Raw genomic sequence first — 144179 nt, 5'->3', positions numbered from 1 at the left:
CTTCTAGTATAAGACGCTGCATACCGTTTATATTCATTTTATTCCGACGATTCGGACTTAACTGATTGCTGTTTTCAACATTTTGCCGATTCTAATGTTGGGTACTATTTTTAACCCAATTAAAAACCACATTTCGCTGCAGTTTGTTTTAAATTTACCTATGGTATTTAACAACTTATTTTCTTGTGCAATAACAGTCCTATATAATAAGTGATAATATGCAAACTCTCATGAATGTGTGGTTGACCTCATTTAGATTTTTTTCAAATGGTGGTGAAATATGTATATTTGTATTTTTAAGGTGATGTTTGTTGTTTTTTGGTTAAAAATATCTCAATATCATCTTAAAATCTACTTGCCAGATAGCTTTGATATTTGAGATTAGGGTGTATTGGGTTTACCTATTTCAGATTTATCAAATTGTGCAGAAATATGCAATTTTGTACTTTTATGCCGAAGGCAAATTTTGTAATTTTTGGTCAATGTTTTTTTTTATAAAACCGCTTGTTTGATAGCTTTGATATTTTGTAAACAGGTTCAGAGTGATGATCGAAATACAATATATTAAAATTATGATGAAATCTTCTACATTGTATTTTGGGGCAATTTTTCCCATTTTTGGACAAATAAATTTGTTTCTCAAGATGTAATCATCTGATAGGTTTGATAATTTGGTATGCAGGTTCATAGGGATTAACGTTAATGTGATATATTAGAATTACAATGAAATTTGCAATTTTGTATTTTCAGAGGAATTTTTGCCAGATTTTTGTAAAACAATTGTTTCTCAAAAACTACTCATCTGATAGCTTTGGTATTTGGTATGCAGGTTCCAAGGTATTAACAGTATGTGATGTATTGATACTGTAATGAAATTTGCAAATTACTTTTTATTGAAGAAATTTTGCCATTTTTGGTCAAAATATTTTTTTCTAAAAAACTACTTGTCTGACAGCTTGGATATTTGGTATGTAGGTTTCTAGGGATAAACTATGTCTGATATATTGGAATTACGATGAAGTCTGTGATTTTGTATTATGGGGGGCTTTTTTGCCATTTTTTGTAAAAATTCTTTCTCTGAAAGTGCACATCTGATAACTGGGACATTTGCTATGCAGGTTCCTCTAGGGATTACTTCAATGTGATATATTGACATTACAATGAAATCTGGAGTTTTGTATTTTTGGGGCAATTTTTGCCTTTTTTCTTTAAAAGCGTTTCTCAAAAGCAACTTGTCTGATTGCTTTAATATTGGGATGTCGGTTGCTCATGTGATAGTTTAATATCAGGTTTACAGGTTCCTAACGATTAACTAAATGTGATCTATTAAAACTATAATAAAATCTGCAAATTTGTTTTTTTGGTGCAATTTTTGCCATTTTTGGTCAAAAAAGTACTTGTCTGATAGCTTTCAAATTTGGTATGCAGGTTCATAGGGATTATCTTAATGTGATAAATTTAAATTACAATGAAATCTTCATTGCGTATTTTGCAGATATTTTTGCTACTTTTCGTCATCCCACCCTGAAATGAGCTATCAAACATTGCCACCTTCATCAACACATGTGTCACAAATAGTTATTCTCTATGTAACACAACATAGATCTTACGACCGTTAGGTCGCTTGTTTCACTAAATTCAAAAGGATGAATCAAGCTGCCTAACACTTTTAGTGTTGAGGTATGGACTTGGAGACTATTTTTAAAGACGTAAAATCTATTGCGGTAATCTGATGCAACCATTGCGGAAGAATGAATGAAAGCCCATCATGTCTTCAAATTAAATCTTATGAGATACTGACTTTTTAGCTCTGCTATAAGTGACAAATCATTTAGAAATGTGTGTATTTGTATTCGGGGCAATATTTTGTGTTTATGATAAAAAAATCATCATCACTAAAACCGTTTGTCCAAAATTTGTTATACAGTTTGCTCGAGGTGATCTTAGTCAGTTTGGTTCAAAATTGTAGTAAAATTTGGAAATGTACATTATTGGGGCAATTTTTACTGATTTTGGTCAAAAAATCTTCTCTAACATCACTTGTTTGATTGCTTTGATACTTAGTGTTAAGGTTCCTTAGATTGTCCTCAGTAAATTTTGTTCAAATCATGCTGCAATTTGCCTATTCTTATTTTTTGACATTTTTTTCCGTTTTTCTGTAAAAAAATCTTAAGGTTCCAAGACAAGAAATTTACTTTTTTAATCTAACAATTCTCTGGTGGTTAATAAGCTCAGAACCCCCATAAATTATAATTTTCTAACGGCGTTGATATAGGGAAATGTTTTGGTAACCACTGTATCACCATTGTTACATAACTATCACGTGACAGGTAATTAGGATAACCTTTAAAAAATTGGTTTTCCCAATGTTTTGTCCCAATAGCCTACTTCAAAATATCTGACTCAAACTTTCTGGAATGCAAGCTGTCACAACGCTCTTCTATCGTCCTTAGTTTTTTTGGAGTACAATTTTAAAGAAATCAACTTGGGTTAAACTCACCACTCTAGAAGTATTTCTGGCATAAAAATTATTTTAGGAGGTTTAAAAATTCTGAGACACACTTTGGAAGATCCTTAAGACAGCTTGAGCTCACACATATTTCAGCCACATATCTCAAAGCATTGAAACAAAACACTGGGGAAACCGATTTTTGAAAGCTTATGAAAATTACCTGTCACGTGATAGTTATGTAAACAATGGTAACTATGGTAACCAAAATGTTCTCATATATCTAGGCTTTCTGAAAATATAATTTACAGGGGGTGTGAGCTTATTAAATACTAGAGAATTGTTATCTTAAAAAGGTAAATTTCTTGTTTTGGAATCTTAAATTGCTCATCAGACTACTTTGAAATTTGATGTGAAGGTTGGTGTGGATGATCAATATCAGTTTTTGTACAAATTGTGAAAAAATCTGCAAAACTGTATTTATCAAGTAATTTTTGCTGTTTTTGTTTTAAAAAATCCAAAAATCATCTAAGTTCTTAGAATCCCATTGTCCGATTGCTTTTGTGTACAGGTTTGTAGGGGTGACCTGATTCAGATTTGTTGAAATTATTTCAAATCTTGACACATATTTTTGAGTATTTTTGCTGGTTTGGTCATTCAAATGATATGTTTGTCTGAGCAGTTGGCTATACATGCTACATTATTCTTGCACAGATTAGTGATCAATAGTACCACTATGCAATATTACATCCCATAATGTACAGGATAAACTGAATGCAACACATATCACAAGATGTATAAATTATGGCTCAATATCTGGTTTCATGTGCATAGAGTTCATCTGATTTCTTACATGTTTTTGTCTATCACAGCAGACAATTTATCCTGTACATTATGAGATGAAATATTGCATAGTGGTACTATTGATCATTAATCTGTGCAAGAATAATGTAGCATGTAACAATAGCTTGCTTAAGTCATACTTCTAATCACAAGTATATTAATCAATGCATTACACATTCTCTATTTCCAATAGGAGGTTCCAGATGCTGACATTGAAGTTTATTTCAAGAGCAGGGAACTTGAATCGCCGAATCTTGTCGTCTTTCTTGAAGATATGAAACTAAAACGCATTTTGTAAAGGCTGACAGTAAGGTTATTGACTGTTAATGTGAGAGTGTTGAATATGGTAGTTCACAGTGCCAGGTTTATGAACAATGGGACCTTTGATTATGTTTGCTTCTATACAACATGTTTCCTGTGCATTCCATTTTGCGCACTGTATCCAGTCTCTTATTTTGGAAACTACGTCCTATGACATGATTTTAAAGGTAATTGTTAGTGTGATAAACATTTTTGATAAACATGTTTATATGTTTTTTGAATAAACATGTTTAGGTCATAAACACTTGTATGTGTTTAAAAAGTGTAACAACCCAATAAACATGTAAGTCTGTTTAGTTGTTAAACGCGTTGACACGTTTATTAATAAAAACACCAGTGTTTAAATCCTAAATATGTGTGTTTATTTATTAAACATTTCAAGTGTTTACTATATCCTAAACACCTTAACGTGTTTAAAAAGTGTAACAGATAAGTGTTTATTTATGTGTTAGAAGTTAAACACTTGGATTTACAGTGTACTTTATAGTGGGGAGGGGCGGGAAAATGTATTCCCTTTACCAATTTACACTCTAGATCAACGTCGAACTTGAATGGACAGATTTTATCGAGTTATTGAGCTAAATCAAACAGAAGGTCAACAAATTAGGCCTAAGCTATCCCTTTCATTATTAAACATCACGCGAGAAAGAGAAACAGATGACTTGAGCTTACGTGGGTTCCGATGAAATTACTGGATACTTGAAACTGAAGAGAGTTTGTACAAATTCTCCAATGAAGCCATTGGGTTTGTCGCGCCTACTCTTCAGTGAACATGTCCCCAGGAATTACCACTTGCACAACAGCTATAACATAATTTTCCACGTGGAGCTGAAGGAACTGAGAGGTACTAAGGCGAAAACACAAAACTTTAAGAATCTTGCATATATGTATTTAAATTACGAATAACAGGAGAAAGCCTTGCCACACGTTATCGTGCAGTGAGGCAACTGTACTGTGGGGGGGGGGGGAACCGATGTCATGTATAAGCTGACACAACAAATTTATTATTATTATTATTTTATTAATTCTTTATTTCGGACAATGAGCATGTCCATATATATAAATGATTACAGAATTGGGGCAAAAATGATACAAAAATGGTGACATCAAGAAAAATTCATTTATGACTTAGACCATGAAGATATATTTCTGTACAAAGAAACTCAGATTAGAAGACTGAATTTATCCATCTTCTCCTCAAGTCAGAAGTGAAGTACACAACATCATACACCTTACGTTAATTAAGTTTTCACTCATAGAAATCCTTTTCATCAAACTGTTGATTTGCTTTCTAAGCAAAGCGTCAAAAGTGTCAATCCTATTATATACAAACATAGTACTGGCGCTGCTGCGTCTGTCATATCGCAGAAATAATTTAGGCTCATTCCTGGGTTTTTTTTACTAATCATGGAAAAATTGGAATCTAATGAAAGGTGTATGCAAATGCGAAATGGATATATGGTATGTATTATCAATTTGTAACTCAAACTTGGAGTTCACAGATTTTACTCGCTTGCAATTACTTTTCAACAGAGGTGTGGGTCCAACGCTCAACGACGACCAAAGTTTTAGCCAAGTATTTTGCACTCGCAAACTATTCTTTAAAAGCAGAAAGGAAGCCACAGTCATATTTGCCAGGTTTTGAGCAAATTATTCAGATTTCACAGCCCGTAAATAATAATACTTGTCTCTCATAAGTCGGTCGATTATCAAACCACCTTTAGTTTGGCTGGGCTTGTAGATACATGTCATCTTTTTGCATGTGTGTTTGTTGGCTTAGATGTTGGAGCTAGGTTGCTCATTCATGGGAGTTCATACACCTTGCTCTTAAAGCTGTAATTTCTCCTTAAAATCCCTTTGATTAAGCCCTGGTTCTTTAACTGTCCAGTGGTGTTTACTAACATATTATCTGGAAACACAAGTGAGAGGACAGCAAAATTTGTTGCGAGGACACATGCCATATCAGTATTAGAATGACCACTGCATGTCAAGCTTTTCTTCCTTTCAGAGGGAAGTTGTGTGTTCAATAAAGATTAGTGAGTGTCAAGCACTGCGAGGTGATTTTAACCGAGGATAGCAGTAACTCTTCCCATGTTCTCTGAGAAAGCATTTAAAAGTATATCAAAATGAAGAAGCGTTACTATATACTGGTCATACAATGCAGTCTATAATGGTTTGTGTTGACACAATATTGACCAGGACAAATACTTCATAACTCATCTCTTCACTATATCAGGTTCTAAAGCATTCATGTATCGTTTATCTTGTGATTTTTCGACGTGGCCGTTGGTCTTGTCATCGCTGTTAGTGGAGGTAAACTATGTTTTCATATGACATCACATTTTATGGTCGTTTCCATGATATATGGTTGTGGTACTTTCCTGTATCACTTCCTGGAAGTGTATGTTTCACCTGTTTTATATATCATCAGTAAAGTTAAATAGGAGTCCTTGTTTTCCAAGATTTATAAAGTCAGTATCCTGTGTGGGATATCGCTAGTACACAGTCATTTTCTGTACAGTGTAACACGTTTATATGCGTGGAAAGAAGTCAATCAGAGCAGAACAAAACAGAACTCTAGCAAGTTTGTATTTTTCTGCTTTCCACTGTCGTCATAAAATGATGATACCAACACATATACATACACAGGACAAATACATGAAATTTGCCTTAACAGGCAGTGCAGACCAAAAATTAATACTTCTGTTTTCCGATCAGTTCATGATAATTTCGAGTATCGGTTTTAGTTTTTCTGTTTGATTCTGTTTACCTTTCAAAAATGTAATCACAATGCATTTTTCCACATCAATTCCTGCATATACCTCATGATCGAACAACGTTTAGAGGCAATTATTCCGCCGTATAATTTCATGAAGTTTTCACATTTGCAAGGACGAGCAGAGTATGACTTGACTGCAAGAAATAATTCTATCAAGAGTAAGTTTTAATGTTCAAAACTATAGGAGTTTATCGGTATTCACCATATGGCATTTGGAGATACATATAACCTATATACCATCGACAAACTTTGAAATATTGTTATGTGTACGCAACGACCATCCGTCGAAAAAATATAGATTAAGATTATTCACTATTATGCTTTTATAATCTGCATTCATTTGTAACGTACAAAGTATAAATTATAATGCCAAACTGATATTTAAGAACAAAAACTATTTAGGCCTATATGTCGTAATGTTCCTAAAATGCCATATCCATCATGCACAACTCACAAATTAACATATTTGCATAGGATAAGAATGGTGAATACTAATAACTCGACGGTAATACAGAATCAATGAATGAAAGTTAGAATCATGGATATTTCACGGCTTGTTTAATACATTGCAACGTATAGGTGCAAGAGTGTCTTCAAAATCGAACACAGCGACATGAAAGCTGAGACTATTTAGTCATATCGGGCCAAAATAACAGCCAGAGGTAGCTTAGGCCTAAAGAATGTATTTCTTTCAAACACAGCATTCATGGAATGCCAACTGATAACATGTGATTAGGCTTTGTGGTCCGTACTTAACAATGCCTGGATTGTTCTGTATACGGTGCGTCTATTATGAAAGAGTTGCAGTCGCAGGCAGAGATCCACATCACATACACAGGGGATGAAAGTATCGATCACTGATCTCCCCGATAACGTGTACGAGAGTCGGTAGAATAATCAAGAACTTCTCATTAGTTTCTGTCCGTTATCTAAAACAACCTGTAGGATAACATATTGAAAATGCTGAGACAACTGCAGTACAGTGTACCACAGTCCCTGGTGTGGAGGAACAATGCGTTTACCAAGAAGTTATGAACAGTGGCAACAGCTTGCATGCATCCCTAACCCAGCGTTTTGGGTCTGTGCATGCTGTTCGGTCGGCATCACACAGCGCCCACATCCCCTTTCTATTGGCCATGTGAAGTTACTGTGCATTGAAGGAGTTGTCTAGCACTGAACCTTACAACCGAAGTATAATACAATAAATAGATAACTACCATAGCCTGTCACCAGGATCGCTATCGACACTATAACGACTACCCCCACTTTTCTTCGCGAACAATTCATCCTCGACAAAAGCTTATTAGTTTATTTGTATAGCGTTCGTCATACATCTTCATATTTTGTCAACTTGCCAAGTCCACAGGTATACTTACAATACTCGAACGGTGCATAAAATCACAGCTGTTTTGTGTCTCTTGGCAAAGCTGGTCAGTTTCAGTATAGATCGATTGATAGAGCAACCCTCCACTGTGTTTAAGGTTCATAATCTACTCTATCGACTCTCAAAATAATGTTCATGAAATGCCGATTTGTTATCTCCCTTTTACCTATTACCTAAAATTTTTTGAAGTGTAATAATAATAATAAATAATAATAATAATAATAATAATAATAATTTATGAAACGTCAATATCCACATGATGATGTGATAAAAGGAAGCTGATTAAAATTGTCGCATCAGAAAAATTAATGAAACTAAAAACTCTAAAAAATCTGTAAATGAAGAAAAAAGTGCATACTAACGATTAAAAACGGATTCAAAAGGAATTTTTACATTGATTTAAAAACTGACAGGCTGGGAGAGACGAATGTTTAGTGGAAGAGTTAGAGACTACAGGAGCCGCTACACTAAAAGACCGATCTCCATTTCTTAGTGCGCGATCGCATCGGACAAAGATTAAAAACTGATGCCTCAAATTACGACTGGGGACATAAAGTGAGATCGTTCACAGCTTGGAACAACCCTTGTGCTCTCCATAAATTTCACACACTTTGAGCAACAGGTATATGTTTCATAGAACAGATTTTCACACATGTAATTTGTAGGCTTCAGAAGCTGCTGAGCATATAGTGGTACAGTGAACATACAATGATTAGTCTGTAAAGCCAAGAACCATTAAGAAAACAACTTTACTGAAGAAGAATGGTATTGCTGTACATCAGTGTGGCCACATCATTGCTAGACCTGCATACTACATACAGTGTAATGAAACAATATACAACATCCATGATTCAAAAGCAGCGATTCAAAGAAAATAGTTACAAAGAGAAATAAATATCATCATTTCTCGAGAGTATAATGAATGAGAGGTTAGAAGAGACAAAAGTTAGGCCTACATCAAATAGTTCATGGAAGCAAACCAAAGGACACACAGATCTGCCACAAGAGTTTTGACTATCAGAATTGAGTTTTATTCTCGTACGTGCATTTTTCCCTACTTTTGGCAGAAGTGACAAATTTGACCAAGTAATTCTCAGTGTAGAAAAGTTGTTGCTCAGCCATGCAATGGGTGTGATAAAATTTCATATTAAAATCAGCTGGTCGAGACTCATAATCTACCCTGTACTTATTATAAATCATATAATACCACGGAAAAATATCATCTTATTTTGTCATTAAATAAATAAATATCCTCAGAAAGTTTATGTTGACAGTTTGGGTTCCGAAAAATAGGCTCCAAAACATTTTCCGTAAAATCGGAGGACGAAAGTCTACGTTTTTGGCCCGAATATTGGCATCAAATCTACACACTTTTACTAAATGATGCGTCGAAATCGTGCAGGAGACTCAGCAGGGGTCACATTTCCTGGGTCAAAACTCTACACCAGCCAAAAAGTGGGTGTTAAAAGTGCATTACACATACATATACATGGGTCAATTTTCAAAGCTTCAAAAATTTGCAGTGTAGAGACAATATAGTTGTGTGCTTTTCTCATGAATTTATGCATTGCATTTCCCCGCTACACAACTTTAGGGAACCTGTACTAACATTTAAAAGTTTACAGTTTTATATATATATATATATATATATATATATATATATATATATATATATATATATAAAACTTGATTGATACACACTACCACACCCAGTTGTTTGGTCCAAACGTATTTTAATGAACTTGTGACACAACGTTTCGCTCCAAAACTGGAGTGTGTCAATCAAGTTTTCTATATTATTCCACTCCACTCTCCACTGGGGATCAACTGCTCACGTCCTATTGATACTATATATATATATATATATATTATATATATATATATATATATATATATATATATATATATATATATATATATATATATATATATATATATATATATATATATATATATATATATATATATATATATATATATATATATAATAACACAAAATTACAAGGAAAAAGTAATGATATCTGTTACTTAAGTTTCATATTCCTGCAATCATCAAAAAGAAGAAGCATTCACTCAAGCATTTCTGTCTGATGATTGCAGGATGCATGAAACTTATGTAACAGATATTATTACTTTGTACTTGAAGTAATTTGTGTTATTATTTTCATGATTCCCCCAAATTTCACATCCATAGGTCAGGATGGGAACAATCAAATGATCAAAAAGATCTAAAGCAACTTTCACAGAAAAATTCCCATTATAGGAAATACCTTTTCGAAGACTAAAAAGAGCCTTTGTAGCTTTCATCTTAAGATTTTGAAAATTTACTTTAAATTTGCTATTGGATGTAATAACAAAACCAAGATAACAATACTCTTTCACTAACATCAAGGACAAGCCCCCATTGTAGGTAGGTAAAGTACCCTTCAGTAAGTGATTGCTTTTGTTAAAAACCATAACTTTTGATTTATTTGTTCTAATAGGAAGCTTCTACTTCAAACAATAGTGTAATTTATCAAGACAACTTGCAAACCTGCTTGAGTTTATGAAATCAACAGCAGATCGATCATCAGCATATAAAAACGGTTGATGCGTAATTAATCTAATGTAATGGGGCTGTCCTCACTGGAGCCAAAAGTACCTGGAAGGTCATTTATGTAAATGTTAAATAACATAGGGCTCAGATTAAAGCCCTGTTTAACTCCCACTTTTGATTTAACACAATAGTTGACGTTTTCATGTATACATAAACTCAATCACAGAAAAGAAGTTACCATTGATGCCATAATTCCTAAGTTCCAAAGCAAACCTTGTCTCCAAACTTTATCAAATATTTTATGAAGATCAATAAAACATCAAAAAAGGCACTTGTGTCTCTAGTTACGATCACAGCTTTGTTAATATATGAAGAATAAATATACTTATCAACAGCAGATCTCAAAACAAAAATATTATCAGAAGTAGATCTCTTGGGCTCTGAAACCACACTGAAATGGGGTGTAAATTCAAGTATTGAACAGCCCTAAAATTGAGAATAGACGGGAACAATTTTGCCAGACAACTATTGTTTGAAATTCCTCGATATTGCAAGGTGCAGATTACGCAGACTGTTCTGGCAGTCGTACCAAAAATTTGTGTATCACGAACAATAGTCAAAATTGGACTTTAATCAACAGGCTCAAATATATCTTTTCGTTTCCAATGGCTTCTCGTAAAATGTCCCAAACTATGCAGCCATGCACATCTGTAATTTATGATGTGTCCGGAAATGAAGATATCGAAGCCCCAAACTGCCGCGGGGGACGTGCACAAATCATGCCGTGTTTTTGACATTGACGGTAGAGCTCTACTGTCTATGGTTTAGTCTTTAGATAACATCTCTCGTAAGCTTATGCGTATTTTCAGTCTTGGATGTCCTTCAAAGACTCGTAAGAGGTACACAACGGTCCCTCTATGTGATCATGAACAAACATGTGGTACGTCCATGATGTGACAGAGGACAGTTTTTACCCAGTGTGTAGAAGGGTAGAACTGTTGACAGAGCTAGAGGAACCGTGATGTGTACATGTACTGTATGAATAGCTGTGTAAATTTCACGTGGTTAGGGAGATTTACCCCCAGCAACGATGACGCACTTGCTTGCGCGCAGAGCAGTGTATGCATGGTAATGTAGTTCGGTCCCAGACCCCACCTAATGATCTGGCGACCAATCAAAACTATGTTTGGCATGTTGGGGGTCTTAATTGTACAGCGCAAGCGCAAATCCACCGACTACATGCTGTCATCTTAGCAGGCAATTTTTTCCTCTGGGTTATAAGAAAATTTGGGAAAATTGACAGGTTTAGACACTTCTACACAGCTTTTCTTGAGTTCACCTAGAGATTGCAATTGTATTGAGCACAACGAAGCCGAGGGGCTCCATATTGTAAGAGGTTGGTGGCATATCTTTTCAAATTTACCAGTTTCTTTTTGTTGGAGGAACTCCGAGCGGAATGGAAGCTGAAACCTCTGAACAGTTGTGCCAGATTAGTCTCCGATTCCATTCCCGGTCTAATGTCTCTGGATTTGAAGCCAGGCAATAGTTGGTCCTCTAATGATGTGTCCAAGATGAAACTTGATTTCTACTGTTTTCTTGTCGCATGACATTGGTTTCAAGCTGTATATGATGCACACGGACCAGTACGCAGTAATATACATAGCGAAGCCATAAACATATTTTGAACTTCGGGAAAATACTTTCATCATAGTAGCAAATGGTGATAAGTCAGTCAGTGATTAACTAAAGTCAATGTGTACACCGACCCAAAATTTGAAAGTATTGACGACCAGTCACCGTGATATGTCATGAATGTAATGATAACCCGCCAAGCTGTTAGGTGTATAAATGCTAAATATCTACCGCTATAAATAGTCACTGAATGTAAATTAGTAAGCTTATATTTGATACAATATCAACACAGAATACAATTACCTGTGGTCATTTTGTGCTGCATACTGGAAAATGAAAGTGATGATAATATATTGCAAAGATAGTTTAGTGGTTACAACGTTCGACGGGTGAATAAGAAATACCATGTGAAGTTTTTTATCGTTTATGATCATAGAAACAATGTCTCAGATGCAGTTTCATTATGATGCACTTTAAATGTTTATTCTCCGAGACCAAGGTAGTTTCAATTCCCATTATGAAGATATTTGGATTTCAAAGGTTGTAATTATCAGCAAAGTTGCCCTATCATCAAATTTGTGTTTATTATGACATCAGAAACTGCTGCATAGCATAGACAATGGTAAATAAATATTTGTGTTTGAGAACTTTGAATTGTTAAATATCTCTTATGTAGCAGTCACGACACCTGTCAAAGTCTTCGTGTAACTTTGTCACATGAATATATACCATTGATAAACAGTATTGTTATGGTGACAAAAGTTAGTCCTTTGCAATATGTCTTGTGAGAAAACAAACCCTTATCCAGCCATACCTGTCATTTGCCATCTAACAAACCCTTATCCAGCCATGCCTGTCATTTGCCATCTAACAAACCCTTATCCAGCCATGCCTGTCATTTGCCATCTAACAAACCCTTATCCAGCCGTGCCTGTCATTTTGCCATCTAACAATGCCTGTCATTTGCCATCTAAGTAAACATTGAGCCAAAATGTATGTTTTCACCTGCACTGTACTTTGCATGAATGTCATAGCAGGTCAATTCAGTAAAAATCATGCTTTAACAGTATCTATGTTTTCAGGGGCCTTCAATTGTTCAAGTCTTTTAATGTAATATGGGACATATTATGCCTTACATATTTAAACCAACTTGACCTGATGGTGACACAACTGATAAAATAAAGGTTAAGGGATATTTGATGCCAGAGCATCAGAGTCAATTAATTATAATTGTGTCTTTACAACATTTGGAAAACCAATAACATTTTGCAAAGCCAATTGATTTGTGTTCTTTCAAGTCTCTTAAGCCAGGAGCATTTGCTTTTGAAATTTCACAATGAAAACCTGTTTGTCATAAATAACATTTGTGTTGTAATCATTGGATATGGCTGATCACCTAAGGTGATGGCCATGGCCTTGATACAATGTTATATTAACAATCTATGCAGTAGAGGTGCCTCCATGTAATTATTTCTTATGTATGAATCCCAATGTACTTTGTCTCATAATTTATTAATTCTCAGTTTATATGTCTTGTTGTATTGAATAGCTTTATTACCAATCTTTTGTTTTATGAACAGGAAGAGCTGTTACATATGTTTTTGTAACTTTTTATGTACTTGAATATCTTTTACTTATGTGAATGTAGCTGTTTCAATAATTTCTCAGTTTCACTGTTTTTATCTCCAAGGAAAGAAATAGAGATGCAAATGCAACTGAAGGAAACTTAGAGTCAGTCAAGGATAAGAACGTGTCAGCTGACTTGGTTGGGGTAAGTCCCATTTCTATCATAATTTCATATCATAATGTTAAATAGATACATCAACAAGTACATGTTCATGGTCAATGGCATACGTAACCGTTCAGGATGCATTAAGTTTTTGTTTGATCTGTCAAATTACTACCGCCAACTTTGACTACCTATATAAACAGTCAATATAACTGACCCAATTTCGTTTGAGTAAAGATTTTACATAGAGGCATAGAGGCACATAACATTGAGGAGACATTAGCGAGTCGGAATGATACAGACCAATCTATTTTGGTGTATGTACAGTGTTATTACTGAAATGTTTAGTTTACTTGATTACTGTTTGTGAAGTCTAAATGTAAGGTGCAACTATATCACCACTATTTGCACTTTTTGGTTATTTGAAGGTCCGCTATTTGTTTCTGTTGATATATTTTTCAGTACTTTTGCACTGTCCAACGTTACTGTTCCATATTCTACTCCATATTCATGTCATAATGCATTATGTTCAACTTGTCAAGAGAGCCTGTACATGTGTAATATTTGCTGAGTGAACTACTGAATTTTAAATTAGAATTCATATGGCAAAAAAATGACATATTATACTCAACACTCATCGTTGATATGGCAAGTACCTGGCATTCCAAAATGCTTACGGGAAATTAAACCAATTCAATGATGTTTGAAGTGTTTGTAATGTTTGTCTTAATATCCTTCAATAGTGCATCAATTGTTAATTTCACTTCAGAGTCAGTGCAGGTAAGAGTTAAAGAGTATTGGGCACAGATAGTGGTCTGCGTAGTAATCATTAGTAACTTTGGCAGTTGTACTAGAACTCTAGAAGCTCAAAGAAAAACTGTTTTGGTGCAAATCCAAAGGTTTGTTGTGTCCGCAAACTTGCAACCATAGCTGAGTGTTATGTACAAAATGAGAGAAAGTGAATATAACGTATAAATGATGTACCAGATATCAATATGAGTCTAAGTGCTTATTTTGTAACTGTAGATGATTTTTTAGCTACTATAGACTATAGTCTATAGAAGCTATTGGGATGGGTATCCGTCCGGCATCCGTCATCAGTCTGTCTGTATGTATGTATGTATGTATGTATGTATGTCCGTTTGTGAGGCGTCCGTCCACTCAAATATCTTGAGAACCGCAGTACTTACTGATTTGATATTTGTTGTGTAGATGAAAAATATGATTTTGAGAAACTGTTTTTTTTTTTTTTTTGATATTGTTGAAAATATGCAAATTAGCGCCAAAAAAGGCGTTTTTGGTAAAAAATCTTCTTCTTCATAACCGCTGGTCAGACAGCTTTGTTATTTGGTATACAGGTCCCTAGGGATAACCCAATTTAGATTTATTCAAATTGTGATGAAATATGCAAATCTGTATTTTTAAGGAATTTTTTTGTCATTTTTGGTCAAAACTTTATTTCATCAAAACCGCTCGTCTGACAGCTTTGATATTTGGTATACAGGTTCCTACAGATGAACCAAATATGATATATTGAATATATGACGAAATCTGCAATTTTGTATTTTTGGTGCAATTTTTGCCATTTTTGGTCAAAAAATGTGTTTCTCAAAAACTACTTGTCTGATACCTTTGATATTTGGTATACAGGTTCCTAGGGGTTGTCTTTGTGTGATATATTGAAATTTGATGAAATCTTCAATTTTTGTATTTTTGGGTCAATTTTTGCCATTTTTGGTCAAAATATTTGTTTCTCAAAAGTTACTCATCTGATAGCTTTGATATTTGGTATACAGGTTCCTAGGCTTTATCTTAAGGTAAAGGGCGACGAATTCGGACGCGCACACGCTTTAGAACATTTCTGCGCAGATTTAACTCCAGCCTGCCGCAAATGGTGTATTTTGTAGCATGTATTTAACATCACCTGTCAGTGTTGAAATTGCGCTTTTACCTAATTGTTTGACCCAGTCTCTTGGAAATACATGTGACCTTTAACCTTGTCATATTTTGACCCCCTAGGAAGCTGGTTTTTATTCAATATGAGCGCAAAATTAACATTTCTCTCCCATTTACATGGCGCATATTACCCATTCACCTGGAGATATTGTAAAAAGTAGCGTGGTAACACCCTTTTATTAAAAGTGTAAACTAAATGGTATTATGTCAGGATTTTATTCGCCAAGTTTGGTCAAAATGACACCATTCAAAGCGACAGGAAGAAAGTTCGAAAATTATGTAGTGATATAATTTCGATATCGTCATTTTGTAATCGATACTTATGTTAAAATTTCTTTACAAACATCATGAAAACTATACATTCGATAGATATGGATCTTAATTCTTGGTATTTATCAAAATTAACTCATTTGCTAAGCGTTTTATAATTGCTTTCTTTAGTTTAAGTGAATTATATCATTTTATTTATTTCTAACGATGCCATTTTAACGCCCATTTCCATGGAAACGAGCATTGTGACCCCCATTTTTATTTCATTTTTGCACTTACACAACTTCCAAGAATATTTGTGCAAAGTTTCAAGAAAATGACACCACAACCTAATTTTGACGTAATTCGTAGTACTTCACCTTAATGTAATACATTGATTTATTATGAAATCATCAATGTTGTATTTTTGCAGCTAATTTTGCCATTTTTGGTCAGGCCATCCTGAAATGAGCTATCAAAGATATCCACCTTCATGTCACAAAAAGTTATTCTCTACATAACACATCAGAGCTCTGTCAACTGTTTGGTGGCTTGTTTTTTCAAAACCGCTGGTCAGACAGCTTTAATATTTGGTTTACAGGTCCCTAGGATGACCTTTGTGTGATAATTTCATACAGTTGGGAAATACTTAATTTTGTATCCATGTCTACAGTAGCTTCAGGGACTTTGGCCCTATGTTTTACTATTTATGTTTTAATGTCAACTATGATTATGTGTTCCACTTCTAAAGTACATTGAGATACACAGTATTCAGCTTGTCAACTCGGCCTGTGCATTGTTGACAGCGTTGTTGTTGACAAGCAAATTCGAGTCCTGACTAGAATTCAAATGCAAACAATAACAATGCATTTTACGCGTACAGGCATTTTGTATACATTTTTTGAATTGACATAGCAAACCAACAAGTGAAAAAAATCATCAAATGTTACAGTAGACTGAAAGATTCCGTCGCGTGCGGGCGCTCCGGCGCACTGCGACCTGCGTAGGTCGCAGTGCGCCGGAGCGTCCGCACGCGACGGAATCTTTCAGTCTAATGTTACAGCTACTGGCCCTTTAATATAATGACATGAAATAACAAAGTGGATCCACTCTTTATTCTACTTTTAGTCTTGATTTGGTTTTTTTTAGCTTTCAAGATCCAATTTCCAGCATAAAAGTAACAAAACAGGAATTTTTACATGCAGCAAGACGATGACAAAAAGTATACAGTTCAGCACTGTATAGTGCATTCATGATACTTTAGATATTGACATTTGCTTCCATAGGTAGTGCACTGCCATTATTTGAAATTACACTTCAATATATCAAAAATTAGCTGATGAGACAAGTCTACCTACATCATAGTAAGGATGAAGAAAACAATTCTTTTTTTTGCCTTTAGTGAGAATCATTTTGTCTCGGATGGACATTCAAAGACTATGATCAGAGTAATTACGGCGTTATATTCCTTTTTGTTGTCTTACAAAATTGTGATCTTGAATAATGCTCACCGTGATTTAAAAGTTGCACCTTAGTAAATCATAAATATACAGTTTAACCCTTTTCCTGCCGAGCGCCCTTGTCCGTTATTCTCCCAAGTCAGTAGAAAACCGCCCCATAATATGTGCCTGCAAAAGATTGGCTCTCCTGCATGTTATCCTGCCAGGCATTTTGGCAGAAATTGCCCATTTTCAGGGTAGTTTTAGCCGTACTTATACGTGTTAGACTTCGATAATTTCTACATGCCCGTAGACAGGGGAAGGAGCTCAAGGGTTGCTGCAGAAAAAAATTGAGGTCACCGGCTTTGTTTGCCCCTGGGAGTGCGTCATTTTATTGCCGTTTCATGTTTATTTTTTCGGAAATAAACTCCTTCAGTATTACGCACGTCCGCTAGGCACAAACATCACCTCACTAGTCTGTTAGTCAGAGACCCTGAGGGTCGTGCTAGGGGTGCAGAAGCACCGTCAAACCTGTCCTGTTTCCCCAGGGTAGGGTCAATTGAATACGTACCTTAAACGACTTGGCAGTGTAGCACAAAAACTACGTTTTTGCCATTGTATTAACGACATGGCTGAGCCATTGAAGCACAGCTCAACGTAGTTTAGCCAGCTCAGTTGGGAGTTGGCTTACGAGTGTTACCGTTCATTACTGACTTAATCGAGTGGTCCTCAGTCAGGTACGGGTTTGTACCGACATGGCTTGGGCTGCAGCTAACCAGTGATAACCAGTCACTACACCCAAGTCTTCAGTTCACTTCCATTGTTCTAGCCATCGACGTGTCCAAATGCCTGGCAGCCATATTGTACTGCTAGCTGGTTTGCATAACAAAAGCAGTCCCTGCTAAATGCAGACGGTATCCCCGTAGCCTGACTACGCATTGACCTTATGTGCCCTTTTGAATTCTCTGTACGCAAATAGCGTACGTAGTTACCAATGCGTCGGCAAGAGGATACGTTTGCCTGCAAACCAGAGCCAATACTTCGGACGATGGAATAAATAAAAAATCCAAAGCTACGTCCATTGAATGGCACGGCAAGGCAGTGAAGGACGTTGCCTGGCTTGAACTTGCAGAGCTGAAGCCCAGCTTAGTACGTCGGACACCAGTTTGTAATGGTATTTCCGAGTCGTTCATATCCGTTCCATGGGAGGAACAAGTCGAGCCGTCCCGTCAAAAATACGTTCTCATTTTCAGTCACGCACAACTGAATAAGTGACTTTCGTCTCGCACCATCGGCATATCTGCCAAGTCGTTTGCAAAAGGTAGCCTTCTAGATTAGCATTGCCGAGTTGGTCAAGTTCGGCAGCAATCTCTATAGTGCCAGGCAGCCAAGTACGTCCAATTCCGCCAGAAAACGTCACCGTGCTATCCTGCCAAGTCCGCTAAAAAGCGGTTAAAAAAAACCCAGCCCCCCTCGGGTGTGGGGGACTGGCGGACAGGTTTCTGCACCTTTCCCTGTCTATCGACTCCCTGCGAACCCATTTCGAGGGGAAAAGGCGTTCCTTGTCAGAAAACCTGTCCTCGGATGACCCCTAAACGCACAGGGGATAGCAAAACGTAGTGCCGTCGACTTGGCAGGAAAGGGGGTACCCAAAAAGGGCCCGATTTCCACCGGGTTGGGAGAATAACGGTCACCAGTGCTTAGATTCTGGCTACACCGAATTTCAAGCGGATTTTCACCGACTTGGCAGGAAAAGGGTTAAAGGAATTTGTCATGTGTGCTGAATAACAGCAAGTCTACAAGAAAGATACAGTGTCAAGTGACTGCAATGATAGGTTTGTGATGTTAGTTTGACTTCCTGTTCCACTGTTTAATACAATTTTAGAGCATGACTGCCATTTATATATGATATTTATGAACATTGGAAACCATACAAGGTATTTTTTCTTGTCTGTTGCCAAATTGACATTCCACAAAAAGTAACCTTTCCATTATCTTTGTAACATTTGAAATCTCAGTAATCTAGTGTATGACCCTCAAGTTTCTATTTGTTACTACACATTCATTTTTTTCCTCTACTATAGCTCAGAAGAGATGAAACACTGTAGTCAGTGTTTAATTTAACAGATGGTAAATGTGTATATGCCTTGGATTATTAAACTAATGTAAACTTGAAGTGATTAACCAGAAATACATATTCCCTGATAAGGGAATACATATTGTATAATTGTATTTGATATATATCAGTTAGTAGTCGGTCATCTGCTCATGTCATTGCTTAGTAATTGATGAAATAAAAATATTTGTAGGGTTTGTAGTTGTACCCATGTGATAGCACATGCAAATGTCATTCCCAAGTCTTATAGGCATTGATTTATATATTTTTTATCTGTTGAAAAGGTGTCAAACATTTTCTTTGCTTCAATTTTAATACAAAAAATGTTGTTCTGGAAGAGTGGATGCAGGACACACCAAATTAATAATGTGCTAGTTTTTTGTTTTTGTGTAGATATCATCCGTCTGCTTCCATTACCATAGCAACAAGCCAAGTTCCAGGGTTTAGAAATGTTTGTAGATTGCTGAGAGATCCTAATGATCTTGTCACAAGAAGAAACAGGTCCTAAAACTTATCAAAACCCTCTGAGCTTTTTGATTTCACACCTGTGTTTCGAAGAATACTTAGAATATTTTTAGTAACTTCCCTTGTAACGTATGAATTTACATACTTCTTGTTATTTAATCTTTGCTATTTTGTATTCTGGTAACCTTTTCCCCCTATTACATTGTTTGTTGTTGGATAACAAATAGCAATATACAGAATTGTAGAAACCCTTTTTGCCAACCACAGGGTTTGACACTTGGTCATAAGAAAGCTCATTATCCCACTGCACAAGTAAAATATTGCTAATGTAGTGGTCCTGTGAAAAAAATTGTGGAGTTTGTCTGCACTTGCATAGTGGGTGTTGCTGTTAGCATTAGCCCATTGTAATAAATTATTTTGGTAAAAGACATTAACCAAGTGAATACTGTGCCCATTGAAGTTGTGAATAATTGTGTCATGAAATTATATGTGTCAAGACAACTGGTAGTGACAATGCTTTGTGAGGGAGGGTTGACAGAACCAAGGTATAAAAGAAATGCAGTTGATAATGGTTTTCTCTCATGCACTTTGAAGAGAATTTCAACATTGTGTTTGCATTTAGTGCTAGTGATGTTCAATTACATATGTCAGATTTCATCAATTGACATGGTCACTAGAGTTCAAGAACTGAATTGTATAGAGTGAATTAAATGAAACTTTTCTCTGTTTTTGTAGGTAGACTAAATTGTCATATTTACAGACATACACAACATAGACTAATGTCTAAGCCATGCCAAACATAATTTAGTTTCAAGATGGAAAGTGTAGAAGGAGATTTACTGAGAAAGTACCAGTATGTACATACAGGGCACAAACAGTAATAGCAATGCAATGCTGTGTTGTACTGGTATACCGGTACACCGACACTGCAATACGTAGTCAGTAGTTCCATGAAAAGTTCAAAAGGTCATGTCAAGTATGTGATCTGCCAGGAACAGAGTGTACGGATATGGGTGGATATGGGTGTGGATGTCACATTTAGAAAAGATGGTCATGAATAGTTAACTGTCAGAATTCATGAAATAACAGCTTTATCCTAAATCTGTCACCTGTTCACTTTGACCTAGTTTATTAATGTAGTATTTGTCAACAGTTCATTTACCTACAGTAATTTGACAGGCTGTCTTTTATGATAACTTGAAACTGCTATCGGTAGTGGTCTAACATACCGTAACTGAATGTTTAAGTTATACTCTAAACCAGACAAAGTTGATAAATTGCAAAATGCAAATACATGTACATTTAACAGAACATCATCAGCAATGTGTTTGTTCACACTTTGACCAGTGAGGCTGGTTGATAAACTGATTGTCTCTTCCAAGTAGTCTCTAAATTCACAAACTTGTCAGCTACCTAGGAAGTGATAGTAGCTGAAAGTCAGTATGCTATTGACATTGCAATGAATTGAGTCAATGGAGAGTTTTCTAGTATAGTAGTCATGAGTATCTATGGTAATGCTCAATTTCTTTTACTCATTTAATATGCAAATTTTATCAATTAGTAATTGTCAATGGAGAATAGTTATTGCCTAATTCATGCATTTACTAGTCATGATTGGTACTTCAAAAATTTGTTAAATATCTCAATATTGCAATGTTTTTCCAGAAAACAAATAATTCCTTATGTCAAACACTGAGGAATTAGGATTGTGCTAAGGAAGGAGTTTTCAAGTTGTCGATAAATTTTCGATTTTTATGGAATTTCTAGTGATTTTTCAATTACTCTGTAATGTGGAACAAAATTAGTAAAAACTGACATGAACAATGAACATTTTCAGAAACATGTGGAGTACAACTACATTTATGTTCTATTTGTTTCCTTTTCCATTTTGCAGTGCGTTGTGCAAGAAATTCTTAAAAAAAAAAAAAAAAAAAAAAAAAAATATATATATATATATATATATATATATATATATATATATATATATATATATTATATATATATATATTATGCACAGGTTTTAATTGCAGAATAAAAAGAATTGTAATAAAAATGGTAAAAAGTTGCACATTGTAGAAATCACTTTGTTCAACTTTCTGGCTTTTCTGTGAACAAGGAAGTAAAGTTTTGATATGACTTCTTGTTTTTCTATCTTAAATTCTTGATTGTCGCAAAAAGTGGCACCTGGTGTCTGTGATACTGGAATGTCAACAATGCTATATTTGATGTGCCTGTATTCCAGTGTGATAACTAATCCACCATATTTTCTTTCTTTTCATTATAATGCATTGTTGGGATATCCTAGGCAACAAGTTTTTCAAATACATTAAAAAATGCCTTTCCTTGGCCAGAATTATAGTACAAGAATTTGTTTTCTAGAAACCAAACTGACATGAACTGTCATGTAAAAAGTGAAGTAGAGATATGGACCTTTTTGCAGAATTGACAGCAAAGGAGATATTGTAATGCATTTTAGTTGTATCCAGTGTTTATTTGGACATGACAAGGAGAGTGATTGTAGGACACTTGTCCTAAAACAGGACAGATATCTGAACATTAAACTTTCACATATTGCTCCTGGTGGCTAAGCATTAATGGTTTGAAATCATGTTTCCAACTGGTAGATTGGCACATTTCTATTTATAACGGTATAGTTTGTTCATTATGACTGTGTCACAATTGTGATAAACTTTATGTAATGTCGCAAGGGCAATCTGTCACCAGCAAGTTCCACATATAAGAGATAGAATATGTTGTACAAACTCTTCTGTCGGGGAAAAAATCCATCAAAAAACAGTATAGACAATGATAAACCTGAACCTTGCAATGCTAAGAACAACCAATATAATTTCCTAAAATGTTACATTCTGTTCGTATTATTGCATTTGTGAATTTCAGTGAAGTATGCTCTATACCTCTGTGTTATATGATTCTACATGCAATTCAATTAGGAATACTCTAAATGAATTTTAGCATAAATGTAATAAGACTTGACAACATTTGTTATTCCTTTGCAGTGTCTTTGGTAAGGGCAGTACCCTGGTAAATTTTACTGAGATTACCCAATCCTGTCACTGGGATTCCCTGCCATAGTGGTATATCAATTATGCAATCCTATTAGAGGACCTTGGAAATAGTACAGGGGTTTCCAAAAGCTTATACCCAATTCTCAGTCAAAATCACTGCCTTTGTCAGTACGTGGTCTCAACACATCGATAAACCATGCATCTATGAAACACAGCCTTGAGGGATTTAGTCAACGATACCATGAATATCTATATTTTTATGAACTACTGTTTTGTCCCCCAGATGGAATCTGAAATGAAAGCTTATGAAGATGGAACTAGCAATGTCAGTGTCAATAAGCTGAGAGAGGAACCACTTGATTGTACAGTTGCCGTGAAACAAATTGAAACTTGCAAATCAGCAGAGATTGTAATGAAGAATGACACAGAAGGCGGCACAGTCTTGATGGCGCGGTCATTGGATGACACAGGTAAACTTGGATTGCAAATCTGACATAAAAGAAGACCATCAATTTTTTTCCTAAAGGAAAGGGAAAACTCATTCAGACTCATTCAAACTGCGCACATCATTTAATCAAAGAAAAGAAATATTCGATGGGTTTTCTAAAACAAAAGGTGTTATTTGGGATTAATTTTTATTAGCTCTGCTGTCAATGACGTGGAGTTCATCAGACAGGTGGATTGGTTCTTCATTCAACTGCACACTTGATTTCATCAAAAAGAAAAAAATATTATTTACTAAGTTGGTTTGTAGAACAGTGTTCTTATTTATCATTTTATCAGTTTTCAGCTGACTTCATTCACACCTTGGTGACTGTAATATATTTATATGAATTTCAATAATAATAGGAAAATCTAGAAAACCTCAAGAACTGTGACAACCTTTCAAATATAGGAATCACATTTTGTAGAGATATTGTGCGTGACAGTTGGCATGGTAGTGTAATAGTTCTCATTTGAGATATCTTTTGAAATACTCATTTGAAATATGCATTCACATAATCCATTTTGTGACAGTAGCTAACCTGTAACATCCACTGTTACAGTGATCTTCTTCATAGTACTATGTACAGTGTTGTTGCCAGCAACAGTGTTTATGTCAAGGGTAGCATTTTACAAATTTGCATGGATTCAATAATTATACAGCAAAGTAAAAGAATCATGCTGCAGATTGCAACATCATAACATAGATTTTCGGTCACATTGACCTCTGTTTAAGAATTGATGTGGCTGAATGGTCTTTGTACTGTAGGGTTTTTCACTGAAGGATTTAGTATTACAGGTTGATGACTCAGACAATACAGTAAACTCACATTGATCATAAAAAATACTATCTGACCGTGGAACTGTATCTGATACAAATAAACTGTATTCTTTTTCATATTCCATTTGAAAAGTAAGGAAGATTGAATGATTTAAAAATAGTGTACCCTTAACTTTTAAGATTTCAAACTCTTGTAAGTCAGTTTTTGAATGTCTTTGAAATTTTGATGAGTCAGCATTATACTAAGACATGAGCTGTAATGTAAACTGAGTCAGCAAGGAAACTCTTTTGAGTCATTAACTCACTGTTCAAAAATCATGACCAGATACAAATGAAATGAATTTGTGTGATTTAAAAGTGAATTTTAGTATGGGACCACCAATGGTCCATTGAGTACAGCAAATAATGTTCAACTCTCATGCAAAGATAATTAAGATGTACATGTAAGTAGACATACAGTTTAACTACCATAGTTTGACCCAAACCTAATATTATCAACTGAGTGTGGACCTGTGTACAGGGAATTGAGGGGGATGAATAGGTTAAACATTGTATCATTGGATATTAAGAGATTTTTCTGGCATTAAATGAAGGTTTACCTTTGAAAAGGAATATTTGGATAACAAATATTGATGACTGTATTTCCATTTAATACAGTTTGTCTTGTGAGCTTACAGGAAATTTAGGCAAAACAAGTGTGAAGTTCACATGTCAAAATACTCATCAGATTCAATCATTCATAGAAGCGGACATTGTTTTGCACTAATGCCATTTACAAAATGATGTATCATGAAAGACTTTCCACAGTGTGGAATGCATTGGAAGTTGAACAATCACAAGTATTCAAAGCCTATTTATAATGTGAATTCCATAGAATTGCAAACAAAGAGAATGAACACAGAGTTTTGTATTTAGTGTACTCTACTCAGAGTGTTAAATCAGTTGTGCTTTCATGGTTTTCATTGTTGCTAAACAATACAAATAAATTGGTGGTTTCCGGTGGGCGTTAGTTAGCATGCCCTAGTTGGTTTCAGTCCATGCACTGTTGGTTTTCTCATGGTGTGTTTTTTCCTGAAACAAATTCTTCAATGAATGAAAGGAGTGTTTTGAATGGATAGCATATCAGGGTGACTCTCTAACATTTACTTAAAATAAATGCCATCAAATGAAGATGGGATTTTTAAAGTGTCTTCACATCAGTGTGCCCCCTAAGCCAATATGACGCGCCATGACACAAATAAATTGCTTGTGAGGCAAAGAAGATTATCTGGTTTACATGTAAAGATACAGAGCTAATGCAAAGAAATTTCCACAATTCCTCAAATTTGCACAAATTTTCCAACAACACATGTTTGTTTGAGGGCACACTGCTTCACATTCCAAAACACAATGTGTTAGGATATTGCTGATTTCATTTTACCATGCCCAATTAGAACAACGAGTACGGACAGAATGTCATCATTATAATGTAATGTAAAAGTTTTGACAAGCTTGACCTTTCAAAATCAAAACTTTTGACAAAAAGCGACTTGTTCTGGCTACGTAGTCGATCTCTGTGTAAACTAGTGTATACCAGTATTTATTCAGTAATATCCAAATTAATATTAGGAACTTTCATGTCATTGTGGTCTGTATTGTTGGTCAACTGAAGATAAATTCAAGTGTTTGCAATTTAAGGTTTGCTTTGTGGTCATGAGACTGCCAATGAGGACATGACCTCTGACCGGAGTCTTGTGATGTCATCTGATATACTTCCGCTTCAGAAACTAATAATAGAACTGCAGAAATGCAATCTCCCAATGTCCTCAAAATATTGAAAATCAAAGGTTTATGAAATATAAAGTGTAGTAAATATATCCATGAAAGATTTGAAAATAATGCTAATTTAGAACTGAGCAATTATTTTACTGTGTAAAGAATACAGGATATTTTTACAAATCTTCAAATTGTTTTTTCCTAACTGGGTCAGGTCATCTGATGTGTTTTATTTAAAGTACTTGATAGTCTATTCATTTGAGCTTACGTTAAAGAAAGGTTTGTGCACTGACAGTCTTCCATAAAAAGTAGTGATAGTCAATGTAAAGAAAGTATTTGTGTTTCTAATTGTAAACCAAGTATGGTTTACTTTGTACTGGTTTTCAAATAGGCTTCTGAAAAATTGACATTGATATTTGATGCTAGACACACTGGTACATGTATGTAATCATGATGTATGTGAATGTCAGCTGTAATGTCATGCATTTCCTGAGGGATGCATGTGTGTGTGGGGGCAGAATTCAGCTTTGTGTACATCATGGATATTTTGCACCGGTCAGTGGCCAGAATGCAACCAAGATCATGTCATCAAAAGAGGAACCTCACAATACTGACGCTAAAAAACCTTATTTATTCATTTTGTACATCCAGTGTTGTATGAAAGAGTGAGTCAGCTGGTCATGCTAGATTCAGGAAATCAATTACAGTACTGCAGTGCTGATAAGTGATAGGGAATATGGTGTCAATTACTGTAAAATCATTAATTTTCAAGGGGATATAATTTCACTATTTTGATGTTTGAGACATTTTGCTAGAATTTCAGGTCACTGTTTTTACTTGTAAAACTATTGTTAATCTATGTAAATCTATTGTTATTTAACATTTTCACTGGGACTTAGTTTAGTGGAATTTATGTTTCAACAGAAATAGCGAAATTCAATTCCAGTGAGTATTTACAGTACTTGGTTCTGCAGACTGAAAGAATCAGCACTAGAGGGCGATCTTCTCTATTTTGACAATCTGAAAAATGTCAGATGTCTGCTAAAGATTAATGCTGTAAAAAACTTTTGTTGCAACCAATTGTATAAGGTTAGATGTGCTTGGCACAAAGGAAAGAGGCTGTTTTTGACCAGAGGTACACATTTCACCAGCCTAGTATGGTGTGAGCAACATTCTTTGGTCTCTGTACTTTGCTGCAGTGTTGAGAGTTTGTGATTGAGGCAAGGGCAGGAGTGTTACATGCTCAAAGTGGAGGAAGTTTACATGTCCTAAATGGCAGTGGAGGGTGATGAAGGTAGTGTTTGCTGTTGGTTGTAGAGGGAGAGAGTGATCAGTAATCATTTAAAGTAGTTTGGATTCACAATTGTTGAAGCATAGAAGACTCCTGAGTTACTGAGGTAGAGTTAGAGACACCAGTTTGATAAATGCCCCAGAACGAGAAATCCCTCTTTCTCTCCAAAATATAATAGTGCACAGTAAAATTAATTCTCTTCATAGGATGTTTGTATATATTCATGATTTAGCTCTCTTGGTTGAGACACTGATAAAGCAACAGAGAGTGAATTAATTTACATCAGTGTCGTGTAATTGACACAGAGCAAATTTTGGCATCTCTTAGGTTTAAGGTTCTTACTTCATAGATGATAAATATTTGAAGAGTGTATGTTTCGATTCAGTTGAAAGTTTAAAACATCAATATCTAATGTCTATTTTGGATATACAATATAGGTGTACTGATGGAATGTGATGAAGTCCATGGACATTCAGATTCAGCAGCTCTTTTGAATGATGCAAATCAAATCACAACAACAAGTCTATCACGACCCTTGAACCTGTCTACATCTGGATTAATAGACTCACCAGTAGTGTCAGCAGTTTTAGAACCCCATGGTTTGCTAAGCAACAATTTATCTGTAACATCAGAGAATGATCAAAACCCAGCTGAGAGCTTGCATCATGTAGATGCTACAGTCATACAGGTAAGATGATCAGATTAACAAGAATAATGATTAAAGCCCCAGTAATGCTAACTTTCGATCATTTTTTCAGTATTTTAATTATGTATGTCAATTGCAATTTCTTATTCTACTCCCCAAAGAATGTCACAACACCCGCTGTTTAGCTTGTCAACTTATCATTCAAATGTGTAAAATGCATTTTATTGTTTACATTTGAATTCTAGTCCGAAACAGAAGTCACTTTTCAACAATAACAATGCAGTTTACAACCATAGGGGCTGAGTTGACAAGCTGGATACTGTGTATATCAACATTCTTTTGGGAGAAGAACAAGGAATTATGGTTCACATTCAAAATAAAAATGGTGAAATTATCATCAAAAGTTAGCATTACTGGGGCTTTAAAAAAATACACTGTGTGTGTGTGTGTGTGTGTGTGTGTGTGTGTGTGTGTGTGTGTGTACGGTATGTATGTATGTATGTATGTATGTAAAAATATATGTTTGTATGTATGTATGTGTGTGTTTGTCAGTTGTCTTTGAACATGTGTATTGTTTTTCTTGAGCATGATTTTTGTCTAAACATGAAGAGTAACCTATGTAACATATAGAACTTTAGAATGTAGCAGTTTTTATTACTCTGTCAATGATAAAATTATTGTCTTGCAAATGTATGGTAAATGGAAAATCAATTCCAACAGGTCCAGGGCCAAGGTAGCTTGACATACTGTAAATCAGTATAGCTACTTACTAATCACTCAATAAATCATATCAAAGTGATGCAATGTGACCATAGCTTGGCTTTAATGCTTTCTGTGCAAGTCATGTTCTGTGATTTACTTTTAGTTTCAGACAACACAGGAAGAAAACAGCTCCTCATCAATTAGTCAGTCTGCAAGTCAACCTATTTACACAAGGACTATATTCCACACGGATCACCTGTCAGATGGACATGAAATTACGTTAGATGAGAAACAAGAGCAACTGCTACAAAAATCCATTGAGGATCAGCAACAAAATGAACATCAACAGATACAAGAACAACTAGAACATGAAATGGCAGGGTTATTGCAGTGTAAATGGTTGAAATGCTATCAGAAGTTTGCAGGTCTTGAAGATCTTGTAAATCATGTCAATGACTTTCATATACGACCAGAAAAGGATGTGGAATATTGCTGCAGATGGGAGGGATGCCCTAGGAAAGGGAAAGGTTTTAATGCCAGGTAGGAATTTTTAATGGCTTATATTATCATCACTTTATGAAAATTTGGAAAATGGCATTCAGTGCAAGTACTATATTCAATAAAATCTCTTTTTGGTCCCTGCGGATTCAGCCCGGCAGGAACTTATAGATTGGGTCCTGTCCGTCCATCTATCCATCAGCAGCAGCTGTTTCTCTGTCACCCCTTTGCCGATTTTTTAGCTCCTATAGCCATATGTATATATGGCAATGGAAGCTATTCTTATAGGCTAGGGAAATGTCTGTATGTATGTATGTCTGTATGTCTGTCGTCAACATCAAAAACTCCAAAACCGCTGTACATTTCATCTTGATATTTGGTGTGTACATGGATGATGGGCTGTAGATGAGATTTTGTTCAAATGAAGTTGTCATTGCCAAAAATATGCAAATTAAGTGAAAAAATGTAAAAACAGTCAAAATTGAAAAACTCAATAACCACTGAGCAGATTACATGAAAAATTAGCATGTAAGTACTTTTGGCTGACATGAAATGATTGTGCGCATCTTGGGTCAGTATCTTGGACTTGCTATTTTTCATGAATTTTTTTGTAATTTTCTCCCATTTTTGGTCAAAAAATCTCCTGCTCTGAAACCACAAGTCCGATTGATTTGAAACTTGGTATGGAAGTGCATAGGAGTGACCTTTCCCAAATTTGGGCAAATCGTGGTGAAATTTGCATATTTTTAGTTTACACGTCCATAGACTCCCATGTATAAGGCAGATCTCCATAGACTCCCATGTATAAGGCCACGAAAAATAAAAATTTAGTTTCTCATCGTATTCATATTGCAAAAAGGATGCAGTGACACAATTTTTAGTCCCCACAGATGAAGTCCAGTGAGCTTATAGATTGGGTCATGTCCATCTGTTCGTCCATCTGTGAGTCCATCCGTTCACGCAGATATCTCGGATATTTTGACAAATTGTCATGTGACCTTGATGACCTTTGCGAGCCAATAGAGCTAGAGGTCTGATTTTTGGTATATAGGGATAACTTAGCAATACTTTTTTTTTTTCAAAATGTCACGTGACCTCGGTGACCTTTGACCTCAAATATACATATTTGTCCATAACTCAGTAACCACAAGTGCTACACCCTTCATATATGGTATGATGGGACAGCTTATGACGCCACATATTGTACCTCATTAATTATGTGCATATCTAATTTTGAGCGAGCCAATAGAGCTAGAGGTCTGATTTTTGGTATATAGGGATAACTTAGCAATACAATTTTTTTACAAAATGTCACGTGACCTCGGTGACCTTTGACCTCAAATATACATATTTGTCTATAACTCAGTAACCACAAGTGCTACACCCTTCATGTATGGTATGATGGGACGCCTTATGACGCCACATATTGTACCTCATTAATTATGCACATATCTAATTTTGAGCGAGCCAATAGAGCTAGAGGTCTGATTTTTGGTATATAGGGATAACTTAGCAAAACAATTTTTTTGACAAAATGTCACGTGACCTCGGTGACCTTTGACCTCAAATATACATATTTGTCCATAACTCGGTAGCCACAAGTGCTACACCCTTCATGTTTGGTATGATTGGACACCTTATGACGCCACATACTGTACCTCAATAATTATGCGCATATCTCATTCTGAGCGAGCCAATAGAGCTGGATGTCTGATTTTTGGTATATAGGGATAACAATAGGAGAGAAATTTTTTGACCAAATGTCATGTGACCTCGATGACCTTTTACCTAAAATATATGTTTATGTCAATAAATAAGTAACCACAAGTGCTATGTCCTTTGTATTTAGTAGGATGGGAGACCTTATGACAACACACGCTTTACCTCATTAATTATGTACACATCTAATTCTGGGCAAGCGAATAGAGCTAGAGATCTGATTTTTTGGCATATAGGGATTAATTAGCAATATAATTTTTTTTTTCAAAGTGTCATGTGACCTCGATGACCTTTGACCTTGATTATACATATATATGCATATTTCAGTAACCGCAAGTTCTATACCCTCCAATTTTGATAGGATATTAGACCTTAAGATGTCACATCTTGTACCTCATTTATAATGCGCATATGTATTTCTTGGCTGGCCAATACTGCTAGAGGTCTGATCTTTTTTCCCGATTTAGAACCATAACTTAGACATGCCTCATGTGTTTCAAATTGGGAACAACGACATAGACCTATGTGCCCATAGATCTCAACATATACACTCCAGTGAAACTTCTTAATGACCACATTTTCCTGCCCCATCAAGACTAATACTCCTATTACAAGTGGGGACTATGTCATTGTAAATGACTTGTTGAGTTAATGGTTGTATCACAGTATTCATATATCTAATTCTGTATTTTTTCCATTTTATATTCTGAATAATTACATTAAATATATTTCACTGTCTCCAGTACATTTCATTTAAGTATTTTCACTTCATGCACTTTATCCCTTTCACACATGTTCAAATATCTGACCAGAGAACAAACACGAAATAGTCCAGGATGGGAGCTACAGTGTCATTGACGCTATTTTTCAAACTGTGTGCAAGGATGAAGTACTGTACATGGCATTCTGAATATAAACTGACTGTACATGGCATTCTGAATATACTAACTGACTGTACATGGCATTCTGAATATACTAACTGACTGTACATGGCATTCTGAATATACTAACTGACTGTACATGGCATTCTGAATATACTAACTGACTGTACATGGCATTCTGAATATACAAACTGACTGTACATGGCATTCTGAATATACTAACTGACTCTTCATCATACGTGATATCATTGTCTTGATCTTTCAGATATAAGATGTTGATTCATGTTAGAACTCACACCAATGAGAAACCACATCGCTGCCCACAGTGCAATAAATGTTTTTCAAGGTTAGAGAACCTGAAGATTCATACAAGGTCACACACAGGTTGGTATTTTTCGTGTCAATCAAAATAACATTGTAATATACCATCAACAGAATCTTCACCAACTTAGAAGTACAAGAATTCAATGCTTTCTGTAAAGTTGTACGATAGGTCAAACCCGGAATTCGAATGGACCACGGTACAAACAAACCTACATGCGCAAACACGCACAGTTCGTGTATATACCATACACGTTTGTACACATGTGGGCTTGTTTGTACCGCCATCATATGATCTCTTGGGTGTACTGAGTCTGTACTGAGTCCGGAGTAGAACCATTGGTGTCATAATTTGCCAAAGCTGTTTCAACTTCTGTAAGTGTTACTATATTACTTGATGGTTGCACCTTTAAAAGGAGCTGAGAAATGTAAATATCAGTATTTGAAAAGGGATGTTTACTCATAAACTTGTTACTTTAGAAGAATATGTCGAGTTCCATTGTTTAATTGGTTTTGTTTCTATTTCCTATGTGTATTGATCTAGACAAGCTGCATCAGTCTCATTTTACACATTTGCCAAAAATCATGAGTTTATTTCCCATGTCAGAGAATGTTAATATGATCTGAAGTATTAAGTTTATACACTGTGTAGTTCTGAACATAAAACTTAATGATGTAACCCAAACAAATATTCCTGTGTTGTTATGTTCATGACAGTAGCTTGATCTTGTGAGCAAAAATCCAAAAAATACAAGCATATCACCCATCCTGTGTGTGAGAGACTTAGGACAAAAGCAAACCTATAATTTTAGGACTAATGATGAAATCCCTAATTTATGTTTTGTGAATTAAACATATCTAACTTTTCCATTCAGTGAAATGAATCACCAGTGAAGTATTCAAATGTTGATTATTTATTTATACACTTTGAAGAATTAGAATTTCTGGTAGAATGTAAAACTTCCATGTGACACTACATTACCTTTGCTGTGTCATTTAGTGTTTTTGATGATAAACTTCATCCATATTCAACCTGTATGGTATCATACCAAGTTGACCAGTAATTCTGGACATTCTTTTTTTACAGGTGAGAAGCCATACATTTGCCCTGTTGACGGCTGCAATAAAAGATATTCAAATTCTAGTGATCGATTCAAACACACAAGGACTCACTTTGTTGAGAAACCATACTATTGCAAAGTTATAGGCTGTAACAAAAGGTATACAGATCCAAGCTCCTTGAGGAAACACATCAAAACAAACGGACATTACGTTAGTCGGGATCAGCTGCAAATTCAGCTGCAGTTACAACAACAACAACAACAACAACAACACCAACAACCAAATCAACAACAAAGTGAATCTCAGCAAAAACTATGTCCTACAACAACACAGACCACAACTTCTGCAAATGTGATTGTTGCCGGGGCTGGTAACCCAGCAACTACCTGCATGAACACGGTCTCTGCAACTCAGTCAGCACCCACTGCCTTGCCAACAACACTGCAGTCAACTTTCCCAGAGGGAGTGACAGTGTATCCTGTACTTGGTGCTCCTGGTGGAGTCATGATTCTTCAAGCTGTACCCACAACCATGCCTGCTCCAACATTTCCAGTCCATCTTGCATCAAACCCCCTCCTATCTTCAACCATAGTGACTGTTCCTATAACAACCGCATGTATCTCGTCCAACAGTGACAGTATTATCACATCATCTGCCATTTCCAGTAAGATATTACTAACTGACTCTAAATCAGAGAATTCAACAGACAGTCCATGCCTTACTCTTCCAGGTGTGACAGTTACGTCAGATCAGATTGTGCAAGAATCTAACGACAATGGAAGTGTTGCCACACATGGATGATTGAATAGTATTCCAAGTATAATCATGCTAACAAAACTAGCCCTGTGATCAGATTCTTACTGTAGAATATGGATAACTGTCACATTCAGGTACACATATGCCATAGGCATTAACTTTGCAGCTGTTTAAGACTTGGAAATTTCTGTAAATTATTATTTTGTGATTCATATTTGAGGAAATTTCTACTGGGTGAAAGGTAGGATATTTTCCAGATTGTCAACTTTTATATGAGATTATAGTTTGAATGGAAAACCAAACTACTTCAGCACCATCACATTCCTTCTAAAACAAACCTGGTTCCCGAGATCAGAACTTACAGAGCAGTAAGCTGCGAGGGTTTTCACATTTGGGCAGTTGCTTGACATTTCAGTTTGAAATGATTTACAATGTGAATCAGTTTTGTGTATCTGCAAAACAACAAACTTACAATGATAATGAATATTTGACGTAGTACAAAATTAAGGAAAGTGAGTGAACCTTACAGGAATGGTTTTGCTGTGAAATTTACAAATTGGAAAGTTTGTGTACCTTACTATTGAATATGCTGTGATTTTGCAATGGTGGCAGACTTTGAAATACTTTATCAACCTTCAAAATAAGGAATCAGTGAATTTTAAGCCAATTAATATTTTGGTTCATTTGTGCTCCCAGAAAGGCTGTAGGGGTACTCCCAAGCAGGTTGATGGTTTGCTGACCTTTGACCTCTTGCATTTCACAATCTTTCTGTATTGATAAAGATATGATTAACTTAATCAAAGTATCAATTTTGAATGCGTACTGATAAACTAGTTGAGTGAATTGTAAAAATTACAGTGAATTAAGTTGATATAGGAATCCCATCATGTATTTGATAATTACAAAAAAGAGAATTCCAATGTAATTATTGGCTCATAGACTTTAAAAACGGAGTCTATGATTGGCTCAAGTCAATCTGCTGTATTACCTTTGATTAGATTGAGAATGTTTGACACAATGGCAGTTAATGAATTCATGGAACAATAATGCTGGTAAGATGTTGAGAATTAGAGCTGAGGCAATACCATAATTCGCCATTAGTCAGTAGCTGTCTTCTCATATTACAAAATTTTCTGAAACATTTTGCTTACATTAAAAAGTTATAGATTTTCTCTGTCGTGTTTTTAATATATGTAAGATTAGACAGCTGTTAAATTTTTAACAGTTCAAATATCATTGCTATTAATATTGTGCCAAAACAAAGAAGAAATACAAAAAGCTTTCTTCAGCAAACAAAATGTTATATTTATCATGCAAAATATATTTGTATTGTTTGACGTTTTTGTGTGAAATGATAGTTTTGAGGTGGACCATTATTTTCGTCACCTGGAAATTTGAAAGTTTTCTTTCCAGCGCCAAAATAATAGCAGATCATTGCTTTTGTAGATATCAACTATTTCCTATATCTGTACAGTGCAATGGAATATTTGCTTAGCTTTGTGTGTTGTTTTTAAGCTAGTCCATTTACAGACAAGTTCTATAAATTATGTCACAAATTTGGCTTAAAGCCGAAGTACTATTCTATCAGATTATTTTAATATGAAAACACTATTGAAAGATGGTAACTGTGTACTTTAATAAGTACTATTTCTACATTTGGTGTATTTTTCCCCACATGAAATTTCAATCCATTATGACACCATATGTGACCTCATAACCCATAAACATTGTCAAAATATGAGTACACAGCGATGACACAGAAAAAATTGTTACATAGCCATACTACAATAACAGATTAAAAGACCCCTGCTTACACTCAGTTGAGCTGTTTAGAATGAGATGTTTCCATAATTCTAGAATAGCCAGTTGTAGTTTTGTTCTGCAAGATGGCTGTTTGTCTCTTGTACACATTCAATGCTCTTAATTAGCCACATTTTGTGAGTTCTCATAAAATGGCACCTATGTTTGACATGCCTTTGATCTCTAGTTCACCATTAGATATTGTAGATGGTTGTATCAAGTAGTGACACATCACTTGATATGCCTTGTAGATGGTTGTATCAAGTAGTGACACATCACTTGATATGCCTTGTAGATGGTTGTATCAAGTAGTGACACATCACTTGATATGCCTTGTAGATGGTTGTATCAAGTAGTGACACATCACTTGATTTGTCTTGTAGATGGTTGTATCAAGTAGTGACACATCACTTGATTTGCCTTGTAGATGTGGTTGTATCAAGTAGTGACACATCACTTGATATGCCTTGTAGATGGTTGTATCAAGTACTGACACATCACTTGATATGCCTTGTAGATGGTTGTATCAAGTAGTGACACATCACTTGGTATGCATTCCAAACTTAAATGTTCTACTCTGAAATTACATCTGTTATGTCATGTTTATTTATTTTATTTAATCTCATTTTAAAACCATTCAGCTGAGAGTCTTAAGATTTGTGTAGCACAATTGCAACCTGTGATCTCTCAAGTATCTTTCTACACTTCCTGAGAGCTGTACACACTGTAGTAAAAAGATTTGACAATAGCATGTGAGTGCTGAAGAGATCATGTGACCATATTCCCATTTCATTCAAAGGTACATCATAAATGTTTTCAGTACAGTGATATTAAAAGAAAGTCCTCTTGTAGATGATGAATTACCATTGAGCAAGTGAAATTTCTCAGATGTACAGGGACAAACAAAGTACTCACTTGTTGCAAGAATTAAACCCTCTCTGTAGGGGCTGTGTGTATATCAGTGCCTTCTAACTAACATACTGTGATGTGTTTGTGGACAATATTAATATAGTCTTGAATTCCTAAAGACATAATTGTGGTAACTTTCCCTTCAGACTGTATCAATTACATTAGGAATGTTTTACTGTGCCCTGTCACATGACTGTAAGTTTCCATTGAAAGTTTATTGTATGCAGTAAAGGAACAAGTCCTTTATCATGCTGCAATTGTAATGAAGCAGAGATTGGTTGTCTTGTTACATTCAGCACCAAATATGTCAACACTGGTTCTACTCTGGAATAGATGGATACATTTTAATCTACAGATTCAATAGATCATGTGATGGTGGTACAAACTTGTGTGTACAACACCTATGGAAATGTACACACATTTCTGTAAGTGTTAATACACATTCGTTTGTTTTTACCGGCACTGTGGTCCATTTGAATTCTCAGTTGAAATAAATTTACCCACTCGATGACAGTCACTGCCGTGTTACTGTCTTTTACCAAACTGAACATCTGCTAAACTGCTAAACACAGAAAAATAATATCCATTTTAATGAAGTTTTGAGGTCTAATACCGTATATCAGATATTTAGAATCCGATAAATATATGTTTTTGTTTTTTGTTTCAATGATCAAAGCATCCACTCTAAATTAAATTAATGTCTTGCAAGTAATGGCAGATACAACAACAAACGATGTTTTGAAAAGTTGACACTGTAGATCAGTAGAAAAGATACAATACTTTAAGAAAACTTTCAGTAAATCAAAATATCATATTGCAAAGAGTTTGTTGACTGTATGTCAAGTTGTGTGCATTTCATATAAAATACATATTGACATGTGCAAGATCTTCTCATCACATTCCATAGATACAGTAGTATGTTGCCTGACAACAAACTAATTTCTTCTCCATGAAAGGTTCATTGTTTGTCATTGTTTGTTTCAGTGGTGATGAACAGTATGGACTGATTGGTATGGCTTTCAGTGAACAGAATATCAAATTTCAGTATGAACTGATTGGTATGGCTTTCAGTGAACAGAATGTCAAATTTCAGTACGAACTGATTGGTATGGCTTTCAGTGAACAGAATGTCAAATTTCAGTACGAACTGATTGGTATGGCTTTCAGTGAACAGAATGTCAAATTTCGGTGTGAACTAATTGGTATGGCTTTCAGTGAACAGAATGTCAAATTTCAGTATGAACTGATTGGTATGGCTTTCAGTGAACAGAATGTCAAATTTCAGTATGAACTGATTGGTATGGCTTTCAGTGAACAGAATGTCAAATTCAGTATGAACTGATTGGTATGGCTTTCAGTGAACAGAATGTCAAATTTCAGTATGAACTGATTGGTATGGCTTTCAGTGAACAGAATGTCAAATTTCAGTATGAACTGATTGGTATGGCTTTCAGTGAACAGAATATCAAATTTCAGTACGAACTGATTGGTATGGCTTTCAGTGAACAGAATATCAAATTTCTAAACTGATTGGTATGGCTTTCAGTGAACAGAATGTCAAATTTCTGTAGGAGATGATGTGTTTAGCTGTAGTTGCTGTCTACTACAATGAGACAACTCTGACAAAAATTGTATACTTGTTATATTGGAATCACATTGGTTCCTGTATAGTCCTTAGATAAGTATTTGTGTCACAAGTTCATCAGCTGTAAACATACCAATATATGAATATTAACTAATTAATGAAATGAATTTTGTCATCAAGGGTGAGCATCTGTTCCACACAGCATTAATTAGAGAATTACTAAACTGGTCAGAAAAGGCTTGTAACAGTTTTCAACAGAGTGTTCAATATGGAATATATACAAGACATATGTCATAGACGACTTTGTCAAATCTAGTCCTGACCCCATTCAGTAACTTTTTAATATTGCAGTGTGGAAGAGCTCAAGTGCTTATAAAGAAGTCAAGATTCCTGTACAAGACTCCTGTACAGTCAATTACTTGTCTTAGAAATTAGACATTTTCAGAGTGTATGTCAGACAACAGAAATCAGGCAGCTAATGGATTACATCAGTTTTCCAAAAGCTTACAGGGGTCAGCTGCCATCCAGTGATATGATTTGTGGTAATGTTGTTCTGTTGATTTAAGCAATGGAAAAATAATATTGAAATGCAATATTTGTGAAATGGAAGCTTTAGGTGCCAGGGAAAGCCTGCCTGTAGAAATTGTGCATGATGTTGGAGAAGTGAGCAATACGTCTTTATCTGAAAAAAATTGTTTTCTTTTAAATCATCATCATGATTGTTCTGTCATCAAATTGCTGAATCTAGTTTTTGGAAGGAGTCACTCTAGAGACTGCATTCTCTTTAGTCTTTGGACTGTCAGATTTAGCAAACACCATACAATCTTTGCCAGCAACAGGAAAACCTAGGAGACTGTAGGCAAGCCAAGTTAAAATTTATCTGAATTTTTAAAATTTTGTAAAACTTTATAAATCAAAGAATCTGACAAAGGAACTATTTTTCCTGAAATGTAAGTTTATATAATTATGCTATATTATTATCACAGTATTTACTGCATCATGTCATGTACAACTGCTGCCTCTGTTGTACAGCTTGTGATGACATCACGGAAACACATAATCAGTGGCATCTATAGTTCCATTTATCAAAGAAATTAACATTCATTCATAGATACAAATAACCAATAAACATACTCTGAACATTTATACCATAAGTTGACAAATAAGGTGATACTGAGACTGATTGCTGTAACCATGACAATCTGACCTAGCAATATCTGACCAGACACCACCACAAATAGAAGTGAAGGAATGTAAAATAACAAAATCGACCAGTTACAATAAAATCAGTGCAAATCTTTGTAAAATCCGCAATGGTGCTTTGCTTTTGTACAAAATTGTGTCACTACTGTATGATATTTCTCCACGACAAGTACCAGTTCTGAATTGTGAAAAATATTTGTCAGCGTAATTGTACATTTATTGGCTCTACTAGGTCCCATGTTAATGCAAGCTCTGTCTGTCTATGTTCATACTAAGTTGCACACATGTTCTGGTATTTCACTGACACTTCAGTGTTTCCACGTATCTATTTGGCTTTGTCAAAGATTAGTTCCTCATGGCTTGTCAACTCCTGACGGACTGAATCGTAAAAAAGTTCCAAACCAAGGAAAGTGAAAAATATGAGTGGAACATAGGATAAAATTTGTGTGTGATATGAAAAAACAACCAGCAATATCAATGCTGGGGGTTGCATAATTGTACACTGCAATATTTCACACATGCTTTATCTGAAACTCCTACACTAATGTGCATCAAAAGAAAAATTATCAACCTTGTGAATATGTGCATTAGGTTTTAAAGAAAGATTTGCATTACATTATGGAGAAGATTAATTCATGTATTTGAGACTTTGGCCTTGACATTGAGGAAGTCTGGAATGGGTACATAGACTGTAAACCTACAACCAGCAGTCATGGAAAGATGTATTTGGATTCTTCATTAAAATGTGTCGATTGACATTTTTATGTGAAATTGACAATGATATTCCATTTTCAGCAGGCAGGTAGTATTACATAATATGGAAATCTACTTTTCTAAATATTGAAAGTGGAATTATTTATGTAACTGTCTTGGGTCATGATTCAAGAAACATGTAAATAAAGTTTACTCCTTAAAATTTTTCTCAGATCTCTTTATTGTTAAATCTTCAAACAGAAGCATATAGAGGAAATGTAATATTGGTGTGAAAGTTATGCCTCACAGAAGTATTTCATTTTTCAGTGAGGATAACCCCTGTTCTTCGCTTCGATAAAGTGTGTATGTGCGATGTATGATAGTGAGCATGCGTGCGTGAGTGCTTCACGAATTCTACAACGTGTTGAAAGGTCTCAGTCAGAAAAATGTAACAACTTAGCCGGCTATTGAACCACTCTTTTTGGGAGTGGAGATTTAGCCGACTGGTTCTGTCTCAGGCCTCTCAGCTAGGCGACTGATGCCGTATGTTGTGGGTTCGAATCCGATTGAAAACTATCCGTATTTTCTATCTTGGGTCGGTAACACTGCTGGTGGACAGAATTGTCCCCGAGGTTATCGTTCGCCCAGTTAAAGCGATGAAATTCGTTTCTTCGCTTCGATAAAGTGTGTATGTGCGATGTATGATAGTGAGCATGCGTGCGTGAGTGCTTCACGAACTCTACAACGTGTTGAAAGGTCTCAGTCAGAAAAATGTAACAACTTAGCCGGCTATTGAACCACTCTTTTGGGAGTGGAGATTTAGCCGACTGGTTCTGTCTCAGGCCTCTCAGCTAGGCGACTGATGCCGTATGTTGTGGGTTCGAATCCGATTGAAAACTATCCGTATTATCACAGTGAATTTTTTGAAGTGGGAAAAATCATGTCTTTTAAGGAGACACAGTTAAGGAGTCAGTTCTGTTCCATCAGAAAGATATCATCTTTTCACTCAAAATCTAAAATGTTATTCCTTTTCAAGCTGTGATTTCAAACAAATTATAGAGAATATACCAATTTTTTGATTGTCATCGTTTATACCAATGAAAATGGAAATCCATGAATTTTAATGCTGTCATGCAGTTCAGATTGGTATGTGTATTGATAAAATTTCTATATAAATCATATAGAACAAATCTGTAAAGTTTACAAAAGACAAGAAACTAAATGATGTCTGCAATGAGCTGAATGACTGTGTTTTGCATTACATTTACACTCAGATGTGCGATGTGCACAATTGAAAACAAAATATGATACGTATTCTTCTCTCTTGATTGAATCTACAAGAGGATTGTCTGATCAAATCCTCAACCTGAAAATGTGTCCAGATGGTATCCACATTCAAAAATACTACTAATAACCATGGCTTTGAAACTTGTTACTTACAACTGTCGAGATGCTAAATCGTCTGTTAATGACATTTGTGAACTATGTAAATCACATGAAATTGTACTAATTCAGGAACACTGGCTCAGCAAGGCAGAACTTTCTATGCTTTCAAGAATTCATAACGATTTCAATGCATACGGTGACTCTGCGATGGATGAGGAGCTTGATTCGAGTCGCACGGCCCTACGGGGGCGTGGCTAATCTTTGGTGGAAGTCCCTGGGCAATAAAGTGCATGCTAAATATCTGGAGGACACGAGACTGGTTGCAATTGACGTTCGTACGGATAAAACGGAACTATTTGTAATGTGTGCATACTTACCAACGTGCTCGAGAGAAAATACCGACGACTATTTGCAATACCTAGCGAAAATAAACTGTATTGTTCAGAATAGTAGTAATCAAATATGATTCTCGGTGACTTCAACGCAAACCTCAATACTGTATTTGGTAGGGAGTTGGACAGCTTCTGTGTTCGATATCTATACAGATACCGAAATTCTTGGGAAAAGTCACTTGATCTTCACATATTACAGTGAAGCACATGGAAGTACCGAATGGTTAGATCACTGTGTAACAACAAACTCAACGCATGAGGCAATACGCGAGATCAAAATATTGCATAGCCTAGTTTCATCTGACCATTTTCCATTGAGTATTATAAATGAAATGGCAGATCTTACTCAACTCGATTTTGATTATGCTAACACTTGCCGTCCGACGCTTCAACCGCTTTGGTCAAAAGCCTTGGAAAGTCATTTGAAATGCTATTGGTCTGCCACTGATCATCTTTTAAGTAATGTACATATTCCAACTGACTCTGTTTCTCGTCGTAACCCAAATTGTAAAGATGTTATTCATCGGCAGGAACTGTGTTCCTTTTACAATGATATTGTTGGTCATCTAAAGTTGGCTGCTCAGAATACCATACCATTTACCACCTCAAATGCTCCTCATGAAATACCGGGTTGGAATGACCAAGTCCGTGACTACCATAATATTGCACATGATGCATTTAAAGTTTGGGTCACTTATGGGAAGCCCTGTGAAGGTCCTTTTTTTGAGTTGATGTGCAAAACTCGTGCAAAATTCAAGTTGGCTCTGAGAGCTTGTAGGAGAAACAAGCAAATGGTGAGAGAAAATGAAATGGCTCGTCACCTGTCACAGGGAGATTCTCGCAAACTGTGGAACTCTGTACGTGCCAGGACATATTCAAAGAAAGAGAGTGTTTTACCCACTAGTGTAGGTGGTTGCAATGGCCATTCAGAAATCGCCGATATGTGGAAAACCCACTATGTGCCTTCTTAATTCGGTGAATAGCTGTCAAAATAAGAATCATGTTATTACAGCCATCAGCTATGTCAATTTTTCAGAAGAAATTATTGTTACACCTGATGAAGTTATACACGTCGTTAGAAAATTAGATAAGGGTAAATCTGCCGGTAAAGATGGCATCCATTCTGAGCATCTTATTTATGCAAATTATCATTGTTTTGTTTTGTTAAGTTTGTGTTTCACAGCATTTTTTGTTCATGGGTACTTACCAGACAAATTTATGCAGGCATTAATTGTTCCAATAGTCAAGGACAAAACAAATGATGTTACATCAGTCGATAATTATTAGACCAATCGCTCTTGTTACAGTTGTGTCTAAGGTGTTTGAACTTTGCATCTTAATTTTGATGCCAGAAAGGCTTTTGATAGAGTTAACCATTTGTCTTTGTTTAAAAAATTAATTGATAGAGGATCACCGCTTTTCATTGTTCGCATTCTTATGTGGTGGTATCGTAACCAGTCATTCTATGTAAGATGGGCTTCTGCCACCTCTACACCGTTTTGTGTCAGAAATGGAGTTCGTCAGGGAAGCATTCTTTCCCCAAGGCTGTTTGCAGTCTATGTAGACGATCTCAGTTACATTTTGCAAGGGTCTGGTGTGGGCTGCCAGATAGCTGGTAATATAATCAACCATTTGCTTTATGCAGATGATATTGTATTGATTTGCCCTTCAGTTAAATCACTCAGAAAATTGATTAAGATATGCAAACTGTATGGAAATGATCACGATATTCTCTTTCACTCTACTAAATCTGAATGCATGTACTTTCTGCCAAAGTCTTAGAAATTAGTAACCTGAAAGTGTACCTCTATGGAGTCTCAGTTGCTCACATTTGTAAAAATAAAACGGTATTTGGGCTACATGGTGTCGTCTACTGGAGATGACCATAATGACATCCAGAGACAGCTGAAGTGTATGTATGCCAGGGCAAACTATATTATCCGTAACTTCAGTCATTGTTCGTATGAGGTTAAAAATGTTCTTTTCAGAGCTTTCATGTACAGTGTATACTGCCTGAATATCTGGAGTAGCTATAGTGTAAAGCAGATGAATACTATGCGAGTTGCGTACAATAATTCTATGAGAATCATCTTTCAACTTAAATTTGCGTGTAGTATAAGCAACAATTGTGTGCAGAGGAGCATTCTGAATTATACTTCACTTCAACGCCAAGCTCTTTTTAAATTCAGGGTTCATCTGATTGACTGATATTAGAACTCTGTGTGAAAAACATTAGCACAAAGTTTCATAAAATTTGGTAGAGTCGTACCACAAACAGCACTCTAATCCCAAATTATGCAAATTAGCACTAATTATGCAAGCCACACCAATATAATGGACCTGCATATGTATGCCGTAGTGTAGGATCCTTGTACCAAGTTTAAAAAGAATTGGCACAGGCATATCTCAGATATCTGCATTCCGATCTATGAGTAGTCGGCTGCATTTATGAAAAAAAAAGACCTTACCCCAAAAAAATTGCTACAAAAGGTTTCTCAACGGATTTTGATAGAGTCAAATGTGCTTAATAACATATTAAAAGTCTACCAAAATCTGACCACCGGAAACGCGTCATTTTCAAGATGGCGTCCAAGATGGCCGCCATATACTTAAAATGGCCATAACTATACCAAAAAAAATTGCTACAAAAGGTTTCTCAACGGTTTTTGATAGAGTCAAATGTGCTTAATAACATATTAAAAGTCTACCAAAATCTGACCACCGGAAACGCGTCATTTTCAAGATGGCGTCCAAGATGGCCGCCATATACTTAAAATGGCCATAACTACTTAAATATTAAACCTAGACTAGTGATGTCTGTGTCTACCACCATGTTTTAGTGGTTTAGGAATCCAACTATCATATCTAGATTATAGGCAAGTGGTCATAAGTCCCATAATTTGCATATTTGTACATGTATTAAAAATAATCACTGTCACATTCTTCGTCCACAACATGTTGCTCATGTGGATTTTCACAATTTCCGAGGTTAGGTAGTAAAGGGAAAGCAACTCCACACATCGTTCATATTTTGGGTGTTTGCGTTTTGTGTATGAAATTGTGTATAATATAAGTGTATGTCATGTTTGGCTGTTTTAAGAAAAGTGTTGCTTAGCCATGGTGAGACGTATCCGTAATCTACGTGTCTTGATGTTACTCCACACTGGAGTGGAGAGACAAGTGTGACACTGCGATCCGTTGGCGCTGCATTTCGAAAACAGAGTTTTCTTCATCAGTCGCTTGAAATTCATTCTTGATTGGTGAGACGTGTTGAATGGTTGATTGTTTTTATTTGGTAGTATATTGTTCCACTTACATTTGGTGTTCAAGTAGGGAAGCTAGAATGTCTAATGGTTGGTCTTGTTGTGTTTTTGTAGGTTCGTGTGAACCTGAGTTCGAGATGTCGTCGCTTTTGTGAAGTCTGGCACTTATAAGTGTATTGCCTATATTTCTGTTCCTTCTATATGCGATTATTGGTTGATTTTGGAACAGTTTTTTATTTAGTGTTTCGTCTTTTTCAAGTTCATTTCAGTTTTCTGTCAAGGCTTGCTTGATTTTTGTCATTTCGATGTTACGGGCTATATGTTGTTATGAAGACTACTGTACAAAATACATGATAGCTCTGCTAAAATAATCTTTAAAAACAACACATTTGAATTAAACGATGAATTCTACTGGCAAATATGGGATGCTCTATGGGGTCTCCCTCGTCGCTGGAAATAGCAGATATTACATTTCACGAGACAGAAATGAGAATAATACAGAAACACAAACAACAAATGCCGACCTGGCTGAGGTTCAGGGACGATGTTTTCCTGATTTTGATCGGAACACAACACGAACTCAATGAATTCATATCAAACATCAACAAAATGCATCCTATTTTCAAATTTTCGTTTGAAAGCTCCTCTCAAGAAATCACATATTTAGACCTGACTATCTACAAAGGTCGTCGATACAACAAAAAGAACATTCCCAACACCAAGACACACTTAAAACCAACAGATACATTCCAGTTCTTACAAAGAAACTCATGCCATCCGGCAGCAACATTCAAAGGTCTGATCAAAGGTGAAACATTATGATACATCAGAACATACAACAACGAAACCGATTTTACAGAGAAAGTCACACAATTTAGTGAAAAATTACAAGACCGACAATATAAAAATACCGCAATTATACGGTGTCCATCACATTTGATCTGAATTGGTACATACCAGTATGGTACCAAAGATCAACAATAAATGTTGTTTCTATCAGTGCAGGAAAATTCCAAGTTGATGTTATGACAATGATTTCTGCACAGTACAGCCAGAAAAACAACAAGAATATATAAACCAGAAAACAAGAATGACAAAAGTAAATAACGTCTGAAACTTTAGGTACTGGAGGTCAACTTTAGCAACATGCATAGCAAAAACAGCTAGTCCCTCTTAGTTTGAGCAGGTCTGTTAATATGAACAGTTCAAAAACAATGACAGGAAATGACTCAAGGTCAGTGGAGTAGCTGTTTCAGTCACTGGCATGCCACCACTCCTACATATTTGCAGGATTTCCCTTTTCTTACCTCATTTGCACATTTTTGACGTCCATTTGAAGAACGTCACGTCTCAGCCCCTGCATCTACCCTGTACACCAAATACTGAGATGATAGCTTTGGCGGTAAGGGATTCGAGCTTTTGCGTGTGACGGACATACATCCGCACTAACATACCCACATACATACATAGAGACACACAGACGCCACCGACTCACCATAAAAGCTGTTTTTGTTATTTATGTACATACCAAATATGAGCTAAAAATGAAATAGAACGCATTATCAGAGAAACAGATCATAAAAGCAGAAAAAAACAGCTTGAACAACAAAAAGAAAGAAAGAACGCCACCAACAATACAGTAGTCTTCATAACAACATATAGCCCGTAACATCGAAATGACAAAATCAAGCAAGCCTTGACAGAAAACTGAAATGAACTTGAAAAAGACGAAACACTAAATAAAAAACTGTTCAAAATCAACCAATAATCGCATATAGAAGGAACAGAAATATAGGCAATACACTTATAAGTGCCAGACTTCACAAAAGCGACGACAGCTCGAACTCAGGTTCACACGAACCTACACAAACACAACAAGACCAACCATTAGACATTCTAGCTTCCCTACTTGAACACCAAATGTAAGTGGAACAATATACTACCAAATAAAAACAATCAACCATTCAACACGTCTCACCAATCAAGAATGAATTTCAAGCGACTGATGAAGAAAACTCTGTTTTCGAAATGCAGCGCCAACGGATCGCAGTGTCACACTTGTCTCTCCACTCCAGTGTGGAGTAACATCAAGACACGTAGATTACGGATACGTCTCACCATGGCTAAGCAACACTTTTCTTAAAACAGCCAACATGACATACACTTATATTATACACAATTTCATACACAAAACGCAAACACCCAAAATATGAACGATGTGTGGAGTTGCTTTCCCTTTACTACCTAACCTCGGAAATTGTGAAAATCCACATGAGCAACATGTTCTGGACGAAGAATGTGACAGTGATTATTTTTAATACATGTACAAATATGCAAATTATGGGACTTATGACCACTTGCCTATAATCTAGATATGATAGTTGGATTCCTAAACCACTAAAACATGGTGGTAGACACAGACATCACTAGTCTAGGTTTAATATTTAAGTAGTTATGGCCATTTTAAGTATATGGCGGCCATCTTGGACGCCATCTTGAAAATGACGCGTTTCCGGTGGTCAGATTTTGGTAGACTTTTAATATGTTATTAAGCACATTTGACTCTATCAAAAACCGTTGAGAAACCTTTTGTAGCAATTTTTTTTGGTATAGTTATGGCCATTTTAAGTATATGGCGGCCATCTTGGACGCCATCTTGAAAATGACGCGTTTCCGGTGGTCAGATTTTGGTAGACTTTTAATATGTTATTAAGCACATTTGACTCTATCAAAAACCGTTGAGAAACCTTTTGTAGCAATTTTTTTAGGGTCAAACCATATTTTCAGCCGACTATGAGCCCCTATGCATGGACACAGCATTAATATTAATACTATCCTTGAACCCCTGTGGATCATACCTGGTGACCCTGTGGATGGATATCAAATACAGGAAAGAAAACGGCCATCACACAGCCATTTTTGATCAATCATTACAAAAATCGGGGTACATATATATGACATAGGGATTAATATATGTACCAACTTTCAATGCAATCGTGCCCAGCATCGCTGAGAAATTTACGTGAACGAACGCACAGTCGTCAAATATAGGAAACAAAATGGCCGCCACGCAGCCATTTTAGACCGGATCAAAACAAAAATCAATGTGCATATGTATAACATATGGAGTAATCCATGTACCAAGTTTGAATGGAATCACTCCTAGCATCACTGAGAAATTTGCGTGAACATACGCACCCGACATCAAATACAGGAAACAAAATGGCCGCCACACGGCCATATTGAATCGAATCACAAAACAAATCGACGTGCATATGTATGACATAGGTAATAATCCTTGTACCAAGTTTGAATGAAATCGCTCCAGGCATCTCTGAGATATCTGCATAAACGGACAGACAGACGGACACACGGACATGACCAAACCTCCAAGTTCCTCTAATGTTGATATGTATGGTACATATTAACATTTTACATTGTTACTATGAGGATGGCAAGACATTTGTGTGCATGACGTGGAAAACACGGTAAAAACAGTATTTAGAATTAAGAGGCCAGTGTCCTATTGAGTAAATTTTGGAATTCATAAAAATTCTTTAAGTCAGCCTGTCTCATAGACATTATAGCACATACAACACGTACAAAAGTTTGTGTATCATGCAGACACAACTTTGAGTTTTTGGGATTTCCATTTGGCTGTCTGTGAACACAATTAGTGACTTATTTTATATAATGTCAAGTACAGCAATGAACAGCAGCCAAATTAGATGTTTTACTCATTTTATTGATTCATTCAAAGAACACACTTAATACAGATTTAAAGAATCCAAACAAAGCTCTTTTTTTCCAAATTTAAAATTTACCTTCATTATTTTCCCTTCAAGTGGTAACTACAATCAGGCCTCCTGAAGATGTTTATTTTCAAGAAAACGTAAAATGTATTGTTCTGTTGAACTGAAGGTTTGTGTAGGCTCTTTAGAGTGCTGTATTGAATCCTTGTATGCTTTAAATTCACAGTTCAGGTCCACTTTGGTTGTAAATTTCATTTCATGCAATTATGCTATTCATTTCAGTTTATTCAGAATGTCATAGACATCACATCGTGAACATTCCGTTCCTAAAAATGTTTTTGGATCATTAATTCCAATCAAAAGTTGGAAAATGTACAACATCTCACATGTTCCCTGGAAAAAGTGAAATGTAAATATGTTTAAATTTTCTTATTTTTGACAGCACAGAGATGTGATACCTTGGGTAACATTTTCACAGGAAATTTTTTCACAGAAACTAATGAGTACAGCTGGTATTATTCTGTCTTTTGCCTGAAAGTACAGAATATTTTCCTCATTGTAATTATCTTCAACAGACCTTTTGCAATTGTAAATTCAATAAACAGTGAGCCCATACTAGGTGATAGAAATACCCCTTTTGGTTTGTCAGAGTACTAGTTGTTTAAGTTTGTATTCAATTTTAGCATTTCAGATCTTTTCATATCCCTGTACACAGGCCAATGCTCACACTGGTTTGTCAGCTTTTTCAGCTTACACGAGTCTGTTTTATGAAGTCAGAATTATACAACAGACACTGAGAGAGTCACATGGTAGCTGACAACCAATGTATAACACTTGCATAAAAATACACTATTCTATCTGCATATGGTTTTATAATTACTGTCATGATTCTGATGTCTTTGATGTGTTGCTGGCATCATCACTTGCTGTTATCTTTTTCCGTTGTTTGATTTCTTCTCTGTTTTTGATTTCTTTATCAATTCTTTCCTTCGCTCTTACAACCTATGTGATTAAGACAGAACCCCATTACAGCACACGCTTGGTAAGTTTACTGAATACATTTGAAATATTAGAACTTCAATAATATGTTTGACATTCTTGTATGCTTTTTTTTAAAAATGATAAGAAAATCATGAAATGGAGTAGATTTGATGTAATGGTGTTTACTTCTCGTAACCAATTTATTTCAGATTATGTATAAAATGACCTTGTGACACCTTAACCATTGTCCTGTAAAATCAAAGCAAATGTACCATTGAGCAAAATTGGACAGCACTGACCATATTGAGTAAGCACTTCCTGAAATTAATTCTGTCACTTACTTTTGATTGAATATAAAATGAGCCTCCTTTTGACTTTTCATTGACACCAAATAAATGATCATAATTTTTCTGGACTTGTTCTGGATCAAGTTCTGGTGATATATTCAAGACTTGCTGTGCTTCCTGTACAATAGAAAAAACATAAAATAACTCATCCACCAAATCAGTCCAAGTGTAAGTCTGATGCCTGAATTCATATGGACCATGGTACAAACACTCAAATTTGTACACACGGGTTTGTTTGTAATGCCATCATGTAATCCCTTGGGTGTCAGGGCTCGAAATTAGCAGTAGTCCCGCGTCCTCAGAATACCAACTTTTCTCTGAGGCTACCAAAATCCATGAAATGGTAGCCCACACGGACTACCAAAGCCTGGAACCCGAAATTCAGTCAGTACTTGGCATGACCATGTTCGGCCTGTCACTTTGGGACCAGCTAAATGCATTCAAACCTAGCTCTGTGTGGCATGAGCTGTGTGTATACGGAGGCCATATAAACGCTGGTAACTCACAGCCCTGCCACGCAGAGCTAAGTCAAACCCAGCTAGACACAGAAAAGCCAGACTATGACTTTGTTATGCAAATAACGAAGACCACTGTGCAGTGGAACTTTGCGACAAAGTTTCTACATCTGAACTGCCGTACTTGAATGACAGGCACAGGAAATGATGGCCAATGAAAATGTATTTTTGTCGCATTTTCATCATAATCAATCGCAATTACTGTACATAGAAATTATGCCTGATCCCTAAAGAAAAGCCCATGGTCTATTTTTAGCCCTGCTACAGTATGTCTCAGTGCTGAGAAGGTTGTGTCGTTGTCATGACGACTATCAAAATTTGCATAACATCCACAATACCTGTTTCCTAAGGTATTAAAGGTGTGCAATATTCACATCACATGACTAGAAAATTCACTTCATGGGTAGAATCTTGAAAAACAACTTTTTCTTGTCTGGCTAACAAAAAAAGATATCCTTGAACTAAAAATGTATGGACTACAAGCCATTGTCACTGGACTACCAACTTCAGAAAATGGTAACCCAAGTGGACTACCAGGGAAAAAAGTTAATTTCGAGCCCTGGGTGTACTGAGTTTGTGGAACACATCATGTCCTTTTTATTTTTGAGTAGAATGATTCTACAGCTGCACACTGTCCTTCCTCAACATCAAATGAATAAAACATTTTGTATTTTGTTATTATTTTCCAGATTGTTTATATATCGATTGAAAATGTTGGACCAGTTGACAGAAACATTGAATTTTTTCTTGCCCAGCACCAAAATTACCTGTCTTGGGCATGCAGGCAGACAGTAACTTCAAACACTGTTCACTACGCTTCATTGTAATTTTACAAATCTTATTGCTTTTATGCAATATGAAGGGTGCAGATGTTATAAAATTATTTCATACATGTTCTTGCATTGGATAAATATTTACCTGTAAAGTCATACCCATGATAGAGTCTGTTGCAGCAGTCTTTTGGCCTTTTTGTCCACCACCAGATCTCCTAGCTGCAGCTTGACTTGCTGAAATCATAAACAATCAAATTCACAGTACAATAAATTACCCAATATTCTCTTTGATTTGCATCATTGAAAGTTACTTTTCTTATAGCTTTTTCAGTTCTGCATATAAACAATAATGTGCAGCATCTGAATAATTGTTAAATAATATCTGGTAAACATAGGGCCAAAGTCCCTGAAGTTACTATGGACATGGATACAAAATTAAGTATTTCCTGACTGTATGAAATTATCTCACTAAGGTCATCCTAGGGACCTGTAAACCAAATATTAAAGCTGTCTGACCAGCGGTTTTGAAAAACCAAGCGACCCAACAGTCGACAGAGCTCTGCTGTGTTATGTAGAGAATAACTTTTTGTGACACATGTATTGATGAAGAAGGTGAATATCTTTGATAGCTCATTTCAGGATGGCCTGACCAAAAATGGCAAAATTAGCTGCAAAAATACAAAATTGAAGATTTCATCATAATTTCAATGTATTACAATGAGATAAAGCCTAGGAACCTGTATACCAAATATCAAAGCTAACATGAGTAACTTTTGAGAAACAAACATTTTGGCCAAAGTGGCAAAAATTTACCAAAAAATACAAAAATTGAAGATTTCATCAAATTTCAATATATCACACAAAGACAACCCCTAGGTACCTATATACCAAATATCAAAGGCATCAGACAACTAGTTTTTGAGAAACACATTTTTTAACCAAAAATGGCAAAAATTGCACCAAAAATACAAAATAGCAGATTTCGTCATATATTCAATATATCATATTAAGTTGATCTTTAGGAACCTGTATACCAAATATCAAAGCTGTCAGACAAGTGGTTTTGATGAAATAAAGTTTTGACCAAAAATGGAAAAAAATTCCTTAAAAATACAGATTTCCATATTTCATCACAATTTGAACAAATCTAAGTTGGGTTATCCCTAGGGATCTGTTTACCAAATAATAAAGTTGTCTGATCAGCGGTTATGAAGAAGAAGATTTTTACCAAAAACGCCTTTTTTGTTGCTAATTTGCATATTTTCAACAATATCAAAAAATTAAAAAAGTTTCTCATAATCATATTTTTCATCTACACAACAAATATCAAATCAGTAAGTACTGCGGTTCTCAAGATATTTGAGTGGACAGATGCCTCACAAACGGACATACATACATACATACATACGTACAGTACATACATACATACATACAGACTGACGCCGGACGGATACCCATCCCAATAGCTTCTATAGACTATATATAGTCTATTGTAGCTAAAAATACATTTAGATATTTCAGTGAAAATTTACAAATAACCATTAAAGAACCATAAAAGTCACATTCTGTGGGTACTACAAATGCCATACTTTTGGGCAGCAATTTATGGCGAACTGAAGAGGTCATTCTCTGAGAAAACTTAGCATGCAAATTTCTTTTGTCATTTCCATTGGAAAAAAATTATGTCCTTCTATTTCATAAAACAGGTGCAACTAGTCTCCGTACTTTTCATCACATTATTCTGTATGGCTGAAGACACAATCAGAGGAAGATTTTACAAAAATGCTATCTCCTCTCTAAGTCATGCACAACTGAATTATTTTCCAAATTATTTAAATAAGAATTGAGAAGAACAGTGTGCTTAAAAGTACATTTTCAGAATTTTTACAACTAGTCTATGAACTTGTGACATTGTAGACTTCACTGAAGAATCTCAGAGGATACAAATCATAATCAATTTAATATTGGAAATCTACAGTATTGTGGGACTAGTGTGATGGCAACTTACCAGCTACTTCTTGTCTGACAGCTTTGGCAAAGGCTCTTGCAACTACTTGCCCTCCAAGAACGATAACCTGTGCCAGATATTTTGCCTGTTCAAAATAAACAAACATGATGTCTTCAGACAAACCTCATGGCTACCAGCTTACTGCCTTTCAGTAACAAATACCTCCGTCAAGCTAGGGTTAAAATTTATGAATGGCAAAATACTCGATAATATTTTATTATAAATCAATTATGATGATAATTTTTATAATCATTATTATTGCTTTATGATTATGATTATTATTATTATTGTTGTTGTTGTTTTCATTATTATTGTCATAACGACCATCTTCTTAATAACCAACAAAAGTTTGCCAACAGTACCATCATAACTGTCGCCTCGGCCCTTCATGTCTTGTTCTTGTTCTGCTGTTTTTGATTTTGTACTGTTTGGTGGAGCTGGAGGGACTGTGTCAGTGCCTAGACATGAGGGGAATCTACTGTATGGTTATAGTGCACGGAGCTAGCTCCATGGTTAGTAGTCACTAATGTAGTAATGGTACTACTTGCGTAACTACATTTCAACCGTGACTATTGAACGCAATTTTTTGTAGCCGCCCTGACCCACAGTGCCTAAACTACAGTTTAAGGATTGTTTCTCAGAAACTGGTTGCCTTTTGTTTCATCTTCGTTATATTCATGTCACAAGGTGCGGATAGAGTCAGACGCCTGGACCTTGCTTCACTGGGCTAGCGAGAGCTCTCCGTTATCGTAGTCGACTAAGTCGTACATAATCACTGTCACACACACTGATCACACAAGCTGATAGGTTTTTGCTCTTTAACGGGAGTCACACTAATTAGACTACGAAACTGTGTATCTCTTTAAAAACTTACCATTTCTTATGTCAGTAAAGTGATATCGAATTTTGATCGCGCCACGCACGTACGGCCGGCTGTTCGTCAGGTTAGTCTGCTGTCCACATGAGAAAAAGCAACATGGCTTCTCAGTTACATCACGGAGGCCGATAAAACACTAATTCTGATTGGCTTACACCAGTAAGAAACAGCATTGCTTTTCTGAATTTTAACCCAATCATTTCAACTTTAACTCATCGCCTATACCATTAATTGTGGGGGTAGTGATACGATTAAAAACATTATGCACTGCAAAAATTTGGCGTCTTGATATTTTCTATGGAAACGGTTCGCAAAGTAAGTGAATGAATTATGAAAAAAGGCAATGATTCTACGATTTTGTATAAATATGACTTCCTAAGTAAACTACATGTTAAATGGTGTCTCGTCAGTGGATATCGTGCCCGGGACAGAGTGTGTTCTCATACTAAAGGTCAAAGGTTGTAATATCCAAGGCGGAAGTAAAGGACACGTTGTCAACGAAGAGAACGTCGCATATTGCAGCAAGCAAGAGAATCTTGTTTCAGTGTTCAAGTGCCGACAACGAAAATGCCATCGAAAGAAAAATCGCTGAAGGATAGACTTGACGGCAGTGAACTTGATCTAAGTATGAGCAGTCTGACTAAAGTACCCGTCAAAGAATTGGTAAAGATCTTTCATCTCACGTAATCGTTTTCATGGTTCCCAGACACTTCGCACCAAAACCACTTCGCACCATACCATCTCGTCCCTTACCATTTCGCACCAAAACCACTTCGCACCAAAACAACCTCGTACCAAAACCACTTCGCCCCAAAAGTCACGTCGCCCCAAACCATTTCGCCCCCAAAACAATGCCACTTTGCCCCAAACTTATCGCCACCCGGTAAAGCTGAAATAACCACAACTGCTATCGAAGTTTCCATCACCTTTCTATCATCCCAGGACACAGTTAAATCTTGAAATTGTACACATTTCGAGAAAATGACATCGTGCGATTCCGCGCATGGCACCCGAGTTGTAGCATTGAGTAGTTTGCGTGTTTCTTCTTTCTTAGTCTACTGTTTATGGTTTCATGCATCAATAAATGTTTCCGTGGTAGCCAAAATAAGTTGCATGTAAAATCAACGTTATGATACATCGTGGCATCGTTGTTTTAGGACGAGTTGATGGTATAATACTTTGGGCAAGTGGTTTTAGTACGAGGTGGTAGTTGGGGCGAAGTGGCTTTGGACGAGGTAGTACTTGGGACGAGGTGGTTTTGGTGCGAAATGGTTTTGGGGCGAAGTTGTGTGGGGCGAACTGGTTTTGGTGCGAAGTGTCTGGACCCCGTTTTCATCATATGCAGGATTTCAGGGACGTTCAATTTGTACAGTGACCTTGCCTATGGACACTTGAATCGAAAGGTACAACAGTTATTACGGTACCAATCGATTCAGTTGTCCAAACAGCAATTTTGGAGATCTTGACAATTGAAGCTGACCACATGGCACCGAGCGCAGCGCAAAGCATGTTACAGTGTGATAGTCGGTTGTCCGTAATGACCCCGGTATGGGACTGGTCAGTTTCTTCGGCCTGGGGGGGGGGGGGGGCGGTGGATTACTTTTTGCCGACGTCAAAAAGTGGCTACCCCCCCTATTCCAAATTTTGAAAACAGGGTGACCCCCCTATCCCAAATTTCGAAAACAGGGTGACCCCCCCCCCCCCGCACACGACAACTGTAAAACAAAAGGTGGACATAAATTATATTATATATATATATATATATATATATATATATATATATATATATATATATATATATATATATATATATATATTTTATATATAGATGAAAGTCCGGAGCTGGATTATTAGATTAAAACATTTATTCGCTACTCAGAGTTTCGTGCATCTTGCGATGCAGTCATCAGGCAACTGCCAAATACAAACCAATACATTCTAGAGTAATGAGAAAATAGAACAAGGCATTCTGAATGGAACATATCGTGATGCGCGTATTTACGCGCGCGTATACGTGTTTAATTTTTGTGGGATAGCAGAAATTTTTTAGAGTGCCTGCAGCACGAAATTAGCTCATTTCTTTTGTTGAGCGTTGCCATGGTTGGTCTACATATGATAAAAAACTTTTCCCACAAACACAAGTTGCACTTCTTGTTGGTATTGGAGTATGGTTTAGCTTGTTTTACCTTTCTCCCATTTGATTTCATACTCAATGTTCTGGTCTTTTAGTTCCAAATATATTTCAGTTGCATTTTTATAGCGTTGGTTTTTGAACGAGCAAATATGGTTTCTATATCTAAATTTAAATGTTGTATCACATAGTCCGATGTAAGTTTGTTTTGTGTCCGATGTAATGACTTCCGCTTGGTATACTATGTGTTCATCATTGCAGCTACCATTCATCGGGCATTTATTATTGCAGTTGCAGTTTGTCTTATTCTCTTCACTGGGGTTTAAGTTGTTTAATTTAGCCTTGTTGTTGTTTGTTATTATTGTACCAATATTACTCATGCAACTATAACTAATTTTTAGTGTATTTCTCGAAAAGATTTTGTGCAAAGGATTTGATTTGGTGAAATGCTTATCCATCAGACTAAGGAAGCATTTTCCTATATTAGTATCCATGCTTTTGCTGTAAGGGGTTGTACCACGTAATGTTTCTTTGTCTATTTCTTTTCCTTTTAGGTGGTTCTTCTTTGTATGTAAGATTGTAATGGTATCCACTCTTATCCAAGGCATCCTGGTATGCAGATTTGGTGTTGTCGAAAGATTCTTTGTCTGATGATATTTTTGACAGTCTCCTGTTGATCGATTCAGGGATATTTTTCAGGATGGATGGTGGATGATTAGATTTGCGGTGTACATACAATGGCACATTACCTGGTTTCATGTATGGCGTGTGCTTACCACTCTTCAGGTCTAGCGTCACATCCAGGAAATTGACAATGGTTTGGTTAGCCTCAACTGTGATCTTTAAACCGTTGTTGCGGAAGATTTCGCGGATTCCTTTCTTGATGTTTTCAATCTCTTGCGGTTTTCCCTTGAAAGCTGCTAACCCGTCGTCCCTATAAAGCCCGACATTTTGGCCATACTTTTCAGTGAGTAGAGACAGTATATAGCAACCGACCAATTCACATATTTCCGCTCCGTCTAATGAACCCATGGTCACGTCGAATTGGTCAGATGACTATTTCTTCTCCCATGGTATGTTGCTTTCGAATAACAATTAGCGCCTGGCCTGCATGATGATGTCACATTCGTCACTACTTATTTGGCGGTATTTGCTGGCAAAATTTAGGGCTTTGGTCTGAGTAACTCTTCATTGATCGTTGGGTAAAATTCGCATATATCAAAGCTTATCAAGGAAAGCCTCTATGCTCTAGATTGTTGAACCATTTAAGGACGTCTGATGTGTTCTTCCACTGGTTGATGTTCGTGGCATTGATGATTGGCTTATTAATTTTATCGAGGATTTGCTTGCTTACCATGCCAATTTCTGATTTGGTTGGTTGATTAGGCGACACGTCGGATGATCATTGAATGTGGGTTTATGGTCTTTAAGGGTAATATATGCCTCCTTCTGTGCTATTTTTTCTATGCGATCGTCTAATTCAAGTTTATAGGCTATTTTGGCTGCTTCTGCGTCGATTGCGGTAACTACTTCTGGATTGGACTTCTTGTATGTTTTTGTGATATTTCTTTCAGTAACTTGTCATAAGATTCAGTGTCCATTTTGTAGTAATTTGTGGTTTTATCCGCTGGTATGAGAAGTTTACCTGGTTTTATGATGGTCTTGATGTCGTTGGATATTTTTTTTCTGGAAACAGCATTTAACATCTTTGAACTTGACATTTTGGATGAGTTTTAACATGTCGTTTTCGAAAGGTTTCAGTTCTTCAACTTGTGGCGGCGAATTTCGTGATTTAAAGCCGTAGGTTTCCTTTGTCTTTGGTTCTCTTGGGTTAAGGAAGAAGTGCGCTATCCAACGCACACGGCGAAGAAAATGTTCAGTTTTCTCAATGAGTCTCTTCATATGTTCGTTTCTTGATGGCAGTGAATGTCCTGGTCGAATATCCTAAGTTGGTTTTCTCCATGTTGACAGGCGATGAATCGGTCAGAGTGCTCAACAAAAATATGGAGCTAAATACGAGCAGGACGTAGATTGATGTCTTCATCGGACTGGCAGAGTGCTCAATAGTTGAACTAGAGCTATAGGTAGATGAAAGTCCGGAGCTGGATTATTAGATTAAAACATTTATTCGCTACTCAGAGTTTCGTGCATCTTGCGATGCAGTCATCAGGCAACTGCCAAATACAAACCAATACATTCTAGAGTAATGAGAAAATAGAACAAAGGCTTATATTTTATATATATATATATTTTATATTTTACATACATTTACATTTTGACAGTCATTCTGTGTTTTAATGAAATTGTTGACATGTCAGTTGTAACATAGAAATTTTAAAGTGTCAATCTTATAGTTTGAATACAGTACATTTTAAATGAGCTGTGAATGTATTTCACATATTCTATGCTTAACCAGATGTCCTGAACAGAAATGGATGTCAATCATTAATATCAAAGAGGAAAAAGCAGTAAATCAAAAATTTTGATGGGTGTTAAGACTTGCCAGCCATCCAATTAAATCACCTGAAGAGCCATACCGGTCGAGAGGCATTTTAGCCAAATCTGATGTATCAGGAATTTGTCATGCTTTTCATATGAAATGCAGATTTCATAATGGTACACTTTCACTTAGCAAACATCAAGATATGTCTGGCATACATCTCTGATTTATTAAAGTATGGCGCCCGAAGGGCGTGGAGAAAAATATGAAACATCCTGATATCTCTGATATATATGTCTTGTATATTAAAGTCATGCACAGGAAGGGCGTGCTGAAAAATGTCTGATATATTAAAGTAATGCGCTCAAAGAGCACGCTGAAAATATTGAACATACAGATATCTCTGATATATGTATGCCTGATATGTTAAAGTTGGGCACGCTGAAAAATATGTCTGATTATTAAAGTTATGCGCCCGAAGGGCGCACCGAAAAACACAACTGAATGATGAAATTTGTTGCTGACACGATGCATTTTAGGCAATGATGAGCCTGTGTTGAAATTCAAAAACACTGACCCCCCCCTATTGGGCATTTCAAAAACATGGTGACCCCCCCCCCCATCACCAAAGTCAAAAACAGGGTGACCCCCCCATGAATCCACCGGGCCCCCCCCCAGGCTGAAGAAACTGACCAGTCCCTAATGTCATGACATGACAAGTTCACTCAGTGTTCGTCCACAATTACAGGTGCGGTACATAGTGACATTTTTACAGGTACCAGTACGTTGTTCACTCGACATAGACGGTAGGATGTTTTGAAAGTATGACTCCAAGCTGTTCTAAGATATCACTGCACCTTCGAAAACGTATTGCTGCTAGAGTTTCGACAATAAAGTCGCAAATTCGTCGACTGCGATAAACCTCACATCTTGCCCATCCGAATTTTGTGAGTTGCACCATGGAGCTATCTTTTTAGCTCCATCGGACTCTGGTCCACACAAATAAATTAGTATTCGAAATACAAATTCATTTCTTGACTAAAGAACACAAACTGACGGGAATATTAAACTTTGTTGATGCAGAAAGTGATTATCAAAAGTGGTATGATAACATGATAAGTTATAGTTTACCACTCAAAGTTACATCATAACAAGGATATCTTCAAAGATTTGGTCTGAAATTACACCCCAAGGTTGACATTATGATTTTCAGTAATTTCATTTATAACATTAAATTTCGATTTCTGCATTTTATTATGACTGATAATTTGAGCCATTTTCATGGTTTTTGGAGATGGCCATGCAAGAGATTTCAAAGTGATCATCTTACTTGCAAATTTTGTTGCAAGGCCAGTTTGTAAATGGTTGTGGTCGTGGTTAGATGGAGTGATTAAAACCAATGGATGCACCAGAAATGAAGAAATGGTCCAAATGTATTGTTGTGGTTTAATTTTATTTGTACCATAGAGATTAGTTGTGCAGAGTCATCTGAATGGATGTATGTCAGTGTGCTAATTCTCTTTTAGATGTCACACTCAACCAGCGCTATGTCTAGACTTGGTTCAAGTTGGTGAATTTTAAAAAAATACAATCATTTGCAACAGTTTCTCGTGTGTCACTTCTATTTCATGCAAACCTATTTGAAATTTGGCAGCCCAGGTCAGGTTTTCCTAGCGATCGAACGCGTTATCTTTGAGTCTGTGCAGTAGCTAGTTAGTTTCTGCCGGATTGAACTCCTGGGTCCCTGTATCGTGTTCACCCACTCATTGCATTCACTCCACTCACATATTTCATATGAAAACAACACAAATCATCGTATTTAACCCCACTCAAACAGTCACAAATCACAGACTTGAAACAAGTCTTGGCCCTGTAGTTTATAGAACACTAAGCTGCCATGCTGCCATGCATTAAAAATGATTTAATGAGTATGTTCAGCAGGAGAGTAATTAAATCATTGTTTTGGCTTTTTTTTGCCAATTTTTAGAGCTAGTTTTTTTCGATGGTCAGTATCATGAAATTGTTCAGAAATTTGCTAATTGATATATCAAAAGTTTAAAACTTCACTGGCTGCTTAGTTTGTCTTGCCCAAAATTCCACTGAAGTGTGTTTGAAAAAATGAGAGATAAAAAGCTTTTCTAAATTATAAAATCTTTTTAATCAACAGGCTGCATTGCCCAGGGGAACCATATTAGATTTATCATGTAATGAACTAACCAGTCTACCAGTAAGTATCAAATGTGTCAACTTGCTTTTTTGTCATGTAAAATAATTTTATGCATTCCAACAAGACTTGAATAGCTGTTGTAAATTAATCAATAAATGAATATATCAATAGATTTAAGTCATTAAGTACAAGCGGATTTCTGTAAATTGGCTTAATTTTTACATAATACCCATATTTTCCTTCTAGGGTGGTCTGAAAACATGGTTTTTTGACAAATGGCTGAAAAATGATCTGAAATCATTAGTGAATTGCCTCAAACTCAAGGATTGACTTCAGAAATATAACTTTTCAAACACTGCTTTTTGTCCTCATAATAATTTCTATCATCAGCACAAATATAATATCCTAGGTTGACCAGATTTTTGCCTGTTTTTTTGTCATTCAGGAAAGCTTCTGCTCATTAAAACATCTTGTCAAAATTGATCTGAGCAAGAACATGCTGACAGAACTACCACAGAATATTGGAAATTTAGATAAGCTTCAACGTTTAGATCTTCTTGGAAATCAGCTTCAGACAGTACCTATCAGTTTTGGCAGACTGAGAAACTTAAGATGGCTTGATTTGAAGGATAACCCGCTGGATGAAAATCTCAGAAAAGTTGCTGGAGAATGTTTAGATGAAAAAGAATGCAAAGACTGTGCAAGAAAGGTAAGTAAGGCATTTGTACTCTGCTGAATAATGTTGTAGTGTGTAAAATATTCTGTATGAAAAGAAAAAACACTCGTCTGCATGGTGTGTTGTTTTAAAATTCCTATATTGTTTATTCCAATTTCACAAATACTTCTCAAGGATTTAAATTATCATCCATGTGTGCTTAGTTTGGTTGTTGTAATGAAAGAAGCATTATGCATTGGTTAAGTAAATGATGGATGACCATTTAATGTCTACTGGTTCGTTTCTAATAATAGAATAGACAGGTGAGGTCCAGTAAAGATTTTTATGTATTGTATTGTTGTCACTCAAGGTTAGCCTTGAGTTTTGCATAATTGGTACAAAATGTTTGTATCATTTGTAAATTACAAAATGAACTCTGTTTCATAAAATATATTCTTTGATAATTATTTGCTGATAATAATAGCATTTCAAGGTTTGTTAATTTCTCTCTATTGTATGTTATGACTCGTAATGCTAGGAATGATATGTCAACTATGAAGAAATGAACATAACAGAGTTTGTGACTGAAGGAATCAGTGTTTGTCTCAGATTTTTACTGTCTGAGACTTTGCAGCCAAAGTAGAGTTTTCAACCAAAGAAATGAAGAACATGATCATATACATCTGTTACAGGTTGTGAGTTACATGAAAGCTGTACAATCAGAACTTGAACGACAAAAACAAAAAAGACTCAAAGAAGAAAGAGGTGAGTTTATTCAAGATATTCATAAAATTTTGAAAAAGAAAGACAGTTAGTTTTTATAATTAATGTGTTAAATTAAAGAAAACATTACCCACCACTTATGCTCCTTGTTGCCATGACATTTTGTTACAATGATAGAAAGAGAAGCTGCTAAACAAGCTGAGGAAGCCAGAGAAAAAGAAGCAAGAAAGAAAGAGAAACAAGCAGAGAAGGAAAGGAAACGAAGAGAATATGAAGCAAGGCAAGCTGCCAAAAGACAGCAGGAAGAAATGCAAGCTTCAGAAGAAAGAAATATTGAACATGGTGAGATTTGTCATTCGTTGGTTATTGATCATTTCACATGAAGCATACTTAATTATAACACACCTCATCCGTAGTCTGTGTTCTAATTTGTCAATTGATAGTCACATGGAAAGCATTATTTTTGTGCTGATCCACGTAAACGATGTCATCAGGCATCATTTGTTGGATGTGTTGCCTGCCAGGTATCAGTTCCGAAAAGTGATGCCCACTGAAGTGAAAAAAAACAAAACATTTGCGCATGCCTGAACTGTGGCCGAGCAAAACGATAGTCAAGAAATTTCTCGGTTTATCCTACTTTCTGAAGAAAAAACTAATGTTCTGGTTTTCAACAAGGACTCAAAATGGATGAAAAAGATAATCAAAGGTGCATTGAACGTTTTGCAGCAGTATTGCAATCCTATTGGGAAAATCTTTTTCTTGCTGAACCACTCAAACATATTACATGTGACAAGTTTTGTGTATGGTGCGTTCTTAAAACACATGTTGACTGGCCATGAGGGCAAGAACATGCATGTTTTACCTCTAGGGCCAGTGAGTCACCCCAAAAGAGACTCAGAGGCCTTCGCCTCCGGAAACAGTCTGTTTTTGGGTGTGACTCACAGTCTCTCGGGATATATATGCTGTTGCCCTCATGGCCAGTCAATATATGTATACCATGTCAGTTGCTACATTAGTTGGAAATCATAACCTGTAGACATCAGTATCTCTGATCAGTCCAATACTTTTTTCACATGTTGTGCAGATGACTTAACACTTTGTTCCCATCTGCTAGGTAGCACAGTAATAATTTGTATTAGTGATTTACATCAGGGCTTCTATCCTCTAGTATGTCAACTTAGTTTTCTGTAGAATTGTTCTATCAAAGGCAAAGTCTTTCAAGTGTAAGAGGTGACATATAGTGTAGCTTTGTTCCTTATTATCATCATTATGATAAAAGATCACTAGTTTTCAGAGATGCTGTTTAAGACAGCTGTAAAGTGCAGTTTTGTCTGAGGCTTTCTGAATGACAGTGCAGTACACCCCCATGATATAACACATGCCAAGTTATGTAGATTGGGACAATCACTTTGCCCAATGTTTTATTGTTTTTTTTGTGCGAGGAGACTTCATAACATTATTCATGTAATTTGGTTAGATGTCCCAAACTAATTATGAATAAAACTGGCAATACTGTGATACAGATTGAATTTGATCACTGATACACCATAAGAACTACTGGCAATACTGTGATACAGATTGAATTGGATCACTGATACACCATAAGAACTACTGGCAATACTGTGATACAGATTGAATTGGATCACTGATACACCATAAGAACTACTGGCAATACTGTGATACAGATTGAATTGGATCACTGATATACCATAAGAACTACTGGCAATACTGTGATACAGATTGAATTGGATCACTGATACATCATAAGAACTACTGGCAATACTGTGATACAGATTGAATTGGATCACTGATACATCATAAGTACTGGCAATACTGTGATACAGATTGAATGGATCACTGATATACCATAAGAACTACTGGCAATACTGTGATACAGATTGAAATGGATCACTGATACACCATAAGAACTACTGGCAATACTGTGATACAGATTGAAATGGATCACTGATACACCATAAGAACTACTGGCAATACTGTGATACAGATTGAATTGGATCACTGATACATCATAAGAACTACTGGCAATACTGTGATACAGATTGAATTGGATCACTGATATACCATAAGAACTACTGGCAATACTGTGATACAGATTGAAATGGATCACTGATACACCATAAGAACTACTGGCAATACTGTGATACAGATTGAATTGGATCACTGATATACCATAAGAACTACTGGCAATACTGTGATACAGATTGAATTGGATCACTGATATACCATAAGAAATCCTGTTGATAACTTTCAATCAGAATGCTGGTGGTAGCAAAGGACCTATTTCACTCTGATGGTGCCATGAATAAGCTCCATACAAGTTTAGATTTAAGTTAAATGATAACTTTGCCTGTGAATTTCTCACTTGACCTTTCTCTGATATTTTCAGTTTATTTGACCAATATCAACACTTCATAACTTTGTGGAAATTTTATACATCTCAGTCTCAATCGAAAGTGAGAGAAAGCTGTTATTATGTGGAAGATTGATATCACTGATGTTGTGTTGAAGGACTGTTCTTCATGTTTTCCTGCTGTTATTTCTTACAGAAGTTCAAAAACAAAATGGACCACACACTGAACATCTGAAACCTGTAACAGGTAAGATTTATCAGAACTTATAATGGAGAAAATTTTATTAATGAAATTTTGATATTTGTGAGCATTTTTGATATAATGGGTGGAGTTCGCATTTTGTAAATTATTTAATGGCAATTTTGAAAAAATGATTTATATTATTCCTGAAAATAAGGTTAATGGTTTAGCTGTTACATCATGATCAATACTACTTTTTAAATTCGTATTTCAGTTTTGGAGAACAGTGGTAAACCTTGTAATATTTGCGGTGACAAATTTTGGCGCTTTGTCAAGTATGATCATTTTGTGATCACATAGAGCATTAGCAAGTAAACACAACATAAATGCAACTTTGAGGTCAAGACCTCCATGAAAAGAGGTTTATTGTAAAAAAGCTATGGAGTTATCGAGAGTTATAAATGAAGATTAATAATAATAATGATAATGATAGTAATAATAATAATAATAACGCAAAAGTTATATAGATGTGACTTTTTCCTCATTCACAAGTTCATGGCCGGTATATCCATCGATAAAGAAAGAGTTCACAAATTTCACTTTATCTTGTGAAGACCTAATGTTAGATGCAATTTAATGAGAGTTTCATAAAAAAACGCATCACCCAGGATATCATAATCCTAACCAGAAATTGAGTAGCTGATCTTATTAATACTAGATATTGTGATACACAATATTTGATGTCTTTGCCATTATATCATGTTATTTACAGACAAAATTCTGTATTAGATTTTATTCATCGTTTTATAGTTTCAAATCATTTTGATATGTTGGGTATAATTTTGCTAATAGTTGTAAACATGTGCAGCATAAGTTTGGCAACCTTACCACACAGACCTTACAACCACATATATATTTTTTGCCAGCAGTATGAACAGATGAGTTGAAGTGACCTCAGTAATTGTGGCAAGGCCATATTTTCGTAGCAGAAAGTTTCATAAAACTCTTTTCTTTTTGAGATTCAACCAAGACATCTTGTATGTGAAATGCACATGTTACCATTCCAGAATTCTAAAATGAATAGATGGTGTTGATTCATTGTATGTATTATGTTCCAATGAGAAAAATTGTGACAATCTATTTTCATGATTTTTAAGTCCTTGCAAAAGTCACATAAATTTATTATTCATTGAAATTTCCAGGTTTACCATATTACATGTAACAGAGTTTGATGTCTCATGTCTTGTATATTTTTATTCCCTTCACAGTGTCACCTTGCTATGTGATGTTTTTGTTCACCTTCATGGTTGCCGTGGTAGCAGTCATATTTGGAATCTTTTTCTACTGTCAAAACCATGGAGACAATCCTGCATGTCATGATATCGTCTTCAGATTTCAACATATAAAAAGGACTGTACAGAATCTTTTTACAAAGTGACAAGGTCTGATTGTTTTTAACAATACAGAATTCTAAAATTGTTATGCTTCTTGTAAAAGCATAACAATTTGTTTTAAAATTAACTGTTGAATGTAAAATAAAAGAACTTAGGATATAACTGAGAAAACTTTCCAACGATTGTCAGATGACAGAAACATAAATGAAGATATCAATGAATGTTGCGCTGTTAACAGCTTTACTCCTTGTTTATCTCACTACGTTATTGCAACAGATGAGTTACTCACTGTCTGTCAATAAGCATCATAGATAACCTAGAAATTCAGTCAGCACAAATGTTGTTTTGTCTGTTTGAGCTTTTGAGTTGTCATTTTGAAATCTTAGCAAGTCCAATGACTGACAAAGCTTCAGATCTGTTTATGGGAGGGCGCTGTTCACATACAAACATGCTTTCATCCGGTGTAGAGTGTGGATGCCACTTTACTCAACTATCCATTCATCATAAACAGAAATAAACCCAAGAGATTCTAAATCTAAAAAGAGTTGTCATGACAGGTTGATCATCCTAATGATAAGTTTTTGACAAGTTTGAAATTTTTAAATTGAACTTTTAACAAAGGAAAGACTTACTTTTGCTGGTAGTTGAAGCTTATGAAAATGAAGTTTTTACCTAGGAAAGTCTTCCATGGTGTGACGCAAAATCTAACACAATGAGACAGCTTGCTGTATTGACCTGAATATTGGTTTTAAATTTAAATGGACTGGTAGCCATCTTGAAGCTAAATTTTGTATCAGTAAGCAGAATCAGACAAGTTTTTTCAATTTCAAAGAATGTAGATCTTTTCACCAAAGTTTATCTCTCTTCCTGCACATGTCATCATTTACTCTTCCATAGAAATGAAGCTCAGCGCACTTCCGGCTAAATACATTATCAATTTCAATGGCTTCACTATGCTATTGTACTACTTTGAATGAAAACTTTTATGACACTAATACTTGGATTTGATTTGTTTATGTTTTCTGACAATCAAATGTTTACAATGTCATATCAATTAAAGAAACTTATACTTGTTGAATATCTTATGAACTTTTTAATGTTAATTAATTTCAAGCAATAAAATTTCAATCCATGAAAAAGAAAATCAATAGTTACAAGCAGTGATGTGTTATCAATGCTTGCATAGTAATGTGCACATCACTTGAGATCCTTATTATGACATATACCGTACCATTAGACAGTGCCCAACCAAGTCAATCTGTATACAGATGTAATTCAGAGAGATATTATGTTTATTACATGCCTCGATGTTAGTGAAAATCAGTGATATATGAATAGGAAAATCAAGGAGTTAGCGGGCCAGTGAACGATGTACTGACTGGTTTCCATGGTTACCCGATCCAGTGAAGCCCTTCGACATTTTGGACGTCAAAGTAGACGCTTAACAGTAAATGTAAAATATCCGTGCGTGCACTGCTGTTTTGATTTTTGTTAAAATCTGGTAAAATTGTTTGAAAATGCCCTGCATGTAACTAAATATCATAAGGCATTAACTGTGAAGAGGCATGTAATAAAAATATTATTGCCTGAATACATGGGTTTATGTGCCCTCCTGGTGGGAGACAATTTGCCCTCCTGGTGTCAGGCAAATTGTCACCTGCTCTCTGGCACATAAACCCATGTATTCAGGCAATAATATATAATATTGTACCAATGTGTGTACATGCTATATCATTACTTAGAAATGGCTGAACTTCATTTTTTTCAATGGTGATATCAGGAAACTATGCTATGATGTATGTGAGAACATTAATTAGTTTCAAAAAATGACTCAATATGGCTGTGGAGCAGCCATTTTGTCGCCTTTTTTTAACGTACTACAGGAATATGGCACCTCCCAGTCTCAGCGCAGCTAGACGTCACATACTAAGTAAACTGTCAGCAATTTCAAGTAACTTTCAAAATATCCCAGAAATCTAAAGGGCAATTTCTTGTCACCAAATTCACTTTCAATACTTGTACATGCTGACACTGATTTGTTCAAAAAGGTAAATGGATTGAAGGTCAAATCTACACATTGGCAAGATAACTTTTGCACGTATATCTTTATTTACTGAAATATACAATATTTTTTCATTCTAGAATGAACAGCAAACCATTAAAATCAATAAAAATTATAACAGAATTTTCCAACACAGAACTACACAGAGTATGTGCAGGTACACTGCAAATCACTCTTACCAAAATAAAGTTACAGTACATGAAAACTGACAGCAGAAACACAGTACTGAAACTACCAAACTCAGGTGTTTCTTGTTGACATAAATTTTATTTGTTAGACTTACTTTGTCTCTTTGCACAATTTTTCAAACATTTGACTTTTAAGTTCTGAAGATGGAGCATTCATCACTGGCACTCAATGTCATGTAATGTGAGCTAGAAAAGAATTCATTAGAAAACTAGATAAAGTATAGCACACCATGCCATACTCACTATGGACTCCATAAATCAATATTGATCAGAACTGCAACCAACAGTAGAGTGCCTTTGATCAACATAACATATAATGTCTGTAAAGCTGTGGATCCCCTGGTCACACATAGAAACCTTCCTTTTTTAACTGCAGGAACAAGTTATGATTGTTGACAGTAAAACATGACATTTGAAAAATGTTAAAAAAATGAAGAGAAACGAAAATGTACCATAAATAACAGCAATAATGTTTGACATTGTATTAATTGTCATTAAAAAGTTTTATGACATTTTCCTTTTGAAGCTAAAGTTTTTATTGCCACTGTTATATCTTGTGTTATGATATCTGCATGTCACAAATTTTCATCCCGATGAAAACTTACGGAAGTGTGCCATACTAAAACTCAACTGATAATATCAAGCTGGTTTTATTTGTACACTCCTGTTGTTTATTGTTCAATATAATTCAGCAATGCTTGTGACTTTGTCAGTGTTCTCATAGTACAAAAAAATCAAATTCCAATACTATTGTAATTTGTTGATATTCCATAGCTTGTTTGTCAAGATTAATTCTACATGATACCAATTGTTCAAACACATATACCGGTAGGTCATGCTACAATAATTCATAGAAAGTAATAACTTCTTAACCCTCAAATTTTGCCAATCGTTGAATGTCATCTATTGAAGTAAAATATCCCTGTAACTTGATATCTGAAATTAAAAACCTGAACACTTGGCAAATAGCAACGATAAATGTTGAAACCAGTCTTGCTGTAAATAGTTTCTAAATTCCATTGTATTGCACCATTGATCCTATTTACAAAGGATAGTCACTCATTCATTGACAAGTACACTTTTATATTTCAAGACTCTGGACAATGTGTAATTGTGTCCAGGCACAAATACAGCTCACTCGCATAGCTATTCAAAAGTGTTTTGATTTTAGAACTGTAGCATTATAGAAAATTGTTCAGTAGTTATTCTACCTTTGTGTCTATGTATATATATGCACATGTACATCAATGCAGAACCATACAGTGTAAATGTGTATTCTGTAGAAGTCACTCATAGACTTGGAATTACTACTTCTCTTTCATCAAATATTCAAATATGCTCCATGACAGAAACACACATTTAAATAAGAATAACAAAATAATGAAAAGCTTGAATATAACTTGACTCTCAAACTCCATTTCAAATTCTGTTCCTATAATGGCTTGGGTAAGAGACGTGTGCAACAGAACTGTTTTACAAACAGCTTAAATGTTGCTATTTGAAAATCAACATAAAAGAAAAACACCACATCATGTAACACAATAACCATGAAAACAAAAGAAATACTGACCAAAATCTTGAAGGTAAAATTATCAAAGAATATCACCACTATTTGTATACATGCCTTCCCTGTCGAAATTATGAACCATTTATTGTCTTAGTAATGTGTGCTTTTCTGATTTTAGTCACAAGCACAGTTTGTTATTATTAGAAATGTTATAAAAACAGCATTTTTAATTATCACCATTATTGAACATTATTATGTAAAGTTCTAATTAGGTTCCATTTTGATAACTTAGATACTATAATAAAGAGCACTAACCAGCTTGTGTCACAAAACATTCCAATGATACAATGGTGTATCTTTCTGTCTGTCCATTTATTGAAACCTATCTTAACCTATCTTTCCTTGTCTCTCCTATAAAATGTGAACAAATTCCTGCTTCATCTTATTGGCTTCATGACTTAATGACTTTCATCGGTACAATGCTTCATTTATAAATACATTGAATAAAGTTTGACAGTACTGTAAAGTAAAGATGACAAAGTTGTAATGCTACTTTATCTCTAGAACACACCATTATAGTTATCAAAAATAAATGCCTATGTAAGTAGAGAAGCTTGATGAATGAATACAATTTATGAGTTGAATGGCCAAACATTAACTTGCATACAGCAGATAGTTTTCTTCATATTTTGTAAATACTAATGCAAATCACTGATATATAATAATACAGACAGTAAAGACTATGAGAAAAACAATTGGTAAATTGAGTGCTGGCCTTATTCTAGTACTATTTCATTCATTGCATTGAAAGAGAATTATGAATTGTGTGTAGTTTTAAAACCATGAAAAAAATGACAAAATATGCATTTGTATTTAAAAACAAGAATGAAGACGATTCCACTCGCATAGTCCTTTGATAATTCCTTTGATCACAATCATAAAGTAAAAGTATTCATTCACAAAAACCCAACAAAGTCTTGAAATAAGAACAGAAAATTCAATTCCAAAACAGCATTGTAGTTTAGCTGATAATTCAATTTGTAAATTCTTTCAAAGTATAAACATCAAACCATCCTAGAATTATGTGAATTATCTGATATCATTTGGTTTTATACATAATCATGAAATGAAATGATATTTTTGGACAACAATCAACATGTGTATTTGAATTAGCCAGTTACAAAAAAGTAATTATTTTGTATGAACAACATTAATAATGTATTGTAACTTAGTGTGTAACATATTGAGGAATCTTAAGAATTCATGAAGATGACACAAAAAGTGTTTGTATCAGTGATGTTCAGTATCAATGGATTTCATGGTTTGAAATTGTAATCACTTAGTTGACAGTGTGAAAGTACATCTGTTGATACATGTGTGTACGGCTTCTCTTCAGGAAATTGTTTTTTCTTATAAGTCAAAGTGGTGACTGAAGTGAACTATAGCTGCTGTAATTGCCTTTTGTGATCAATTTATGGGCTGTGTAAAGTTGCAGGATTTTAATTGAGTGTTGTTCACCATAAGAGCATATGAGTGCATACTAAAGATGTACCAAAGACAGGGCATGCATATCTCTGATGTATTCTCCACAGTATTGCCTATGTGTACAATTGACATCACTTTTCATCACCTGTCAATCATCCAACACTATTCCAGAATAGTCCAAGTCAGGTTTTTTCCTTTGACATTAACCGCTACTTTCCATGCAGAAGAAAGTTTCTTTGCCTGTGAATAATCTTTGCAATTCCTTACCATGTCACATTCTGGTAAACATATATGTCCAATCACAATTTCATGCAATTAAATCATAGAAAATATTATCATACAAGTTCATAAGAAGACATGATATGAAGTACGGTATGAGTAAATATCAGGTACAAGTAGCATGGATAATTTCCAAGGATGGCTGTGTCCTAATAACAATGTTTTCATTCACCAATGCTGATATTTTAGATGGGTCTGACCGTATGTAATCCAGATACATCTTCCTTAATATGAGGAAGGTGTTTCTCTCCTGATCCCCATGAGTCTAGATCATTCTTGAATGACATTCGATGTGTGATTCTATGCACTATTGTAAAACCGCTGCCTTCTAACTGGGTCAAGACATTCAAAACTTGCCTGAAACAAACAGAAGTTATAATGATTGTAGTGAATACAATTTGCAGATGAAGTGTATCTGTATGTGTCATTTGTAATTGTGTTCATTTTAATAAAATTAGTGAGAATATATTATAACAACCCTAAGTCTTCACAGTTTAATGGCATAATTTGGTAAAAAAGTTTTCTGCATTTCAAAGACTTCATATTGAACTTGACTGAACTACTGTAGACACAAATCATTCTCTTTACATCATCAACTGAACTCTAACAAAGTGTATAATCTTCATATTATTCATGAAACATGACACACTGGCAGCATCTCTACCACTTATGAAAGAAAACACTTTTCTCCTTTAACAACACTATTGATGGCAATATTTCACAGCAGTTGTTGATTCTTACGATACTTTCAGTCCATCAAATGACATTACAGTGCCAATTCATCACAGTGACTGTTGTTAATACAAGATATTATATGTAACAATGCTACTCTATGACATGACAAGAAGCTCATAAGATTGTCACAAAACTATTTCATACATAATTTGTTGACCTAGGTTATTTGGTGTAATAACAGTTTGATTTCATGCTTCTTCCATTTTTGCACCTTGATAGAATTGCGGGTCTTTACTTGATAGATTACCAGTATGATAAATGTGTGTGTGTATTACAGACCATGTGACTATCGCAAGTCACATGACTATCACATGATAAAGCTCACCTATGCAGTGGTGGTACACAGTCTGTAGTTATCAGACATCCTCTAGTAGAGACAACATTAAAACTGTTTGTACAGTCACATCTGATGTGAAGACATCGGTCTGCATGGCGATTCTCAACAACTACAATCAGACCAGCCCATCCATGATCCAAGTAATAACAAGTCACTCCCTCTCTGCCCTACAGTATCAAAATAATTGTAGTATCAGTCATCCAGCAAGTTGACTGAAAGTAAGACATGAGTAGCTTACTGGTATAAAAGATACCAAACAATATCACTGTGTGTTGTCTGAGAGTTGTACTCTACATGGAGGTCACGGTCATAAGGTAGTATTCCAATGTTACTACGTGCATTTTCCTGTAAAGTAAGCTTGAATTGGTCAAACTGCTTCTGAATATGGTATAGTGAAAATCAGAACAAAAGTTGATATTGGATGTAATAACATAAATTAGAAATGTTCATATTACATCATAATGCACTTTTTCGGTGTCAAGTCTGACACGGTTCACACTTCAATAGAAGCTATATACATGAAAAAGTGACATCATCATTACTGTTTGACACAGTGAAATAAATTGATAGACATAAGTGACTGATAGAATATTATTCTGGTAACATGCTTGGAAGTTGCAGTATGTCAGAGAAGTTCAGTTAGTTTTTTATTTGATTTCACGACAAACTGAAACCAATACACTGGTGAAACAAACAATAGAAGAGATGACTTTATGAAGAACCACATGAGGCTTGTTGGTATGTTGTGTATGTAACACACTTCAGCACAGACATATTTGAACTATACAAAGGTTGTTTGTGTTGAAGGGCATATAGATGACACAAGACAGAGTAAAGAAGAACAGTCAACTCATAACCAGTTAATCATAACCACTAGTGAAAAATGATGTGTTGTATTACCTCATGTCGTTTACCAACTGCTACTGCTAACTGCAATACTGCATCAGCAAGGAATGTTCTGGAGGGTTGTATCTGATCAACCATCACCATTTTAGAGCTATGTATAGTTAGTGTATAGGCTGGAAGTGCACTTTTCCTGACAGGGCTTTTAGAACCTGTACAGATTAAATAAAACACAAGTTGTCATTGAAAAAGTCTGTACATGAAAGTGACATATGTACAAATCTCATCGTGTCTTAATCTGCCATGACACGTACTGATTTGCATGATGTTTGGGTCAAGTCTAAACAGAGTGTAAGGACTATAGAATCTCACAGCCCCATGAACCTGGGATCAGATGTCTCACACGAGTTGGGGATATTTTGTCTCACACAAGCTGCAGGCGAGTGTGAGACAAAATACCCCCAATGAGTGTGAGAAATCTGATCCCAGGTCCTTGGTGCGTGAAATTCTTTTTCTCACTTGACCACAGAATGTGTTAAATTCACATTAAAAACTTTGAATGATTACTTTAAGTGTATCAGTGATTATCCTACTTCATGGCCATGTATTAATTATTCCGCGTCGCTAACACAAACTCTGTGGTGAGTTTCACAGCCAATATTTCAACTTCTGCTCCGGACTAGATCATGATCCATCAGGAAAAATTGGTGATATATTCCAAGTGGCCAATGTTTACTTGTTATTTGGATAATTCAGCTGTCTTTTGTGAGTCTGTCATCAACGATATACAACATTATCAAAAATCGTGACAAAAGTGTCCTCTGCCACTGCACAACTGTGACTTGCTTACTTTGTAATTCCAGTCCTTGTGCCACTCATTGCGCCATTGGATAATATTTGGTACATGGAACGAAAGGCTGTTTATTATTCAATCAGAACGCTTTTGTATGTTCGTATTTATACATAGTGTAGGACAATTTCCGAGAGTGTAGGATCGATTTTTCCCGCACCGTTGATCCCACACTCCCAGTAGCCAGGAATGTGCCAAAAGCGATCCCACACCGGTGTTCTCACACTCCTAGCACATCAACAGTCTTCTATGATATCTCTGATTCCTGAGTACATTTCATAGCACAGGTTTAAGAAATACCCAAAACATACCTTGCATATCTACCCCTGTGGTCCAATGATTGAAAGCTGTACAGACTATAATGTATCGGCCTGGCTCTAACATGGCATTACAACCTACAAAACCCTTGACTTGTCTTCTGCAGTATGTATCTAACTTGTAAATGCCTGTAGTACAATCATTAGATGTTCTCAACACAATGATTCCAAGATCCACAAGATTACGAGTACTCCTGTGTGCACCTCTGGAGGGGAAAAAAAATTTGGAATAGGAACTAAATGTTGCATGACTTAGTTTTGTCAGTACAATGGTAGAGTTGATTACATCATCAATTCTAAATTTCACAGAGCTCTCTTTATTATACAACATGATTAGTTTTATCCTAATAGCATCTCTATATAAAAAAGAAGTAAGGTAGATAATATACAGGGTGATGGTTTGCTTGTCATTATTCATTATGAATAAAATTATCTGTTCACTTGTACATCTATGATGTTAAATAATAATGTGTTACTATAAATATGAGCTCAGAGTTCAAATTTTGGTGACTGCTTTATCAGAAACTGTTCACATTTTGGGAATATAAACATGCAAACCATTTCACAGACTACTATTGCTTCACATAAACCTTAACAGAAATCGTTTGTATTTGCAGTTGACATTATAATGCTGATATCAAAATCTGAAGCACTATGACCAAGGAATGAGGTGGATATATGTGATGGATAATCGTAGATTGTACACACCTGCCAGCTTCTTGGAACAATCCAAATTCAACCTCTGTAGGTTGATGTATTGTTAAGATTGTAACTTGTAGAGCACTACCAGCATAGTCTGAGAAGATTCCATTGACTCTTGCCTCCAACCAATCTGTTTTCACTTTGCAAATATCAACACAGTCAAAGTACCTACAAGTCACAAAGATTGAATGCAGGTTTTACTCTGAAAATATCCTCCCCCCACCTCCCCATCCTATGTTTCTTCTTTCAACCAAACATTCACTAAGGTGAATAGAAAAATTGATAAAGATGTGTGCACAATTTATATACAGTGAGTAACATTTTTGGTCTTAAATTAAAAGATACTGGACCTATCAATGATACCTCATCTCTACTGAGACAATACACAGAATGACAAGGGTGATTTCAAGTTGGAAAGTGGTGTCATGAATTTGATCTAATGTAAAGGAACAGTGCTCTGTTAACATGTGTGTATGTTTGGACAGCTGCAATGTGAGTAAAAATGCAGACTTTTTACTTTAAATGCATTTATTCATGATGGAATTTTCTTGAAATATTCACTCGAACATCATATGGACATTCATACCGTTGTGTTTTTATTCCTTCTTCATAGAAATGCACCATATTTTGATTGACACCTTGAGCGTGGAATGTCAAAATGTCTGGAGCAGAAATGAGAATTTTGCAAAAACTTACTTCATAACATCATCCAGTGACATCCAAAAGACACCTTCTGAAGCACCATGTGCCATTAAAACTTCTCTTAAATCACTTGTCCATAGTGGTGACTCATCGGACCAATCACCTTTCCAGGAATATGTACCCCATGGATTACGGAATCGGATCAATCTATGATACATGACACATATCATACTTTTAACACTTGTCTTTTATGAGGATTCACATGTAACATTCTTTATAAACTACTGTAATAAGCAAGCATTTCATTCCCTCAATCATGATTACTGCAAACTTTTTTAAGTAACAAATGCTTAATCTTGAAATCTTACAGCTCCATTACAGTAGCTGTAACTTTTCATGCATTGTAAATTATTTTTATTCTGTGTATAAAATTCTTTTCAACATTCTCCCGAAGCATGGTGAAGCACCAACTGTTCAACTTGTTACCACTGTTTGTATATGTATGTATCAGGCCAAATCTTAGTGTAACTGATGTAATTGAGTGACTTTCAGTCCAGTGTAGAACTCACTTGCCAACAATGTAACATTGCATACTGTACTCAATGCATTATGTTGGAAGGCTAATAAACATACTTCAAGGAGAGAGAAATATGCACTGAGGAGGATAAAATAATGACAAAATATCCCAAGTTACAGCTGCTGTCCCAAATGCAAGATAAAGCTGTGAGAAAATACCACTGAAATAGCTTCACTTTGGCGACACAATCTTATTCAGTATCTACATGATTTTTGTGGAGTATGAGTAAGTGATGTACTTATACAATATTTACTTAATAAAGGCTATTAAATATTATCATTTACCATATTGTTGATAGAATGCAAATTACAATCATTATGTTTTAAGTGGAAATCAAGCTATTACAGGTGACAACCTAAATATTTGGGCAAAACAGCAGGTAACATTTGAATCCTGTAAAAATCATCTCTGAATGGAATTTCTATACCGGTATTTGGAAAGACATTAAGCTGTAATCCATGTTACTTTCAGCATATTCAAATACCCTCCATCACTGTAAACCTAATTCAGGGTTTCACTGGTCTTCCATTTTAAAAAAACATCTTTCCTCTTTCAACTGCTTTACACAAACATAATTATACACCATTAACTCACAAAGCATCCATGACTGTCATATCCACATCACATATCTAGTTGTGAAAGAGGTTCTGAACACAATCAATAGTTAATCGTTGATATGGTAATGTGGGTAAGGTTGACAGGTCAAGGTGTGAGGTGGTAGAAATGAGACCCCCACACCAATCCCTGTCCCCTTACCCAACATCACACCTTTTGCAGGGCCATGTGACCAACTATGAACCAATAATATGGCTTTTTTCATCACTGTAAAAGGCAAACCAGGAGCTAATATCATTGGATTAAGTGTGCTTGTCACGATTCATGACATTAATAAATAAAAAAAGCTTGTTACTATATTTTATTATAATGTATAGATTGTGTGTTTGCATAGAGGAATGTAAAAGACAAGCATGCAGTCTTACCTATGTTCACAGATGTCTTGTACATCCAAGACAGAGTAGGCATGTCTAGGTCTTAGTCCTATGGCATGATAGTCAGCATCATTTACTTTCATGTTACCACCACCACACGATGCTCCCATTAGAAATCTAAAGTTGAACATTCAGTTTTCTTTATTGAATTAATATATTCATCTGATATTGGTCAGTACTTATGTATCAAAGAGTGGCAATTCTTGAATTCTAAAGGTCAAGGAGAATGCATTACACATGCAAATCTCTTATTATTGAAAGTCTGACCAATGATATGTGAATGTGAATACCAGTGAATAATTGTGACACAGTGATTGAAAGTCTGACCAATGATATGTGAATGTGAATACCAGTGAATAATAGTGACACAGTGATTGACAATCTAACCAATGATGTGTGAATGTGAATACCAGTGAATAATCGTGACACAGTGATTGAAAGTCTGACCAATGATATGTGAATGTGAATACCAGTGAATAATCGTGACACAGTGATTGACAATCTAACCAATGATATGTGAATGTGAATACCAGTGAATAATTGTGACACAATGACTGAAAGTCTGACCAATGATATGTAAATGTGAATGCCAGTAAATAATAGTGACACAGTGATTGAAAGTCTGACCATAGACCCTCGAGAAAAACGAGGGTCTATGGTTTGACCAATGATGTGTGAATGTGAATACCAGTGAATAATTGTGACACAATGACAGGTCTGACCAATGATATGTGAATGTGAATACCAGTGAATAATAGTGACACAGTGATTGACAATCTAACCAATGATGTGTGAATGTGAATACCAGTGAATAATTGTGACACAGTGATTGAAAGTCTGACCAATGATATGTGAATGTGAATACCAGTGAATAATCGTGACACAGTGATTGACAATCTAACCAATGATGTGTGAATGTGAATACCAGTGAATAATTGTGACACAATGACAGAAGGTCTGACCAATGATGTGTAAATGTGAATGCCAGTAAATAATAGTGACACAGTGATTGAAAGTCTGACCATAGACCCTCGAGAAAAACGAGGGTCTATGGTCTGACCAATGATGTGTGAATGTGAATACCAGTGAATAATTGTGACACAGTGATTGAAAGTCTTACCAATGATATGTGAATGTGAATACCAGTGAATAATAGTGACACAGTGATTGAAAGTCTAACCAATGATGTGTGAATGTGAATACCAGTGAATAATTGTGACACAGTGATTGAAAGTCTGACCAATGATATGTGAATACCAGTGAATAATTGTGACACAATGACAGGTCTGACCAATGATATGTGAATGTGAATACCAGTGAATAATTGTGACACAGTGATTGAAAATCTAACCAACGATATGTGAATACCAGTGAATAATAGTGACACAATGACAGAAGGTCTGACCAATGATATGTGAATGTGAATACCAGTGAATAATTGTGACACAGTGATTGACCATCTAACCAATGATGTGTAGATGTGAATACCAGTGAATAATCATGACACAGCGACTGAAAGTCTTACCAATGATATGTGAATGTGAATACCAGTATATAATTGTGACACAATGACAGAAGGTCTGATCAATGATATGTGAATGTGAATACCAGTGAATAATCGTGACACAGTGATTGACCATCTAACCAATGATGTGAATGTGAATACCGGTGAATAATGTGGACACAATGACAGGTCTGACCAATTTTATGTGAATGTGAATACCAGTGAATAATTGTGACACAATGACAGAAAGTCTGACCAATGATATGTGAATGTGAATACCAGTGAATAATTGTGACACAGTGATTGACAATCTAACCAATGATGGTAAATGTGAATACCAGTGAATAATCATGACACAGTGATTGACAATCTAACCAATGATGTGTGATGTGAATGTGAATACCAGTGAATAATTGTGACACAGCGATTGAAAGTCAGACCAATGATATGTGAATGTGACTACCAGTGAATAATCGTGACACAGTGATTGACAATCTAACCAATGATATGTGAATGTGAATACCAGTGAATAATTGTGACACAATGACTGAAAGTCAGACCAATGATATGTGAATGTGAATACCAGTGAATAATCGTGACTCAATGATTGACAATCTAACAAATAATATGTGAATGTGAATACCAGTGAATAATTGTGACACAATAATTAGAGTCTTTCCAAATCAAACGGAATCCAGTGCAGAAGCCATATACAAGTAAAGTTGCAGAGGACAATGGTATGAGCAAAGCAGCATATTCATACAATAAACGACAACTTTCTTGATAAAAGGTTACAAATGTACATCACTAACAGGTATTGTCAGTAGAAAATACATTAGGAAGGGCATACAAAACGATAAATATGAAAGTACATTTACACTATAGAATGAGATTGACTAGATAATCACAGAAGGTAGACATTTACTGGATAATCACAGAAGGTAGAAGGATAGACAGGAAACTGAGGTAAACATCAAAAAGAGCTGTATTCCTCAGGCTGTGTGATATGGGTTGTAATGTGTGAAAAAACAATCACAGACTCTCAGACCTGATGCAATTGATTGTCTCTTGTGTTCACTATTCAAATACAGAAATAGTAACTTTATACCACAGGCTTTGTACTTTAATTTCTTCTTACACTAAATAATTGATACAAATTATCATTGAAGTATGATTTATAAATTTGTGAACTGCCTTCAGGGTAAGGTTGGTTTATATCGTCATTCAAGCGAGTAAAAATTTGATGGCATATGCTTGCCTCTGTATAGCATCAATTGAAATGTGTATTGTCCTATTGGCTGTGTACCCTCTCATCGCATGATAACTTTGTAACAATTACTTGTTATGTCTCATGAAATAAACAGCCCCAAATTATCTGTTGTGTATAAACTCCTAGGTATAAGCTGGTTCTTCGTGGTACTGTCTTTTACTGATACAAGAACTGATCAGCTTATGCATGCATGTCCATTCAAAGTACAAGGTACCATCAATGTAGCCAAATGAACATTCTGCGATATACAAAATTTTCTTCATGATATTGTGACAAAAAATCACCCCAGACTACAGCTGAAGTTTTATTTTTACACATGAGAATTATGCCACAGTTGTGTATACATTCTCTCAGTCATTTTGGCAAGTAAAGACTTTGTTATCGGACTTTGGCTAGTAATTTTGCTACAGGGCAAAAATGAATGAGCAATTTTTGCAGGATATGTGGTGGCTACCTAAAACGTTTTATATAAAAAGGAGAGCAATAAGTCACTTTTCCATTTTTTGATTTATTTAGCCAGACACGATGCATGTACTTGCAAAATCCTGTGGCAGGTAATATGAGAAGTTATGGGATATTTTGGCAAAGGAATTTAAGTCAACTTACATCTGATTTTCACATGGTTAACATCTACAGAACATGTCAATGGGATAGCTGCAGTAAAACCTGATTTCAACCCACAATGCATCAAACACAACCGCCAAAATAGCATGTCTATCCCTTTTCTACTGTCTATGGGAAAATGGACTTTGAAACTTACAAGTGTTAAATTTTATATGAGCATTAGTGAAAAACATACCCAGCTTCCTTTGAACTCAATAATTTCACCCAAACTAAGTCTTTGTCAATTGGTGGATCTGTGGGTTTCAATCCACTACCTGCACAAATAAACAAAAAAAATATCATCTCAAACTCTATTCCCTCATCATCAAATCATGATTCAATTTCTGCTGTAACTAGAAGTATTTGATTTCAAATCAGTTCTTGAAGATATTGGTTCTGGGATGCCTGGATAACAACTTTGTGGCATGTAAAATGTAAAAGTAATGAATGAATACATTAAAATAATCTGATGACTATGCTGGACAGCTAGTATATTGTTTATGCCATGGAAGCCATATGGTTTGTTTAATGAAGTAAAGCAATGCATGCATGGTAGTATGGTAATGGTATTCAGAGCTGAAGGATAACATTATTAAGAAAATATCACATTGCCATTTGTATGAAACTCAGTCCACACATAAGTTACTCAGCTTAACACAAACGTATCTGCCTACAGTGATTATTTTGGCAAACCAAATTGGAATGTACTTGATACACTTACTTTGCAATGGTAAGCTTTCACAGGGAGAACCAGTTAGAGTAGCCAGACCTTCAATACATCTACCCGATACCAAAGCTTGGTAACAACCATGCATTTTGGCTAATGCTTTCTCTATCAACGGTACCCACAACTGTCTTCGCTTTGCCTAAATCATACAACATGTATGAAATTCACATCATGTTAAGATAGTAAACAAACCTAATGAAAATGTCAGAAAATGTTTATCATAGATCATAATACTGCTTTTAAGACATTTGTGTCTAGATGTTTTTATTCTTAGAGTCCACTCTTTATAAATATTGTATTTTCAAATTCTTTCAGTTTATTTTTGTCTTGTCTGTTGCTATTGTACTGTTTGTATTTTATTTTCTCTGAGTCTGTTATTGGGCCTTTGAGCCACCCGTCAAATATATATATAAATAAATACATTAATTAATCAATTATTAAATATACTGGTACATGATAACTGTAAAAGACATACCCGAGAATAAACAAGTAATTTATTGTGATCACATGGTAGGGTATCATCAATAACTACAGTAGTCCATACACCATCTTTACAGAGCCGTATTTGATAAACACCTTCTGGAATGTATTCTCTTGTAATCATAATTTTCTCTAGAAGGTCAGGTCTCTCTGCAAGAACTGCTAATGCACTTAAAAACCTGCAAACAATCAGTACAATTAACTGTAAGCCACTATTAAACAAAATATTCCCTTTCATCAAAGTCATCCATATCTATATAATATGAATAAGACTCCACATTACATGCGACTTATGTTTGAGCTTCCATTAACTAAGGAAAATATAGAGTGCAACTTTGCCAAAAGGATGAGACATATCCCATGCACTACAAACAATCTGCTATCACTTTCACTGTACATCACACTGATCTCTGAGATGTATATAGCATTTGTTGAAGAAAGAAAAGAATTTAATGACAACTGACATATTGCTACAGAGAATACTTGTTTAACAATGCTGGACATGTACATTTGTCATAGTATATCCTCCAAAGAACACATGATTTATATTGATATTGATTTGTAATGATTATCTTTCATCAATTACAGCTTTACCATACATGGCAATAGTCCCTTTCTTTAATAATTTAAAATACCTGTTTCTGAATTCTAGGTCAGACAGCTTCATTATGTAAGTGAATTTCACATTATTGTATTACAGACCCCAAGTGGTCAAGATTTCTAGAACTGCATTTCCTTTCCCATTGTTCATAAATTTAGCAGAGGATAATTTTGCCATTGTATTGATAAGCTACAATGATGAGTCAAACTATCAATAAGAAATTGTTAATTTAGTGGTGTGAGTTTAATACTCTTATACATATACTTCATCCTTTTTATTGTTTAAGTGATGTTTCATTATCTACATCTTGTGATGTCTGGGCCGAGATGATATTTCACAGATTCATGAAAATTCCCCTTGATACTATGATCTATTGTGATTCATGTCTCTCTTTTCTATTTGGAAAGACTACCGGTAACTGCCAGACACTTTGTCAATTTTTCCAGCAATGCTAACAACTTACCAACAATTACCCAGAATGCCCTGTGATATGTCTGATGGCATGGGAGTTCTAAAGACAGTCCATGGTATCTTATATTCACCATGTGATTGGCATGCTATCTGACTTGGTCTCAGCCACCGATGTACTCTGGAATCCTTTGTATCAGTGCTGTAGAAGAGAGACTTTGGGGCTGGAGGAAAGCTGTCATCAACAAATGGTGACTTGTACTGTGATATGGAAAGTGAAAGAAAAATTGTCAAAAGGGCACTGCATGCAAAATGATACTCATGAGTGTGAACTTATAATTGTGATTTCATCAACCATATAACCAATGCCATACTGCCCAAAATTTGACAGTGTGTGAAAAAAACAAATCAGCATGTTTGAATGCCGATGCAGATTTATCGTCTGTTGGAATATATCAAGAAAATCTGATTTCACTGGGATGAGCTGTACAAAAATTCTACCATGGACTAGACTAGAGGGAGTGTTATTGTGTAGCATATAGCAACAGAGAAATAACTAATTTTAAACTATTAGACAGTTGTCATGACACCTGGACTTCAAGCCAAATGGGAAAAATAAGTTGACGACACTACACTACACTACATCATTCATAAAGGATTGCATTTCTGTAAGATTTTATGATAAATTTGACTTCACCTCTTTGCAGAACTTCACAATCTTTTCAAACTGTTGTTTTGCTGAATCCTCATCTTTCTTCCTTCTTGATTCAATCACTACACTTCTCTGTCTCTGAATTTTACCTGAACTTGATGCACTTTCTTGACTTGGCTTTTTCCGATCATAATTACAGAGGATACATTGGTCAATGTTTGTGTCATTTTCCAAGGTACAAGATGGACAATTCCAAGTCTTTCCTGACACTGCACTAGGAAATCCAGAAAATGCTGAAATACTGTCTTGTTTGTTGGCACCACATATACAGCACACATTGATCAGGTTTGTGTTGTTGTAGGTACAAGTTTGACATGACCACTCACTGTCTGTAGGTTTTTTTGGTGTACTAGGAGCAGGTGTTGTTGCTGCTGAAGTCTTCTGGCTCCCACATGCATTACATTCAAAGATGTTTTCCTGGTTTAATAATGTACACTCTTTACACTGCCATGTTTTCACCCTGAGTGCATTGCTTCTTTGGATTGGTCCAGTTGGAGATGTTGGAACAAATGAGACAGATTCTTTGTTGAGGTCAATTGTAGCCTTGCCTTCATCTCCATCTTTATGCTGTTCACACACTGTGCAGTATTCTGTTGACAAAGGGTTCTCATTAGCAGTACAATGCATACAGGTCCACATATCTGCAGCTTCGTCATTGACTGTGCTAGTATCTTGTGATGCATCAGTTTCACTGGTTTTACCACTGTCTGATTTACTCTCAGAGTTCAACTCATTGTGGTCATCTTCTGACTTTACTAAGGGGCTATTGCTGTCAGCAGAGTTGTCTGACTGACTGCTACTACTGGCGCTATCATTATCATTATCAACCAGGATACTATCACCATCGTTGTCATGGCCATCACTATCATCACCTATATCACCATCATCATTGTTGTTGTTACTGCCATCATGATCGCACTTGTCATTTTTGGATACAACAGACTTTTTGCTAAGCTGATCATTACAAGTATCAATACTGGTATCCTTTCCTTGACCTATGCCGTTCTTTTCTTTTTCAACATCCTTTGTTCTTTGCAGTTTTAGACTCATTTTCTTTGTGATCTTGCATTTAGAGCATTTTTTCTCAACATTTTTGATATTACAGCGTGCACAATGCCAGTCTTTTACAGTATTATCAGTAACTCTATCTTTGGTATCAGTCTTGCCTTCCACATGTTTCTCATTTGAAGTATTTGTAGATGTAGATTTTTCATTTGAAGCCAAAGCCAATGTGGGTTTTGTTTTGGTTAAATGTGTTTGTACAACATCAGTAACATTTGGGCTCCTTTTATTCAGAGGTGAATTTGCTTTGTTCTGTTGGGATGAATTACCATCCTCTTTTGGCTTTACAATTATTTCCTTGGGTCGCTTTGGAGATTTTGCAGGCACTGACTTTGCTGGGCCATTCAAAACACCCTTGCCTTCTTCTGTACTTCCTGGAGGTCTACTCAAATTAGCAGGAAGTTCCAATTTGGGAAGGGATATTTTTCTTGGTGCTTCACAAATTTCACAAGATTTTGCACTCAGGCTGTTGTCGTAAGTACACCGAGGACATTTCCACAAGTCAGATTTAGTTGAGGTGCATGTATCAAGATTATTACTTGTAGTGGTAGTAGTAGTTGATACACTAGAAGGGTCAGTAACTGCTTTGCCTTCTCCACCACTGCAACCAATCAGAGGTACTGAATCAATGCCCATCAACTCTTTCTCATCTTGAAAGTCAGACTCAAAGCACCTTGGATTGTTACACATACTACATGAAGTAGAGTTTGCTGAATTTGAGTATGTGCATGCTTGACAAGCCCACTGAGAAGCTGCACTTGCCATGATTGCTTCAGTTTCCACTTCCGTTGTTTTTGGTTCAGTCTCACTGCTTGTTGAGCTTACTTTGATATTTCTGGAGCAAAACAGGAAACAAATTGTAAAAAAGATGGGAAAGCATATTATTCGGAGAAGAAGTGAAGGAAAGCATGAAATACAAGCTTTCCCCACTTCCTTCATTGACAGGAAATACAAAATACTCTCTTCAAAAGTGAAACTTCCAGAGGTAAAGCTGCAAGAAAAAAGTTAGCATCCACTCCCCCTCTCCCTACCATGGTTTCAACCATGTTCAACATCAATCGTACCTTGGTTTAGTGGTATAGAAAATTAAATAGTCTATAATTTACAAACTTTGACAGGATATCAGTGACATGAACTACAGCTAACACTTATTGACTTTGCATTAGTTAAGATATGGTGAGTGAAAAGACAACACAGTACTCTATTCATCAGTATATACTCTTACTCAATCATGTACATATTCACATCTCACCATGAGGTGCTGATACAAAACAGTTTCATAGCCCATAACTTTCCCTGTTTCCCCATCACAAAATATTGCAAGGGAAAGTTATAGACTATGAAACAGCAGTTTCAACATGACATGCTAATGATACCAGTTCAAGTACACACAATAACAACATAAACATGAAGCCTCTTTTTGGCAGACACAAAATACATACGAATTCAACAGTACCCGTTCCATCTGCTACCTCCATGCTGTAACTCACTGATTAAAGCCCTGATATTGGCAGAAACGTGAGTTCAATATTAATATATCTCTGTTACTTATTTATAACACTATGGAAACATTAATTGTACTGACTTGCCTATTTGAAAACCTGAAGGGCCACTCCTAAATTCCTGGTTCTTGTATTATTTTCAGCATTTTTACCTCCATGGTTTTAGCATGGAGGTAAAAAAGACCCCATGGTTGTAGTCGACATTGAACATTTACATGATATTAGTACTTTTTTTTCAATCCACGTTGCTCGGATTACTTCATGTTGTCACTGACTGAGTACTGAGTATTTACAAGGTGTTAGTTCATTGAACTTTAATCACTGCAGACAAAATGAACTCAACAGTTTTATGCTGCTAATTGTCAGTCTCGTGAATGCCATACACACTCACCGGTGACCATGATTCTACCATGGAGGTACTACTACCTCCACGATTCTACCGAGTTCGGCGGTGGTGACGATACACAATGTGACAGATTTCCAACTATGATATCATGATATTAATGAAGTGTTATTTTATTTTAAATATACGGTTGTACCTTTATAATTGCCCTGTTCCAGTATACCCCATGATTTCCAGATGTTATTGTGAACGGTTGTATCAATCCTACTACCTCCATGGTCAATCCATAGACCTTTTTTCTCGAGGGTCTATGGTCAATCCTACGCGACGTGTACGATTCGGGGAAGACAAACGTAAACAACACGATGAAATCACGATGGCGATCAAAATTAATTGTCAAATTACTAACCTGTTCTCTTGTGTTAACTCCCAATCGTCAGCCCGGTCACGAAAACGCATGCATTCATGACACTCCCTTGTGCCCCCGTTCTCTAGACAAACATCACAGAGCTTTCCTTCAGCAACCGTGACTTCCGTTCTGACTGATGGCAGTGATGCCGATGGCGACGGACGCAAGGCGCCGCCGTATCGTCGACAAGAGTGAAATTCTCCTGTCGTATTCTCAGCACAGACCACAGGCTCCGAAGGGCTGCTTCCCATATTACGATTATGTCATGATCTTGAAAGCCTGTCGTAACAAAACAAAATAATTCTGGCGAACTGATAAGGCAGTTCCAATCTTCATGGTATCTCTGCCGTGTAGTCCCTACGTAACCGTAAACCATGCGAAGAGGTACTTCCTGTAAGATGCATCTATACGATTCTGTAAGATTGATGTCGATTGGTCATCAATCAGACCATAATGAATGCATGGAGTGGGCGGCCCCTTACATTTAATTTTCAATGAAAATACACATAGCTTCTTGTCCCAATGTAAAGTTTGATAACATCCAACAGAAAGACAATGGTGCAAAAAACTTTAAAAAAAATAAGAAACATTACTCAATCGAGAACCATTTCTTGAGAAATGTCATTGCTACAACGTCCAATGAACAAAGACATAATACACGCGTGGACATAATAGGCAACACATCATACCGGAAACTGAGACAAATATAAATTTACAGTACCGCAATCGATATATAAAGATTCACTTTCTACCCTTTCTGAGAGAAATTAAGATATGTATCGTCGTTATATATATTATATATAATACATTTAAAGATAAATTATAAAGAATTCTTTTGTTTCAAGGCCCCTTTATAAATACGATTTTACGAATATCGCGATTATTCATAGTAATGTAATGTCTGTGTTTCACATTCCCTTGGCCCACGCAATCGTGTCTACTGTATGAAGTTTAGGACTTAGATAGCTGTACCTGTACTTCCGTCGGCGAAAATTTAACCGATTTCACACATGGTTATCGATGTTTCGTCAGGACGACATCGTCAGATAGTTGCATTCTCATGGCGGAGGAAGTTGTATGTACGGGATGGCTGAAGAAGTCACCTCCCGCAGGCAAAATGCCGTTCGGGGTAAGTCTTGTTTCATACTCATAGTGTTGCTATTTTCTAATTCTGTTGTCAGTGATGATGGCGTTTCTCACAGCTCGTTGAAATTTTACATAGTCATAAGAGTGATTTTATGTTGATAGATTTATCGTATATTCTGAAGCCATCTTTTTGTTTTTGGCATTTACATTTCGCTTTTCAAAATTTTCTGCATTCACACAGTGCGTTGTTTTCAGACAAGGACTTTTAACTCTGCAATTTTAGAGCCCAACCACAGACATAATCTCAGCCCTATTATTGACATGTACAGTACATGGTGTGTGTACCACTTACGATGTTGTGAACAGAGGCACACTGCACGACATCCCGCTTTTCTCTCATCTTTACTTTAATGTGTCGCAGTCTTTGTCGTATTTTATGTTGCATTTACTTTCCCTGTCTGTTTCCTCAAAATGGATCCCGATGCTTAAAGGCTAACTGTAAATTCCAAGAAATCCTGACATCATGTTTGCTGTATTCCTAGTTCCTGGTGTTGTTTGTGCGGGGTGTGAGTGTGATGAACGTATGTGACCCTTATTTTCGAAACTGAATCACTACCCTGCCTGTTACCCAAATACTTGTTTTGATTGATTGTTGCTGTATGTTGATAATGTCGACCGTGAACACTCCAGGGCCGTTTCATAACATTAACCTACTTGTATAGAGTGAACGTTCTGCAAGTACTCAGTAGTATGTGTGTCATGTTTTCTGGTCATGATCGTAAAATAATTTTTGCCCATGACCCTATTTTTTCTTTCTTCTTTTTTCATATGTTCCATATTTTGGGTTGGCATACTTGTCTCTGTGCGCATCCCATCCTTGATATTGGGGCATTGACGTACATGACTTGTATATATACTGCTGCAACTTGCTTTCGTACTGGCAGGGAGTGCCTCTAGCTACATGTACTGCTTGGGGTCAGGTTAGTTATACAGCTGCCCTTTGATGTTATGAATGTCCCGTGTATTGCAAATAATACTCACATTATTAATATATTAGCCTGTCTCTTAATTACATCTCCATAAGGTGACAAAAGTTGCGGATTTACATGTAGCTGTTGAAAGCTTAGTCATAACAATAGTAACATTACAATGTTGTTATCTCTTGTTACAGCAAAATTTGCTTGAAAAAAAACCTATTTCCTTTGCTGTTCTATTTCTGTCTTTTTTCCTATCGGACCACAGACATTCAAGCGCTGTTCACAATCTCTGTGTTCCTGTTATTCTCTCCTCAAGTTCCTTTCACAATTTCCACAATGGCTCTTTGCATATGACTTTTATATGGCAGCATCATCAAGCAAAGACATTCTGCGGGCATAATGACTAAATGTAAATTAATGGGTGCAATTGTGTACTTAGATGTGTTTACATGTACATGTTATCAAGTATTCTAGTCATAACCTCACACCAATACTAATGTCTTCCTTGCACTGCTCACCATTGTTAAATACTGTGTGAATAAGCAGTCTGACAACTTCAGTGTTCTGTGAGCATTTGATCTGCTTTGCAAATTGCATCCAAGACCTTGCATCGTGATGAAAGTTGTTATGTACAATGTCACAGAAAGTGATGAACATATTCTCATATAAAGTGATTCATTACAATTAAGTAAAGTAGTTGTATTCCAGCTCAACACTTGTAACCAGCCAATAACCTGTACACATATTAGCTGGTAATCTTTTGAACTGATCATCTTTCATACTGTTGAACTGGACATACCGGTATATGCAAATCAGTGAATAATACAGATACATATACTTCAAATCATATTTCATAAACCTATCACATTGTTATTTGTGTGGAGTTTTATGTGTTTACACACAACCAATTTACAGCTGTTAGTCATCCCTTGCAAGTGGATACAAAGTACCTGTCTACAAAAGCATAACTTAAGCAGGGAGAAGATACCGATGAGATATATTAAATGCCTATAGTATCTTCAGAGTATACAGATTGAGCTATTGGGGGAAGTGTATATTTGCATTTTACTTTTGTGTAAGAAAGCCTAAGATACAGGGTTAACATTGGTACCTGACTGTACAGCTTGTTAGCAGTGTTGGCCTTGATTACTGATGTGAAAGCTCTTAGAGCATCAGTATTTTATAACTGAGACCATCAACAAAACTGAAAATTGCTGAACATTTTGTGATTAAAAGAGAAAGTTTATATAGCTTGTTATGGTAACTGATTGTCCATATTATCTGAATAAATTTGTTCTACTTTACCAAGGCAGTAATGCATAGAAATAGTAAATTTGTAATCAACTGTAGTTACTAAGTTGGTAGAAGGTGTTTGGGATGGGGAGGGGGAGAAAGTCACTTTGTTTACAATAACAGTGTAGGTTTTGAAAACAGGTATTAAAGGATGATTAGTGTATGGATTACTAGTATGTGGGTGCACCTTTTGAATATTAGGCAAATCAATACCATCTTTTGAATAAACCACGAAATGCTTGAAGTGTGATACTATCAGTGTAGTTATATTTCATACATATCCTGTCGTATGAATAAAAATAGTTTTTCCTTATTCATTTCTGTGGTCACATTTTGCATGGGCAGGCCAGGCAAACAATTGCATTTTGATGTTTATTTCCATTTTTTGCCTTCAAGCTGTCTTTCATGCTTCTAGAACATTTTTTGTCAAAGATATTTCTTCAAGTTCGACAGAAAACAAATATTTTGAATGTTTATCTTGTTTCTGTAGAAATTCTGGAAAGATCGATGGTGCGTGCTGAAGAAACGTGAACAGCAGCACTTCTTGGAGTATTACAAAAATGAATGGGCAACAAAGCCCAAAGGAATAATAGACTTGAGTAAATGTTCACAAGTAGCTGAGGGATTGGAATTTGAAAATAGGAGGAACTTAGAAGAGTCACATGTATTTACGATTGTGACATCAAAACGAACATTTTATCTTGTGACTACATCAGAAGAGGATATGCGTCGCTGGACAAGAAACCTTTGTAGGGTATGTGGCTTTAACATGGATGATGAACAATTGCGAGGTGAGTAAATGCCATTGGGCATTCCACTTATTTTACACCTTTGAAGTTGTGTATGTACATATTTTCATATTTCCCTTTAATGAAATAATTGCTCTTAGCATTGCATCGCAGACAGTGTAGAATATTCCTTGCATGTAGATACAACTTTCTCTGCGATGAGAAGCACATGGAACCAGTGATTAACCAGATATAAAGATTCTTGACATTCTCAATCAAGTTACTTATTTGATAGATTCAAATCAGAAAATATTGACCCTTGTTATATAACTTGTACATTTCCATGGCCAGTCGAAGTTCAAATACAACTTATTAGTGTCTCAATAATGGAAATATTTGTACATTTATCTTGTGTTGTTTCTTGATAAAGGCAAGGATAAGTGGGCGGCTTGTTATCACAAACACATTTCAGTGAGATACAAATGGTAGAGGACAGGACAAAAATACTGTCACTGTCATAGTCAATGTTCAATGAGCTCATCTTAGACATGTAAACTTTATTCTGTATAAAATGGTGCCATGTCTACTGCTGCAAGAATAGTTATTAATATATCTGGCAGGTATGGCAACATGGCGAGACAGTGACTTGTCATATACCATCACAAAATTGACAATGTACTTACCGATATTTATTGTTCAGTATCAATTACTTTGATGATTCTGTCCAATGAAAATTAGTAAAATAGAAACCGATGTACTCAGGAAATCATGTCTCTTCTCTCTGCCAGTTCCACCAGTGTATTGTTTTAATTTCAATGTATGAATTATGTTGTCTCGTTTCAGGTTTAGAAATATATATTTTTCTCTACAGCTATAAAAATGTTGCCCTGAACAAAGTACCCCGTCCTGCTTGGTCTATTTACTTTTCAGAAAATATTATGTGTGGTTCTTAGCTATCTATTTTCAGTGAAATTTGAAATGTTTTCAGTGTCAGAGTCAGGGCAAACATTACTTGACACTGCAGTGATACTGGTAAATATAAACCAAACTTCTTGGTTGTTTAACCCGTCTCCTCACCTGCCAATTTTCCAAGTCAGTAAAAGCAATATTTAGCCAAAACCATATATAATCCACCAAGTAGGCTTGGCATATTAAAGCAGCCACAGTCCATTAAAATCATGTTTACAATATTCATGTGTCCAGGGCCTTCAAATATTAAGTTTTTCGTTGAAATGCAACATATGGAACAATTTGTTATGCTTTACTTACACGTAGTTTTAATCAACTTGACCTGATGATGTCATATGAACTTGGCAGGATTATACATTGTGTAAGAAATGGATAGTTTTCTGTTCTTGTGAGTTGTACATCTCTTGTACAGTATTTGCAATGTATACCTGATGTACCTGTTTGAATCTTCTCTGTTTGTAAGAGTAGTTCACCATTCACTGAACAAAGGGCTGTACATAATGATTGTATCAAAGTATCTACCTTCATTTTCAGTGGCTTTTAAGCCCATCCTGTGACCACCTCTATCATTTCATGGGTATTGGGACCATCACTTGACAGTGTCCTTTAACCCTTTTCCTGCCAGACAGTATCACTTCCCCATCAGCCAAGTCAGTGAAAAGCGGTATTGAGCCAAAAGATGATGTATTTTCACCCACTTGGTTTGGTCTGTTGTAGCATCTTTAGTCCAAAAACATCAAGTTTACAGTATTTATGTTTTCAATAGCTTTCAAATGTACAGTATTATGTTAAAATACTCACCATATGGAATATGTTGTGTTTCATTAATTTTAACCATCGTGACCTTGTGGTGAAATATTGACTTGGCAGGAAAAGGGTTAACCCCTACCTTCTGGAGTCCATTATTTCAAGGGTATTGAGAGTTATTTGACAGTGTCATTTAACCCCCACCTGGAGTCATCATTTTATGGGTATTCAGAGTCATTGGACAGTGGCTTTTAACCCTCACCCTCCATCATTTCATGGGTATTGAGAGTTATTTGACAGTGGTTTTTAACCGGCACCCTCCATTTCATGGCTTTATTGTTTCAATCTTCTCTCTACATCCATGTCATTCTTTGTGTTGAATGTACACCCATGTGTTGTTATTCTGAGTTCTATTGTCATGGGTTGATAAGGTGTGTAAAAAGCTTGATAATGTATTGATATGAACATCAGATGTATATATCTATGGAAAGGTTAAAGGTATTCTGAACATGCTCTTTGAGGAAGTATGACTTTGATTATTATTGTTGAAGTTCCTTCTATAACAATAGTCAGCAATGAAATGTAAATGTTATCAACTATAATGATAAATCACTTGCCAATGTTATGCATCAGACAATACATATACACTGTCAGGTGACTGGAAATCTACCCTCTTGCAGGCTTCTGAAGGGGATTTTTAGGGGTAGGCCACTCCTGTTTTTGGAGCAATCATATGTTAATAACTGTACAAAAGAATACATTTTCACAACAAAAGAATATGCAAATTATTCATTGTCATATGAATGGCCACCCCTCTGTTTTTCATAGCTGCAGAGAACACTGCGAGTCATATGTATACTGTATTTGAATGTGAATGTATATTGCACATGTAAATATCAAAATAATAATTTTTAATTGACGAAAATAAGTCCAATTTTCTTTGTTTGATAAATAAAATTGAAAACGTTAAGGACTTCCATGCCAGCAAGGGTGCATGATACTAGTGGTGTACAGTAAAGTTGTATCAAATGGTAAGAATGAAAGGAATCAAACAATGTCACACCATTTACAACATTTGTTAATTAAAAGTGAACCAAAATTATACATGGCCAGGAAGAATAATTGATTGCCTGCTGGAGACACTGCTCTTACTCTAGCCAATTGGGAAATTTTTTTTTGAAATTGCAGCATATAATATAGCTTCCGCATTGCAACTTTTAGGGCATTTTTGTGGTGCTTATCTTTACAGCTTCTTGTTTTCTTCTGGAACGTGGAAATGTTCAGACTTTGTCCTGTCAACTTTGCTTGTGTATGTAATGCCTGTATTATTGTGGACAGTATTTAAGATCTGGACTCCAAGTCATCAATGACAATTTAACTAGCGGGAGATTTTGCTGGTGGTAAAAAAAATTGCTTTCCGCCTCTGCAGCTTTGCCAAAAATCTGAGGAACAATAATTGTATGTTCAACATATTTGCATATAGAATTTGAGTACAATTACACATTCCAAGTGCATGACATCAGAAGATATTGAAGTTGTAGTTATGTAAGTCCAATCTGTGATCTAAAGAATTTTCAGTTTGAACTGTTGATTAAACCTGCAACATTTCAAATACCGTATTCCTCTGTGTGTGTGAAATCACTTAAAATGGCCATTGTCAATCAAGATACTAAACATATTTATATCAATTTAAAACTATCTACTGTTGATTGACCAATCAGAGTGCTCAATTTAGGGTGTTTTATTGACTCATTAAAGCCTTGGACACCAAATTCCAGAAACGAATGACAGCGCCGTAGTAGAGTACTGTCCAATCAAAAGTGAACATGTCAGATTCTGTAGACATCTGGTACATTTTAATATTCAAATTTGGTAACACAGCGGAAACCAGCTGCAACACAAAATCTGCTGTGCCTAGGGTGCCTAGGGCATTTATAGGATGTTCCATTACATTGGAAGGCTATTTTCACAAATAAAAGTTTTAATTCATATCCTAAACCAGGGCATGAGATTTAAAAAGTGCTGGTGAGCTGAAAATCACTCTCCTAAAATTATCTGCGGGAGTGTTACGAGAGTGATAAAACTACTCCCCTGAAATGCATAGGGAGAGTGAAGCAAATAAAAAGAATTATGAAATCGTTAATTGTGTCTTGTGCATTCTAATTGAGAATATCTATTTTTACTTTTTTTTCTTTTTTTTTGTTTTTGTTATATTTGTTTGTTATAGGAACTTAATGTAAGTATTATTATAGTAAGAACCAGTATCGGCAATACAGTCCTGATCACTGGACAAGTCACAAAATACAGACAACTTGCTGTGCTATGATATACCGGTAACACTATCGATATAGCACTCTGTAATTAACATTATTTATAACCATCTCTTAGCTAATTACAATCTACGATGATGATTTTCTGTTGACAAAATAATTTTTTCTTTTCATCGCTTCAGAAGTTTTACATACTTCACAATTTTCTCTTGTTGCACTCCTCTCAGAACGTCTACTTTTGAAGTTCGATATCGCGATGCTCTTTGTTTGCAAGGCTGGTTTTCGCCCGAGTGCTCATGGGTTGAATGAGATTAACAATGGCCGCGCGGATACGAACGTTCCCTCGCATAGAGAGAGAAAATCAGGCTTTGGCTAAGTTTATAAGCGCGGCTGAGCACATCGTGTACCTAGGCGAGGTGGGGTGTGCTCGAAAACGAAGATCAGTGCAAGTTTTGGATTCAAAATCGGCTGTTTTCGGCGTAGAAACTGCGCGCCGTATTTCCGAGGAGGTTTTCATAGTACGCATAATATGAGAGCGGCGATCGTGCATCAACGTCTTCAAATATTTCTCCAAACTGCATATTCAATTCTTGTCGAAATCTCTGTGCTTCTAATTCATCGAGAATACGGTTCTTCCTAATTATGAAGTCAGCTAAACGCTTTTCAAGAAAATAAGTACGAACAAATGAGGGTGGATCGCAAAATTCGTGTTGAATGAATTGCCTGTAATGATCTATGGGAGCGCCCGCTCCGGACAGATGCCAGGCTTACGTTCAATATAGTCCTGGTTGCGTACTCTGTACAGACATCGCATATAAAGCAACACAATTTGATGAGTTTTACTAGCCACGGCCACGGCTAATCCACAGGGACGCGTTACCTTTCGAATGACGAATGTTGGTACTATGAATACCCATTTTCGAACATTATGACTCGATCTTTTACAACATTTGTTTTCCGTGTTTGCTTGTTCACAATAACATATCAATTATTAATGAATATTTATATTTCCGTCTGATTATAAAAATAGTATTTTCAAGATTAAGTGCTTTGCCACTGTTCTTATATAAAACACCAAGGGTGGACACAAACCGGACACCTAAAAGAAAACTGCTCTGTACGTCAATCATTTCAAACGGAAACTGTCATTGGACAGGTGGCGCGTGGTTCATCGGAACGCGTACGGTCTGTACGTTACCACGTACGACTCGCGCTCGAACCTTAGTAAAAATCACTGAAATATGAAAAAAATGACCCAAAAAATATTCCACACTTCGGTTTAATTAGTTGTACGCATATGTCTTACTTTAATACCATGAAACAGTCGAAAACTGTGCGAGATCCACTCTTCCGGGTTGAAACACCGGGACGTCGTTTGCAATGTTTGTATTTGCACATACTTACGTCATAGGAAAGCCGGCACTTCATAGCCAATCAGCACTCGAGAAATCTATTGCGACATCGCGACCTGCAATTTGCATACAGAGCAGTTTTCCCTTCGTTCAAGCAGCGAAATTACACTCCGTTTCAAATGACAAACGCACTATTTGGTAATGTTACCGGACAAATCGTTTATTTGACGTAAGAAATGGCTATAACTATTGGTTTTGTTGGCATATAACCTGTTACAATGTAGATTTTCCCAAACGGTCTAGTTCGGTGTCCACCCTTGGATTTCTTATGAGTAAGAGTGTGTGTACAACTATTCATAGTACCCAAATTCGCAAGGGGTTGCAGCGTGCGCATGACACAGCTGGGAAAATAACGCGTCCCTGTGGGCTAATCCCCTGTAGGGACCGTGTATAGCAAAGCTTAGAAATAGAAGACACGGTATTGGCACACGTACGCATGGCCTTTGTTTCTCTTGTTCATGTGTTCGCTACAATTTAATTAATTTTTACAAAAAAGAAGCTGAAAGTCTGCAGGCTGTAGCCTGTCATTCCGATGATGAACACGTGCTCAGACGCCAGTTTTTTTGCAGTGCATTCATTCTGTGAACATGTCGCAGTCCTGTCCAAGTTGCCACGCGAGCGGAAAATCGTTCGCGTGGATTTTGATTTGCGCGAGCGCTAGGCGAGCGGAGCGATCGCTCGCCTCAAATCTCATGCCCTGCTAAACATGTTACATTGACAAAGGGGACGGTTGACGTAAACACATTGAAAACGAAAATATATCAGTTGGGGGCGATAGTTTTTAAGTCAGATAAAACCCTCGTACTCGGGCTCTTCTGGTATATAAGTCCAACCCTACGATAAAATGTCTCGGCCTGCGGCCTCGACATTTTATCGTGGGTTGAACTTTATATACCAGAAGAGCCCTCGTACTCGGGCTTTATCCTATACTAGAAGTACGGCAGTGTCCGTATATTAATTCATATTCTTAGATTGTGAAAGACCAGAAAATGAATCGTCAGCAATACATGTATTTTAGAGGTCAATGTTTTGATATGGAATTTCAGAGATGTAAAATTGAATTTCAGAGATGTAAAATTGAATTTGTACAATTATTAAACAGAATGTCCTTCTATGACTGACAAATATTCATAATTACTGTTTGTCTGGCAAGAACATGAAGAGGCATTGTAAAATATACATGGAACTATTTGAGCAAATCCTGAACACATTTTAAAATTACTTTTGTTTTCAAAAACTCAACTATCAATGAAATGGCATTGCAACCTTTACATCAAGTTCAGTAAATGACATTGTTCAGTAAATGACATTGTATTAGTCTGACATGTTAAATCCAATATGTAGGCTATCATAACCTTTCACTCGACCGCATGGCTTGCATTATAAGAAAATGTTGTAACACAAAAACAAATACGGAGAAATCTTTACACAAAGTGAACATGTAGAATGTATTTCCCTGTACTTTCCTAATTGCTTGACAAATATGTAAATTTTGACATTTACTTTCTTTTCCATACGAATGTGTAATGCAAATTAGAGACATCTTCAAAGGAAAATTGTCTTTGTGATTTTGCAATAGTAGTTCACACTGGTTGACATTTACAAGTTCAATAAACAGTTGATAAATGTATCTGAATGTCAATTATACAAAGTGTTCAGTTATCTGAATTGGTTCTGTGCCCCCTGAAATTTTCAATGTTCCCTTTATTTTCATCATCCGTGATGACTGTAATCCTGATTGAAGTTCTCTTTAGTTGTATAGTTTGAAATAAATGTGTTGGAATAGTCATTTGTCTTGAAGGAAACTTAATTAATGAAGTCTATTTTATTAAAGCACATGTGTGGATATCACAGTGTACATATTAAATGATACAGTCTTTGAGGATAAAGCATTGAGAATTCAGTCTATGCACTATTATAAACCATAGACAGTGAAGGAGACAGCGAATTATAAACCATAGACAGTGAAGGAGGACAGTGAATTATAAACCATAGACAGTGAAGGAGGACAGTGAATTATAAACCATAGACAGTGAAGGAGGACAGTGAATTATAAACCATAGACAGTGAAGGAGGACAGTGAATTATAAACCATAGACCGTGAAGGAGGACAGTGAATTATAAACCATAGACAGTGAAGGAGAATATTGTTGACTCTTTACTTTCTTGGTAATCGCTAATCAAATGTGAAATCCTGCAATATGTGTAATTTTTTGTGTTATTCCAACATGATGTACATGGAAGAGTAGACTCTATATGTAAATTTGTGCTTCTGTAGCTTATAGCAGTCACAGACACTTGTAAACAACCATTGCTGTGATCAAATGGTGCTTAAGGTAATAGTCGCGCCAGCGGCTTACTGACTACGCATGCGCTTATTCATAATATACTATGCGACTAACCGGAAGTGTACCCTTCTTTCTCATGATGGGCGCCGCCATGTTTTTTTTTTTGAGTACTCGTAAATAAACAAATACGAAACAAATTACCATGATATAACATGCCTTTTATAAAATATACCTCTTTTATTAGCCAGTAAATGTTATTATACACCTTGTCGCTGATACAAAGTATCGTTGATATAGATAAACGGAGAAAACTGTCGTGCATATGAACGGGGCATACGCAAAGAATGCTGGGATTGAATTATAGAAGAGCGCCCCCTGTGTCAATAATTAGATTAAAAAATTGCAAGTTTTTAGACGGAACGCTATAGTTTTCAGCTTGCAAGTGGAAGGTGGGCAGTGCGGTTACCATTGCAATGATAATTATTGCATAATACGTCCCTTGTTTAACGCCATAGGCTGTTATCATTGTAAAAATTGCCAATTTTTGTCCAAAATTTTTACACGCTACAGAAAATCTATACCTGCCCTGCTGCAGGGTTTGACGTCGTGTAAGTACGTGAACTGCTTTCATCAGAGGGAAACTGGGCATAGTTTTCATATAAACGTTTATGAAGTAACAATTATAGTTTATCATGAATCAATACAAATAACATTGCCAATCTTAACCCCTGGCGCGACACCAAGGGCTGAGCCCTATATAATATTATGCACCTCGAAAGTAAAAGACTTAAACTTTTGCTCTAACTTTCCTCAAGGAATCTTTCAATCATTCTCTTTCAAAATCAAGAATAAAAATAGGGGGTCACCGTGCAAATTTTGGTACTAGAGAAACAAATAACCCAAGATTTACTGATATTAGAAATTCAAAATGGCCGCCATCCCTGTGTTAACTCTATGGCGAAAAATAAAAATGTTCGAATTTCAAAAAACTAAGCCGGTGAAAAGTTTTCTTTCACCAAGAGCTTTAAAATGAACCCCCACATGTGGTATATCAGAAGAGAACTGTAAAAGTTTGAGAGTCCGAATGTCTGTCCCCGAGGTGCGTTCTACCTTAACAATCTGGCTAAAAATGCACATGCAAACAAGTAATAGTTTGATGAAAAAGGAACATATTCAATATTTGTTTTGATTTACTATGCCATCAGCTTTGAACTATTAGTCTGTGGGCCAGACCCTCAAAACTATGTAGGAAATGTGTATAAAAGAACTATCCAGTTTTCCTACTCAGGTTTTCCTGCACTTGAACCACTACTGCTATTCAAAATTCCATGTGCTATGTGTCGCAAAATAAAGTGCATACCAGAAATGTATCTATATGTAAATATAAAATTATGAAGAAATTCCTTATTTTATAGAACAGGGAGATTTATGGATTTGTCATAATGCTAGTACTGTTATTTTAAACTCAGAGAAATCTGTCATTCAAGTATAGGTGAATAAGGAATGCAGCAAAACTGCCCTTCTTTGATGGTACATGTTGACCAGTTACAGCTACACTGTCAGATATTATGAACCCAAGATACAGTTTCAGTGTGAAAGGTTGAAATCAGTGAATGTTCCTCCAAATGATGTGTAACTGTAGAAAGAAATGCACTATGTGGAACATTACACATCAGTGTGTACGTGTTGTACTACAGGTATATTATATGGTGTCACACATCAGTGCGTTGTACAACGTTGTATGGTGTCACACATCAGTGTGTTGTACTACATTGTATGGTATCACACGTCAGTGTGTTGTACTACGTTGTATGGTGTCTATAACATGCATACAATGCTCAACAGAGCCTCTGTATAGAAATGGGCTTGCTTGTTGTGATTACACAAATAGAAATAAAGAACCACACATATTTAGAGAACTTTGCATTTAATTTTTGTATAAGTTTTTGTTATGTAAGGACACCGAGCAGCACCCAGTACCCACATCCTGTCTGATCCATTGTAAATGTACTGAATTCCATGTAGAACAATCAAGTGTTGTACACGTAGAGGGGACTGGGGAGTACTCAAGTTTCATGTTCTGATGTTGCTGCCAGGGCCTCAATTCTTGCTATGACCAAAAATCAAATTTCAAAGCCTGATGGTATAAATTTCTTGTACAGAGCAGGTATTGTTTTATTATCCAAGGTAGGGAATGGGAGCAGGGCTGTTGTGGCAGAGTAGTTTCACAATTTGCTACTTAACAGATCAATATGTATTGTAAAGTATTAAATCAGAAAAACTGGATGAAATGCATCTAGATGATACAGGCTAATCTTTGTGGGACACATATGTACCTTCTATGTGATGAATGAATGAATGAATGAATGAAAGCACAGTTACACATATGTTGGATGAGTAGAAGTTTATCTTGTTTGTGTGTCTGTTCAGGCCTTTTGAACAATGTGTATAAAATTGGTATCATGTAATTTGGTTTGTAGTACCTTTGTAGCAATACTGTTTCTTGTAATATGATGACACACTGTCACAGTACTGCAAGTCACTTCCATGTTTTCTAAATAGAGCCTGCAAAGTCTGCTTGCTTATTGATATTTCCATCATCTAGCTGCCATCAAAGATGAGCTGATAGTTCAACTACATATTGATGAAATCATTGTTGCACTCTATTTTTTGAAAGAGGAGATCAAACAAAATAATTCTTTCTCTTTTTACCGATGTTGTTGCATTAAATGATGTTTGCATGGGTCAATGCAGTTACCTGTACTCTATGATTATGCAGCCAGGGATCTATATGTCAGCCATGTCATCTATCATGACATCTTTTGAAGTGTCCAAATTCTGCTTGTTGAAAAATGAAACATTCAAACCCAAACTTGATTAGCACATTTGCAGTGTGCTGTGTTGGATTGTCATTTTTTCCCTCTACATTGCTGGTTATTGTTGGATTTTCAAACAAATAAAAGAAATGGCTGAATTAGAATGATCTTTGCATTTCAACTGAAGCATGTACATGTACATCACAGAGAAATATCTTGAATTCAACTGTCCTTGAACTGTGGAATTGATTTATGCATGTGTTGGTTAGACAATGAATTCACAGTAATGTTGATAACCAGGCAGTACAAGGACAAGGTCATCAATGTGCCTGTACAATCAAATGCAAATTACCCACTTCAGACCATTAATGGCTGTTCAATGGTTCATCAGCTCTTATCCAGATCACTTTCATTCTAGTTTCTTTAGATAATAAAACTTGTCAAGCCCAAATACATGTACAGTTGCCGTTACATCATTTATGATTGTTATAACTAAATTTGCCAATCACATCAGCCTTCATATCAAAATCAATGAAATTACGCATCTTTGATGGTCATGGAATGTATCATCATAGCTACCTTACAATTGTTTTGTTGTTTGTTTTTGCTATTCTGCCTTGGAAAAATTAAAAGTTACAGTTAGAGCATATTAAAAACATTCAAATGATAAATTTACTTCCAATAGCCATTATTAATGATAGATTTTTAAACATTCCAAATCCAAGGCCAAGTTGGTGTGTTTGTGCCATTTGCTGCTATGCATTCTGATCAAGGCCAAGCATTACCTGACGAAATAAAACACTGGTTACAAAGAAAGTGAATGTATGATGACATTCATTTATAAGTTTTGCCGAAGATATATGTACATATACCGGTATATGAGGCTTTCTTTGTTGATTGTCCGGAGCTGAGTGGGTAGCCATGTGGCCTCGGTTTTCAAGTTCAACGGCCTAGGTTCGATGTCTCCCCTTGTCTGATATACATTTCTGTGCGTTGTCACCCCCCCCCTATGAATCTGTTGCGTTTTTAACCGTACATGTAGGCATTTGTAATCTGTGTACTGTAATTCCCTGGACTGCCTTGCTTTTAGTTTTATTCTGTTGTTACCGCTATGTATCGTCGCCTACTTAGCTGCAATGATTGTAGCTAGAGATCGATTGCTCGCTGAATTTTATGTTGAACGTGAACCATACCCAAAAGTAGGCGATCGTACTGTTGATCTCTGGTTTTGTGGCGAAACCAAATGGTTTCGGGAAAATTGATTGACCAATCGCCCATGGCATAGGGCCTTGTAGCGCAGCGTAGGGTTTGCGTTCAACGTAAAATTCAACAAGCGACCTCTCGCTACACAATCATTGCAGCTACATTGTACTGTAATTGAAAATCTCCTTGTACAACAAGTTCACCCTATCAAAGAGGTTATGTCAAAGTTCAACTTTGTTCAAGTTATCACCAAACCAACTACACTCAAAGGCAGCCTCCTAGACCATATCTATGTCAAGTCTACCAACTCTGCCATCTACAATGCCCATATCATACAGACATACTACAGTTACCATGATGCACTGCTCTACGAACTTCAGCCCTCACTATAGCCTAGGTATGTGCATGCATATTAAAATCCCAAGCACTCTTTCATTCTGCACCAATCTTCGTCACACATTCTCTTTTCTTCCGCTGCTCTGGTCTCTGGAACTTTGCTTTTGCTTGCAAATGCTTTCTAGTTTATTTTGTATGTATATGTAACCAGGACAAATACAACTTAAACTTTACCCTACATATCAATAACAACTATAATTTCTGTTAGATTCTGCAATTGTCCTCAGTTGAAAATTTTGACAGGGACACACTGTTGTCAAATGTACATGCCAAAAGACACATACACAATACACATACTTACAAAGAGCCTACAGAGGTGTTTTTGGAGGCCCAACTTTGAGTAATATTTAGTATGTACATGTAATCTAGGTAATAATTAGCATACATTTTGTAGGGAAACACTTCTCTAAAATACTGTTCATTTTTTAATGCCAAAGTACAATAAAACCATGAAAGCTACAAATGTGTACTTATGAAAAATTAAAAAATGTAGTCAGTGTGAAAGAGTTTAATTTTTTGACTGTTAGATGACTCATTAAATAAGTAACTACTAGTCCGGTAGACTTATCTCATCTTTGCATAACAAACATGAAACCATAAAGAATTGGCCATTTCATGACCCCTTCATGACCTTACATCCAGGTGTTGTCATAGGTATAAGGGACGGGCTATTAGATCTTGGGAGTTGGGGTTTGTCACAATCAGATTGTGAATATTTTTTTTACATTTGTAAATTTTTGAAAAATTCTTTTCCAAGTGAGTCATGATATGCTAATTTTTTTCTAAGTAAACTGTCAGATTTATCATGTTTAGCTCCCACATATGCATAATATGTATATGAGTCATTCCACAGTAAAGTGCAACCACTTTTGTGACAATAAGGTCAAAAATTAAATTTATTAATCTGAATCTAAAAGTTGAGTGGGTGGACAGTACTACAGGTGTGTCATCTAAAATATTTTTTTTAAGATAAATAATTTCTTTGTTTAAGAAGGAGGGCAAATTGTCGCGGCAACAGTAACGCGTGTAACATGGACAGACATGACATTGTATTGTATTTGATCACATGTATCCCATTATCATCCCTGTGCCAAGTTTGAAAGAAACCCATTAGTCTACAAGAACTAGAAACACACTTCAGAAGATGTTTTAATCTTAATATTATCAGAAGAGGAGGGTATCTGATGCAACGTTATGGCAACTGGCAACGTATGTAACATATACAGACACTGGATTCGCTTTATACACAAATTGTGTGTGTTCCATTCTGAATAAATGTACTTGATTGATTTATATATGTATATGTCATGACGAAGGTAAATACCTCAGAATTATGATGTGAATTGTTATAAATTGGCTCTGTGGATAACCATATAGACAACAGAGGGAAGACCCCTGTATTGTCTATGGGATAACGTATGTAACATTGGACAGACTTCGTTAGTTCTGTCCAATTCGTTCATAAACGATATGGGCATCGAAGGTGCATCAATAGTTGTAAAGAAAGCTTTCAGTAACTTTCTGATACAGATAGAATTGTCACACTAAAAAACAAATTAACATTATTCTATCCAGTATTTAATTAAACTACAATTACTTCCACGCGTGTAACACCGGTAACGCGTGTAACAAAGAGGACACACATCCTGCCATTCAGGTGCTCTCTGTAATGGTGGCCATCGGTTTATATTCAATTGCGCCATAAAACATGAACTTTAGGGCACCCTCAAATGACAAAATTTCAGCAATGTATACCAAAAGAATATTTTTTAAATCTTGATTTTGGAAATGAGTTAACACGTGTAACATGTGGACACACGCCTTCCAGAAATATTTTAACTGCAAGAGAACCCAAGCTTCAATAAAGACAGAATAAAGAATGTTACATAGTGGAAGATTTCATTGTTAGTCAAATGTATGAGTGGTTTGTTGCAGCTTACAGCCTTCACTATATTTATTGTTCTCATATTATCAATTCGCATAGAGTTGGACAGACATTGTTACACGCGTTAGCAATATTTTTGGGCATAATATTTGGCCCTTTCCCTAGTGCTTTTTTTCTAAGAATAAATTTAGTTCGTAATTGCTTATAATACATTACTACTTTGCATTTGAAATCAATTCAAATGGTATAAATATTGTAAATATCCCTTCCTAATGTTACAGGGGTACAAAATGTCACAAAATGGTGAGCAAATAGAGGCCATATTTACAAAGATAAAATCTATAATTTTTGTTGAGCTGGACATACAGCTTTAATATTATTTTTATATATGTTCATATGTAGTACTTACTAAAAATAATATCATTCTGTGTGAATGCTGTTATCATTGAAAAAGCTAGAGCTCCAAAATTGGGAATGTCAAATGTTGCGCTTTACTGTGGAAAGACTCATATATGCAAATGAGAGGCATTCTTATAAGGTGGCAAAATGGCATCTGTATGTATGTATGTATGTATGCCCCTCCACGTCAAAAACTCCTAAACCGCAGCACCTACTGTCTTAGTATTTGGTGTACAGATGCACCTAGGGGTGGAGATGTGAATTTGTTCAAATGAAAATGTCCGTGCCAAAAATATGCAAATAAGGGAAAAAAAGGAAAAATCCTGCAAATGGCTAAAACTCAGTAAGCATTGGTCAGATGTGGTTGAAACTTAGTATGCAGATTCCTTTAGGTATTCTAAATTATGAAATCGCTCGTCTGATTGCTCTGAAAGTTATTATTCATGTTCCCAAGGATGACCTCCGTCATGCTTGTACAGGTTGTAATGATATTATCATATTTGTAATTTTGGGGCAATTTTCCCAATTTTTAATAAAAAATTTTTTATCCAAAAACTGCTGATCTGATAGCTTTGATATTTGATATACAGGTACCTAAGATTAATCTCGATATAATGTATTAAAGTTATGTTGAAACTGGCAATTTTTTTTATTTTTTGGGCAATTTTTGCCTATTCTGGTCAAAAATATTCTCCTAAAACTACTGATCTGGTAGCTTTGATATTTAGTGTACAGGTTCCTAGGGTTTATGTCAATATTAAGATATATTGAAATCAGGATGAAATCTGCAATTTTGTATTTTGGGGCAATTTTTCTCATTTTTGGTCAAAAAATTTGTTTCTCAAAATTTACCAGTCTGATTGCTTTGATATTCAGTAAACAGCTTAATGTTCGTATGATATATTGAAATTAGGTTGATATCCGGAATTTTGAATTTTTGGGGCAACTTTGCGATACTGTCAATTTTACAGGGATATCTTTCATTTTGTATTTGTAAAATAGTTTTTGGTAATTTTATACCTACTGGAACTGAGAGGATATAATCTGGTGATTTAGTAAGCATTTGATATTGTAAACTGTATTTGGTGTTGAAATGCTGTAAAAACATCATTAGAAAACATAGCTGAGGTGATTTTAGCAGGTTTGGTTTCCAACAAATATATTCAAATTGTTTTTCAATGTTTAATAGTTAGGGAGGGGAAGGGTGGGGGTGGAGGTTCCTGGCAGATTTTGAAAAAGAGTCCAAACAAATGTCAATAAAAATATCAGCCAGAAAAGGTTTGACAAAAAGAAAAGGTGGCAGAGTGGGAAAAAAAAAGAATGTACAATGCATCTGATAAAAAAGATAATGTACCTGATCAATCTTCCAGACACCCATTCTTTATCAAATGGTCCACCCCTGATGTATTTTTGCGTGTAATTAATGATGCAGTGTATTTTAGTTTAAGATGTCAAGTTACGTATTAAAGGATTTGAAAGGAATAGTCAAGTTCACCACAGTTAAATTTCTTAACTTTATCTCTTGTGTCATCATCCTTGTGTAATTGGTTAACTTTGTAAGTTGTTCCAAATGTGGATGCACCAGTTGTACTGGAAGAAAACAATGTTTACTTTTCCCTGTAGAGTTTCTGAGTTAATGATTGTATGTTGAAATTTCTCCATGTATCTGGTGTATGAGCAAAGTGTAAACATTGAATGCATGTTATGTATTTCAGTCTATGTCAAATATTGTAAATGAAAAATCAAGAACAGTTTGCTGTGTGCTTGTAAAAGATAACATATTTGTCAATACATAAACTGCCTTGCAGATTTATTGTCTTAAAAATTATCACAGACGTAGAAAAGGAAAAGAAACTAATCAAAGTGCTGTAACCCCTCAGTGCCTGTAGGCCTATATTTAACTATTTTATCATTACATTCAGCTGTTTGTTATATCTTTATCACTCTCCATGGGCCAAGGCACACTTTGGGGCCAATGTCATCACTCTATGCCAGTCTGTGTATGTCAGTCTGTCTGTATGTATGTCCATGTTTCATACAACTGTTGGCTTGTTTTAATAACAATATGGGAGTAAACTGATATTTGTCACTATTTTTCTTATGTTCTGATGTTATTTTTTTTTTGCAAAGTAGTCTGAAGTTTTTTCCTAATTTTTTGCCTTGAAACTTTTTTCTGTTTTTGGCCACCATCCCCCACCCTAGACCTACATGTAATGGTCCATCCCCAAATCTACAAGTTTAACAAAAAACTGTGTAAAAACCAACTATATTTAAAGCATTTACTTCTCTGATGCCACTGGTTGTAGATAGCTTTCAAATTTCACCATGTAGCTTCCTCAGATAGGCCTATTGAGATTTGAGGAAATTTGTAAATAATTTGCAATGTCAGATTTAGAGAATCTTTGTCCATTTTTGTCAAAGAATATCTTTGACACTGCTCATTCCGTAGGATAGCTATTTCCAAGGGATAATCACACTAAGATTGTACAAGTGATCTCGATATTTGTGTATGTAATTTTTGTATGGAAATCTCATTTTTGAGGTAAAATGTTTTTTCTAATATCTAGCATCTGACAGCTTACAAAGTGATATATATTTTCCTAGGAATGGTTTCGTTCTAATTTATTAATTGAGTGAACAAATTTGCATAAGCATTTTTTATTTGGCATTGTTTTTCATTATCCTTTTGTTCTTTCAAAACTTATTCTGTTGGTTTTGAATTGTAATTTGTTACAATGTAGCTTCTAGGAATAATTTCACTTTAGGTTAGTTTTGCAAAAGTGAAGTTTTGGGACAAATATCCTCAAACACTATAGCAGATACACCCCTTTACTTATACAGTTCTATCTTCATAGTGTTTACAAATGTATAAGATTACACCAAGAGTCATTTTACCTCTTGTCTCCTATAAACATTTACTTGTAACAACATACTACAGGTTAAGGTTCAGAATTGAATGTAGGCTAAAGTTTGTCATATTATGAACCACTGAAATTCCAAAGTTTACCTGCACAAATTAATGTTAAAATGTATAAATGTTGTTATGATATGAACTGTGTACCAATAAATTAAATCTCAATGAAATGAAATGATTCATCACATCCCATATTTCATAGCTGTTGCATTGTGTGTACATAGTCTATTGCTGTAAATGTTTAACCAGCTGTAGAGTTATTTTTGTTCATGAGATAAAAGAAGCTGCGTCTATTACAAAGTTGGCTGGCTTTAGTTAGGAAAACACCACCAAATGCCAAGAAGATGGAAAGGTTTGCTAAAAATGGTATGCTGCATAGTTAACTTTATATTTTTACTGTGCATAGCAATATGTAGGAACCAATATTTTGTGCTTTACGTATATGTACAGTAACCTAACCATAATGAAAGACTTGGAAAATTGTCAACATATGTTCCACGGTGTACACATGTACATGTACACATACTTAATAGATATAAATTTCATATTGTCATGTTATATTTATAGAGACAAGTCCAACAGTTAGATTTTTCTTTACGTTACAACTTGCAGTGCAAAGAGTGTTAGGAAATCAGATATACCATTGATAGATTCTCAGCCATACTCCCTGACTCTGTCTGTATCTGGTAACACAGGTCATAGGATCTGTGTGTCCTTGAAATAAGGTCATGTGAAAACCCTGTTTGCTTTCCAGAAGGTGTCTGCCCCAGCTTTACAATAATATCCATATTCTGAACCTGATATTAGTATCGCTACATTACATGGACAGGAAATTTTAGCCATGTTGGGAAGTGTGACACACAGACTATATATCCACAATTATTGTTTTTATAATATAAATGGTAGATTGTACATGTACTTTCATGAAGAATAGGTTGAATTAAAAATGCCTTTTACTTATGAACATTGCAGTCTTGGCTAGACATTACCATCCGCCCACATTGCCTGCCACCGAAATTAACGATTTAAATGTCAAAAGTTCAAATTGTAAACTGGCTTGTACATCGAGTGGATCCAAACCGCAGTCAGCTTCCCACTCATGGTTTACTGAGTGTATATTCCAAAGTCACAGTCAACACATTTTACAGTGTATGAAGCCAAAATTGGCAGAAACAGATTTGTAACATCAGAATTTTCAAAGCTGTATAGTGCTTTGGCATGTGTCCAATCATGTACAACCAGCTTATTTCAATATGGCAATATGGATACTTTTTATCTATTTCAGTAATATTATCAGTTTATTACAATATTCAAATTATGACATACATAGTACACATATTATACATTAATGGTATGTACCGTAGTCATGTACATGCATAACCTGCATGTGTATGGTATATCATGAGTAAACTGCAGTGTCCCTGACATTATTAAATGTCTGCCAAATCATTTCTAGCCCATGTCTGCATATTATTACAATCATGTCATGGCTTCAAAGTATGCACTCTACATATAGCCTACAGTGTGTGATACATGTATACAATATGTGTTCTCACACTTACATGACTCTGTGCTAATTTACATATGTTTGCATGTATGACCCCCTCTCAGGAGGGGTGATTAGCAAGAACTCAACCTTGACCTATGGAATTTGCTTCCAATAATCCACTGACATACTACTCAAACATGCAAAGGTGCCTTTAGGATAATATGCATTGTGCAGGGCACAGTCCCTCCGTCATGTGAGGGAGGGACTGTGTGCAGGGCCTTTTTAACGCTTGTTCAGATTCACAGGCTGAGAAAAATTATGTAAAATGCACAATTTTGGTTTTCACGGCTGCGGGGCAAGAAGTAGTTACAAAAGATCAAATATAATAAACCTTTTAAATTTCCCTCATTCACAAAAAGTCAGCCTACAAATTTAGGCTCTGCATGTACATGTGCTATATCCAACCATGGATTTTCTAACTATTAATAATTATTTGTGTATGTATCATAGCACTTATATATCATTAATTAAAGCCATAGCTTACAAGGATGGGAGTTGTTATGGCTGCTGGAATAGTTGAAAACACAGTTGGCACAGCATTGTTCAGTACAGTACATTACAGTACATGTACATCATAAAATGCACCAATTTTATCACTAGAATTAGTTACAGTGATTTACAATCAGTTTGAGAAGCTATGCCATACATGTATATGTACTATGTAGCCAGGTATTGGTCTATTGTGGATTTGTTATACTTCAAACCCGAATCACCATGTAACTGACTGACTTCAATATAAACTGGAAACTATTCCTTACCTTGTTTAACTTTCAGATTTATTAATATATGATGGGTTTTTTTAATGACATGTTCAACAATAAGAAGCAAAATACATATATATTTATCCTTCATCATCTCGGCATACTAATATATATACCTGACCTAGTGGTATAAATGACAACATACTCAAGTTGAGCACTATGGTGTACATTATTATAAATTTGATAAGAACTTTATCATATTCATGTACAAACTCAGAACACGTCACGTGTGTTGCACAGTATGGAAACAATATTTCATCAGCTCCTCATCAGTCTTACTTTTGTAGTTGTAAAGTTAACTGCCTTGCAAGTCTTTCTAACCTAGGAAGAATGTTACTTACATACATGTACTTGTTTAGCTACATGTATATACCGCAAACAGTCTGTAAGTGTGTTATAACAGACTGCTTACATGCCACAGCCTTGGGATGAGTCCAAGTGTGGATGTTTTCCAAGTGTGGATGTTTCCAAATCAATTGTTATTCAGACTCGAATCATTTATTTCAGCTCGCATGAAGAGTTGGACAGAAATATGTTTCCGTATATTTATAATATCATTGATAGAGTTAGTGACCACACATTTATTCGTATTGGATTATTTTGTACTGTGACCACACCCCTTATCCAGCCAGGCCTGTCACATTCCCATATGTCAAGTCAAGGAAGTAAAAATCGGTATTGAGCCAAAACCTACACGTATTTTCACCAACATAGCATGGTATATTATTGATAAAAAATCATATTTACAGTATGTTTTTAGAGTCTGGATCAGATCAAGTCTTGGTGAAAATGCAACATATTTGACATATTATTCCTCATTGGTTTTATTCTACTTTACATGATGGTGAAATATGAACTATGGAACTTGGCAGGATAAAGTTTATAGGACTGATTGCAACAAATGATCACTTTGTATGTGATCTAATATACATGTAAAACCATTACACAATCCATAGATGAACACATGTACCGGTATATATACATGTACATGTGCTGTAGCATACATGTAATGAGTCAAGTTGTTTTGTACAGTGGTGTATAGTCCAGTGTGGTTGCTAATAGGCAGTCTAGTCAGAGCCATTATTTACATATCTTGCTTGCAAGGACATGTAGTTTGACATTCCAAGACAAATACAATGTACGTACGATTTCCCTCACAAGACTTTTGGAAGTACCTTGTATAAGTGCAAGTCTTGTCGTAAATTTCAGGGTAATTTTGTAATAGTTGTAAATTATGCAAATAATCCACTGATGGTATTTTAATGATACAATATGCAAGTACATGTAACACTTTCTACTTAATTCCCCGTGAAAAAAATAAGTGTCATATACACATCATGTACATGTATTTTGATAACTGTAGAAAACTTAAGTTGGCCAAATTTATGAATACCTTCCCAATAACATCAATGTGTCAGGAGACCATGTATTCTGTAAGTGGCACTGAACAATGGAACCCATTAACTCACCATCCATTTTACATATTTTTTATTGCAGTTTCTGTGGTAGTTGTTAGATTTACAGTGTTCTACCAATCACTCAATCCACTTGTTATGTTCTTTATTTTCTGTTCTTACAGAATTATTTCTATTCCGAACAATGACATCAGAAAAACAGTGGGCAGTAATCGCTAAGCTCACCAAAATAGAACTTGTAAGGTCATAAACACTTAGGTGGAAATAGGCAACAGGATACAGATAGTGAGTCAGAATTCTAGGTGAATGCCTGATAACTTATGATATGATGTCATTGAATAGAACATGATTTGAAACCCATCTTATTCATCAATCATGACGCCATGATTAAACAGAATGGAAATGATAAAAGCAGTAAATAACAATGCATCAGGGATATTATCAATTGTTAAACAGAAAATGAACGATAATTAGGGATAAATTATTTAATTAATTCGCAGTACCAATTATCCAATTTCTGTTCTGAAATCACACAATAACAAACCAGTGTTGTGCCTAGCCAGCATATTGATAGGGTAATTATCAATAAAGAGAAATCTGATGCCTTCCATTGATCTGTTGTGTGTGAGTCATATAGAGTCACCCATGAAATCAATCCATCTCTTTTGATTTGCCCAGCAGTATTCATGTTCAGTCAGTGACTATATTGTCTGATAGCTGACAGGACAGTCATCTCAATGCATTATTGATGTACGTTTGTAATGCTATGTTGAATTGTCAAATATGTGTCATATTTTCCCTGTATATAGAGACCATGACAGTGTACCACTTCAAATTAACAATTAATTCATGTACTTATACGCCCTAACTATAAACGTTAACTGTTTTATAGTGTCATGTATCTTGGTCAAATCTTTATTACTATTAACAAATTGGTTCAAGAAAACTTTGAGGTCAGTGTTCTCTCAGTAAACAGTTTGAAATTTGTTGAAAACTGTCAACAAACAACTGTAATTCATTTTGAAATGAGCATGAATCAGCTTGATATGTGTAAACTGAAGAACTGTAGGCATAAAATTTAATACTTGCAGTGCAGTAGTCGGAGACCAAGGAGTTTTAGAAATAAGAATAATTGATGACCCCAAATTATAATGTCACATAGACAATGGCTGTTGATATTGCCTATGTTGTGATGTTTGACTGTACCAGGTACATACCTATACTGGCCATTGTTATCTAAAGTTTTACCATCAAATGTGGTGAGCATATTACCCAGAATGCTTATTGATCTGATATACTGACCATTATTGTCTAAAGTTTTACCATTAACCCTTTTCCTACCAAGTTCATATTTCACCAGCAGGTCAAGTTTGTTAAAACTGGCAAGGAACAATGTGTCCCATTTGGTTCATTTTAATAAAAAATTGAACATTTGAAAGCCCTTGAAATCACAGACACTGTAAACATGATTTTTATGGACTAAAGCTGTTGGAACTGACCAAGCCAATTGGGTTGGAAATATGTATCGTTTTGGCTCAATACCGCTATTCACTGAGTTGACTGATGGGGAAGTGATACTGTCTGGCAGGGAAAGGGTTAAATGTGGTGAGCATATTACCAAGAATGCCTGTTGATCCAATTAATATTAGTACTCATAGTACTTTTGATTTGTTTTTCATTACAGGAAATACCAACAACAGACCATCAGAGCCAATTTCAATACCTGGAAGTGCTACTGCGACAAATACGAGTTCTTCTCACCAATCAGCTGGTCAAACACCAACCAGTGACTTTACAAAGCGATCACCGTCAAAAGCTGTCAGCCCCTTACCAACGCCAGACCCTGGTGAAAGTTACATTCACTTGAATGACTGTATGACAGGACTATGCTCCGACATTGCGGAGGAAAACACTAGCACTGAAAATCAGTATCAACAAGCTCCTCCTCCTCGTCTAGCTGAGAGACAAATCAGCACAAGTAGCATACCTGAAAGTCCCCCACCACCTCCCCCAGTGAAAAGTTCCTATGACCATCCACCTCCTCCTATTGTTGCTGATGATACGTACGATGTTCCTCCTATTCACAGTGCTGGCTTAGCACCAATTGATGATTCTGATGGCATTTATAAATTTGTACCCCCTCCAAAACCCAAGCTTGAAAACAATGAGGATACTGATATTCTTAGCAAGAACTTTGAACGACAGATATCAAAAGTGAACAGTAATGTAAATGCTTCACCTGGCTCAGAGGCTTTATCAAGCTCACTGACACCCAGTGATACTTATGACATAGTGCCCCCACCACGGCCATCAAATCCTTTACAGTTTGTTCCTGGTAATGATATTAGTGATGGTAATGCAATTTACGATATTCCTCCATCCCATGCTGATGACATTTATGATGTTCCACCATCTCATGGTAGAGAAAGCCCATCTCTGTATGATGTACCACCATCCCATCAACCAGGGCCAAAGCTGCTGGAGTCAACCACTAAACTCTCCACATCAACTGATGCACTTGCCAAGGAATTCACAAAGATTTCTTTGAAAAACCAAGGGACCATGCAATCAGATGAGACTCCAAACCAAAATGGTACAGTTTTTATTGATGATGAAGTTCCACCACCAACGCCCCCACGGCCACCAAAATCTAAACCAGAGGTGGATGATGAATATGTTTACCTGGTAGAACAAACAGCCCAGCAAAGTAATTATGATATTGTACCACCACCTCGTCCACTACAAAACTCTCCTAAAACATTGAATGCACCTATGGATATTCCAGCACCGCCACCCAGGCCACCAAAACCACCAGCACTGCTTAATGATATGTCACATAGTCCAAACATGCCAAGTACACCACCTCCAAGCTTTGATGATAGATTCCGCCTGAGTGAGTCGACTGTCAAACAAGGAGTACCAGAGGAAGAGCTGACTCATAAGCTGGGTTTACTGCAAACTCAAAGTGGTACATCTGCAGAAAGCAGTGCTAATGAAGATGACTATGATGTGCCACCATTACGAAGCAACCCTGCTGTCAACAATTCCAATGACAAGGGCTATTTGGACACCAAAATACCTCCACCACAATCAGTTGGACCAGCTGGAGAGTATCAAAATCTATTCATCCAAAGGCCTGGCTACGTTGAAATGAAGGGTGGATATTCAACTGAAGTGGTAGAAACATTGGATACCTATGTACCCATGGCAACTAACATTGAAGAGGATACTCATTATACAAAAATGGGGAGTACTTTGAGCCATCCAGTACCACCTCCTGCATCTCAGCTGAAAGAAAGCAGTAGAAGATCACAACAACCTCGGGCACCACCACCCGTCAACAGGAGTCTAAAACCTAGAAAATACCAGTCAACAGGAGATCTGCCAAGAGGTATGTATCATGTGTACAGTACATGTATGTTCATTTCATCACAAACATGGAATCTGTGTCAAGTTTATGATCAGTGATAAGTTGTCAGTAATATCATAGAGTTTCTGTGAAATCCTTACTCAGTACTAAAGCCTCCTTGCCCTCTTCCATTGCAGTTTTCAATTTTTCTAAAGAACAGTTAGAACATACATCTTTCGATGTCTGTATAGTCAGTCTGGCTTGATCAAATAGATATATCAGATCAACTGCCAGGTGATTGGATAGAATTGGCCGACATTGACTATTTAAAGAGTTCATGAAATACATCTTATGTATGTCTGAATGGCCACTGAAATCATTTTATTGGAGGTATTTACCAAATAATCCTGACCAAAATGTTCAAATGACCAGCAAAACTCGGAGAGTTAAAGATATTGCCTAAGATCAGGCTGATTTAAGCATTTCTGCCCACTACCTAGCAGCAGATTAGATACAGCAGATAGTAGTATACTGCACAGCAGGGTGTCTTGGACCCTTTTTCATATTCAAAATCATTTATACTGACACCTGGAAAACCATAAACAAATATAATGTATATATTGCTAGTTTACCAATGCTGTCACAGTCACTTTATGATCACTGTGACAAAATAACTTTTCAGACTCTCAAAGTTACTTGATTTTTCACACAGTAATTCTAAGACATCTTTAAATAAAAAAAATGTTTTGATTTTGATTTGTGCTTCTGTTCAGTCTCCATTAGGATGAATTTCATTTTATCACACAGTGTATTCTAGGCTAAAACACCACTGGGTAATGTACATTTTAACACATGCGAAAACAATAGAGTGAAAGATACACAGCTGTCATATTACTGTGATTCATTGCCTTACAATGTACAACTGTAGATGTCACTGATGTAAACTATAGGCTGATGTAGACTCTTTTAGAGTTGGGTAAACTTAGTGTCCCAGTCTCTTCATTCTGTCTTTGTGGTTTCAAATCTTAATTTGTTCCCATGTTTTGTAATTTCATCATCATGATTAGCAAATCTATTCTAGTACTCCTTGTGTCTTCACCACTTATTCCCAGATAGTATATTATAAATTCATCAGTGTGAAATTAAGAAATTTTCATGAAAAAAGCATGAACATTTCAAAACCGACTTATTAGATTGAACTGATATTGTTACAACAGTGGTGCAACTGGTTGGTGATTGGTAGATCGTCTTTGTGTAATGAAGACATATTTAGAAAACTACAGTAGTAATTTTTGTGTGCCAGCTTTTAGAGAAGTGGGCAAGAGTGAAGATTTGTGGACCCAGTCAACATAACAGATTAATCAGGAATGACCTGTAGTTACTTGTTATGGTTAGATTTAGGGATAGATTACTAGGTAGAATCATTTTAGTTCATACCCTACAGTTTATATCCACTTATCTTCACCTATGCAAGATTATGTTTCAAGAACAACGCTAGGCTTTAAAATATTATTTTCGCATGTTTTTAGCAGCAATTCTTGGAGAAATCTCAAGTTCTGTAAAGAAAACATATTATTAGAAAGACATGATAGTGAACAGCCTACGACAGACATGATAGTAAACAGCCTATGTAAACCTACATTAGATATTGATTACTTTCTATTTTACACCAGTACTCTCAACAACCGCCTGTATGTGTAGGCTGTGTTAATAATCTTTGTTATCAAAAGTGTTGGCAAATTGAATATCAATACCAATTCAGCAGTTACAGATGGCATACACTATCCTGTGAAAATTCAATAGCTAATTCACTTCATATCTGGTATCCCTGGACATGTGTATAGTGTGTAGTGTAGGGCTTTTTTGTAAAAACTGGTTAATACAGTGCTCATATTTTTATCAAGTTAACAAATCTAAATTCTTGCTATTTAACTTTCCAATGCTTATGCTAGAGCTGAAGTTGTAAAAAAATAATTGAATGTAGGCTTCTTTATTTAATAGTAGGCAACGTGCCATGGCATAAAACATATGATCTATAGAGGCTTTATACATGTATGAGAAGCTGCCACTATGGCCATAGTTTACGGTTAGATTTTGGAATCAGGAGTATATAAATGCACAATTGCCAATGTTCTCCCACCTGACAGTGATGCCACCGCTCTCTGCTACTTCTGGGAATTTCTATGCTACCAGAGATGATGTGTTCCCTGTAGTTGGCACACCAGTAGAGTCTCCAAGAACAAGAAGTTTTGGAAAAGCTGGTTTTCTGTAAGTACTGTCTTTGTCTGTTTTCTCTGTAGACTCCACAGGACATCATCATGGGGCAGGCTGTGCGTAAGTACACAGTGTGCATTTTATCATTTTCACCGTCTTTCTGCTCTCTCTCTAACCATTAATCCTTTCTTCTCACATACCATAAAAGTAACACCTCATGTCCTGGCTCACCATCGTCTTCACAAGCATGGTGTATGTTGCACTAACAGAACTAACACAGGAGTTCAGAAACTTACACTTGTAAATATGGTGACACTTGCAGCTCTAATTGACTGATTGTTATTGCAACTCTGCAGAATATCAGCTGATGATGGTGATGATCGTGATCGCAGTGATACATTAGAGAGTAGCAGTAGTTCATCAGATGGTGGTGATGGTACAATACCCAGTCAGAGAGATCTTTATGAAGCTACACAGCCCAAATTCAAAACTGGACAAGATCATGGAGAATTATACATGAAACATGATCCAAGAATATATCAGGTAGCTAATTGATCATCATCTCAATTATTATTATTATTGGTGTCAGCAGCTCAAAAAAGAAGAATTTATATTTTCCATTGTCATTCAAATTTCGAAAATGTTATCACTTACCATTATTGCCATTGTGTCAAGTGAGTTTTATAATCTGAAGTGACTGTCTATTGTGTATTGGTTTTGTTTTTTGACATAAATGTGTCACAACCATCATCTATTCTACTTCCAGCAAGTATCATATGTTTGATATAGATTTTCTGCAAATGATTTTCAGTTTACAAAGTAAAGTATTTGTAATCCAGGTCATGATACGGCATAGAATAACATACAATTATTTATGATGCCAAAACAGATGTTGTCTTTATTTGATCAAAATCCATTCCCTTAGCATCTCTAGTGGCTACCAGTTCAACATAGACTTTACATCAAAATCCTACAGCTGACTTTCAGGGCCTGCAATGGCCAAGTTCCAGTCTTTATTCAAGATTTGCTAAAGCCCTTCAAACCTGGTCATGTATTGCACTCTGAATCCAAGAATCAGTTGTGCATATCTCAGTATAGACTGAAAACATGGAGGACAGGTTTTCTCATCTGCGGCATGACAACTTTGGAATTCCTTACCATTTGAAATTTGACATGCATTCATTTTTAACAACTACAAGGATAAGTTATAGACTCATTTGTTAGCGAAGGCATAAAATCCACACTAACTTTGCCACATCTCTTGAAGTTTATTATTGATATTGATGTTAGATCAATATTTATGATTAATTGATCGATAGATATTAATCAAAATAGAATAACTCGTTACCTTACATAATGTCACATATAATGTCTCAATAGAATTCTGAAGACCTGAAACCTATGCCACTATCACCCCCACCACCACCGCCAGCTGCCAGGAAAAATACAACCAAAAAGGAACCTGTCAAGAAAACTGGAGAGGTACAATATATTGATCTTGATCTGGAGGAGCCCAGTGACCCAGCTCCACCTAGACCTGCACGTGCACCGCCCTCTCCTGAAACTGAATATACAAGTCTTGACATGGAGCGAACTATTGGTCTGCAGGATGCTATGAGACAAAGAGAAAAAGATCTCAACAAAGATTCCAAATGATTCAAGTTCAGGATCAATATTCTATTACTTTCGACTATTGACTCAATGTATATCTCAGCTTAGACCTTCCATTAAAGAAACAAATTCAAATCTGTGTTGCTGTTAGAAAGTCATGATAGTCACTAGATGACTTTTTATCCATATATACTGTACAAATGACTGGATAGTTTGAACATATAAACAGGGATTCAAACAGCAAATTTCATGGAGTTTGTCTTTTCAGATACAAGTAAATCACTGCAGCATAACTTCTTTCGGTTCTACTTAGATATATCCTGGGGTTGTTCAGCAAACACCTTATTGACAGCTGTAAACCTTACATCATAGTGATAACTTCAAAATTTATGGTACCGCGATGCAGTATTTTAATGTGTATCACAGTGAAATAACATTCAGTTTATTATGCAGGCTTTCTGTACGTCAGCTAGTAAGACATACCATGTGTGGTGAGAAAGGATGACATTAAAAAGTGCAAACATTGGTTTTAAATTTCTTGTGCTGAACTCACCATAAAGTGATATGCATTGCTGTTAATTGAGTATTGATGTATATGACATGCATGCTGTCTATTAACATTACCCTAGATGTTGTCTTCTGTTTGCACTGACATCAGTGATGTAGAAATGTAATGTGTGGTCTAGCTTTGTGCATTGACAAAGTCTGTGAAAGTAGGTCCTCTTTCTTGCAATGGGGCAGAATCAATTGTTGTCTTCTCTTGCCTTTGTGAACAACAACTTGTGAATAATAGACACCCACAGCAAATACAAATATTTTACAGAATCAGTGATTTTAAGTAGATTATTATAACAAAAGAGTTTTTCCATGCTGCCTAAAAAAGTGAAAATGAACAAATATTTTAAATAATGTGAATATTGGAATAAATGTGCTGTCAGGCAATGTACATTAAATACAGATATCGTTCAACAAAAATAAAGGAATTACTTTGTATAATAGTCCCTGCCAGATGAAATATTGAATAAGGACTTATAGATAGGCTACTGTCTGTCTTTGTCTGGCATAGTTTCTCAATGATAGACAAATGAATATCTGTCACATACTGCATGAAGACATCTTGTACATAACCATAAAGTAATATTTCATCAGCCATATACCAGATCGCCTTCTTTCAAATTGTGCATGTCCAGAGCCAAACCCAGGCAAACTTTTATACAAGAATAGCATATTAAGATTTCCGTATACATATGACTTTATTTTGAAATCCTATTTCCAAATCCATTCCCACAGGCCAAGTATCCTTAAGTATCCTTAAGCAGACTCAGCACATTAAACAATGCTTCATACTTCTCGATCAAAAAGCATAGGACTCATGAAGGCTTTGAATATACGACCATCGATTCCAAATGTAGATTTAGGCCTTACTCAGATAGAATGCTTGATCAACAGTACATCACAACAAAACAAGGCAAGGTCCATATATATATATATATATATATATATATATATATATATATATATATATATATATATATATATATATATATATATATATATATATATATATATATATATATATATATATATATATATATATATATATATATATATATATATACATGCTGTGTTATCTAAGATGACTGCCTGACATCAATAATAAGATCAACTGCCTTAGAGTACAAGGTCTTGGCAAAATTTGTACATTGAAATCCTCCATTCAGCATGAATTCTTGTTTCAAATGATTGGGCATACCAAATTGTAGCATCATATGCTACCTCAACACCTGAAGGTTCAACTTGTATCAGATTTCAATTCAAGTCAAAATCTGTAAAACAATATTTTCAAAGCCCATACCATCTACTAAATGATCTTCTAGTCACTAAGTCACTCTGTCACAATTCTTAACCAAATCAAGACACTGTCATCCACCGTTACTATGTGTCAAAAGGTTCCAAGTATTGTCTTTTGGTCACTTTTTGATTAAAGTGTTGGAGACTTTGTGTAATTTTTTTATGGACAAAGATATAATATCAAAAAGATCTGAACTTTACTACCACTATTCTGTCCATAGCCAGAAAACAGTCAAATCAAATCGCAAGTCATGAAATTTCATTTCAAATTTTTCAATTCAACTCTGCCACTACTAAATTTATTGCAAGCTATTTGAGTAATACATTGCTTATTCCTGTATTGTACTTGTCAAAATAAGAGGACTAATTTTGTATTTGGGATGAAGATGTATTTTTGCAATTGTGTTGAAAGTTTAGTAGTGCAGTATTTGACCCGAATTTTCTACTCAAAGATTCTGATTCAAACTATATCAAACACACCATGATATTGAATTACTGTATAACAGTCATATTTGCAAAGGTTGCTGTAAGTATTTAAGATATCTTTCGCAGAAAAAAACTGACCATGTGTCTTTGGTATGTGGAAAACAGGGTCCATACACTCCTTGAAAGTCCTGGATAATTAATGCTTCCTGGAAAAGTCCTGGAAAATGAAATTGAGTCATTGAAAAACCCTAGACAATTGATAATCCATCTGCAATTTTCTCAAAGTATTGTAAAAATTATATTTAAAGTGGTATGTAATAAAGATGTATCGTAAATATGATACCTGGAAAATGGTATTTTGGACCTCAAAAACTCCATGAAAATTGCAAAATCTTTGAATGTCCGTGAATTTGAGTGTATGGACCTTTCGAAAAACATACTTGTAGTGTAAATGGGAACCTATCAGTACAGTGGTAGTATTAAGATTTGCATGTATTATCACTGGCAGTGTATACTTGGCAAGCAATTTCATAATCCCTCCATTTTATTCTCGAGAAGCAGTAGTATTACATTCTGTGTTCATTCACCAAAGCAAAGCTGATTTGCAACTCAATGTTATCTATCATAACTCCTGTGTTAGAAAGATGGAAAAGCATAGATGGGAATCTACCTTTTAGTTTGCAGATACAGCATGCATGAACCTCAGAACTTAACACTATTTGATGCTTTTGAATCACAATGGAGTTAACTGCCTTTTATGTATTGTAAGTGGTGAAAACAAATGAAAATCAACACTTTTTGTATCAATTGATCAATAAAGACAGATATGATAATTTTCTGTTTGAAAACAATTGCCATTATTAAACATGTATTTGTATATTTTGGTGATATCAGAGCCATGAAAAACATTGCAGTGTATGATGGCTGTGTCTCTGAGAATCCTTGAGTTGTGTGCCTTAGATCACAAGCTATCAGAAATTTTAGTGTGATGTTATCTACATGAGCAGTATATCAGAAGCTTTAATATGAAGGCACTAAGTCCCTTTGTGAATGAGTGTTTTATGGTATCATTACTGTGCATTTATTCACGGTGGTTTACTCTCCAGTGCTGCATTAGTTATCTATATGTCAACAATGTGAACATGAACATTAAATATGCCTAACCAAGTAAAGAGATCGGAAAATCTTCTCAGTAACTGGTTTCTTCTAATCTAATTCAATATAATGTTGAATGTTTATCACTATTTAGGAAATAGACGATTTTTACAACAATCTACATTAATCAAGTATTTTAAAAAGTTGCTTCTAAGTAAAAACTTGACTTGATGATTTGTTATGTGACTCAGTATTGCAAGTCATACAAGCACTTATGGTTTCCAACATGATTTGGGTATGTCTTGAAGATCCATTTCATTTTCATAACTTAAGATTGAGTGCTGTACCTTATATTTGCATGCATGATTTACAGAGACAAAATTCATGTGTTGGTTGTTTCTCTGGTAATAGTGTCACTCTTTGGTAATGTTTTTTAACACTGAGGCTCCAGCTGAAAGCAGTACAATAAAACAAAATGTGAAAATACTACTTTTTGTATTTTAAAATGTTTTGTTAAGCAATTTCAAGATTGTTTAATTTGCTAGAGATATCAAAGTAACATGAACCTTAATATTGTGGACTGTGTAACCTTTGTAGCTGCAAGTTTAGAAGAAATTGTATAGCAACGTAATGTTTTAATATTTTCAAGAAAATGTAAAAAAGACTCTGTCCCAGTATTGTATTGAAAAGAAATTAACAAGCCAAATGATAAATTGAAATATTTTAATGAGTGAAGATCACTTATAAAGACACATGAGACTGCCAAACATTTCAATTTCTATTTTTTTTTGTGTTACAAATTAAATTTCTGTGCTTTGTTAAGAAAACTGCAGACACATTTGTTCTTGCAACTCATTCTATAATCCAATCTATTTAATCTCTTTGAAAAGCTGCAACTGATACTTGAATAGAAGTGTAATGTAGCTTTCAAGTCAAAAATGCATTTTTTAATAAAACACTTTTTTGTATGGATATCCTATTCTCACCCCAAATCTTGTGAAATATAGTATGTGCTGAATCTCTTATCAGAAACTGTTCATGAACACAATGTAGGTTTGGTTTTACATGATCTGCTGTATCCCGTAGCCTTTCACAAGTGTACATGTGTTGATAGTGTCTTTGACCTGAAAAAATTGCATTTTAAAGAAATGTAATTCCTTTAGCAAGGGCAGTAGATTGTTAGAACTAAGGTTACAACTTGTTCCAAACTTCACGTACCATAGGGTTTTATATTTGGTTGATTTTAGACAGGCCAAGTAAGGTGACAATCATGATTCAAATTAAAACAAGACAACAAAAATAAAGCACATGGGTTCAAAGGAGTGTGTAAATACCCACTTTTATGAGTTGATTTAAAATAATCAACAAACAAACAAACAAATAACATGTGCGTGTGAAGGTGCCCACATTGCAGCTTGCCCCTGTGTTAGTGATATGTTGCAAAGGTTTGAAGATGTTAAATTGACACAGTTGTTGTCTGATATGTCACTATAGCATTTGTATCATCGTGGATGTTATTTGAAGATGAACACTCTGCTCTGGCTTCACCCATGAATTTCTCAGTTGTACACAAGATTCACCAGTACAAAGAAATGAACTCCCTGATAGTGTTAGATTTCACTTCTCATGACTGTGAAAACCAATTAAACAGCATACAATGACAGACTTATGGAAAATGAAAACAAATATTAGAGTTGTGAAACTTAAGTTTGTAATTCTCGCTGCCTTATGTAGCTTTTGTCTTGTGCTGGGGGTGCAAACTACAAGATATTGAAATGCATTGTGGGTAAAAAGTTGGCTTCTCACCACAGCAAGAGTTTGAGATAGTGATCTCGTAAGTATTTTAAAACACATGGCTGTCATGGCAAAACATCCTGTTTGTTGATGAAACTAACTCAACTCATTCATCGTGTCATCTTTTTAGACATTTCTGGCATTAAATTCCTGTATGTAATTTTCATTGGTGTAATCTTGGGTGTTTTACCTATACAAATCTGCCATATGAACAATAATTTATGGTCGACTGCCTAAGACTTTTACAACTCCCTAAGATGGCAAAATCATACTTAAAGGGACATAAGCTGTAACTTGTGGCAAGTTTTTCAGTATTCTGCTTCTGTATATCAACTACCATTTCTGACCCTAATCCGTTTTTTATGCTGAAATTTCCAGTATTCTTTTTGTCAACACAGCTTGTATGTGTGTAGTGATCACTGTTTATTGTTTACAAATGAATTCTAGTCCGGACTTTAATACAATTTTCAACAATAACAATGTAGATTATACTCATATAGGTTGTGTGGATCTGCTAAATACTTGGCATTAAATTACACTTTAGGGATTCCATGCAGAAAGTGTAGGGAAACCACAAAACATAAGTTCTAAAAAATAACCAAACGATACAGCTTATGGAGCTTTAAGGTATCGAGAATTAAAAGTCTACTTTTTAGAGGGCATTTTAAGGAGGAAATAAATTTCACCATCTTTTGTTGTCTAGATCTGTATGAATGAAGGCAAACAACATCTACAAAACATAATTCACAAAGCAGAGTATTTGCCATCATTCTCCATTGATATACCAGTACAATGCTTTTCAGATACTGTCATGTTAATGCAGATATGGTCTTTTTACCTTAAAAATTTGCATATCTTAAGATAGTGGTAAATGTGTTTCAAAGTGAAAAGAGATGACAATTTCATGTTATGTCAAAATATCTGAAAAACTCTCTGCTTGTGCTAGTCTGTGTTTAGTATTGAATCAGAAAAACCCTGAAGGTTCAGTATTGTAAGAAACTTGGCTGTGAAGAAATTTTAATTACATTGTACTGAAAGGATTTGGTGACATGTTGCAATCATTCATCAATTGAAACCACAACTGTCATGTATTACATCTTTCAAGATTAGTATGTTTCTTTTTCCAAAATTTCAAGTGAGAAATGTAGCATCAGAAAGTCTGTTATATCCCGTCAATGATAGTGTGTTTCTTTCTGTGATGTAGAGGAAACATGTGCAAAGAATACTGCCATGTGTAAATAGCTGAGTAGACCAAACCATGTCTTTTATAAGTACAAAGAGCAAAGTGTCATCTTTGTTTTGTGTGGATAGTGAATGAAAACAAAAGTGAACAGTGAAAGTTAATGCTGCAATTAATGTTTCAGCATAATGAATGTGTATTCCCTGAAAATACAGAATGACACTTTAGTGTTTAGTTCAGTAGTGTAGCTTGTATTTTAATCATGTACCAACTTGAATAACAATAATAATAAACAGCTAAATATTAACTTTGCGTGTGTTGTCTTCACCTTGGTGACAGTGTATCTGTATATGTATGCTTGTCTTGTTTGATTCAAAAGATACCTGTAGAATGTAACCAGGGTACTCATTTGATAATAATTTAGTCATTGATGATTCATAACATTGATACACCCTTGTGTAGTATTAAATGTACCATTGTAGTTGATGTAAACCTCAATGGTGAAGCATAAGTCCTTATTGAATGTATGCCAGAGGGTAATAGGTTGAGTTCTGTCTTTCATTGCATATGCCCATCAAAGAGTAGATCTCAAACATGCTGGTTACTCTATCCCAAGCAGGTAAAGTAACCATGACTTATTATAAATCTGGAAAAAGGACAATATAAAGATAATTAATAGGAATAAGAAAAATCATGAAAATTGTGAGTAGCTGCAGCTAATGCCCCTTGAATATTAGGCTTTGCCCATAAATAATGAAAAAGACACAGTGAGCAAAGCATTGGTTATTGACACTTAACATGATGGCTGATAACAGTCTAATTACACAGTGACGTTTTTGATTTACTGCTGCTCTCTCTCTGATATTAGTGATTGACATCAATTTATGTACATCAGTTCTGGACATCTGGTTATACACGGAAAGTGTGAAATATATACATAGCTCATTCAAAATGCTGTTTTCACACTGTAACCCATGTTAAAATTCCTGGCATGTTGGAGTGAGGGTGAGGGGTCAGCCACTTTTTGATGTCTGCAAAATATAATCCACCCCTAGGTCAAAGAAACTGACCAGTTCCCCTAGTCTACATGAAAGTTAAGTTAGCTACCAAAGAAGCATGTTACATTATGCATACACAGGCTGTGTTGATGATTTGAGACTGCATTGACAAATACTGGCTGGAGGGAGCAGGAGGGTATGATTTGAGGCTGCATTGACAAATACTAGCTGGAGGGAGCAGGAGGGTATGATTTGAGGCTGCATTGACAAATACTGGCTGGAGGGAGCAGGAGGGTATGATTTGAGGCTGCATTGACAAATACTGGCTGGAGGGAGCAGGAGGGTATGATTTGAGGCTGCATTGACAAATACTGGCTGGAGGGAGCAGGAGGGTATGATTTGAGGCTGCAGTGACAAATACTGGCTGGAGGGAGCAGGAGGGTATGATTTGAGGCTGCAGTGACAAATACTGGCTGGAAGGAGCAGGAGGGTATGATTTGAGGCTGCATTGACAAATACTGGCTGGAGGGAGCAGGAGGGTATGATTTGAGGCTGCATTGACAAATCTGGCTGGAGGGAGAAGGAGGGTATGATTTGAGGCTGCATTGACAAATACTGGCTGGAGGGAGCAGGAGGGTATGATTTGAGGCTGCATTGACAAATACTGGCTGGAGGGAGCAGGAGGGTATGATTTGAGGCTGCATTGACAAATACTGGCTGGAGGGAGCAGGAGGGTATGATTTGAGGAATCATGATTGAAATCTCAATACATTTAACTTCCCCCAGCCCCTCAATACCCTCAAAAACTTTTACCCTTCTATGTGATCGAAAATACATGTATTTAAATCCTCTGCATAATTTGGCCAAACATTCATAAAGCCAATACTATGTAACTAAAATTTTGATATCTTTTGTCAGTTTATTTGCTCTTCATATCAACTCCAATGTCTTGGTCTTCACCCTAATATCTTGAAATATTCAGAATTCAGCTTATCAATACAGCTTTCATATATATACTTTCATTGCTGGCAGTTGCATTTCAGTGCAGCCATAAATTGAAATATTAATATTACAATAACACTGCTGCACATTCATACCCAGGCTGTGTTAACAAGCTTTAAGCACATGGTTTTAAAATATTTATGCATTAGAAAATGATATGCAATAAAAAAAAATTGAGAAAGAATATCAAGTTTAATACAACTACTGATCATTCACTTCCTGGTTAATCTCTGTGGACAATTACATGTTCTTCCAGAAATCTACTCACAACCATGTATTATAAATGCCTATGTGTTCACCTTGTTGAACAGAGCCTGAACAAAATGTATATTTTCATTGGTAAGATGTGGATAGGACAGTATAACTGCAATTTTTGTTGATATTTACCTGAATTTTGTGTATCAACAATTGCTTGGTTTACTCCATAAGAACAAGTATTTGGCTTGTCAACAGTTGATATCATATACACTCAGCACTAGCCTGGACTCAGTAATTCAGTTGTTAAAATTACAGCATACAACTTACGGTAATTATAATGATAAAATGGAAGTGAATAGTTGGTGTTTCAATACATGGTATACAAGGTCTACAAATTTGTTGTTTTTCCTATGAAAATTCAATGACATTCATACTATTTTAGATTTTTTTCAAAATAAAAGTGATCAAATGCTATAACATAATTCCAGAATATGTTAATTTATTATTAACAATAGCTCCATTGGATGACATAATGATACTTATTAATAAAAAGTGTATTTATCTATGTCAGTACACTTTACGCATAGCTTTATTTGATCTGCTGTTTTACCTAAACAAGCTTATCCAAATTTCAAAAGGATTGCATTAAAATTTGTGGCATGTAATTCTGTAAAAGTTTTGTAGTTTCAATCGTTTTCTGATAGGACTAAAACTGACAAAGCAGTCGTATTTCATAATTTGAAAGCTTGTCCATTAGAAGAAACAAGTACAGAATTTTTAAAAGACGTTTTGGTTTTATTATTTTGCAAAACAAATAATACTAATGGTATGGGTGTTCTTTAGATGTACAAATAGAGGAAAAAATCCATGAATTTAGGTAGTTCATTGTGTTGAAAGTCTAAAATGTTGACAATGTCAAGCTTCTTGTACATGAATCAGGCCTAGTAAAACTAAACTATTTATCACTGTACAGTGAAACACTGTAAGTGCAGTGTATGATTTACTCAGAAATTATCTTTTAAAGAATGTATCATTTTAAGTTTCTGTAAAATTCCATTTATTTGCTTCAACAGGGCCTTCTTATCTTACTTTATTGATGTCATCTCTATGAAGTTACAATGTACATAATGTTTGTCAACAAGCCACTCTCTGGTGGTTTCTTTGAAAGAGTTTTGCAGATCTAAATCTTAGTACTTCCAAGACAGCATTGTGCAATTCACTAGTGATAAATTGCATAAAAATGATTTTTATTCCAACTTCTCAGTGCTAGGTGAATCATCAATACAATACAAGGCTTTCAGTTAGAAATATGAAAGTCATCAACAAAGGTAAACATCTGATACAAATAACAAATGCAGAATTAAAATAAAACCAGAAAGAATTCGAAAGTAAGTGAAAATGTACAAACAGCAAAATTATAGGATGAATCAGCCAATTTAGAGTTTAGCCAGTGTGTTTTTACGACACCTATGGTGGACATGTTTTGCTCTGTTGGTCTTTTTAAAGACAAATTCTAAATTGCAAATGCAATTCCTGGTGTAATGTATCGTAATAATGCAATGTTCAGATGAATCTGCCTTCCAATATATACACACTTCGGCTACGTTTCTTTGTTTCTCACTAATAATCTTGCTGTCAACTTTTCCATGTGAGACCAAGAAGTCATAATCAAACAATGATACGAAACCTTACAAACGACAAACTTCTCAATAGCCATCACACTTATTCTGTGTAGGAATGATAAATTTCTACAAATTTAATGAAAGCAAAAGTGCAATGAATGATGACAAGTTTTAATGATTATCTAATTAATGTAAAGCATTTTCGTTCTGTAGGCACATGCATATAAACTTGTCATGTTAATTTTATAGAAAAACCAGGAGTACGAACTGTTTGCAGCTAAACTACTGTAGCAGACACTTTAAGCTTGAAATATGAATAAGGTAAATTTTTTATCAAATTTGAATATTAACAACCAAATTAAAATCTCTAAATTAAAATTTGCACATTTTATTTTTCACAACTATCAGTTGGACGTAGCTGCTGTAAAATTGACTGAACATTATGAAACCAACTATTGCTACAACAGTAGATGTTTACGTATATTGTATCTTTATTTTCTGCCACATGTTTAGTTTTCTATTGATTTGAAACAAGTTAGCTTTTGATGACCAACTTTTCATTTGCAAAGTTGAGGCTCCCGAGAATTCCAACTTGAACTCTTATTATTCTGCCACCAGAGGGCGTACTATAAATGAACTTTACATTCCGACATGATAATTTATCACACATTGCAACCGGTACTGTTCAAAGGCGGGGTATTTCCGTTGCAGCATATCTAGTACATAAAGAAATGAATTTATGGGTATTTCTGAATCACATTTGACATGAACTACCTCAGTCATCCAGCCTGTAATCCCCACCCTCCATACCATTTTCAGCTATCAGCCTAGGTTGCACAAATATCACATATCTTGCTCTGTTCATAAACGTCTGTGCAATGTTTCAGGTTTAGTCAACGAAAACATGTTTGTTGTCCTCAAATATGAAATGATTAAAGTAACATTCTATCTGTCAGAAAGAAACAACAGAATTGATGAATGATGAAAGTACAATTATCGTCATGGCGATGGTAACCCTGGAAGCATGGGAGAGCGCAGATGGTGTCTGGCATTTGTAATCTCTGTCAGTGACTGAAAGATAAGCAGACAGAAGAGATGGTTACAAATATATCTGAGTACAATTCCCGATGGTAACGTCTCTTCCCAATACTTCATTATGAACTGATCAATTTATTTCCCATGATATTTTTTATTTTCGTGTTCTGATCCATCGGCCCCTACCTGTATTTATTCATTTACAATAAGTTCACATTGTATATAGTTTTTGCTTGCTGTTGTTCCAAAATATGGACTGCTTTATTACTTGTTCATGAGAGCAACATACAATGTGCAAATTAAGTCATATAGGAATAGGACAGCAAAGCAAACTTGCAATCAAGTTTTCTATGTCCATGAGGGCAAATTATAATCGACGCAAAATAGAAAAGTGCTGTTGATGTAAGGCATGAAATATAACTCAAGACGTTAATATTCAGGCAAACAACAGTATCGTGGCTACACACCCATCTAACTGGATTTTTGTTTCGGACAACCTGGAATGGTGAAGTGTGCCTTTTTTTAAATTGACATTTTGTTACTGGTTCTACCGTGTAATCGTTTAATTGGTCAAAGCTTCCTTGACTATGAATATATTTACTTGGTGGTGAGTTACCGATGATAAAATCGTTCACATAGTTCAATATTTTATCTGTCACAGTAATACCTTCTCGAAGCAGTAACGCCTCTCCTATGTTTTCATCGGAGAAATAATTGGGAAATATGGCTTTTGGTCTGATATCTGGTGGACACATGACTGGTACTCCGGACAAATATGTGTAACGTTCTTTTTTCGAATCCGGGTCACTTTCGTTACCGTAGGTTTTCCACCGATGTTCCAAAACCTGTATATTAAAATTGAAACGTTCATATTTAAAGACAAAGTTCAGATATACGATACTAAAGTGAATTGCATTCAAATATCGCATTTCAGAGTATCGAGTTTGTTCGGGTATGCTCATTGTTTCAAACAAATTTCACCCTACTTACCATTAACGAATAGAACGACAAAAGCTTGCTTTCCTTTATTTTGCAAACAGTAATCATACTTTAATATCTCAATGTACTGTCTCAAATTATTTTTCCATTCTACACGATTGTTGTTGATTGTTTGTGTCTGCAAGTTGCCAGTGGACTAGTACTTTTGATGTTGCAATCAGATTTTTCGCGAAGTACCTGAAATGTCTACTCAAATGGGTCTTACAAATGTCTCGTTGTTGAGATACATCTCTTCTGTTAGTACGCTGGTCTCTCCCTCTATTCCTCTACCTCTACCTCCTGCACTATGTGTCGCCTCCGTATCCATCGCCCCTCTTGCTGATGCTACTCGTGTGCTGTAAAAATATTTTCTCCCTTCTAAAGTAATTATGTTTCCTGTTGATTTCGGTACACAGTGATTTACTCACAAAACAGAAATATTTCCTTGTACTGTTGTCAGGTATATGTTGGTCTTCATTCCTCAGTATCAAATACTGGCTTCCTTTTTCTTCAGTGTGGTATTCCTGGTCCGAAAACTTGAAGCGATAAGTGTAGCTTGCATTCCAACTGGCAAGACACGAAAATCTTCCTTCATCTTCAGACAGGGAGAAAAAAACGTTCACAGAGTAAATCTTCTACAATTGGTTTTGCTTCATTTAACACTGTGCAACAGAGTAACCGCGAAACACATCCACCCCCGCAAAAAAAACCCACAAAAAAACAAACCCAAAACAACTGCGACCAAAAGGAAATATGGGGTAATGTGATATCATAAATTGCTGTCCTTTTTCTGGCTACGGTCTGCGATTTTCGCTAGTCCTCGTGTAACAAACAAGGTTGTGGAAAGGGCAAGAGTTTAATGATGTCATTTTTGTTGTTGTAAATGTTGTTATTGGGTAGCAAAATTGAACAAGCATTTTATCTTTGATTCATTCTCTAAATACCTCTGTAAAAGAAATAATTATAGAGCCTCCAAGGCTTTTAGATGCCAAGAAGATAGAATACACGGTGTCCATTCTTAGAATGCCTATAGTTGTATACATTGATAATAAACTGAATGTCCTGGTAAAGTCTGAAAGCACCGAAAAATAACCACCTTGTGGCCACACGGTATGCGATGTGAAAAATCCCAACAAGATATCATGATGAACTGTATTTTGATGAACGTTGAGAGAAATCGTTTAATATTGAGGGAGCTTTGGTCAATTTAGACTTGGCTAAGTTACGGACAGGTTGAGTCTGGTGAGGTCTGACTCCTGACCCTATATTCCTGACTACATTTTGTTCAATGGGAACTGTTAAAGCATACGTATTGTTTAAATTAGCTCAATGTGTAAAAGCAAACATTTTTACTTACTGTATCATCTTAGGGGCGAACCATTTGATTTCGGGGAAGGGGCATTGGGTATGGGAGGAATGTATGTTGCTATGACAGCGAATTTTTTTCGATGATCAGTCCTGCAGCAAATTAATTATTCGTATGCAGAGGCCATGGAAATCTGTTGGAACAGTTTGCTCAAACCATTACAGAATCAAAGTATTTTGATTCTCCTTCATCTGCCGACAATTTTTCTTTCCTGTCCAAAATCCCCCTCCCCGAAATCAAATGATTCTTCACTTATTTTACGTCCAAATGTAATAACTTGCACACAGCATGATTGTTGTGAGCGACTTTGGAATCGAGAATGATTATTTCATAGTCTCTCACCCGAATTTCCCTGTCGTCTTCTACATTTACTGTAATCAAAGAAGAATGTATCAGCACGACTACAGCCAGCATCCAGCTGTGAGATCAGTTCTGCACATGCTTGAAGTCGTGGCCTAGGACCAACGTCTACACCATTGATATGGGTATGTGTGTAAGCATAGTGGTACAGACTGTTCAATGGACACAATACAGGCTGAGGTGTCTTCGCTGTGTAGAAACAATAACAATGTGTACAAACTGATGAAAAGACTCTCCCTCTCTCTCTCTCTCTCTCTCTCTCTCTCTCTCTCTCTCTGATAAAAATGAGTAGACAATAAATATAAAGAGAATAAGGAATGGCCTCATCTAAGATACATTTCATAAAAATACACTTTAATCTAAGATTTTTACACAGTTCACATCGCTTTCTGACAAATTTCAGCCCTCCAAAAGTACTGCGCTGATTAAGAATGGAGCATTGTCATTTAAAAAGTTTCCAAAATATTCCTATACAAATGATTTTGTGATGCAGTGAGATATTCCTATACAAATAATTTTGTGATGCAGTGAGATATTCCTATACAAATGATTTTGTGATGCAGTGAGATATTCCTATACAAATGATTTTGTGATGCAGTGAGATATTCCTATACAAATGATTTTGTGATGCAGTGAGATATTCCTATACAAATGATTTTGTGATGCAGTGAGATATTCCTATACAAATGATTTTGTGATGCAGTGAGATATTCCTATACAAATGATTTTGTGATGCAGTGAGATATTCCTATACAAATGATTTTGTGATGCAGTGAGATATTCCTATACAAATGATTTTGTGATGCAGTGAGATATTCCTATACAAATGATTTTGTGATGCAGTGAGATATTCCTATACAAATGATTTTGTGATGCAGTGAGATATTCCTATACAAATGATTTGTGATGCAGTGAGATATTCCTATACAAATGATTTTGTGATGCAGTGAGATATTCCTATAAAAATGATTTTGTGATGCAGTGAGATATTCCTATACAAATGATTTTGTGATGCAGTGAGATATTCCTATACAAATGATTTTGTGATGCAGTGAGATATTCCTATACAAATGATTTAGTGATGCAGTGAGATATTCCTATACAAATGATTTAGTGATGCAGTGAGATATTCCTATACAAATGATTTAGTGATGCAGTGAGATATTCCTATGCATATGATTTTGTGATGCAGTGAGATATTCCTATACAAATGATTTTGTGATGCAGTGAGATATTCCTATACAAATGATTTGTGATGCAGTGAGATATTCCTATACAAATGATTTTGTGATGCAGTGAGATATTCCTATACAAATGATTTTGTGATGCAGTGAGATATTCCTATACAAATGATTTTGTGATGCAGTGAGATGCAAATGGAATGCTGACAAAGCTATGGCGACCCAGAGTGTATATTTATCAATAGCACTCAGAAAAACTGCATAGTCAGCATTTCTTCTTAATGTTTCTATGTAAAGAAACAATTTTACCAACTTATCCTGAGAGCTAGCATGCATATGGTGACACAACGTTTTGAATACGGTGATTTCTTGAACGTAGTGTCTTGTGAAGATAATATTACAATAATGATTTCCATGTATTTCTGCATACAACAAGTCAATGGAACTACTTAACGCACCATTACTGTAGGGTAAGTCAAGATTTAATGGTATGCCAATCAACTCGTACAAGGATCATAGTTCCAAATGATTAAACTGGTTGACAAAATTACACAGGTGACAGTACTTGCCATACAAAGGTGTCCATCTGCCATATTTGGACATGTCTGGCAGGTTACCTTCGATAATCGCATCGACTTGACAAGAAGAGATGACGTCATAATCACCTTGTCGTGTAGCAGTAGCATAAACTGAGACAATAAAACAAAAAGTGTTATTCTGATTGAGATCAATAGTGACAAAATATCAAATACCTGCATAGTTTCAAGGTGAAGTATAGCAAAACCTCAGGAAATTGAACAAGTTCCTGTGGGTGAAAGTGTGCATTCTCCAATATAGCAAAATCTTTTACTCAACATTTGTCTGTTTCATAAACAATATTAGATAAAATAGATGTTCGTGTCCTGTTCAGGAAAATTTGTCAAAAGTTTGAAATAACGAGAAAAAATGCGGTACAATTGACTTCCGATGTTTCGAACGTAGTGTACTTACATTGCATCCATTCGATGTAGTTTCTACTTCGGACATTGAATACACCACAGAAGTAGTTGTTTATGGTTTCACTGAAGTTGCAACGACAAAAGTAATCATTTATTATAATGGTGCAGCTCGATGAATGGACACAATTTTAAAATTAAATCAAGCCTAGATCAATCTAATGTTGATCGAGATTTGACAAGAATTCGAAGTGACATATGTTAATATTCAAAACAATGATTCACCCCACAAGCACTCGACTCAACGCAAGCGAAACCGTCACTGACTGGTTGTGCTTTTCGTCTCATATTTTCACCTTTATTCATGATTTCTCGTTGTGAAAGTGACAATATAAAAACAAACATTTGTTTTCGCCGTTGCATCGTTTTGCGCTACAGCTGTAGCTGTCGCGTACGTTGTACTACTTGGTGAAGGGCGATGAAATATGCTCACGTTGTTTTGCAGTTGCGACATGCAGGATGGTTTCGGCGGGATGATCTGTGAAATTTTATTGTACACCGTATCCATAATAGAACGATACAATATTTCAGATAATATTTTGATAACTGTACGTTGTTGTTAGCAAACGATCTTTTCACGCGATAATTCTTTTCTGGTTTCTGGTTTGTCCTCCTTACAGGGAGGATGTCACAATGCTTGTGAGTTCCGTCATTAAAATGATGTAATTCCTTTCAAGAATGTCGGTGCAGTATTGCAAAACTTGTTAATTTGATGGATATAGGAGCACTAACATAGGAGTGAGCTCGAGCAATATATGTAAATATGAGTCACTCAGTGCAAATATGAAAAAAGACAAACTGAACGAGACTTTGTCTTACCTGAATGGAGAAAATGAATTAACAGTTGCATTTGCTAACAGATAGATGTTGTCAACTCGTGCGACACATCTAATATTGCCGACAATTTGTTTGGCCAACAGATGCTTTGGTGGATGAATAGTTTTGTTGGTTATTTGATACTCGCCTCCGATTTGACTTTTACTATCAAATAGCATCCACTGACCGGTAAGAGATCCATCAAAGTTGCAATCACCTTTGATTCCAAAACCTGAAAAGATAAGATCTAACTTTTAGTCTGTGTTAGGGACTGGTCAGTTTCTTCAGCCTGGGGGGGGGGGGCGGTGGATTTATGGGGGGGGGGGTCACCCTGTTTTTGACTTTGGTGATAGGGGGGTCACCATGTTTTTGAAATGCCCAATAGGGGGGGTCAGTGTGTTTTTGAATTTTGACACAGGCTCATCATTGCCTAAAATGCTAGTGTCAGCCACAAAATTCATCATTCAGTTGTATTTTCGGCGCGCCCTTCGGGCGCGTAACTTTAATAATCAGTCATATTTTTCAGCACGCCCAACTTTAACATATCAAGCATACATACATCAGAGATATCTGTATGTTCAATATTTTTCAGCGTGCTCTTCAAGCTCATTACTTTAATATATCATACATCTTTCAGCATGCCCTTCAGGTGCATGACTTTAATATACAAGGCATATATATCAGAGATATCAGGATGTTTCATATTTTTTGGCGCGCCCTTCGGGCGCCATACTTTCAGAGATATCTTGATGTTTGCTAAGTGAAAGTGTACCATTATGAAATCTGCATTTCATATGAAAAGGATGACAAATTCCTGATACTTTTCTGTTCTCTCTGTGAGAATTCAGTATGAGAAAGCAACACCATGCACAAATATTTCACAATATATATTTGATACAGTGACTTATTTTAGAGATAGAAAAATGACAAGATATCTTTCCTTCTCATTGATGCAATTATTTTCCTTTGTTTCATAGGTTTTCTGTAGAAAGATGCTTTTTTATGAACAAAATAACAGTTAAAAAAGGCAGTTTTTGTCATTATTAGCTGTGCTTTTATGGTTTCAATGTTACACAAGAAAAGGTCCTCTCAGACACTGTACACATCAGATTTGGCTAAAAAGCTCTCTATGGCTCCTCAGTAGATTTAATTGGATGGTTGGCAAGTCTTAACACCCATCAAAGTTTTTGATTCACTGCTTTTTCCTCTTTGATATTAATGATTGACATCCATTTCTGTACAACAGTTCAGGACATCTGGTTAAGCAGAGAAAGTGTGAAATACATTCACAGCTCATTCAAAATACAGCTCATTCAAAATGTACTGTGACACTTTGAAATTCCTATCTTACAACTGACATGTCAACAATTTCACTAAAACATAGAATGACTATTTAAAATATAAATATATGTAAAATGTAAAATATAATATATATATATATATATATATATATATATATATATATATATATATATATATATATATATTTTATGTCCATCTTTTGTTTTACCTTTGTCGCGCCCGGGGGGGGGGGTCACCCTGTTTTAGAAATTTGGAATAGGGGGGGTCACCCTGTTTTCAAAATTTGGAATAGGGGGGGGTCAGCCACTTTTTGACGTCGGCAAAAAATAATCCACCGGCCCCCCCCCCCCAGGCCGAAGAAACTGACCAGTCCCTTATGTACACATGCACCTCACTGTCGTCTCTACCAGTGAGCACTGATGTCACCTGGGAAGACTGTGTGGATAGAAAAGAAGTATGAAGAGATTCGCGTTTGATATAATTGACCGACGCGATTTCCTCATAAGCGGCAACTTCCTACCATAGACATTGCCCTGTATCGTCAAGGTTAAGTCGGCATGGCATAGTCTCCCAAGTCTGCTAGAAGATACACCCATAGTTACCTATGATTGCTCTTCGGAATTGAACACATTATAGATACAATAATTATTGTAATAATAATTTATTGTCTTTGCACAACATGAGTTGAAACAAAACTAAATGTTATTAAACACGATGAGATTTAGGCTCATTTCTGAAAATTAAACCTTTTCAAAATAATCAGCGAAACAAATGTCGAAAGCAGGAAACGAAATATTGGTAATATACACTGACATGTCAGAGTTCAAAGCTTGGTAATATACACTGGCATGTCAGAGTTCAGCGTATGAAATTCCGTTCCCCAAGCACAACAGGGCCTAGTAGAGAGCCTCAGAGGGTTGTCCGTCTCATGACCTCTCATGACCTCGCTCAGTGTCAATGACCTCGTATTTCATTACGTCTATCACAGTCTCGCCAGCGGACTGTGCATCGATTTATATAATTCATTGAACTCTGAGGAATCATGGGCCCTTGGCCCCTTTTTGCCATAATTCCCACGACCTTTGACCTCGTCGAAAATGGTTATTGTGATACTGAATACATCTGCTTTCACATACGACCAATGACGACATTTAATCTTCTCATTGCCATAGTTACGAGCGATTATCAAGAAAGGCAGAATGTGTATTAGTAAATACTAGAGAGGAATGCAGACATGACCACGGTGGTCGTTTCGTTTTCTTCACGCGTTTCTCGTTGGCATGAGGTCGACAGAGGTTAAATTTGATATCACAGCGAGAGAGCTATTTGATCACGTGATCACAATCGAGACAGCGTGTGAAAACAACCCTTGGAAAATCCTGTTTTCGCTTAATGGCATTTAGACTTTTACTTCCTGTATGGCATCAGCCGCTCCGAAGACTGGAATTATGCAACATAACTGGTTTATAATTTTTCATCTGTTTGTTTTCTATAAGTATGTAAACTGTGAAATTTACACTGTCTGCATCAAAAACCGGTACATAAAAACTGACAACACGAAACTCAATGAAATGGTAATTAAATTTTTACATGATTAAGTGAAAGAATTCAGCGGTACTAAAACTTATTAGGAGCATATAATGTGAGTACTGATACCATTTCTGTACAGACAATATCAAATTTAGTGATTAAAGTTTTGATAAATTTATTTCACAATATCTCAGGAAATGTGTAATGAAAACTTGGACAAGACCTTCATCGCCAAACTCTGTCAACAAGAAGAGTAACAAACTTACAGATTAACATTATCTTCTACACGATAGAAATATAAAGAAATACAGATTGGCTTGTGCTGGGATTACATCTACTCGCCATTGAGATATATTTTATCTATTTATTCATTTATTTATTCATTTGCAGTTGTGTAAACTGTTTCGAAAATATTAAAGCACTGCACTAGCAATTTATTGAATACATGATTGGCAGCAATGGGGCAGGATTTACTATCGATCGATGTCAGAGATTTTGATGCCTACTTGTTCAATCAACCTCAAATCGACACCAATAAATGAAAATAACATGTCTTCCTCATCGACTTTACAGATATCGTTAAGAGAAGATAAAATTTCCATGGTTTTAGTCTCTGTCACATATGTTATCAATTGTTCATTAAATATTCCTCTGATTCATAATGTCCTCGTTACGTTGATGGTCACTGGTCGACCCTCGAATGACCTCGTCTCTGCCTACATACATTCATCACAGCATGGTGGCTGTCATAATGCAGCACGTATCATACTGAATGTTGTAGTTAGCACAAAACAACACTTCACTGTTCGAAAATTTAATTGCATTTGCAACAAAGTTGTCAATTCCATATAATAACCAAATTACCTCCTTTTAATTGTGTCTTCTTGCAGACGATATGATATATCTAAGTTGCCTACCATTGGATCGGAATGCTGCAAGTAACATGTCAAGCCGTCAGTCTGTGTTCAGGAATACCACACAGTGTATTGACATCAATAACAAACATCGAAACCACAATTTCCTTTCCCGTTTTGTTTATGAACGAGACAACAGTCAGCTAGCGAAACTAATACTCACCTTGACAAAGAAACAGAAATAGTTGGCATAGTAACAGATAAGAGGCTGGCCTATCCTCATCATGTTGCCGCGTCTTCGATTTTTCCTTCCAGTGTTCAATGAAGCAACCGAGAATAGAAAGATATCCGATTGCACACATACCAGTAACCTGACAAAGCCTTTATGGTATGCACATCTCTAATATCTACAGGGAAGTAATAACAACCAAGTTAGCATACAAGCTGCGTTTGCTATTGAAATAAGGTGACATCAATGAATAACTTGACAATAATTTTTCGTCCGCTCTTTTTACGGCATCAGTCAGATTGGAGAAAGTAAACTTGCGCATGTCAGCCGAGAAATCACTTGGGAACCTGTACTTTGTAATAAAAGTGAATAACTAGAATGTATGTTGTATAATGTTGCGGAAAAGCTCTTTAGTCTCCTGTTTCTTACGAATTATCATCAACCAGCAATTTCGATAAGTCGGTGTTGTTTACTTTTGGGTAAGATACGATGCACGATAAATAAAAATAAACACATAGATTAACGGAGTAAGAAACTTGACCGAGGGCATCATTCGAGCGAAGAAAACATGCAGAATAATTTCTACTTTTACAAATTCATTGTGGACAAAATATTATGTACTAAAGTAGTGGAAGCGATATTCTTTGCTGGTGTTGAGTGAATGGTGCGGGAAACATAGCTTCATATAGCAGATTACGTCAGCCCCGTGTCGGCCGTGTTTTGGAATAGTAGTCAACTTTGACCTCTGTGTGTTGACGTGTTGTACTATATGACACCTGTTTGTTCATTTACATATCTTTTGTTTCGACTGCTGGTGGAATTTCAATTGAGAAAGGGTTCGCTGAAATGAGTATGAATAACTTGACTCCGTTTATTCATATAGACAAAAAGTTGAGTTCAGCTAGGGCGTGATATACAGTCACAAATTATTTTCAAGACCCCGAAGAATCGTTGGTTGGTCAAACCATGATCATAATAATCCAGGTTTCAATGTCCACTAAAATGCTGGGCCCATTGGTAGATATAAATATTATTTTGATAATGCAGTATTCATATGATATTGTGCTTATGCCATACCAATCGGAATAAACAATTGATACCATGTCGGTAACTACAATAATTATTGAATTTGAAAAAGGTATGCATGAGTATAGTCGGCACTTGCAAAATCTTACTCCCTCGTGATCAGTTCATGACTTTCCCTTAAAAGAGACCCGTTACAACTTTGACTCTTTAAATGGTCAAATCGATGTCAATTTTGACCGTTGGGGCAAAAGTGGCTAGGATACAGGTTTTTATTTCCTCATGGTAGAGTAACAGGCTGTTAGAAGGCGGATACACTACAGGGCAGACCCTGGTGTATAGCCCTGGTGACTTTTAGACAAGCTGTAATAGAATTGGCAAAATTTGGTTATAATTTTCAAAAAATTGATACCTAAATGTTCACGTTGAGGGCGCACTTTCCAAAACTCGGCAATAAGGGACGCATCCGATCTACAATGCGCGGGGGTTTACAAATGACTTACCAACACTGTATCAAATATACTGGACTTTTTGATGTTTTCATCTATATCATACTACTCGGATATTCTTTTGATGTGTATATTGATACATTTCTGTTACATATCGGGAGGAGAAACGTTTTGTTATGTAGACGAATATTTTGCTCTTTGGTTGGAGAAACCTGGTCAATTTTATTTAATTTAAAGATATTAGGTTTGAACCGTTGGATCAAGACTAAAATTGTAACTTAATTTTAAGTCCATCACATTGGCAACTTAGGTATGGTTTAATAAGTAATATCAAAAGACTGGCTCATGTAGGCGTTTACAGGAAAAATACGGTTAATATATACAGACAGGCTTATTACAAACGCTTTGAACCCATGAAATGGTAGCCAACACGGACTACCAAAGCCTGGGACATGAAATTACTTAGTGGGCGACATGATGTTGATCGCTGTGAGATGACCGACACTATACAGTCAACCCAGTTGGACGCATAGTTATTTAATCGCAATGTATCAATCACAATTAAACACAAAATTATTCAAACTGCGAAGAAAAAGCTGCAGGGCCATCCACAAATGTCACCAAACAAAATGGGAACTGTGTAAGAAAACGTTAGAGCAGTACACAATTACATATAGTTGTAAAAAGAGTAAAAAACAACGAAGTGATAAACAAGACCTTGAGGAACTGCTTAAGAAAAGAGTAAAATGTCTTTGCGTCGAACCATAAATTGGAAATTTCGTTCTTTACCGGAAAATCCAACCTGATTTGAACAAAATATTGTTAAAACAAGCAGAGGGAGCTCAAGTCAGAGCAAGATCACGCTTGGTCGGAAAGGTGAAAAAGTATAAAGTATTTTCTTGGTTTAGAAAAGAGGAATTGAAAAAGAATATCGTAAAATTGAAGATAAGAGATGGGAGAGTTGTTACCGAATTTATAAAATGGATTGATATTATTTACTGTAATGTTAAAAGCTGTGTTATAGGCAACGGTTGGATAACGAACGTTTTTTCATTGAATAGAGATGTTCGGTTTGTGTGCTGAGGTTTTAGCATGTAAAATTCGCCAATGTCATGAAATTAAGGGTGTAGCCCTTCCATGTGGAGAGTAAGAAATGTTTGAAAATAACACAGCTTGCAGATGGCACCATCTTTGTGGATATGATAATGAGCAGTCTGTGATAAAGGTAACTGACATTATGCACGTTTTTGTAAAAGTTGCAGGGTTAAAAATGAACGTAGAAAATCTGAAGCAGTCTGGCTCGGTTGTAAAAATATTTTAACAAGGAAATTGATGTGTAAAGTGGATTTATGAACCAGTTAAGGCTCATGGTGTATGGTTCGGGTACGATGAAAAGAAATGTGAAAGAGTCAAAAATTGTAAAATTTGAAAATACTTTAAATTCATTGGGAAAGAGAGATTTACCCTTCTACGGTAGAGTTCACATTGTAAACTCACTGGGTTTATCGAAGCTGACATATATCTAGCGTCAATGATTGTTGTACCAAATAACATAGTGCGAAGAATGGATAAATTAATTTATGACTGCGTTATTATAGGGGATTGCAGATTTAAAAGGACGGTGTTGGCCTATGATCGATAAAATTGACATGTTTCGGAATTACATGTCGCCCTATAGCACATAGTTCGTTGACCTCGTCAGGCTGGTCGGTATCAGTCTCATATTTTTAAAATTTGGTACCTTCTTACTTCAGATGCTGAATACAGTGGATTTTCTGGTTTTTTCTCCGAGAATTGTGTTAATATTTAAGATATGTACGGCACACATTGTGAATTTGGTAGACTCTTATTGTCTCAAAGATTTGTATGGGTTGTTTATCTGACACAATAAAATACATGTCACTGTTGTTGATAAAATGTTAAACTCCATCTTTACAACAAAGTGTTACATATACAAATATAAAAACTAGTTTTTGTGACATTGACAAAACAGTTTTCATATTCGGTAAATTTTCCGATCACGCTGTGTGTCTTCTTCGGCACAACGCAGCAACCAATACGTCATCGACTCTAGTGCACAAAAAATAACATGTAACTCATCATCTCGATCTCGT

At 35.7% G+C, this 144179-nt stretch overlaps 6 protein-coding genes across 10 annotated transcripts; 3 read left to right on the top strand and 3 right to left on the bottom strand.

Moving 5' to 3' along the window:
* Positions 1–11536: 11536 nt before the first annotated feature.
* Positions 11537–40232, top strand: LOC139130701 (zinc finger protein GLI2-like). The gene is made up of 7 exons (XM_070696456.1): positions 11537–11708; positions 13635–13715; positions 23208–23394; positions 27672–27922; positions 28746–29122; positions 31946–32064; positions 33089–40232. The coding sequence occupies exons 3-7, from the start codon at positions 23208–23210 to the stop codon at positions 33862–33864; spliced, it is 1710 nt and encodes a 569-aa protein (XP_070552557.1). The 5' UTR covers positions 11537–11708; positions 13635–13715; the 3' UTR covers positions 33865–40232.
* An 8542-nt stretch (positions 40233–48774) lies between these two features.
* LOC139130700 (mitochondrial import inner membrane translocase subunit tim16-like) lies at positions 48775–54437 on the bottom strand. The gene is made up of 5 exons (XM_070696455.1): positions 54301–54437; positions 53427–53511; positions 51564–51652; positions 50125–50247; positions 48775–49804 (listed from the first exon to the last, which is right to left on the bottom strand). The coding sequence occupies exons 1-5, from the start codon at positions 54301–54303 to the stop codon at positions 49685–49687; spliced, it is 420 nt and encodes a 139-aa protein (XP_070552556.1). The 5' UTR covers positions 54304–54437; the 3' UTR covers positions 48775–49684.
* A 321-nt stretch (positions 54438–54758) lies between these two features.
* Positions 54759–66946, top strand: LOC139130699 (leucine-rich repeat-containing protein 59-like). Its single transcript, XM_070696454.1, has 7 exons — positions 54759–54966; positions 61042–61101; positions 61487–61750; positions 62389–62461; positions 62597–62761; positions 64987–65037; positions 66240–66946. The coding sequence occupies exons 1-7, from the start codon at positions 54871–54873 to the stop codon at positions 66407–66409; spliced, it is 879 nt and encodes a 292-aa protein (XP_070552555.1). The 5' UTR covers positions 54759–54870; the 3' UTR covers positions 66410–66946.
* A 1505-nt stretch (positions 66947–68451) lies between these two features.
* On the bottom strand, positions 68452–87905 carry LOC139130698 (calpain-15-like). The gene is made up of 13 exons (XM_070696452.1): positions 87500–87905; positions 84169–86080; positions 83527–83732; positions 82458–82641; positions 81977–82121; positions 81452–81530; positions 77870–77995; positions 76367–76519; positions 75677–75838; positions 74963–75174; positions 73859–74013; positions 72947–73125; positions 68452–72243 (listed from the first exon to the last, which is right to left on the bottom strand). Exons 1-13 carry the CDS (start codon positions 87748–87750, stop codon positions 72072–72074), a joined length of 3936 nt encoding a protein of 1311 aa, XP_070552553.1. The 5' UTR covers positions 87751–87905; the 3' UTR covers positions 68452–72071.
* A 490-nt stretch (positions 87906–88395) lies between these two features.
* On the top strand, positions 88396–121137 carry LOC139130697 (GRB2-associated-binding protein 1-like). 5 transcript variants are annotated; one of them, XM_070696449.1, is made up of 7 exons: positions 88410–88628; positions 89530–89565; positions 91346–91646; positions 114292–115998; positions 118257–118290; positions 118527–118713; positions 119551–121137. In XM_070696449.1, exons 1-7 carry the CDS (start codon positions 88560–88562, stop codon positions 119824–119826), a joined length of 2610 nt encoding a protein of 869 aa, XP_070552550.1. In that variant the 5' UTR covers positions 88410–88559; the 3' UTR covers positions 119827–121137. The 5 variants fall into 5 exon arrangements, with proteins under 5 accessions (XP_070552551.1, XP_070552549.1, XP_070552550.1 ...); XM_070696447.1 differs by lacking the exon at positions 118257–118290 and adding an exon at positions 118104–118224 and having other exon boundaries at positions 88418–88628; positions 119551–120748; XM_070696450.1 differs by lacking the exon at positions 89530–89565 and having other exon boundaries at positions 88396–88628; positions 119551–120748.
* An 8414-nt stretch (positions 121138–129551) lies between these two features.
* Positions 129552–140788, bottom strand: LOC139130696 (uncharacterized). The gene is made up of 8 exons (XM_070696446.1): positions 140588–140788; positions 136682–136910; positions 135858–135928; positions 135437–135556; positions 133669–133875; positions 132389–132555; positions 131650–131827; positions 129552–131018 (listed from the first exon to the last, which is right to left on the bottom strand). The coding sequence occupies exons 1-8, from the start codon at positions 140724–140726 to the stop codon at positions 130900–130902; spliced, it is 1230 nt and encodes a 409-aa protein (XP_070552547.1). The 5' UTR covers positions 140727–140788; the 3' UTR covers positions 129552–130899.
* Between the last annotated feature and the right edge of the window lie 3391 nt (positions 140789–144179).

The sequence above is a fragment of the Ptychodera flava genome, chromosome 4 (assembly GCF_041260155.1).
Source record: "Ptychodera flava strain L36383 chromosome 4, AS_Pfla_20210202, whole genome shotgun sequence".
Taxonomy (NCBI): domain Eukaryota; kingdom Metazoa; phylum Hemichordata; class Enteropneusta; family Ptychoderidae; genus Ptychodera; species Ptychodera flava.
Note: the sequence above shows the minus strand (reverse complement) of the source record. Positions and strands in the feature narration are given on the sequence as shown.

What these genes read in the sequence shown, in the direction of transcription:
- LOC139130701 (XM_070696456.1), top strand. Translation starts at nt 23,208, where the DNA reads ATGGAATCTGAAATGAAAGCTTATGAAGATGGAACTAGCAATGTCAGT. An exon ending in GCGGTCATTGGATGACACAG is followed by an intron (nt 23,395 to 27,671) that starts GTAAACTTGGAT and finishes TATACAATATAG; the next exon opens with GTGTACTGATGGAATGTGAT. An exon ending in GGGAAAGGTTTTAATGCCAG is followed by an intron (nt 29,123 to 31,945) that starts GTAGGAATTTTT and finishes TTGATCTTTCAG; the next exon opens with ATATAAGATGTTGATTCATG.
- LOC139130700 (XM_070696455.1), bottom strand. An exon ending in TGTCAGACAAGAAGTAGCTG is followed by an intron (nt 51,653 to 53,426) that starts GTAAGTTGCCAT and finishes TTATGATTTCAG; the next exon opens with CAAGTCAAGCTGCAGCTAGG. An exon ending in TCATGGGTATGACTTTACAG is followed by an intron (nt 50,248 to 51,563) that starts GTAAATATTTAT and finishes TCTATTGTACAG; the next exon opens with GAAGCACAGCAAGTCTTGAA.
- LOC139130699 (XM_070696454.1), top strand. Translation starts at nt 54,871, where the DNA reads ATGCCATCGAAAGAAAAATCGCTGAAGGATAGACTTGACGGCAGTGAA. An exon ending in AAGTACCCGTCAAAGAATTG is followed by an intron (nt 54,967 to 61,041) that starts GTAAAGATCTTT and finishes TTTAATCAACAG; the next exon opens with GCTGCATTGCCCAGGGGAAC. An exon ending in ATGAACTAACCAGTCTACCA is followed by an intron (nt 61,102 to 61,486) that starts GTAAGTATCAAA and finishes TTTGTCATTCAG; the next exon opens with GAAAGCTTCTGCTCATTAAA.
- LOC139130698 (XM_070696452.1), bottom strand. Translation starts at nt 87,750, where the DNA reads ATGGGAAGCAGCCCTTCGGAGCCTGTGGTCTGTGCTGAGAATACGACA. An exon ending in GAGTTAACACAAGAGAACAG is followed by an intron (nt 86,081 to 87,499) that starts GTTAGTAATTTG and finishes GTTTTGCTCCAG; the next exon opens with AAATATCAAAGTAAGCTCAA. An exon ending in GGCATTCTGGGTAATTGTTG is followed by an intron (nt 82,642 to 83,526) that starts GTAAGTTGTTAG and finishes GATTGTTTGCAG; the next exon opens with GTTTTTAAGTGCATTAGCAG.
- LOC139130697 (XM_070696447.1), top strand. Translation starts at nt 88,560, where the DNA reads ATGGCGGAGGAAGTTGTATGTACGGGATGGCTGAAGAAGTCACCTCCC. An exon ending in AACAGGAGATCTGCCAAGAG is followed by an intron (nt 115,999 to 118,103) that starts GTATGTATCATG and finishes CCCACCTGACAG; the next exon opens with TGATGCCACCGCTCTCTGCT. An exon ending in ATGATCCAAGAATATATCAG is followed by an intron (nt 118,714 to 119,550) that starts GTAGCTAATTGA and finishes ATGTCTCAATAG; the next exon opens with AATTCTGAAGACCTGAAACC.
- LOC139130696 (XM_070696446.1), bottom strand. Translation starts at nt 140,726, where the DNA reads ATGTGTGCAATCGGATATCTTTCTATTCTCGGTTGCTTCATTGAACAC. An exon ending in AATTCATTTTCTCCATTCAG is followed by an intron (nt 135,929 to 136,681) that starts GTAAGACAAAGT and finishes TTGCAACTTCAG; the next exon opens with TGAAACCATAAACAACTACT. An exon ending in GGCGTTACTGCTTCGAGAAG is followed by an intron (nt 131,019 to 131,649) that starts GTATTACTGTGA and finishes CTTATCTTTCAG; the next exon opens with TCACTGACAGAGATTACAAA.